The 144,179-nt window shown below is 39.8% G+C and overlaps 3 protein-coding genes across 4 annotated transcripts in view; 2 read left to right on the top strand and 1 right to left on the bottom strand.

Moving 5' to 3' along the window:
• Positions 1–35,726: 35,726 nt before the first annotated feature.
• OXCT1 (3-oxoacid CoA-transferase 1) lies at positions 35,727–128,369 on the bottom strand. 2 transcript variants are annotated; one of them, XM_090130680.1, is made up of 17 exons: positions 128,058–128,365; positions 124,803–124,911; positions 123,326–123,416; positions 108,403–108,538; positions 104,772–104,921; positions 101,656–101,762; positions 95,056–95,116; positions 77,547–77,654; positions 74,321–74,432; positions 73,743–73,837; positions 72,970–73,018; positions 68,554–68,626; positions 67,740–67,815; positions 55,153–55,242; positions 50,118–50,198; positions 47,363–47,464; positions 35,727–39,885 (listed from the first exon to the last, which is right to left on the bottom strand). In XM_090130680.1, the coding sequence occupies exons 1-17, from the start codon at positions 128,133–128,135 to the stop codon at positions 39,850–39,852; spliced, it is 1,554 nt and encodes a 517-aa protein (XP_089986806.1). In that variant the 5' UTR covers positions 128,136–128,365; the 3' UTR covers positions 35,727–39,849. The 2 variants fall into 2 exon arrangements, with proteins under 2 accessions (XP_089986806.1, XP_089986807.1); XM_090130681.1 differs by lacking the exons at positions 35,727–39,885; positions 47,363–47,464; positions 50,118–50,198 and adding an exon at positions 54,359–54,477 and having other exon boundaries at positions 128,058–128,369.
• A 10,203-nt stretch (positions 128,370–138,572) lies between these two features.
• RIMOC1 (RAB7A interacting MON1-CCZ1 complex subunit 1) lies at positions 138,573–141,592 on the top strand. Its single transcript, XM_031609595.2, has 6 exons — positions 138,573–138,776; positions 139,094–139,200; positions 139,562–139,708; positions 140,098–140,229; positions 140,434–140,548; positions 141,152–141,592. The coding sequence occupies exons 1-6, from the start codon at positions 138,683–138,685 to the stop codon at positions 141,439–141,441; spliced, it is 885 nt and encodes a 294-aa protein (XP_031465455.2). The 5' UTR covers positions 138,573–138,682; the 3' UTR covers positions 141,442–141,592.
• A 221-nt stretch (positions 141,593–141,813) lies between these two features.
• Positions 141,814–144,179, top strand: part of FBXO4 (F-box protein 4) — a 9,722-nt gene continuing 7,356 nt past the window's right edge. The window contains exons 1-2 of the mRNA XM_031609591.2: positions 141,814–141,996; positions 142,236–142,471. Coding sequence (XP_031465451.2) covers positions 141,814–141,996; positions 142,236–142,471 — 419 coding nt within the window. The remainder of the gene's footprint in view (positions 141,997–142,235; positions 142,472–144,179) is intronic.

Here is a 144,179-nt window from a genome sequence, read left to right as displayed (position 1 = left end):
TGGCAAAGTCTCTTTCTTTAAAGGAAGCATTTTCTCTGAAGGGTATTTTCCAGCAAATTACGCAAATATATGGAGTTCCACTATTTCTCATCCCTATTATAGCCTGGGCTATTCACTGGCAAACTATAAAGACAAAATATCACCATAGCCTCACATGGTATGATTTTGACTCTGCTAGCCTCTCTGTTTTCTTAGGCATAAATAACAAAGATGTGCTCTGAAGTTTCTGTGTGGGAACCCCCACTGGCACCTTATGTTTCTCAAGCTGTAGGAAAATTACAACCTTCTCATCCTGAGCCATGCCAGTGAAGAAATTTCAGCTGAGACTTTTAACACTTTTAAAATCTCCTTTACCCTACAAAGCCAAGCATATAGCAGTGCTGAGCAAGGTCAAATGACCCTTCCAAAAAAACAATCAATTTAAATGCCAAAATAAAGTCCCTTCAGGTTCTTGGTGATATTCAGGACTTTCAACAAGACTGGATAAAAGCTACTATTCTATCACATACCTAGTATTTGTAATCATGTGCAGTCCAGATTGGAGTCTGCTAGTCAAAGATGAGAAATAGAAACATTTTTTTAACCCAGCTGGAGGCATCAAATGGTTACCAGGCTCTCAGCAAGTCAGCAGCCAAGAAACCTGCCCATGAAGGAATAAAACTCAGCTGAGTGGGACGAAATCTGACAGGCATCCTTGTATAATGAAGTAAGCATCAACCAAGAGAAGGTCTTCAAGCACATCAAAGATAACCAAAACCTAGCATTGATCAAGACAACCATTGTCAATACCAAGATTATAGCCATCTCTCATTGGATGTTCCAGGTCACTTTACTAATTACCAGGCCTTTACTAATGGGCAGAAGAACAAGAGGACGGTGCATATTGTCTCCCTGCAGGAGAAAAGTACAAGTCTTGGCTTTTTATATCAATTGCAGAAATTAGATAGAATAATGAAGACATCCAGAGAACCACTTCTATTCTATGCCCTGAGACCAGTGTGATATGAAATTTCCATTTTTTGTCTCCTTTAGTGAGATAGGAACAGGAAGAAAACAAATGAGACACAGCATTAATAGTTTTACTATTAAGCAGGTTTTCTTTTGAAAGAGTGGGAGACTAGTACCTCCTGCATTGCAGCAATAATTATTGAAAAGAAAGAGGCAAGCAGATCAGTAATGAACTTACTACTTCAGAAAATATATAGGAGTATGCAAAGGAAAAAAAATTAACACAGATAGTAACCCAGCAAATCATGAATAAATTGACCTACAATGACAGAAATTGTGAAAAAGATAATATTGCAATTGCTGGAACTTGCAGCAAGAAGAAATAGGGATTGGAAATTTCTCATTTACAAGAAGACATTTAATATAATTGGCATTACAGAAACCCAGTGGGAGTATGTGCATGCCTGAAATGTTAAAAAAAAAAAATCCTTATAACCTGGTTAATCAAGCAGGTAAAAGGTAGGTGGAAAAATTATACCATGTGTCATAATTTCGGTTACTCATCTCAGGAATCTGAAACCACTGTTCGGAGCACAGACAAAACAGAGAAGAGTGGACTGCGACTTGAAAGGTGAGTTACATTTGACAAGTTTATAGGTAAGTTTTTCTTTCTTTCTCTCTTTTTTCCCATGTTTGACAAATATGGATAGTTTGAAGACATTGTATTGTTTAAAAGAGTAAATACATAGACAATAAGACTGTTGTCTTAGCCAGTTTGCTATACGGACATTTTCATCTTTGATTTGGTTGCTATCTGGCATGCTATTGGATCTCATCTTTGTCTGCTTACTCCTTCAGTGTGCTAAATGGTGTTTCGATTTTTATTTCTAACTTTCTGTAAGTTTTCATAAATTTCACTTTAGCACTGAAGAGAGTTGTTTTTCTTCTTCCCATAGTTTCATTATTTATATTCCTGCCTGTAAGTCTTTCAAAGTCCTAAAGTTTTACCTGTTCCAATTTGTTTTGAATCCTTTAAGGTTAGAATCATGTATCGTACTGATGAAAAGGAAACAGTTCTTTTATTGAGTATGAAGAAAGTTTTAGGAAAATTCATCAGACAAAAGAGAAGGAAGTATAACCATTGTAGTCTTTATAAAAAGTTTTGAATGATCAACTGATAGTCAAGACAACTTTTTTTTAGCAAAAGTTCATGTTGGATAAATGAAACCAAGAAATTAGATTTATAATAAAGAAACAAGGAGGAATGGGCAAAATGAATATAATATCTAGATTGTAGTAGGGGAGAACATAATAATATAAGTTTAAAATGTTAGATAAAAATCCACTGCAGAGCAAAGAATAAAGAACTTCCATTCAAGCCCTTCTATAATTGTTTATTGCTCTGTATTTGGAAAAGGGCATGTCATGCAGTTATCTCTAGATCTGAGTCCATGACAGGGGCACAAGCCCAGAAGGAGACAAAACAGAGAGGGAAAAAAAACTACTGGCTCTGGTCCATGAGCAATGAGGCAGGGCACATTGCAGGCTGTGCATTCCTGGAAAGGGGGAGAGGGGAAAGGTAAGGAGATAGCAGATGAGTCTAGCAAAAAAAAACCAGTGGCAACGATCTGAGGAGGAACGGTAATTTACTAAACCCAACAAAATGAAACAAACTGAGAGAGAAAAGTGTGTCCAAAATACGAGGTCTTGTGCTAGTACACTGCAGGGGAAGCGCATGCTTTTCTCCCCAGCAAACTGAGAGAGCTCAAGTCAGTGAGAGGAGAGCAGCAGCCGCACTGCCAGCAGCTCTGCCTTTCTTCCTCTGCGTGCCAAGAACTCCAAGAATGCCACTCCTCCCATCCGAGAACCCAAAATGCTCCCCAAAAAGGCAGTCACTGAACCAGAACATTAACTCTCTAACTCCCACTGTTTTACATGATGTTCTAATGTGGAATACAGACAACAAAAATCACACAACCACAACATTACACTCCTTATTCCACATCATCACATCATGCTTAACGTATATCTACATACAAACAAACAATAATTAACATGCATTACATATAGGCATATCAATATACATATATACACATGGAATCACTGACTGCATTCCCCCAGCATCAAATTCCCTTGTGGTACACACTGGACGTCCCCATTTTCCTCCATCACCCACCAAATGCACCCAAGTCCCTGTGCAAAAACAGTTCCATGGAGAGGTTTGCCCTTTCCAGAAGGTGGAAGGGCCCAAACTGCTTTTCCCAACATGCTCTTTACATGTACAACAGGGTCCTTGTATCCCTCTGCAGTATGTAGGGAGCTGGACTGGGGAGGCTCATTTCGATTGACCAATCCTCTAGTACTGACCAATCCAATAGTATTGACCAAGGTGGCTTCTGCCAAATGCTTCTCCCAATACCTCGATGTTCTGCCACCCATTGCTTTCAACATGGTTTTTAACAACCAGTTCTAGCATTCGATCTTACCAGAGGCTGGTGCATGGTATGGGATGTGGTAAATTCACTCGATGACACGATCTTTTGCCCAAATATCCACAAGTGAATTTTTGAAATGAGTTCCATTATCTGATTCAATTATTTCTGGAGTGCCATGTCACCACAAGTTTTTTTTTTCCAGACCCAATATGTTGTTTTTGGCTGTAGCATGGGGTACTGTATATGTTTCAAGCCACCAAGTGGTTGCCTCCACCATGGTAAGCACATAACGCTTACTAGTGCGAGATCATGGCAAGGTGATATAATCAACCTGCCATGCCTCCCCATATTTGTAATTTTGCCATCTCCCTTCCCCCCAGAGTGGTTTCATCCTCTTGGCTTGTTTAATTATGGCATATGTGTTACAATCATGGATAACCTGTGCAATAGCATCCATAATTAAGTCCACCCCTTGGTATCTAGCCCACTTATATGTCACATCTCTCCCCTGGTACCCTGAGGCCTCATGGGCCCACCGAGCTAGAAATAACTGTTGGTCTGCTAGTCCAAGTATATCTGAACCACCTCAACTTTGGCAGCTCAATCTACCTGATAGTTTGCTGTTCTTCAGTAGTCCACTCTTGGGCACATCAGCACCTACATGGCACACCTTTATAACCATATTTTTTGTTCGGGCAGCAATGTCTTTCCACAGTTCAGCAGCCCAAATAAGTTTACCCCTCCGTTGCCAGTTGTTTTGTTCCCACTGCTGTAACCACCTCCATAAGGCATTTGCCACCATCCATGGGTCAGTATAAAGATAAAGCACTGGCCACCTCTCCCATTCAGCAACATCTAAGGCCAGTTGGACAGCCTTTACCTCTGCGAACTGACTTGATTCTCCTTTTCCTACAGTGGCCTCTGTAACTTGTCATGTGGGGCTCCACACAGCAGCTTTCCATCTGCGATGCTTCCCCACAATACGACACGATCCGTCTGTGAACAGGGCAAATTTCTTTTCATTTTCTGGTAGTTCTTGTATGGTGGGGCCTCTTTTGCTGGTGGTATTCCAAAATGTTGCCTTCAGGCCAGTCCATGATCACTTCTAGGATTCTTGGATGACTGAGGTTCCCCACTGTTTCATGACAGTGATAAAATGTTTCACAGGTCAGCAAAAACCGAGGAGGCACACCAAGCTACATGTAAGGGATGAACATTTGGAACAATGGGGCCAGATAACTTCTTCACAAGTCATGAATTAGGTTTATTGGGAAAGATTCTAGACAGTTGATTTTCTCTATAAAATAAAATTGAGGAGTGGCCGGAAAAAATACCTGGTGGCTGGAAAAGCTACAACAACGTCCACCCTTCAGCAGGAGCAAACAAGATCACAGACGGTGGGTTAATTTGATAGCAAACTCAGGCAAAACAGTGGGAAATCAAATAATCAACTGTGGGAGATTCAGCCCACAGAAAATGAGCCATCTTACATCTGCCATAGCAACACATTTGCCATTGTTGCTCCTTATTCTGCCCAAAACAGCGGAAGTATTTGCTCTACAGACAAGATCCAACTAGTCTCAAAGGCTAATATCTGCTTGGCCTTACCCCTAGGTTTCTGCCTTTTCTGTGCTTCTTGCCTTCATCCTTTTTCTTTCCAGAGTTAACACACTTCAATTGTAGATGGAGAAACAACTTACTAATTGAATCTCCACTGGATGCCGCTAGGTGGAGTCTATCTAATCTATTGTAGTAGTTCAAACAATAAAGGATTAGAAGACAATAATTAACCTGAGTAAATGTGATTTTCTGGAAAACAAGTCTTCCCAGCCAACTGATTTAACTTATTGAGTGGCTAAATAACTGGCTTGAAGTCTTGAACATTCAGAACATATTCTTGACTGAAAAATGAGTGGCCTAAAATATCTTCGAAGCACATGAACTGTCTAATGAGTTGGAATGCTTCTTACAAGATAATATACAATAAATGTTCCCTGAATTTTGAAAAGAAAAAAAAAAAAACATCGTTAGTTATAGTTTCTGGAGCACAGCAGCTTGCTCATAACCTAAGCAGTGAGTAAAAACATGAAATCTACTCAGTGATACATAATGGCAGCAGCGGAACACTGTAAAAAAGGTGCATGAATTTGAGGAAATAAAAACGACAAATTGGAAAAAAAAAAAATCTTTTGAGGAAAGGACTGGAAGAAACAGTACAGTTCATCAAACTCAGCACGTGATAACTGAGACAAATAGGTGTAGCCCAGAGATGTTTCTAGACTTTCTTCTAAAGCACTTAAGTAATCTAGCCCAAGGTGTGACAGGAGGTCCCTGGAGCAGCCTTCTACCCAAAGCAGCTAGGAGATCAGAATGCATGGCTCATGGCTTTCTCCAGCCTAGTCCTGAAAAGAATCATATCCTAGAATCATGGAATGACCTGGTTTGGAAGAGACCTTAAGGATCTCCAGTTCCAACCCTCTGCCATCAACAGCATTGCCATTCACTAGATCAGGCTGTCCAGGGCCCCATCCAACCTGTCCTTGAATATCTCCAGGGATGGGGCATCCACAGCTTCTTTGGGCAGCCTGTGCCAGTGCCTCACCATTCTGAGGTGACTTTATGGCCTTAACTTCTCAAGGCTGAAGCAGCTTATCCCTCATGTTCCACTAGCACAGCAGGTGCTCCAGCTTCTGAGCATTCTGTTGGACCTGCAATGGACTCGTTCCATCTAATCAACCATTTCTTCATGTTTCATGTTTAGCTGTACAACAAAGACTATAAAGTACTTTCATTGCTTTCCCAGCAGAGCTTTATTATTAAAATAGATAGTGTGGATCTAGCATGTAAATTTTGATTTTTTTTTTTCATCAATATGTTGCAACTCCACTGGCCAAGCAGTATCAATAAGATGTTCCATGTTCCCATTTCAGACTGCAGACAGTGGTATGTATCTTTGGGGAAAAAAAAAAAAAAAAAAAAAAACATATAAAAGATTGGTAATTATTGATCAAGGATTAAAAGAATTTTGACTGGATTTGATCCCCACTGCACCTTGTTGACCAGGATCTAAACTCATCAAGATTTCACATAGAGCTGGAAAAATTCTGCTTTCTAAACTGAAAAGTCAGTCAGATAGACAGTCCATGTACTGCCAGGAAACAAAACTGACTACAGCAATAAAATTGTCAATCTGCAAAAATTCATTTAAGTTGTCACATGACTTTCCCCTAGTTACAAGGTCTCTTTGGAGTTGTTTATGTGAATATCCTCTTCAGAGAATTCACCGTGACCTGACATGGAAAGCATCAATACTGTTTTGAATTCTAAAATCTTTGGCTTGACATTTCTTACTTAGATGCCATGCAATATATAGATTGAATTAGAACAGCTCAAGATTATTCTTTTTGAAGACTTGTTATTCTACAAAGCAGTTATTTCCAAAATATGTCAAGCAGTAAATCAGGTAGTAAATCAAATTTCATTTGATTTCTGGTGAACAGAAAATGAAAATATTTGTTGCCCAAGTTACGTAGGACAAATCACACAATTGAATTTCTCCTTGAAATCTGGTTTCCACTCTTTCAGCTCTACTTTTTGCACCTAATCCAAAACACTGTTCTCCACATGACTAACCTTTTAAAAATGTGCTTCTGTTGAAAATAGCCAATTCTCATCATCATCCTTAAAATTCACAGTGTTGAAAACAACAGTGATATTAGAGATGTTATGTTTGCAGAGTACATCCTCTAAAGCTGCGCACAGTGTGCTTAGAGAAAGTGGTTCTCTTGCTGTTGAAAGGGGCGTTATTAACTAATTACACAGTAACAATCAGAGCATGCTGATCCTGGGGATTAATGACCAGAAGGGTTTGATTGTTTCTGTGTACACCTTGGCCCATTAGCTCCCAGCAAGCCCCCAGTTATTCATCTTCAGGAAATTGCATTACTCTTATTGGCATATTAAACTGCATATGAGAGCAAAGCCTTCAGTTTTATGGATAGCTTAATTTTATTGGCTAATGCAGAAATAGTGTGCACAGCAAAAGGAATGAATGTCATGTACATCAAATTAATTGGGAATAAACCATGAACCTTCTATTTGCTGGATAATCATAACAGATTTCCCTTTAGTAATGTGACTGATTTCATTTAATCCTGCTGTACTTTCTAACTGCAACACTATTTTTGCATTGTCACATTGTTTTATAATTTTTAGGGTATATCCATAATCAAAATAGTAATTGCCATTATTCACAAAATCACAAAACATTTGAAGAAGGGAGGAAAAGGAGCAAATTGAATTTTGTTGCTTTCAAGTCTGTCTTTCATACCCAGAACAATGCCCAGTAAGAGCCATAGGAGCTCAAAAGAGAGGGAACAGGCAGTTGTGGCAGAAGCAGTCCTCTTTCCTGAGGGGGAGAGCCATTAGGAGAGGGCAAGTCCTCTTTCCTACTGAATACATTCTTCCTTCAACATCATTTTCCACAACATAAAATATAATAGAACTGCTGTATTAAATCCCAGCTAGACTAAGTAATTTCTTATGATATGATTTTCTAAGACAAAATAAAAGAAGCCGAACTTCTCCCCAGACTTGAAACTCACTGCTAAGACTGTCAGACATAAAACTAAACCTAAGGGCTTCGTTGTGCCCCACTCCTTGCACTGTGCAGCCTGACACATTTCCCTGCCTCTGTGCCTGCACACAGTCCTGTGGCCAGGCAGGCTTGGGCTGTTTGCCCCAGATGATGCTCTGCACCAAGCAGCAACCGAAGCCTTCCAGGACACACATCCTTCTGTCTCAATGGCATGAGCATAACAGTGGGGTGATAAGCAGCATGAGGGGGCAGTTCTTCAGCTAAGCACCTTCTTCACCAGTGGCATCAAGCTAATGTTTGGGGTTTAAGCACGATGTCAATTGAGACTGGCAGCAGGGGCCTGGTCATGCTTGTAGGCAAAATGTGGCACTACTGTGGTAATTTCTCAGCAAAAAACAAATGGGAGTCATGCCATTTCATAGAAAAAAAGTAGCCTCATCATTTAAGCAATAAACAGTATCAAGGACATCAAACTTTCCTTTAAAAGAAATTGAATTTGAGAATTTGAGTGAAAAAAATGTTATACTTGTACACTTCAGTCTTGTGTGGAAATATGGTGCCTTTTACCTAATCTGTTCCAAGGGCTTTAATTAAACCTATCTTAATTTATTTATCTGCTCATCTTTTGAAATCTAAAATAAAACAACACCCTACATACTTAGGCATTAAGTTTAAATGTATCTATGTAGGACCACACAGTAAAAAACAAATATTATTTTTTCTTTTCATTATATGATCCCAGTCTTTTACAATCATTCATTAACATAATCTCATTTTATATAAATAAAAAAGGGTCAAACTTCCAATCATGACTGGATAGTCTTAGGATAACATATCAGTTATATAATTAATTAAAACATTTTTAAAATTCCCATAGGGGTCTTTATGTGGGGGATGAAATACTGTGGGCATAGCAGAAATGTTAAGCTTTGAAGGTGAATAAAGATTCATTTTGCACCTTCTGACATGCAATGGTCAGTAAAGACAAGTCACCTCTGTTGCAGACTAGGAATAACAAGAATAGATGAAATGCATTTCCACCTCAGACATACAAGGACACAGAGTCTGACAGGTGAAGGTGCTGACAGCTGGAACAAAGCATCGAGAGGCAGAGATGTTTGGCTGTCACTTGGTTTCTCTGAATCGAGACTGGCTATCTTTCTGGAAAGTAAATCTTAGATCAATGGGCCAGGGTGAAGCTTTATTGCACATGACATATGGGTCAGACTAAATAACTAGCATTATCTTCCAGCCTTAATATCCATTAGTCAGCCAGTCAGAACAGTGAAAGGAAGAGTGTGTGTTCCACACTCAGGGACTGATTGTCTCCCTTCAGGAAACACTCTGGGTTCAGCTCATCAGGACTACTCCTAAATAGCAGGGTCTTTTCCCCAATAAAGTTTGCTTCTCTGCATTCAGATTTGTGTTGTTGTTTTATAAGACAAAGCACAGAAACAGTACATGACTTTCTTTTGTAGCTCATGATTTCATATCCTATATCTGAAAATGAAATGTAGCATGAAATTTACTTTTTGTTCTAATGTGAAATTGGATAAAGTAAAAGCAATTTCTGTACTCCTAGTAAGGAAAGCTCCCTAAAAATTGGTGAATAGGGTTCCATTCAGTTAAAAAAAAAAAAAAGACATATTTGTACTTTGGTTCACAGTGATTTGATTACCATCTGATGTAAGACAGATGATATGGAATTACAGAAGAAACACCATACAAAAAAAGAAACAAAAAACACCAAAATTATTAGGGTTTTTTGTTTGTTTGTTTTTTGGTTTTGGGGTTTTTTGTTTGTTTGTTTGTTTGTTTTCAGTGATGTATTTTCTGAACCTTAGCTCCAAGTCTGCATGCAGCTGCAGTTAAAAAAACTTCTGTATGACTGTTTGCAGAAGTTGATGACAAGTTTTCCTTTAATAACAGAGCTCCTTACAGTCAACAGGAAACAGCATCAGCACACATCATTTATCAGAATAAGGAGAGATGTACCCATGTACCTTTAATGCCGGCTGTTCTGTGCATGGGGAACACAACTCCTCTTGGAGAGCAGCTCCATTTGCATTTCACATCAACTTGCAAAGTGCCTAGAAATTCTGTTAAACCACCGTGGCTTGAGTGGTGAACAAGCAGTCCAGTTTGTGATTAGTATAAAGCAGAATGACAACATATATTGAAAAGTAAGACCTCCCCCAGGCCATAATGAATTGTTTCTGACATGGTATTGAAGAGTGATTTGGCTGCGTGCAAGAATAATGCAGGATGAATGGCAAACTTTGAGAGCTCTTATATGCCAATAAATTAAAATTATCTATGTGGAATACAGACACACAAACTCATATGCACACAGTTTTGGCTGAGAAAATTAGTCCCGAGCTATGCCTCTGGAGAAGTGATGGTCAAGTGATCAAAGTTGCAAACACTGCTTAACTAATCCTGCTTGGGCAGCCCTAACGGAGGAGAGGATTAGCCAGAAGCAGCAGCTTGAGCAGATGCAGACTGAGCTCCCAGGCAGCAAAGCTGGTATTATTTTGAGGAATACTGTTGCTGTGGTTTCTGCAAAAATATTCCAGGTAGCACTGAAACATTTGCTCATTCTTTTTTGGCAATGTTCCCTCCTTCTGAGAGCACTGGCACAACAGAAGTCCTCATTGTGGTGGCTGTGGCTTTAGCTAGGGTTTCCATCACGGGGTGGTGAGCATGGGTCAAATTCTTTGTACTCTGTAGGCAGTGAAGGGTCCTGGCTGCATCTGGACCAACACCTACCAGCTGTAGGAAGGGCTGAAGGTACAGCACCAACTCTGAAACCCTGAAAGCACTCTGTCTCTCTCCTCTCCTGTCATGTTTGTTCACCAGCACTTCCATTTTCTTGCTGTGCCTGGGAAAGACTCTGTGAATACCAAGAATTGCCCAGAGTCCCATGACAAGGCCTTCCTTGAGGAAACCTCACCACTTGAATCAGCTGTACCAGCCTCAGTGCCTCAGACCACCGTGGACTCTCCTGCAGTGAAACTCCAAGCACCACCTTGCAAGGGACCATGATATACTCCTCAGGTGGTCAGAGTGACTGTGGTGAGGCCTCTCACTCACCAGGCCCTGGGCTTACCTCATCCAGTGACTAATCTTAAGTGGTATTATTATAAAATATAAAAAATGAATAGCTACCATAATCTGATTTTTAAATGTAATGGATACACTAAAAGCCATTTGTCTTCAGTGTGGGAGAACTCAGACTAGTGCAGGTGAGAGCAGCAGGCTGGGCTCTGCAGCAGCATGAAGTGTCCCAAAGCAAACCATGGGCAAGGCACAGTGGGATTTGTCTCTTGGAATACAGCAGCTGCACATAAAGACACCATGGCAAAGAACAGTTACAGCGAAGACTTGTGTTTGTATCACAGCAAAAGGCACAAGCTGTCATTAACAGCATCAGACAGGAAAGAGAGGGAGTCTTCAAACCACCAGAGCCTCAGCCTGGGCGATGGCAGCGCTATGTGTCATAATGGGCCTGGCAGACTTGTGAGTGAGAAAGAACAATGTGGCAGGGGGAATAGACTTCATGGCATAGGCAGGCTTGGCACTTCTTTGCTTATCCGTGGAAAAAATATTCAGCCTGAAATTATAATTTTTCCTCACTAATTTTCTGATGCTGATGCCAAGTCACACTGAACTGTGAACTGTGCTTTCATCCTTTCTGTGTCTGTCAGTGATTCATTCCCATCCTTACACTGGGCTTAGTTTTGCTTTCACAGTTCATTACTTTTGCCACCAGAAATATAGCCAGGTAGTATTAATAATAATAAAAAAGAAGTTTATCTAAATTAATATTCCTATAGTAAACATTTCTATAGTAAAATGTTCTGCAGCTACACTATTTTCCCGTAAGAGGACATCACAGAATAGGAAGAATGGCCAGTGCCTGAATGGAGTATCTTGGAAACCTCTTAGATACTCCAGGGTTCTATGAAAAAACAACAACAACAACAACAACAACAAAACAAACCTGTAAAATCTATACAAACCTGATTAGATATGTGTACACAGAAGCAACAGACAGAGTTAACACCACACATCAGATCTTCTGCAGGAGCAAACTACAAATTGTTTTATATGGCATCTTGTGAATTTTGTTCCATACTCCTTGTAAATCTGAATATAATACAGGAAATAACAGTCTCCAATTCAGACTTTCAAGGGAAACATTGTTTAATGTCATTAATGTACGTAGGTTGCTCCAAAAGTAGTGCGTCCTATGTATTTTCATGCAAAATAGAGCAGATACTAACAGTACAATAAAGCCTTTTGATTGAGCAAATTCTCAGCTATAAAACATTGTTTTTCAGTATAGTCACCACCATTAGCTATGCATTTTTGTCAGCAATGAAGAAAAGTCTGCATGTCATGCTTGCAAACACCTGCACCAGTGGAGATGACTCACTGTCGCCACTGCTGAGATGCATTACCCACCACCTCTCTTTACTCACATCCACTGTTTGGTCTCCATCAAAGTGTCTATGAATATCAGTGGGTGCCATTTTTTCTTCACGGAGGAATTCAATGACACATCTTTACTTCATCTGCACTTCCATGTCAAATGCCATTTTGTCAGACTGTCCTTTGCTGTCATCTGTCACATGGCAACAAAATGTAGTGGGATATTGGTGGGAAGGTTCAAATTCTGCTGCCATACCACCAACATCGGCCTCTGATGCTGCGGGCCAACATCATAAAATAGGAGGCATTAAACTCAGAGCAAGCCTTGTCTCATGTAGGAATGAACTACATGCCCAGTGTTACTGTTACAGACCTATCAAGCTTTGTAGACTCCAGTATGTGTTTTTTAAAGCTCCTTTCATCACATGTAGTATTTTTGTAGTCACATCTTTTGGAGAACCAATAAAATTATCTTGGCACCATTTTCACAGCCTGCTTCAGCCTGACATTGGGAATTATGTGTTTTTTGCTAAGTAGACTTCCACAAAGCATTGGAGTGCTCAATACCTTGCTAAAACCCAGGTATTGGTGTGATTGAGAAATTGTCATTCAGCCAGTGTTTCTGTGTTTTATAAACACAAACTGCAGAGTGCATATGCACAACCTGTGTGAGAGAGCAGATGGCCATGAACCACAGGTGATTTTGGAGAACAAACAAATAAAACTGGGCTGCCTACTCCACCTGGATGGCCATGGCAAGTTTCTATTTTCTGTTTGTAACCCCAAGGTCTTTTGGCAGAGATACTGGTGTTTTCATCACAGCGCAGGTCTGCTGCATGTCCTCTCATGAGCAGAAAGAGGAAACTCATAGAATCAGAGTCACGGACAGCTTGGATTGGAAGAAATCTTAAAGATCGCCCAGTTCCAGCCTCTTTGCCATAAGCATGGCTGTCACCCATTATATCAGACTGTCCAGGACCCCATCCAACCTGGCCTTAAATGTCTCCAGAGATGGGGAATTCACAATCTCTCCGGGCTAACTGATGTGGTGCATCAGTGTTGGACACGCAGAATGACAGGTGTGCCAGGATCCAGTAGCTGATGTTTGAATGCACTGAATTTATTTATTAAGGTATCCATGATTTCTTTATTAACTAAATCATAAGACAGTGCTTACAAAATAATAGTGTAAAGTAAGGCTAATTATTCTAAGTTGTACTTTCCAAACAAAAAATGTTCATCCCTACTGAAAGACACAACATTTGTAGGAAATATTATTCTGAAAAAGGGGCACTATTCACAGGGGCGTGGGTTCTCATGTATGCGTATTCACAAACACTTCCATATAGCCCCTGGCTTTGGATCAGTGGAACTGCCCAGAAGCCACCTTGGTCTTCTTGCTGGACAAGTCGCTCTTACTTGTGATATGACTCTTTGGACATTTCCTGAGGCAGCTTCCATGACTGACAAGCTAGTTTGCTCTTTCTCCCCCTAGTAAACAAAACTGATCACAAGAGTCTAATTCTGCATGCTATGTCCTGCTCCAACATTCACTACAATGCAAGGAAGTGCTAGACAGCAAGCAGCTGGAGGTTCCTATTTCCTACACTAAGTTGATAACTTCATGCTGACTTCATTCACAGTCAAGTTTTTTTTTCAGTTTTCTACCACTTCTGCAACAGCCACTTGAGGAGTAAAAAAGTGGACATACTGTCTGATCTGTGTTTCTTCATAGTCTTGGAAGTTGTAGGTGTGTACCTGGGGCAGATGTAGCTCAGTCTCTGTGGTGGTTTATTCATGATGTTTTCAGAGAAAATTTAAACAGGTGACGTAAAAGGATACAAAAAGAACCAACCTGCCCTTTTAGAGCAGACCACCCTCTCAGTTAATTTCACATTCTGTTCTCACAAAATACCATAGTCCTCTGACAACTCACTCTTGTTCCAAAGTGCACAGCACACTATATAAAAACTGCCACAATTTTTTCTTTTATTTTGCTGTTTTTAAAATGACAGACTTCCACATCCAGTAGCAGTTGCCTTCACTTTAATTGCAGAATCACAGAACTGTAGGGGTTGAATTGTAGGGACTTCCAAAGATCCTTGAGTCCAAATCCCCCTGTAGGGGCAGAGCAGCCACTACAGAGGCTGCACAGATAGGCATTCAGGCAGGTCTTGAATATCCCCAGAGAAGGAAAATCCACAACCCCCTTGGGCAGCCTGTTCCAGTGCTCTGTTATTCCCACTGTAAAGAAGGGTCCTATAGCATATTGGTGCAGAACTTTCTACACTGAAGTTTATGGCCACTTTCCCTTGTCCTGCCCCACAGACCACTGAAAAGAGGTTGACCATGTCCCTTTGACTCTTATACTTAAGATATTTATAAACATTTATGAGATCACCTCTGAGTCTTCTTTTCTCAAGGCTGAATAAAACCCAGGTCACTCAGCCTTTCCTCACAGGGGAGATGCTCCAGGCCCTTTATCATCTTTGTGGCCCTTTGTGGACTGTCTCCAGGAGATCCCTGTCTTTTTTGTACTTGAGAGTCCAAAACTGGATACAGTATTCCAGGTGAGGTCTGACCAGGGCAGAGCAGAGGAGGAGGATCACTTAAGATTATTGAAGAATGGGATAATTCAATTCCCATCCTCCCAGTTCCACATTTACTCTTCAACAGCTAGTAACACCAGCTTGCACCCAGCAGGTATTACAGCTCACTATGGGAGGTTTAACTCCATAACATCACTAGCAAAGACAACACAAATGATAAGAGGCACCACACAATTAAAGTAGCTTTTCTTTTTTGAAGGTTTTTCTTTCTTTTTTTTTTTTTTTTTTCTGCCATTCCAATTGCTATATTTCAAGCTACTACACACTCAAGCAATGTGAACAATAGTTTATGTTTAAATAAGTATTTTCTTTGAAAAACTGGCTGGCTGACAGATTTCAGAGGGTTGTGATCAGCAGTGCAGATTCTAGTTAGAGGCCTGTGGCTAACCATGTTCCCCAGAGGTTGGTACTGGACCCGGTCTTATTTAATATTTTCAGACTATGCCCTCAGCAGGTTTGCTGATGATACCAAATTGGGTGGAGTGACTAACATACCAGAGGACTGTGCTGAATGGGAGAACTCGACAGGCTGGAGAGATGGGCAGAGGAGACCATGAAGTCTCCTTCAGCAAGGACAAGTGAAGGTTCTTACATGTGGGGTGGAATAACTTTCATGTACCAGCACATGCTATGGGCTGACTTACTGAAAGGAAGTTGTACAGAGAAAGGCCTGGGTGTTTTGGTGGACAACAGGTTGACCATGAACCAGCACTGTGCCCTTGTGGACAAGAAGGCCAATGGCATCCTGGGGTGCATTAAAATATGTGGCTAACAGGTTGAAGGAGAATCTCATCCCCTTCTTCTCTGCCTTGCTATGACCATATCAGGAGTACTGTGTTCAATCCTCAGTTCAAAAAAGACAGAGAACTTCTAGAGCATGGGTGTTCAACATCCATCCACTGGAAGACAGTGAGAGAGATCAGGGACATTACTCGTATTTCTGGGTTTCTGATGACTGCAACCAAAATAAAACTGCCACTGGATGCATCTACAATGGAGCTCATAGTTGTGGTACCAGAGAATGCACATAAAGTCCTCAGTGTCCCTCTCATTTAACTTTTGACACCATCAGAGCAAACATCCAGCAGCAGGGTGCATGCTGGCACAACCCTGGCTCTGCCAGATACTGGTGCCAGCTGGAGGCCATGTAAACATGTCCTTCCCAGCATGCTGAAGCTGAAACCCAAGGTTATTGCAGTACAAATACAGCACAAATAAGCAGAAGAACCTGGTCATTTTTCAGATGCTCTTTGGTTTCCACTTGATACAAATGAGGTCTCATGGCACCAACATCATCCCTTTCCTTCAGTGACTCCTCATGTATCCTATTCTGCCCCATGCTCAGCATCACAGAGCTACCTCTTGCATACCGCCCCCCCCCTTTCCCTGACCAAAGAAAGTTGTCAGAACTTTCCAGATGTCCAGACCATCTCCTAATTTACAGCAGCAATGTATTCATGATCAGTACGTGGCCATTTGATCCTGTGCCAATAACATCCTCCAATTCACAGAGCTCTCTTCAGCATTTACCACCATACACATTTATTAAGAGATATTACATCCCTTCTAACCTTTGTTGATCTGGCTGATTACACTAAAGGCATCATAATTATTTTAAAATAAAATTACCATTTCTGCCACAGAGAGAGAATAGAGAGACTGCAAAGTCCAGGGGACTTCAGTAGTAACAATTACAGCACAAATATACCTGCTTTAGAGTTTTTAGCTGGAAATGATAATTAATTTCCTGAATATGAATTTACCCATGCAATACAGTTACTTGGCAATGATCAGGACTCCTGTTAAAGCTAAGGAAAATTCCCCTTATGCTCCACAGCAACAAACTTGTGTAGCATCCTGCCTGTATCAAAAACACAAAAACAAAGAAATGAGGCCCCCAGACTACCCCATCACCTTCCTCAGAGAGCTGCACTGGAAGGTGGAGGAAAACATGAAATTCTTCCCATCTGTTTTTGTAGACAACTCTCTGCCCATTGTCACACCCCACCCATTTCCTCCCCTTCCCCAGGACACCTCAGAAGGTGCCTCCACAGGGCAGAGAAGTGTGATTTGCTGAGAGGTGATCCTACAACAGGCACTGAATGGTTGCCCATTGATGTGCTGTGAGACACGTTTGGTTTTGCTTCCAATCAAGACATTTTCATGAAAAAAAAAAAAAAACCACCAAACATATATATATATAAATCATACTTTCCCTTCTCTTCTTTAACAAAGCTGTGATTTGAAGATGTTTATGTTTCTGTTTTTTTTTCTCTGACATACTGAAGGCTGAAGGCAGGTAAACGAAACAGAAAATTTGGCTCCACGTTGTGGAAGTGCCCTGTCATTAAACAAGGGGCACTCAAAGCAACAACACTCACTGGCTGGAAAGGAGAAAACTCTCTGATTTTAATGGCTGTTTTCTCTGAGGAGTCACTGTGCTACATCCTAATGACTTCTTCAGCATCTCTAAGTGCCTGGGAATTGCATTATATGCATACATCCTCACGTACATACATCGGTATGAAGGATGCTTCCATTAATGCTATAGGAAAATACTTCTACTTGCATAGAAGAAGAAGGATGCTCTGGCCCTGTGGTCTAATAAACCTGTAAAAGCTATAGGAAGTGATGGGTAGCTATACAGATATTTAACAGCAGAACAAGGTCAAGTCAGTAAATTACAAAGTTAATCCACTCTGAGTGCCCTAGCTATTCTAGTTAGTAGCAAGGATGGAGTGAATTTATATAAAATTCACTTTCTCCTCCCTTTACTTCCCACAGAAGGGTTATTACTTTTATTTCTCTTTGTTCTTAAGCATCAGTGGCATCACAGAGTTACCAGAGGCCACAATGTGCACTCCAGAAATAAGAGTAAGGTTTTGTCTAGGTCATCTTTAGTGAGTTACCACATCCACACAGAGAGCATCAGCTGGGGCAGACAGCTTTGCCCCGTGTGGAAAGGAATATCCCGTAGGTGGACTGAGTTTGTACTGCTTTTCAAGTAGGAGAGAGTTGCAGGCATATATTGTCTCTGGATGTGAAGACGGTGAGATGAAGAAAAAAAAAACCAAAAGCAGCATTTGATGGAACAGTTTTACACGTGTTTCTTCTATATGAATATGACTTTGGAGCTAGTACAGTAGGAGTAGCAAGCACACATGGTCAGGGCTTGTGTTTGGGCAGGTCTTGCATCAACACAGCAAGGCATGAAACCCCCAGTTGAGCATGAAGCATTAGGCAGTGCAAGGTCCTCTGGGGTGGTTTGGTGGTTAACTTGCATGAAGAAATAATTCAAAAGAGAAAAATCTTAACAGAGCACTCTTTTCATGAGTGGAAATTGCTGTATGTTTCAGAGTGCAGCCTGACATTGACACATTTTTAAAACAGAGTTTAGCATTGTAGATTCACAGCACAGCAGAGACAAGGAACTGCCTCCCTGTGTATCCCAGAGCACTAGCACTGGGAAAAAATTACTCTGGAGTGGCATCTCCACACCATTGCCTTGGATGGATGCTTTCAGTGTTGCTTTGCCCTGAGTTGAGACCGTGGACTCTGCAGCCAGAAGATATGGAAGGACCTAAAAATGTTGATTCCAGTGTTCAGGCACTGGATCAGGCTCCCCATGGCAGTAGTCATGGCCCCAAGCTTCCAGAGTTCAAGGGGTGTTTGGATAATGCTCTCAGACTTATGTTCTGAATTTTGGGTGATCCTGTGTGGAGCCAGGAGTTGGACTCACTGGTCCTTGTGGGTTCATTTCAATTTAGGATATTCTGTAGTTCTGTGAATACTTCTACTGTATATGGGCTCTTTTTTTGCTCCTTGCTAGTGTTCAGTTGCTAAAAAGAAAAAGGAAGAGGAGGAGGGGAGGGGAGGGGAGGGGAGGGGAGGGGAGGGGAGGGGAGGGGAGGGGAGGGGAGGGGAGGGGAGGGGAGGGGAGGGGAGGGGAGGGGAGGGGAGGGGAGGGGAGGGGAGGGGAGGGGAGGGGAGGGGAGGGGAGGGGAGGGGAAGTGTTCAACCCTGTTGCACAGCAGGGAGGTTACAAGAGAAGACATGATTGGCAGCATCCAGCAAAAGCTACAAGTGGACAAATGGCACCTGGCACATCCGGACATCACATGGACAAAAGAGATGCTGAAATATATCTGAATCACACAAGGTGCTGAAGTGGCTCAGATAGCTGCCCCATTTGTTGCCTGTCTCACTGTCCACCAGGCTGCACACCAGGAAAGGGACTTGGGGGTAGAAAAAGTCCCATACACCCATGGGAATTACCTGCATGCACTCCTGCATGGCAGACATTCCTCCCATTATTAGACTGACTTAAGCTTGGTCTTTGTTCTGGTCAAGCAGTAGTGAGCACTGCTGTGTGGCACAACTTTGAGCAGTACTTGAGGCAGGCTGTAGGAACGGGGCACCCAACCTCCTTTGTCTCAGCCTCAAAAGACTCAGATGAAAACAAACTCACATTGTTACATGTCTGAAGCAGGTAGGTACAGCCTTAATTAGAGTAGATAATGCCAGAAGTATAAAATCCTGACATAAGATAATGTCTCTTGGTGGTACATAAATGTCAAGACATTCATGGAAGACAAGTGTTGCAGCAAAACAAATATCTATATTTTCATTACACTGAGTGATGTATGAAGATGCAAATGTCACCATATGGCTGAGGGTTCCATGCAAATGAATGGAGGTGCTTGCTTCCAGCATTCTGCCTCAGCTGCCTTGCAGGTGCTGGAAGGGAGCTGGGCTCTGCTTCAGTGCTTGGCAGCAGCCTGCCTGTACAACACAAGTATCTGAGGAGGAAGGCAGCTGGATCCTTCCTTGGCTCCTTGTGCTGAAACTGCCCATTAGGGCATATCAGGACTGGGATTTAGCATGTGTGCTGAGGAGTGCGTCCATCCCCTGCTTTCCTTGCTGAATTAATCCTTGTTCCACTGATGAGATGTTTTCCATAACCACAGAGCATGCCTGTGCAATAGAAAAATAGAGGAAGAAAGGGGAAGCAGGGTGCCAAGATCCCCTTCCTTGAAGTTCCTAATGTGCTGAATATTTGAGCTCCAAGATACATTGAGGATAGAAACAATAAATAATAACAGGATGCAACTTGGACACAGGGCTTCATGGTGAAGCTGATGTGACTTCAGATAAAAATCAGGTTTTTTTATTCACAGCCATTTTCCAAAGTCTCTAACACTAAAAAACAGACAACAGAGATAATACAGCAAATCACAGATGAATGATGAACTAAGAAATGAAGAACAAAGAATGTTTTTACAGTCAGCAACTCCTTTCTTCCTTTAGCCTCATTTTATTTACTGTTGGCATTGAACAATACTCTGCATTTCAGAGCTTCTTATGCAGGCCCTGATTCCATCAGCGCACACAGCTCTGACTGCTGAACTTGGTGGTCATGGCCCTGCACAGCCTTTTGGCTCTCTGCAGCAATGGCAGCAGTCCAGAGGCTTGCTCTTCAAGATATTTTGGAAGGTCTTGCAGTTTTATACAGCTACTGAATCCCTGCGGGGAACACTCTGGGGTGGGAAGAGAAAGAAAGATTTCTGCCTTTTCTTCAGGTATGAATGGATCCATTGAGTAGAGCCACAATGGAACAAAATCCTCCTGATGATGCTAAAAAAACCCATAAAATTTAACTTTAAATAAAACAGACCACAAACATATATCATTCAGAGCCAGCTGCTGTGAAAAGCAGAGTTTTCTTGAGCAGCCTGCTTAAGTAATAAGTGAATGACTGAAAACATCAGTTGATGGTTTTCTTTTAAGAAATGACAGATTGGACTGGAAAACACTGTGTTAAAACAGACTCTTGAACAAACCAGTCAAAGTTTCTCTTTTTTACTACACATTAATGACTTTCATTCATTTAACAAAATGTTTATCATGGTTTTGGATGTGGCAGAGTTAATTTTCTTTGTAGATGTACAGTGAAATGCTTTGGATTTTGGATGAGAATACAGTTGGTCCCACTGTGATGTGTTGTTGCTGAGTGGTACTTACACTCAAGGACATTTCATATTCTCACACTGCCTGGCCAGTGAGGGGCTGGGGGTGCTCAAGGAGAGAGAACAGGACTGGAAGAGAACGGAACTGATCCAAACTGCCCAATACTGCTGTGCTGAACAGCAAAGCTGGGGTAAAGAAGGAGGAAGGAGGGATGTTTGGGATGATGACATTTGTCTTCCTGAGAAAATGCTACGCATGCTGAGCCCTGTTGTCCTGGCAGTGGCTGAACACCTGCTTTTTGATGGGAAGCAGCCAACAAATTCCTTGCAGTGTTTTGTTTGCTCTCAGGGCTTCTGCTTTACCTTGTGAACTGTCTTTATCTCAGCACAGGGGTTTTTGCACAGTTACCTCCCTGATTCCGTCCTTCATCCCACCTGGGGGACAATGAGCAAGCAGCTGTGTAGTGCTGAGCTGCCCACCAGGATTACAGCGCATTTTTCCAGCACTGCTCCATGCTGTGAGTAATCCACAACACAACGTGCTTATTTTTAAGGTAAGTGATTTAACAGAAACATTAAAATAAGACAGAGCCAAACAGTTAAATTCCTTTCCTGTAAAGGACCAGAGGTCAATCTTCCTTACTGTCATCATTGCAGTCTCTAATGCATTTATTTCCTTAAGATTTTTTTTTAATCAAATAATCCTTTAGATAGTATACTCCTATTTTTGCAGCTATGACTGTTCCAAAAGAGAATTACTTTCTATAACCCTTCCTCAGTCTCTGCAGGTCTTGTGCAGAGGCCACAGCGCTGTCCGCTTTGCCTGCATGTGAGTTTGCCTATCAGCTGCAACTGCAATAAAATACAACAAGATGCTTGGTGAACAGTTTCAGTGCTGTTTGGTGCAAATGCACACGTGGCTGGAGAAGGAAGCAGGAACACAACTCCAGTTTTCCCCACATCCAACAACCTGAGCTTATCTGCTGGCAGACCTGACCCATCCCCAGCCAAATCAGGTCTGTTGGGCTGACCATGCTTCACCCAAGACAAAGGAGGGCCACATGTCAGCCACATGGTCACTACTTGCTCAGAAATGCAAGAAGTTGTGTGAAACCACTAAAGGCTGAGCAATTCCTGGGAGAATGGACCGGCTTGCAGGATGCAGGAGAGAAATAGGGATATATATTTTTTAATTCTACTCTCTGTTCTGACTGAGTGTTTTTCTTCAGTTTCAGAATTTGTTGCTCTAGCTCTGGACTTTGGTATCCTCATGAGGACACCATGAGGAGGGAGAGGTGCCTTGGCTGCCCTTGGAGTTGAGACTGGATAAAGATATCTGGGAACGTTTCCCCAGAGGCAATAAGAAAGGCACATAGAAATAAAAAGAAACACCAGAAGTTTTAAAACTTACCATTTATGATATCCTGGAGTGATTGAGGTTGGAAGGCAGCTCTACAGATCATCCTGCCCAAACTCTGCTCATGCAGGTCAGGTCCAGCCTGGTTTTGGGCCTTCCTAGAATGGAGGCTGCATATCCTCTGAGCTGCCTGCTTATGCATCATAAACATTTTAGTTTCAGCTTTCTCTAGTGTGTGACCATGTAAAAGTAATCACTACACCATGCTTGGGAACTTCCCGTATTTCACCACAGAAGTCAGATTTCATCAACATTTCAATGCATCCAATCAAATACATTTTTCACTAAATGAAGTCAAGAGACATAGAGGAATACATGCACAGAGCTGTAGAAGCCCTGCTGTTGTATATAAACCACAGCTCCTCTAGCATGAGGATATTTTTGTCCCAGAGCCATTTCCCTTCTGCCTGTTGCTGGGCGAGCAGCCTGCTCTGCTCACACTGTCCTTCGCATGACAGTTTCTGCAATGCCCAGTCACGCTGACAGGTGGACTGTACACATGGGTTGATAGTGCTAGGACAAAGGGGAATAGTTTTAAACTGAGACAGGGGAGGTTTAGGTGAGATATTAGGAGGAAGTTTTTCACACAGAGGGTGGTGATGCACTGGAACAGGTTGCCCAAGGAGGCTGTGGAGGCAAGGCCAGGCTGGATGTGGCTCTGGGCAGCCTAGTCTGCTGGTTGGCAACCTTACACATAGCAGGGGGTTGAAACTAGATGATCTGTGTTGTCCTTTTCAACCCAAGCCATTCTATGATTCTATGGTTCTATGAGCTGTTGAGATCCTACACTTGTCTTTTTAACACAAGAAGACCATGAACACACACAGAATCTTGCCTTTTGCTCAGACTTGCCCTTCAGAGATTAAGTCCTCTGTTCTCAGTGAGGTAGCTTAGAAGGAGACTCAAACTCTGACCACACCTCCAGACAATGTTGTCATTACCTGTACATAAGTCCAAAGAAGGGCAACAAGGCTTGTGAAAGGCTTGGAGAATATGTGCTATGAGGAGAGACTGAAGGAAGTGGGGGTGTTCAGTCTGGAGAAGAGGAGGCTGAGGGGAGACCTTACTGCTCCCTTCCAATATCTGAAAGGAGCTTACAGTGAGAGTGGGGTTGGTCTCTTCTCACTGGTGACAGGTGACAGGATGAGGGGACATGGCCTCAAGTTGTGCCAGGGTAAGTTTAGGTTGGATATCTGAAAACACTTCTTTACAGAAAGGGTTGTTAAGCATTGGAATAGGCTCCCCAGGGAGGCAGTTGAGTCACCATCACTGGATATGTTTAAAAACCATTTGGATGTGGTGCTCAGGGACGAGATTTAGCGGAGGGTTGTTAGTTAGGGTAGTATGGTTATGTCATGGCTGGAATTGATGATCTTTAAGGTCTTTTCCAACCTGAGCAGTTCTATGATTCTGTAACATAATGCAGCTAGTCATACCCTGGATTGCTAACAATTCCTTTTTTCACACACGTAACCTACTAATAACCCTATCTAAATGTATCTCTACACAAACATCAGAGTGCAACCTTCAGTGCCCATCAGCACACCCTTGCCACATTTGATGAATATGCAGGAGAAAGTGACTACTGAGTCACTGAATTCAAGTTACTGGGATTTATTTCAGGGACTTTTTCATTCAGCATTTCTACAAGGACAGAAAAGCAAATAAAATGCAAAAAAGAATCATACTGTGCCTTCTGGTTTGAACAAGGCTTACCCGAGCCTGGAGTTATTCTGCGCCTGCCTCCTGCTTCCCTGAGGTGCTCAGTGGCAACACTTTGAAGAAGAAGTCTGTTTGGACCCATTAAAAAGCCATGAGCATCTGCCCAGTTCCTCTGCTCTAACACATGCAGTCATTGCAGGCTGACATCAACAGCTGTGTTTGAGCTCCCCCAGGATCCAAAAAGTAAAATTTCAGTTACCATGCTTACAAGCTCCATGGCACAATGTTCACACACAGTGCAGTACATCACATTATGGATAAGGTAGCTCTGTGAAGAAAATGGGATTTTTCTTTCTGCATGCAGATGTGCTGAAGGCTTGACTTCATTCCTCCCAAAACATCTCCAGGAATGTGAAGCCCTCAGTCTTTTGAGTCAAAACCCAAACACCAGGAATAACCAGTTATCCCAATAGAGAAGGGCAAGGGCACGATTTAATGATGAGGAGCTGTAGTTGCATCACCTAGAATCACAGCACCATAGAAAACCTTGAGTTGGAAGAGAACCACAAGGAAGGATGACTCAGTACAACTCCTGGCCCCACATGGGTCCACCTAAAATGTAGACCTTATGTCTAAGAGCATTGTCCAAACACTCTTTGAACCAAAGCACAGAGCCACAGCAGCTCCCACTGTCCTGGAGGCCACGCTGTGCTCAGCTTGGGTGCTCCCTTGTGCAGCTGTTCAGGCCCCATCACAACCACCTCCTTCGCCCATCCAAAATATGAGCACTGTTTGAAAATATATGGACTTAGGCTGCATAAACCAGAGTAAGCAAATCCACCCCTGTTAAAATTGCGCGTCATTTTTAACCTGAATTAACATTCAATAAAAATATCTCTTCTGTCTTAAAACTGTTCCGTGCATTCCTTACTGTCTCATTCACATTTTTAACCCTGCCAATAAAATACCTCAAAGCCACACTGATAACTGAATCTCACTGAATTTTTAACCCATTTCCATGACACCAGTCTTTTCTCTCTGTTGGAGCCACAGTAGCACTGACTAGAGGAAATTCATGTTCCACAGAGCGTGCTGTAAATTTATCTACAGATGTGCATGGTTTCTGGAAAGATTCTTAACAGAATTTAAAAACAACAAAAGAAAACCCACAAATGAGAACAGAAAAAAACATCCAGCCAACAAAAAAGTTGGCACATTTTACTAATTGTGAGCAAAAAAATTTTTATGATGCTTCTCCCTGGCATTTCCTATTTTCTCTTAAGAAATTTAACTTCGGATCATTATGCCATAAAAATTTCATGGTAATTGCTAATCTCACCAGCTTTATGTACAGAGAAAATGCTCCTTAAAATCCAGCGATGAGTTGCTCTGCCAGTTGTTCAGAATAACATTATTCAGAAGATCTGTTCAATTAAACAAATGACCCTTGGAAAGTAAGGAAGGGCCCACGTAGAGGCTGCAGAAGAAGCAGGATAAATTCAGTGTAGAAAAGTGGAAGAGAGTGAAACCAACGTGAGAAAATTAGCCCAGTATATCAAGGAGTGGTAAGTTGTGGGAGGAAAGGTGAATCACGTTGTGGTAGGAAGGCAGCAATTAAAAAAGCTATGAATATTACAAAGCAATTTAATTTGCTTCCATCAGTCACTGCTACAACAGATACCACATGACACCCTACTGGGAGCTATTAGTTCAGACTGCAATTTTGCTGTGGTGCACATCCCCGCAGGATGATTCCCACCACCAGGCACTGACAAGCTCGGCTGGCCTTCTACCTTTGCACAGGATGCTTGGCCACCAGCACAGACTGAGTCTGTCAGACTTCTAGCCACCAGGTCTCCTTCCCCATCACTGTGGTGCCTAACTTCAGCCACATCCCTCCTGCCAGACCACCACCCTATGAGGGAGGGCATGAGAATCTGGCTTTTTCTTATGGGAAAAGAGAAAAACAGCCAAACCTCTCAGACTATGAGGGCTGCTCTGAAAATAATGCCTCCTGTTTTATTATATTGGCCCAGAATGTTAGAGTTGGATGTTGGTGGTGTGGCACTAGAGCCTGAACCTTCCCACCAGTATCCTGTTACATTTTGTAGCCATGTGACAGATGGCAGCAGAGGAGCAGTCTGACAAAATGGCATTTGAAATAGAAGTGCAGATGAAGCAAAGGTCAATTAATTCCTCTATGCAGAAAAAATCCTGGACTCATTTGAGTTGGAAGGGACTCTTGAAGGTCATCTAGTCCAATTCCTCTGCAACAAACAAGGAAACCTACAGCAAGAACAGGCTGTGCAGAGCCTGGTTCAGCCTGACATTGAATGCCTCCAGGGTCTGGGCATCCGCCACATCTCTGGGCCTCACCACCCTCACTGAAAAAGATTTCTTCCTTGTATCCAATCTCATTCTCTTCTCTTTTAGTTTGATACATTTTCCCCTTGTTCTGTCATCACAAACCCTGTGAAAGAGTCTGTCTTCTTCCTTCTTATATCACCCCATTGATACTGCAGGCCATTCCCAGGTCAGCCTGGAGCCTTTTCTTCGGCAAGCTAAACAGACCCAGATCTCTCAGCCTGTCCTTGCTGTGAAGCCATTCAACCCACTGACCATTTTTTGGCCCTCCTCAGGATGCACTCTAGCAGCTTCACATCCCCCCTGTACTGAGGACTTCGCATCAGGACTCCAGGTGAGGTCTCACCAGCACAGAGTAGAGGGACAGAATCACCTCACTTGACCTGCTGACCACACTTCATTTGATGCAGCCCCAGGATATGGTTGGCTTTCTGGACTGCAAGGGCACATTGCTGGCTCATGTCCAGCCTGCCATATACCAGTAGTGCCAAGTCCTTTCAGCAGGGCTGTGCTCCATCCTGGTGTCCCCCAGCTTGTACTGAAGCAGGGGTTGCCATGACCCTGGTGCAAAACCTTGCCCTTGGAAAAATGGCACCCACTGACATTCATCAACACTTGTTGAACGTTTCTTGGACACCAAACAGTCGATGTGAGCACAGTGAAATTGTGGTAGTATGTTTAAGCAATGGTGACAGCAGTTTACCTCCAGTGGTGCAGATTTTTACAAGCACAGCATGCAGGCTTTTTTCATGACTGGTGGAAATGCATAGATAATAATGTTGACTGTTGAAAAAATAGTATATTGTAGCTGAGAATTTGCTCTAACAGTGTTCTTCTGTTCTTTGTATCTGTTGAAGTTTCCATGGAAACAAATAGGAGGCATTATTTTTGGAGCAACCTACATACTTGGTGGCACACCAGATTTGATTAAATAAAACGCACAATCTGCACTGGGGCTTGCTGTAACCCACATTGATTGCCCATTCTATCTGCTCTATCCTCTGACCATGGAACAGCCCCAGACATTGAGGACGCGCTCAGTGCTGGCATCCACGTGGCCACACACAATCGTGTTGGCCATTTCCACCAGTGCAAATAGTTTGTGGTAGAGAACTGATGTTCAGTGTATTTTCACAAGAAAGCTTGACAGTGTAGTGAGTGCGTAACAAGAAGAAATCTCGTTAAACATTGCTTCTGTGTGAGCTGTGATGTGTTGGGGCAGAAACTGAGCAGGGCTGAGGCAGTCTCTGGGCAGGTTGTTGCCTGGTTATAGCCCTAGGAACATTGAACATGTGAGATCCCTTTGTGTTTCCAAAATCTGTGTATGGTGTTTAAACCACATTTTGGAGTGCTGAGTCAAGATCCTGCACCTCTGCACACATCAGTTATGAAAATGATGCAATGAACAGACTACATGTCAGCAAAGGCTGAGCAAAGCATTGGCATCTCAGGGCGGGCGGTGAGGAATGTTCACAATCTCTCCAGTGCATCTGAAGAACAGACAGCTCATGAGCTCAGCTCTACTGGCAGAGCAGGGCACAGGCAAGGACAGCTTCTGCACATTCTGCTTGAGCATCTGCAAGTGCTTTTGCTGCCTGTCTTTGCCCACCAATTTCCCCATGGAAGAAGCCCCCAGAAAAGCACCAGGAGTTTGTCTGGGGAGAAGAAAGGTCAAACAGCTGTAGAAGCAGAACTTTCCAGAGAATATCTGGAAGCTGCTTGTTTTAGTTTACAAATACATTGAAAACAAATGCTTCAGCTGCACTGAGGAGGAGCATTTTGATATTTCATATTCTCAAGTGGCTTTCACTTCTGAAGTGTTTTATTTTGCATTACACTTTATTAAAAATAGAAAATCTATTTCACTGAAACAAAATGTTTAAATTTAAATCAATTTGAAATTAATTGCTTTTTATCTCATTTTATAAAGGAAATTTTGATGCTTTGGGCTCTCTTTTCACTTTGCTGTGAAAACAGAGACATTTTGGGGCTTTCCCTGGAAAAGGGATATTGAATTTCAACAAGCTCTTGTTAAAAAATTTCAGCTGTTGCATTCACAAGCATATGAATTGAGGAGTTTCATCTGTATCTACAAACATTGATCTTTCATTCCATTTCTCCTGGAATTAACAAAGATTTGTGAAGAAGGGTAAGAGCCTGGGAAGAGTCTAATTTGTTGTTTCTTAATGGTACAGATGTAAAACATTATCTACATCCCTATTTACAGCTAATAGCAAGATAACATACCCAGGAGACAAATCATAGCCTCTTCAAAGTGCTTGTTAGCTCAGAAACACAACATCCCACAGCACTCAGCACATAACAAAAGCTTGCAAAGGCATTGTTAAGTTTGTTTTCAGAGAGTAAAGATGATGTGAATGGACACAGGACTATAAATAATACAATTGCATGAAATGCTGCTGAAAATTGAATATAGCCCCTTTGTGGATGACAAAGTGGAAGTGAACACTAGAGGCAGTCCTGCCCCAGCTGCTCCAGAAGCCAGTGGGAGGATGCTCAGGCACGCTGGTGATACTCTCTAAAGGCACTCACAGCCTGAAATCTCACCCAAATCAGTGCTGCAGTGTGAGGAATTCCAAGAAATAGTCCCCTCTTTGTAAAGATGGCTTGAGAACTTCCATTATGAGGACAGGCTGAAAGAGCTGGGCTTGTTCAGCCTGGAGAAAAGAAGGCTGCAGGGTGACCTCATTGCAGCCTTTCAGTACCTAAAGGGAGCCTACAAAGAGGAGGGGAATCAACTCTTTGAAAGGGTGAGTGACAGCAGGACAAGGGGAAATGGTTTTAAGCTGAGGGAAGGGAGATTTAGGTTGGACGTCAGGGGGAAATTCTTTACAGAGAGAGTGGTGAGGTGCTGGAACAGGCTGCCCAGAGAGGTTGTGGATGCCCCTGGAGGTGTTCAAGGCCAGATTGGATGGGGCCCTGGGCAGTCTGGTCTAGCATTAGGTGGGATGGTTGGTGGCCCTGCATGTGGCAGGGGGGTTGGAGATTCATGATCCTTGAGGTCCCTTCCAACCCTGGCAATTCTGTGATTCTGTGATTCTGTGATTATGAGAGTCTTGGAAATGGTCTGGATCTTCAGTATAAAGAAGGAGTGGTCAGACCCTGGAATGAGCTGTGCAGAGAGGTGGTGGAGTCACCGCCCCTGAAGGTGTTCAAGAAATGTTTGGATGTTGTGCTGAGGGATGTAGTTTAGTGAGGAAACACTGGTGGTTGGCGAACGTTTGGCCTAGATGATCTTAAAAGTCTCTTCCAATCTTGGTGATTCTATGATGCTATGAACAGCAACAAGGCCAGAGCAATGAACCTTTTGTCCTGCCTCGCTGCTTGTCTCCTGGAGCAGGTTCGTTCCCCCAAAGAATGATCTGCAGTGGAAAAAAAGGATATCAGCCCAATTTGCCACCCCTTGGAGATTAACTGGATAATTTGTTATGTAAAGGACATATCACAAGGGAATATATACATAGCCAAAACTACCTCACACTCAATAGGAGCTGAAGTAAAGGTTAAGTGAAAGGAGGAAGTTTTAATGATCCTGTCAGATGGGAGGAAGCATAATAAATCTTCTGGCACCAGGAAAGCCAGCAACAGTTTGCCAGCAGCTTCCTTTAAAACAAGTTTCATGTGGCTTCTTCCAGACATGGGCAAACACCAAAGCATTCTCTTGGCCTTGAAAACCACTTCCTCTCTGAAACTCTATTTGAATTGTAAAATGAAGTGGTTCGCCTGAATATTCTCACATTTTCATAGAATCATGGAATGCTTTGGGATGGAAAGGACCTTTACGATCATCTAGTTCCAATCCCCTGCTATAGGCAGGGACACCTCCCACTAGACCAGGATGCTCACAGCCCCATCCAGCCTGGCCTTGAGTGTTTCCAGGAAGGGAGCATTCACAACCTTGCTGGGCAACCTGTTCCAGTGTCTCACCACCTTCACAGTAAAGAATTTCTTCCTAATATTTAGTCTAAACCCTCCCTCTTCCAGTTTAAAACCATTTTCCCTCCTCCTGTCACTACATGCCCTTATAAAAAGTCCCTCCTTTTCCTTTGTTTTGTACTGTATACCAGGACCTCTTAGTAGTTCTGGGTACCTGGTTCTCAGAAGAGAACATACTACTGTTCCGATTCCATTTTCTATTCAGAGAGAAAGATAAACCTGTTCTAATATCATGAGACATTTCCTCTTTCCCCTTCTGCTGATCTCGGCAGCATGTGAACTCCCTAGATTGTCTTGCCTCAGCATTTGAGTAAGGCCTTCAGCTTTTGGACACTTTCTCTCATTTTATTTGTTTTACTAGCTTCAATTCTTATTATATTGTATTATAGTGTGTTATCTTGCATTACGATATCCTATTTAGTAAGTTAGTTTTGTTTCTCCTCAGATAGTTTTGGTTTTATCTCCTTGTCCTTTTCCACTTTTCCCCTTTTTCCTTTCCGGGGGCATGGATCTGTGGGCTCCCCTCCCCATTAGTCATGGAACTGGGCCAAACTAGCCCGTAAACCATTGACACCCATCCCTGGAGGCATTCAAGTCCAGGCTGGCTCAGGCTCTTAGCAACTGTAGGTTTCCCTGTTCATGGCAGGGGAGTTGGACTAGATGACCTTTAGGAGTCCCTTCTAGCTCAAACAATTCTAGGATTCTGTTATTCTTTTTTGTTCCAAGTGAGAATTCGAAATCAATGTATATATATATTTGCACACAGTGCAAAGTGAGAAAGAAGAAGTTGGTGTGTCTGCACATGGCTTTGGCTGAGCCCATCACTCATATGCAAGGTTGCATATGGAATGGATCCCATCAGGATAACAAACAGCAATAACAAGTAGACCCCTCAGTGAAGAAGATGAACAGCAAAGTTGATGCTGACGATGTATTCAGCAAACTAAGTTATCTTTTTTTTTCATTTTCCAACTTAAAGGTTCAATAACACTAACCAGGATAGAGCTGCATTCATTTTTACCATTGGTTGCTTCAGCTGCAAAGGAGCATGGTGGAACTGGACCTTCTTTCCTGGTGTGTGTTACCCCTGTGTTATTACACAGGTGAACAACTGCTGCCAGGTATGATTTTCCCAAGTCCTACTGAGTTGTGAAACACTGTGAGTACAGATGAGGCTTGGAGTGCTGGGCAGAAGGGAATTCCCACGCAAGTCCCTCTTCTGCTCTCATTCTTTACTAGCTTTTTACAGAACATCTCAAATTACATTTAGTTGTTAAGGTCAGGGTTAGGGAAAGAGACCTGGGGGTTCTGGTTGTCGGTTCAACCTGCTGTCCCTAGAAATGGACAGGAGTCTCCTTCCCACCACCAACACAACAATGCTGTTGGTCAGGGAGAGCTCAGCTGCCTTATCTCCATCACAAGTAAAACCCTCTTAGAAACAGTTTTGGGATGGGTACATTCTCAAAGGGCTTGTTCTTCAAGGGTCAAACAGCTGGGCAAGCAGAGGCTGACAGGGGCAGTGATACAGGCAATTACCCATTGCCACCTCTCTGCCTTCCGCAGCAAGGCTATCAGTAATCCTCACCGTTCTCTGGTTTCCCTGTGACAATAGAGATTGCTGCTAGATTTTTGTCCTCTTTGACAGAGATTATTTTCAGATTGCAGCACTTTTGCAGCTCTACGCCCAAAGCAGTCTGTGCAAATTATAAATGGGGCTTTGCGAGGCAGTGGTTTATTTTCTATTGATCTGCAGTCTCTTTTCCTCACTGCGGCAGTTAACATATCCTAAAAATGTTGGCTTGCTCTTAATGAGAACATGGATATGCTTTGCAGACTAATTTCACCATATTTCAGTTTTACAGCTAGCAGATTTATGCAGGTTTTTTTTTTTTTATATATTATTTTTTTTTCCAAGCTGTTGGTTGCCTTAGGGAGAAAAGAACTGAAAATGTCCATATGAATCAATACAGCAGCAGAGTCAGCAGGCGGCAGCCTGTAAGCTGGAAGAGCAAGGAGATAACAGCATAACCTCCTCACTGAATCGACAGCAGGATGGAGAAGTGGTTTTGTGTCACTACACCCCCGGGCCTCAGCCTTTTACTCTGAAGAAGTTCTGGGCTATGCACAGCCAAGGTAGACAGATGTGGTACAGGCCTGTCCTGTCGCTGTGCAACACACTGGAAGTGTGTGGCACATTTGCAGTTGATGGAGAACTGGTACATGTTGCCACAGGTGTGTACTCTCCTTGGAGATCTGCCTGGACAAAGCACTGGGCACCCTGCTCTGGGTGTCCTTGCTGAAGCAGGGCTGGAGCAGATGAAACAGAGTTTGTGCCAGCCTCAGCAATTCTGGGGTTCTAGACAGCAGACCAGCTCTGCTCTTCTGGTTGTGGACATATGGACACACACTTCCACCTTTCTGCCTGCTCTGCAGGAGGAGGCCAAGCCATCAGGCAGGCTGCTGGAGTGGAGCAGCCCCAGCAGCATCCCGGCAATAGGAACTGCCCCTCCAGGAGGATACCACATGGAGCTGATGGTGGGAAGAGAGGAATGATTTATTGCAACAAACATAAGATGGGTAGACAGAAATAACTGGCAAGACAGTGTTTCTGATTATAGCTTTAAATTTTGTATTTTTAGAGAAACGTATTGGACAACTTTTTCAGCTCTGGCCCCGCATAGCTTGCTTTATTCACAGGCAGATATGAGAAAGTGTTAATTGCTCATACTAGCAGATTTCCCCATTACCACAGTGGTGGGAGAAGGACTGCTTTGCCACATATAGGCATCAGAAATAATTTCTAGCCCTCACTCACTCACCACCTAAACAAATGAGATAGAAGTTGTCCTAGAAATAATGTATACTTCGTGTAGGTGGTACCGAAGTGCTCCTTCTGCAGCTTGCCTTTATTTTTTTCAGGTAACCTTTAAGTCTGCTTTTCACATTGCTTTTGCTATATTTATGCAAATATTATAATTCTTCTTTTGGTTGCAGATCTGCACCGCTTTTTGTAACAAGTTTCCCTGCATTTATGAAAGTTTTCACTTCCATTTTCTACCCACACGTACTTTCCGGCTGATAGATCCAAAGGGAACATTTAGGACATTACAAAAGAAAAAAAAAGAAAAAAAAGAAGAGAAAGGCAAAGAAGAAGAAGAAGAAGACTAAGAAGGGGGGGGGAGGGGAAGGAGAAAAGGTGAAGAAAAAAAGTTCTCAATGTAGACACTCAGTAGGATTTGCTTAACATAAGCAATTCATTGGAAAAGGGAAAGCCTCACACTAAACTGTGTTGAGATGCCAAGGCACTGCATCACTTGGTGGACCGCTAGGTCTGTTAGTATCATCGGGATCCCTTCTGTGCTTGCTATTCTGAGACAAGCTTCATGTGCTTTGAATCTTCCTGAGAAGAGTTAGGAACCAAAGCATGACATTCTTCTCACTGGTTTCACATGGAAAAAGAAGCACGATATCCATTTTTGAGGCCGTGGCTGTGCCACTTCATGTTGAAATTCACACAAACCTACCTGCCTGGTGAAAACCTCCCACAGTCAGGCTGATGGACATCCAGTTTGAGAACTTTGTACAGCCATAAGGTTGGGACAAATACGATGCTTTGCTTTGCAGCAGCTGCAGCCTAAGTGCCTACCACAGCTGTACAGGAATTTAAGTTTCTCTGTGGAGTGCTTGCTCAGGGGACTCCTTTCAGAGCACAGAAATTCTAGTCCTAGATTTCTACTGGTGATGGTTCTACTTGCTTCTGCCAGACATTACAAAAATAAAATCACAGAATTATAGACTGGCTTGGCTTGGAAAATACTTTAAAACCCACCCATTTCCAACCCCTGCTGTGAGCAGGGCTGCCACCCACCAGCTCAGGCTGCCCAGAGCCCCATGCATGCCAGCCTTAAACACCTCCAGGGATGGGGCACCACAGCTCTCCGGGCAGCAGTGCCAGCACCACAGCACTGAGTAAAGAATTTCTTCCTAACACGCAACCTAAATTTCCCATTAGTTTAAAAACATTCCCCATTGTCCCAGTACAATCAGATTGTATAAAAAGTCAGTCTCCCTCTGTTGGTTTCAAATAAAATAAAAATGTGAGTACCATGGGAGTCACACTGGAATTGCATTGCGACTGAAGGCAAAAGCTTCTTTTGAGTCCTCACTTTTCAGTGTATATCTAAATATGTTCTGGAATGCAAACAGAACAGCTACTCTTTATTGGTGCTGTTTTTTGATTTTACTCTCAAAATCTGATGTTATGTAAGTATGTTTAGGTGAAACTTCCTTCCACCCACAGCTGTCTCCTGATGTTGCACCGTATGACTGCATCATGTGCTGTGGTGCAGGAATCTTCAAAGCTAAGACCCCTACTCTACAGCAGTATATTGGCATAGGTAGAGGACTGCCCTGCATCAGAAACAAAGGGATACTGCAAAACAGGCAACAAGAGAAGACATGCAAGATGCCATGAAACTGCTCAGATATATCTGTAATTCAGTGGTTTTGTTTTCCTCCTTCTAGACCTATACTCTGAAGGGCACAGAAGGTAAACCTCACCTTCTGCATTCACAAGAGTATATTTCAGAACCACAAGTACTCTCTTGGTGGTGCTATCATTTACCTTAGACAGTGTTCCTGGGGATGAGAGAATGCTGAGTTTTGACCACACACATAAATTACTGAAGAATCTCATTCCAGAGCAAGTCATCAAGGTTTTTTTCTGAGACCAAACATTTTTCTTCACTTATCAGCTTGCTTTCCTATGATATGGGAGATAAAATACTATGACACACATACACATATCTTCTGTTTGAAACGGTGACCTCATTCGCCACAGACAAGCATTTTCATCACTTTGCAATCATCCAATTTATCATTCACTAGGTGGATAATGGAATTTGCTTTCCATTTGTCACCCAGTACTATTTTCAGAGCGCAGCCACACACTTACGTCGATAATAAACATCTCAAATGCCATCATTTCTGTGGTAGTTTCAATCAAAAGGTAAAAAGCACTTCTCTAAGGACTATATATGCAGTCCATTATATGACTTGATTGAAAAACAAGTCATTACACAAATGAATGTGATAATTATGTTTGAGACTGACCCAACACAGAAACTGATGAGACGAGCGAACGTGAAGCATGCAGCCATTGGCTGAGCTTCAAACTTCATTATTTCTATTTAGATCCTTTCACCTCCAGCCAAGATGCTGAGGGTTTTTTATGTATGCTCAGGTATGACGTGCTGGTGTGAACACAAGCTAATCTTTTAATGCTCATAATGGCAGAACAGAACACCATGAAAACCAGTAATGACAGATGTAACCTGGGATTTTTAATCTTCATTTTATTGATTGTTTTGCAAATACATAGAAGGACTTTGATGTATAGCTTGCAGAACTTACAGTAAAACATTTTACATCATTCATTTTTTGCTTTTTCAGGGATAAAGTCAATTGAAACAAAGTAAGTCTAACATAGGTAACAATAGAATCACCATTTTCTTCACAACAAAAAGCATCATCTGTCCTTGTCTTGAGAACGCTGTGAAGCACAGATAACCTCAGTGATGCCTCAATAAACATTCTTGCATATCAGCTCTCTTACAGCCATGGAAGAGAAATGAGGGTCCGCCATCTGTCTAATACTGATCATCACAACTACTGCTCTAGAGTATATCTATGAGCCACACTTGGGTCCACAGAGAATTAAATCACTTAAGAACGTTTTAATTTCTAATCCTGCTTTACAGATCTCAGCTAAAAAAAACTGGAGTCACAGCTTGTTGTAATTAGCTTGTGCAAATGCAAGCATTTTCATAATACCAGTATTCTACACCATACAATGTCCTCCTCAAGATAAAAAGTTCAAGTGTGACATGCAGATATGTGCACCACTGGTGTATTCCGAGAGCGCCTGTTCTCCTCGCTTCCTCAGCCTTCAGCACCGTATCGATCTTTGCTCTTTTGCATTACACCGATACAAATAAGAAACAGAAATCAAATATTCATCAAGTAAAAAAGCTGCTCATCAAGGGTGACCTCCAAGCTGAAAACATAATGTCTTTCACGGATCTTAGCTAATTATTCTTCCTGTTAGGGAGGAAGAAAAACATCCCCTTTTCCAGGAAACAAGAGCACAGATGACAATTCTCAAGGCAATATGTGGAGAACTGGAAAAGCTGAAGTGCAGTTGTTGGCTCCTAATTCTTTGAGCCAGAAACCAACGTCCTGAAGTCCCAGACAATATCAATCATTAGTCTTTTTTATAAGCCACATATTAAAGACAATAATGGCTTCTGTGCGTATGCCAGCAAAGCATAGTTCTATGGAAGAAGCAGCATAAACTTGATGCCGCCCTCGGACATTTCTCCCATACATTATATATTCCAATAATTACATGCTGTAATTACCTAATCAGTTCTACGACTAGCGTAACAGAGATAATTGCAACAGAACAACATTTATTTTCTGGATTTCTTTAAGACTCCTCCCACTACGTAAATACAATTTTTCTGGGTAAACTTCTACTAACTCCCCTCTCCTATACACAGTTTTTATGTACCCTTCAAAAACAGCATCCATTCAGGGTGTTCCCCACAAAAGCATTAAATGACAATGAAAAAGAAATCTTCAGAGATCACATCCACCCAACTCTTTGGCCTGAAGGCAATGTTAGGCATCTTTTGCTGTGTAAAGCACCACAAGGGTCAGAATTGTCACTGACCCGATTTTCTGGAGTGCAGCAGAGGTCTCTATGCTGCTCTACTGAAACCAACACTGTTTCATAGAGCTGAAAATCACTCTTTGTTACACAGAGACTTAATCTGCAAAACCTCTGTGAACAGAAATTCAGTCTGCATCTTAGATTGTTCCACAGAAGTAGAAATGGCCAAATTTTAAGAAAATTACTAGACTGAAATGAGGGAATAACACAGAGAGTAAATAGAGAAAATATGAAAACTAAAGCTAGGTAAAAATGCATGCTAATCCTGGATTAAGGTATTCTGGAACACTTTGATCAATGCAGTTTCATGTCTTGCATACAGATTAGCTATTAAAGAAATCACTTGTAAACTGTGGAACATTAGAATGTATCTAGTCTATGTGCAAGACATTTGTTTTCATGAGCTCAGCATTATGGCCTTGCCTACACATTCAACCTATTCAACGGCCTATCACCCACTAGTACATGTTAGATCAAGTCATATAACTTAGTTATTATGGGATTATTTTTGTCTTTTCATGAAGGTGCTAACAAAGGTATTTTGTTTATTCCTTTGTGTGAAGAACAAGAACATATTCTGGTATTAACAGGAGATTATCAAAGAACTGCTTAGCATAAATACAACTAAAGAAATCAAAACAGTTTAACTGCTATAAAACCCATGTATGGGTCAAGTCTAATTTTATAACTATCCCATGGAAAAGTAGTATTTCTCATTTTAGAATGGAGAAGTGCAGGTCATTTTTCCAGTGCAAAGTTACTAGTACAGCCCAAAGACTAGTACTAGAGCTAGATATTGCAGGAATTTCATATCTGGTTCCCTAAAAATTATAATATGCCTTCCACACATGCACTGAAAGCCTTGTCCACACAGTATTAGAATACCCTTCTACATCATGATCAGATGATCAGAGGGCTGGAGTATCTCCCCTACAAGTACAGGATGAGAGCTGGGGCTTTTCAGCCTGGAGAAGAGAAGGCTTCAGGGGGACCTTATAGCAGCCTTCCAGTACCTGAAGGGGGTCCACCGGCAAGCTGGGGAGGGACTTTTTATAAGGGCATGTAGAGACAGGATATGGGGAAATGGTTTTAAACAGGAAGAGGGTAGATTTAGACTAGATATTAAGAAATTCTTTACTGTGAGATTGGTGAGACACTGGAACAGGTTGCCCAGCAAGGTTGTGAATGCTCCCTCCCTGGAAGCATTCAAGGCTGGATGGGGCTTTGAGCAACCTGCTCTAGAGGTGGGTGTCCCTGCCTACAGCAGGGGTTGCAACTAGATGATCTTAAAGGTCCCTTCCAATCCAAACCTTTCCATGATTTTATGATCATATCCCAACACTGCTTATTGCATGTATGAAAGGCATATTTCTTTGTGCATATACTGTTTACATATTTTTAGTCACTTAATCTGTTCCTGTTCTGACATACAACATACGTCAGGAATTATTTTCACTGAAGGGCTTTAAGTGTTCCTATTTAAATGAATAAATCATCCTACCTGGAAATAACACTATTTTAGTAAGCATATATTTCCAGTCAATTTATGCTCTGTATAAGAATGCAGTCATAACTACGTTACTGATTTGCAGAAATTGTTGTCCATAATTAAGAACAGAGAAAATAAGATCTGAATCAAATAGCAGAACCTGACTAATACTTTGATTGTCTCATGGTATGCCTTCTAGTTATCATGAGTTCGGGTTCCAAACTCTGCAGCTGATTCTCTGATCAGCAAGCGGTGCAAAGTTATTGCTTTTGCTTTTAATCAACTGTATTCCTTTCTGAGGAAATTTTCCAGATGCCCACAACATTCTTGTCCCCTATATCTCTGTGTAACACTGGAAGAACAAACCTCACTCCAGAAACAGTCTTCATTTGCCTTTGAATGGAGGTTGGAAGAAGGATTCTAACTGCATTAAGAGTGGGTTCATATGGAACAGCTGTACAGCTAATCAATTGTCTGCAGGGGGACAGAGACATTTTATCTTCCTCCTGCAAACTATCCCCATTCTAGCTTGTACAGTTTAAACAGAAGGGTCAGAGTTGGACTCTGGGAGGTGTCTTAATGACAACAGACACAGAGGAAACAGCAGATACATTCAGGGCTAAGGACCCAAATGTTTCCATTGATACAAAAAGTTTTGTCAAAGACTTATTCAAAGGTTCAGGAAAAGAGAAGTCCATATTACTGATGTCTTTCTTTAGCTGCATGCATTTGCTATACGCCACTCCACAAGAAAACCCACACCTTTAGAAGAGAAAGAACATAGTTAAGTGCTGTAGTTACAGAACAACGGAGTGATCTGTAATTTCAATGACATCAGCAAAAGCAGAGGCAATTTTAAGATTGCATGGTCATTTTGTGAATCTCTGTAGAAAATGTACTATTTGGCAGTGAGACTACAAGGCATTTTTTTCTGACACTGTTCACTAACGTTTTAGTATAACATTACTTGAAATCTTGGGAATATATGCACAATTCCATTAAAATTGATAAAGCTATTGGAAGAAAAATTCCACTTAAGCTGATAATCACAGCCTGAGCTTAACTATCTGGAAACTACCTACAAAGCCCTTAAATAACAATTAAAAAAAAAAATTAAAATAAAAAGAAAGAAAGAAAGAAAAAAATTAAAACTGCAAAACAGTCATCGATTCCTCTTCACTGAGCTTCCATTTTGAAACAAGCCTTCTGGCAAGTCAAGCCCAGACTCTGCTGCAGGTTTAAATCTGCTTCATTGGTATCAGTTTTGGTGAAACCTAGCAAGGAGAGAAAAAAAACAGAACAGTTGGCATACAGATACAGCAGCACAACCATAGTTCACTTCCACCTCTAACTATATGCTACTGAAGAATAGAGACTTAAAGCCATATACTTGAGGTATTTCAGAGATCAACACTCTCACCACTAAACTTTCTGATGTATAAATATGGGACGTTCATGGTGCTAGTATCCAGCCTTTAAACTTTATTTTGAGTTGGCTTCTTGATTTAAGAATGCAAGTAAATTAAATCTGGACAAATGAACCTGTACTTGACCCTGCTAACTGTGTGGCCTTCTTGTAGGGCTTCCAAGAAGGTATAGCTCAAGTCAGGTGAAGCAGTTACTAAATTACACAGTGTACAAGATGGTGTATGAACATATAAAAAAATAGCTAATATATTGGCCCATAAGTGGTTATAGTCTGTGTACACTGCTTACCTTGAACAGCAATTAGACAGGTAGCTTGAGAGGCACAATTGTTTCAACTACAATCTCCTAATCCACTTGCAATAATGTACCAATACACTGAACAACGCAGGGGCAAACAGGTGATATCCAGTACATGACTGAATTATCACAGAAGTGTAAAGCACACCAAAGAATCCTATAATAATAATTACACTTTTCTACTCAGTAGCCAAGTTCATTGTGGATTTCATCCTGACACACCTAGAGAGAGGATGCTGTCTATCAATGATAGGTCTGCTCAGAAGGAGTTAAACAAGTTGTGAAATGTGCATATTATCAAGCAATATACAATCAAATGTATATGTTCATTAATTTTAATTTTTTTGCTTTAAAGTTGCCTTCTTCCATTAACTGGTTCAGAAAGTGGGAACTGGGAGAGTGATGCCCATCCCACTGTAAGCGAAGATCAGGTTCATGACCACCTGAGAAACCTGAATGTCCATAAGTCTATGGGTCCTTATGAGATACGAGATACACCTCAGAGTCCTGAGAGAATTGGCTGATGTGGTCACCAAGCCACTCTCAATGACACCTGAAAAGTTACAGTGGTCAGGTGAAGTCCCTGGTGAGTGGAAAAAAAGGCCACTCGATATGCCTTTTTAAAAGAGTAGAAAGGATGACTCAGAACTACAGACCTTTCATCCTCACCTCGGTACATGGAGGATCATGGGGCAGATCCTCATAAAGCTATGCTAAGGTACTTGAAAAAGAGAAAGGTGATACAGGATAACCACCATGTCTTCACCAAGGGCAGGTCCTGACTGATCAACCTTGCCACTTTTAATATGGGCATAACTGCATCAGTGGACAAGGGAAGAGCCACTGATGTTATCTATCTGGACTTTAATAAGGCCTCTGACACAGTCCCCATAACATCCTTCTCTCCAAACTGGAAAGATGTGGATTTGATGGATAGACTGTATGACGGACGAGGAACTGGTTACGAGATCATACCCAGAGAGTGGTGATTGATGTCTTAATATCCCAATAGAGATCAGTGACAAGGTGAGGTCCCTCAGCAGTCACTACTGGCACCAGCACTCTTTAAGATCTTCATCAGTGACACTGACAGTGGGGTGAAGTGCATCCTCACCAAGTTTGCAGATGACACCAAGCTATACAGTGCAGCAAACACACCCAAGGGATGGAATGCCATACAGACAGATTTAGATATGCTGAGCAGTGGGCCCAAGTGAACCTTGTGAAGTTCAGCAAATTCAAATGCAGGATCTTGTATCCAGTTCTGGGCTCCTCAGTTAAAAAAAAAGACAGGGATTTCCTAGGAATCCAGTGGAGGGCCACAAGGATGAGTAAAGGCCTGGAGCATCTCCTGTGTGAGAAAAGGCTGAGTAACCTGGGTATGTTCAGCCTGGTGAAGAGAAAACTCAGGGGAGATCTGCTGTCACCACTGCTTAAACATACTACCACAGTTTCACTGTGCTCACATCCACTGTTTGGTCTCCAAGAAACGTTCAACAAGTATTGATGAATGTCAGTGGGTGCCATTTTTCCAAGGGCAAGGTTTTGCACCAGGGTCATGGCAACCCCTGCTATCAATACAGGATGGAGCACAGCCCTGCTGAAAGGACTTGGCAGTACTGGTATATGGCAGGCTGGACATGAGCCAGCAATGTGCCCTTGCAGTCCAGAAAGCCAACCATATCCTGGGGCTGCATCAAATGAAGTGTGGTCAGCAGGTCAAGTGAGGTGATTCTGTCCCTCTACCCTGTGCTGGTGAGACCTCACCTGGAGTACTGCATCCTGATGCGGAGTCCTCAGCACAGGAGAGATATGAAGCTGTTGGAGTGCATCCATAGAAAGGTCACAAAAATGGTCTAAGGAAAGTAACACCTTCACTGTGAGAACAGGCTGAAAGAGCTGGGGCTATTCAGCCTGGAGAAGAGAGGGCTCCAGGGAGACCTGCTAGCAGCCTTTCAGTATCTAAAGGGACAGTGTAAGAAGGAGACAGACTCTTTCACAGAGTCTGTGATGACAGAACAAGGGGAAATGGTTTCAAACTGAAAGAGGGGAGATTTAGATTGGATACAAGTTAAAAATTTTCTACAGAGAGGGTGGTGAGGCACTGGAACAGGTTGCCCAGTAACGTGGTTGATGCCCTGTTCCTGGAGATATCCAAGGCCAGGCTGGCCCAGGCTCTAAGCAGTCTTATCTGGCTACAAATCTCCCTACTCATTGGAGGGAAGTTGGACTACATGTCCTTTAAGGGACCCTTCCAACTCAAACAATTCTTTGATTGTACAATTCTATGGTTGTAATTCAATGCAGCTGCAAAATCAATCTGTTGTATTGTAAGATCTACAGCCAATGAAAAATAAATAAAACATAGTAAACTTAAATAGGAAAGAAGATTAAGAAAGGTGTAAATGGAAGTAATACAGAGCAGACTTTGGACTTCATTGTTTAACATGACTGCAGGGCTGCACTACTCCTTGAGGAAAACCTCTCTACAGATGATCCAAACCTCATTAAATACCAGCCTTATTTATGTAGGTGCCCAGGATGACATCAAAATCAATTCATGTTCAGGATGACAGACAGTTCCACAGATAGTGGGCTTCTAGTTGGTTAGTTTGTCCCTCTGAAACACAATATACTGTACTCCTGCCTCCTTATCCCATCTTTTTCACTTACCTGTACTGAACAATTCAACTTACTAGAGAATGATATATAGAGGCCTTTTCCAAGCATAGGAAGGTTGTATTTCCAGTATGAATTCAATTTCTAAGTTATCCTTCCTCTGGCCACAAAATGTCATCACTTATATTCTTATGAGAATAGTCATCAAGAAAAGCTTAGTTCATGAAGAATGTGTTTACTATATCAAATGCTAATGAAATATATTCAGTGGATGGAAACTGTTTATTGATTTTACAAAGTTCTCTGTGAACTCGGATAATAAACAGATGTAGCAGCTACAAGTGTAGAGGAGCTGGAAAAATTCCCTGAGTGCATAAACATTCCCAGACAGTTCCAGAAATGTTTCAACATTTCCAACTCAGAGCGGGTATGTGCCTCACTTAATTTGGGCCTCACCTAAGAATAGTGCCATTGAGGAAAACACCATTGCTGGAGGATGAAGACAGCACCATTAAAACTTTTATACTACCACAGTAAAAGACAATTATTGGAGTAGGTTATTGCTTTTCTTCCATCATAGGGTCGGTACCATCAAAACCTCCAGTGTTTTACATTTCAATGAGCATATTACATTTATAGTACTGTCTGCACATTTGATGCTAACAGCTGTCATTTTTGCGCACCACTATTCACCTCTGAAAAGGTCTGATCCCCAGGAGAACAAAGTGCCACAGTGTTTGCTGAGCATAACAGAGGTAATGAGAGACAATACACCACTGGGAACTGAATGAAAATAGAATTGTTTGCTTTAAATAAATCTGGTTAAATAAGTGAAAACAAAACAAAACAAACAAACAAAAAAAAAACAACCAACCAAAAAAAACCACCAAAACATAAGAAAGGAATGGTTTGAGTTTGGAAAACAAGGAATAATCAAGTCTCAAATGCAGAAAGCCCTCTGAGCATGCTGTTTTAAATCCCAGCAGAATCAGCCAATCTGGCAGCACTCTCTGCTATCAGAATTTGATAAAGGTTGAATGTGCTTAACCAATAGCTATTTTACAGCGCAGAGATGTGTGTTTATTACTTTCTTACAGTACATTCTAAGCAGCACACTCTTAGTATTATTTCACTTCACAGGAATTACAGCTCATCTTGGATGTTTCAACATGCTTTGCTGATGTTGAATAGGCAGGTGAATGGGCAGCAGTTTGCCTTTGTGGTCTGGTTTGCCTCAGACTGGTAAGATGAAACTATAGCCGAGGACTCATGGCCTCAGGTATTCCCAATACTCCCAACAACTCAAGCTTGTTGACTTCCAGAATTCCAACACACAAACATGTCCATGGTTATTTCATTGTGTTTATCTACATCAAGCAAGTCTTCATTCAAGGCCTGATTCTGAATGGTGCTGATAACTTCCAGTGTTCTTATCAGGAGTAAAAAAGCAAGTTACTACCTTTTAAGAACTTTCTCTAAAGCTGAGCACTCATTATTACAAAAAGTAAAAATAAAATCTGCAAATTATGCTTTCTCAGTCTCTGCTATTATGGTCTCTCCAAAGGTATAAACAAGTACAAGCCAAATACATTTATCTGTTAAGGCAGTCTATTTCCTAGGGAGCAACAAATCTCATTTAAATATACAAGATAAGCTTGTTGCCTTCATAGTACAGTAGAATTGAGGGTGAATTTTTTATTTTATAACAATCTACAATCAAGACTCTTGACTCTAAATTCTTTCTTTTTTTAAAGGGAAACATACAGCAAAATGTGTCTCAAAAAGCCGTAAGGACTACAATGCTCTCCGAAAAGAAGTAGCTGCATAGGGAGATATAGTTATATATGAAGGTACAGTCATCTCTTAGTCAATCCCATAGTTATATCTACGTAATGAACATAGATAAATGCTTATTTTAGTTTAGATGACTCTGCATCCACACAGAATAGCTGTCAGTAAAGGGTCAGCTCCTTATTTTTTACCCATTAGTTCTGTTTCAAACTGACAAAACATATGAAGCAAAAAATCTCTGCATTTACTGCAGTAATACGGTATCAGTGAAGTTTCTGTCCCCAGTATAAATGAGAACAAGATGTCTTATTCAGGGAACATAAATAATCACAAGCACAACTGTTACTCTTGCAAGGGGGAGCCTGAGGCAAAGTCTTGAAATGTGGAAAAAAGTCTAAGGATACTATTTTCTGAACAACTGTCTACCACAGTGCTCAAATTGCTATTTTCTCAACTTCAAAATTAAGCAAGGGATCTGCACCTGTTCACTGTATGAAAATCAAGTCCTCAATCTAACATCAAGCAATGGTGACCTAGTCTTGCCACCACCAATGCCAATACAATAGCAGTTTTGGTGAGGATTTCAATGACAGAAGGACAGGGTCACTGTGACCGGAAACATCCGTTAGGAGGGAAAGGAAGAAAAAAAAAAGTGGGAAGAGCTAGTGCTCTTCCATGCCACTGCGTTAGTTAACGAATCATTCTGGTTCACTCTTTTTGTTTGCAGAGCTACAGAAAATTCAGGCATTTTTAGGGAACATTTTTAAGGACCCAGTAGGTAATGCTGACCCAAGCACATATTCTGGCAGAGGTCAGCACAGTACATGCTTTGCAAGCATTTATGGAAGCTGCTTGCTTTCAGATAAACATAGAAAAGTGTACAAATCAAGGAGCATCTACATTTTTCATGCCCATAACTCTCCTTTAGTGCAGCTCATGATTTCATCATGACCAAGGCAGCTGCACAAAGCAGACTGCACTGGAGTTTGTCTTCATGTTGAAACAGGTGGCTGTGAAGTGACACCCCTACAGCCTGGTGAGACAGATTCCAGAACAAAGACAGCACTACACTGCTCATCAATTGCTAACTTCAGGCCATCCTTAAAATTCAAAATTTATACCATTTCTTTGTAACATTTAGAGGGAAGTTCTAATGGTACAGTGAGGTGGTGCTAATTCTTTCTTAATAGTCCTAATAGCCTTGACGTATCATATCCACCGTGCTACTGCAAAGCTTTTGTCTGCTAGCCCATCATTTTGAGCTATTCATTTCTTTCTCTGAATACTCTGGTTCCTTCTGCTCCAATTGCCTCCAGCACAGGCTGGAAATTACTTCGAGTAATACCAACTCCCATATACATACATACATACATATATATATAATGATATATATATATATATATATATATATATAATAGATCCTCTAAATCAAAAAGAAACCAACTCCTTCCAAAAAACAGGTTCAAGACACGTAAGAACTGGTGTCTCCTTACAACAAAGTCATTCTCTACAGTTTCATTCTGTGTATATGGTTACTAAACACAGAACTCTTCAAATTCAACCTAAAGTTAATCCTCTAACTAAATACACCAGAATAACAACAAAAACAAAAAGTGGCCGATTACCACAGATCCAAAACCATAAGGTCATTTTTACGTTTTAGTTTTTGAGTACTAGCTGTCTGAGAATCTCATCCAACAAAGAAAAAGAAGCTCTTAGATTACTGAAGTTTTAAAGAATTTATTTTTGTCTCCTCATCACAGGAAAAAGCTGAATAAATAACCTCTTTTGCATATGGAATTGCCAAGTATGGAGGCTTGTTTCTACTGTAAATTAAGAAATAATAAAGATTACCATAAAAAGTTACATAAAAAATGAATAATGGAGTAAAGTGGTTTTGTAGCAATTTCCTGCAATCTAGAGTTGCACGTCACTCCTATTTATCAAATCTTTTTTTTTTCCCAGATAAATGAATATTTTCTCAGAAATAAAAAGCTCTTTCTTTCAATTATTTAAAATTCCACAAGAAAAACATATACTATCGTATTTGGGTGTTAAAAATGCTCTGTTATGGAAACGAGGGAATGAATTAAATTCTACGTGTTCCTTGCTTAGAAAATTCTTCTTGCTGCTAAGAATATGTTCAAAGCCTCAATAACCGACTCTTTCACACAATAACTGTTCTGCAATCTTATAATCATGTGCTCTAGGTCTGGAAACTCTGCAAAGAGGAAGAGTGCTACCCTTCATTACCAACTATCTCCCAGTTACCTTCACAGGACACAGTGTATACTGTCAAATTCACTGTCCTTACCGGAAAAAAAAAAAAAAAAAAAAAAAAAAAAAAAAAAAAAAAAAAAAAAAGGCTGACATCTTCCCCAGCTTTACAATACAGAAGAAAAAACTTTATTATATGAATGCACCATGAAGAAACCACATTTGTTATTGGCCACACATATGGAATCAGTTATGTCCCAGTGTACTTTCCACTAAGTCAGTTTTGTGTTAACATTAAATGATATTTTAGAAAGAATATAAAGGTAAAAAATCAGTGGCTTTATGGATTAATGATAAGGCATTGTAAGAGGAACTGTATTTGTTTGTAAAATGACTTACTGTGAAGTCACAGCCAGTGCTTTTCTTGATATCATCCACTGACAGTCCTTCCCAGATTTCCACAAGAGTGAGTCCCTTTTTCTTGTCCACATCAAACACAGCCTGTGAGGTTCAAATAGCACCAAATTAATTTTTATTATTAAAAAAAATGAAGATCCAAGCAGTGATATTGTACAAATCAGTTTGCTGAAGTGAATTTCTTCAGTAACAAATGATACCATTATCAACTGGTTTCACGTTTCAGATTGACCAGTAGAGATTTATTTATTCATATCTGAAAGAATCTGAAGTGTAAAATGTGTTGATTTTGTGGGAAAAAATGGGCAACTGCTCTTCACTGCATGAAATAAGGACAGTGTCTCCTGCTCTGATGTGGTGAGAACTGCAAGATGCGAGGGAAAGGACTGAGACATTCTTTGCTACAAGACAATGTCCACCAAGAGGTAATGAAAGAAAACAGGGAAAGCCATCCTCTTTCTCACTCTTTGTTTTACATTTAGGGCTATATAAAGGGTGGCTGATCAATTATCAGATGATCAGCTTCTCCAACAGCTATTAAACATTACAAGTTTTAGTACTTTTGACACTAGCTAAGGAAGAGAAATTTTCTTGTTCTATTTTTAAAATAAAGCCTCAGGTGATGCAGCTGAAGGAGCATTTTCGTGATGCCTTCCTAAGAGAAGCTTTTCACTTTGAAGTCTCTCAAGCATGTAAGAACACCTGTAGAACAACACGCACTATAATGGTGCCTGGAGAATACGCAGGTTGCAAGCTAGCTGCCACAAAAATCACCAAGTCTACATTCATTTTCCTAAAATAAAATAAAATTTTAAAAAGCCAGTAGCAAAAGTCCAGTGAAGATCGAACTTGGAAGGAAAGTGGAACTAGTGTGTGGTGTTCCTCAGTGGTCATTACTAGGAATGGAGTTATTTAATACCATTACTAATGGAATGGACAGTGGGATTAAGTGCATCCTTAGCAAGTTTTCAAATGACACCAAGATAAGTAGTGCAGTTGACATGCTGGAGGAAAGGAATGCTGCCCAGAGGAACTCAACAAGTATGCAGGGTGGGCCCATATGAACCTAATGAGATTCAACAAGGCCAAGTACAAGGTCCTGCACCTGGGTTGGGGCAAACTCAAGCATGAATACTGGCAGGGTGATGAGTGGATAGACAGCTGCCCTACAGAGATGGACTTCATGGCTTCTGGTAGATGAAAAACAGCATGAGCCTGAAGTATACACTTGCTGCCTAGAAAACCAGTTGTATCTTGGGTTTATCAAAAGAGGTGTGACCAGCAAGGCATGGGAGATGATTGTCACCCTCTACTCTGGCTAATGAGGCCTCACCCACAGTACTGAATTTAGGTCTGGGCCCCCCCAGCACAAGAAAAACATGGAGTGATTGGAGCGAGTCCATTGGAGGTCCGTGAGGGTGATCAGCAGGTGGGAGCACCAAACCTAAGAACCTTATACAGCCTTCCATTACATAAAAGGGCTATCGGAGAGTGGAGTGATAGCACAAGGTTTAGTGTCATTCAGCTAACAAAAAGGTAGATTTAGATTGGATATTAGGACAAAATTCTCAGCTATGAGTGCTGTTGAAGCACTGGAACAAACTGCCTACAGAAGCTGTAGATGTGCCTTCCCTGGAAGTGTACAAGGAAAAATTGGATGGGGCTTTCTGCAGCAAATTCCAATGGAAGGCGTCCCTGTCCATGGCAAGAAGGTTGGAACTAGGTGGTCTTTAAGGTTCCTTCTAATCCAAAGGATTCCATGAATTCTATGGGACTGAAATTGTACTTCTCAGTCTTAGAAGAGAGGTTGAGTTTAAGGAAAATAGACACTAGGAAGCTAGCGTTGAAACAGTCTATAATACAATCTAAATAGTGTTGTACATTTGCGTCATCTTTTATTAAAACACTGAGACCTAATGAGCACTGAGTCTCAGAAATTTTCTGCACAATTTTTATTTGTCAGTCCTTGTTCAGTGCCAGTTGTTCTACAGAAAAACATCCACATTTTCATCTCTTTTCCCTTTGTTTGTAGAGGAAAATTTCAAATGACAGTAGCAATATACCACTGAGAGAAAACAAATTCTGCATCAGCACTTTTGCAACATTCTACTTAGTGTGACAGATGGCTCACAGAGGGACTACTCAAAGCCTTTAAAAATGTACACATCGATAATAAAAGGAGCATGATTACAGCAAAAATCCTAAGTCACTTACGCTGCTGAAAAGATACGCTCATGCACTTTGAACACTGGCAATATCACACGGACTTGCACTGGACAGTGAATTGCTTCACAAATGCAATCAAGTGAAAGCAAAAGATAGCAACAGGATGGGTTATGTGTCTAAGTTTGTAATATACACCAAGAAAGACACCAATTGCATGACACGAACATTTGAGGAAAATGTGCATTTCATGACTTACATCTCATGAGTCAAATTTTCAGGTATACTTTGGAAAAAATAACCAAACATGTTCGTTGCATATTTCTCATAGATAGCATCTCTGTTCTGATGGTCACTGTGATAATCATCCAGTATGCATGATGTCAACAGTGAAAGATTTAAAAGGGAAATATGAGCCAACAGATCTCTGGAATTGAACTCAAAAGGAGTCTTTATCCTTTACAAACAGCAGATACTGAATATATTCTTTATTTTTATGACACTTTTTACTGCTTTCACTTAGTGTCATTGAGAAGAGAAAAGAATTGAAAAGAATTCAAGAAAAGAACTTTACCTTCTCTGTAATGATGCGATTTACACATTGCTTCCCAGTAAGTGGTAAACTGCATTTTTCCAAGATTTTATGGACGTTGCCCTGTGTTTAACAGCACAACATAATTAACAACAGTTAATTTTAAAAAACAGTGCAACTTTCTCTGAATTAGAGTATGTACATTAACAAGGAAAATCACAGCTGCAAGCATTCAGTGTTATTAAAACATTCACTGCACTCAGAACATTATCTGAATTCACTTTCATGGCAGATTACAATTCTGACAATTTGGAACAGTTCTAACTAAAGCCCCAGCTATAACGACATGTCTAGTAAGTGTATCACTGAGCTGGCTCCTGAGTTTAGAATTTCAATAATTTCCTTTTCTACTGCAGTGTGAGGATAAGACACACATGGGAACTTACTGATGACATGTAAAGGTTAGAGAATGACACTGTGAGCATAGCATTACTCTGTCTTATTTATTATAAGCAATATGTGCAGGAACAGACATACACATAGGTAGTTTGAACCCCTATGGCTCACGTGCATACTCATGCTTTGAAAATGGCAAAGCCAGTTTCTTTACCTACATTCCATTTCCTTTTCCTCTGTCAAAGTACAAAAGCAGACTAGGAGGTGAATGACATATGCTCATCTTCAAGTATTACAAGAGAAGCTACACTGCCTTTACTTTTGCCAGTACAAATCAGCCTACAAATACAGTACAAAATAATGTATATAAAGAAATCAGGATTTGATTTAAGATACTTCCCTTCCTAAGATATCAAATGGCAGCTACTTTAGATACTGGATAAAATACTGCCTACTGAAAAGGCATAGCTTCTGACAGAAAGCTGGATGTATAAGGCTTAGGTGTTTAGGTCTGAGGGTTTTTTTTGTTTGTTTTTCCTCTATCAATTTTCAGTTATGCCTTTCAAAACTCTCAGAGTACTGCATGTCTCATTTAACCATGTGAATGCAATACTTTTTAAATACACAATTGTCAATTTGCCTTAAGGCTTAATATATTTACATATATTAGTTTTATTCCTCAGTAAAAACAAAATGGACTTGCAGAGCTGACAGCTTGATGGCTTCTGTGGCCCTTAAACGTGATAAATTCCAGCTTCTTAACATTTTAGATGAACATCACCATAGCATGAAAAATGGCTTTTGGAACTCTTCAATCAGGGCATTATCAGAATGAGAATCCAAGTGGAATTGCAAGAATGTTTACTATCTGAATTTATACAGTATTTGTTCAGATAAAGGAAGAAAAGTGTGTTCTGTAGATATCCAAAACCTTAGGCTGTTTCATTCTGCTTTAAATACAAAATAGGTTGCTCGGAAAGTAATGTCTCCTATTTATTTCCATGGTAACTACAACAGATACAAAGAATAGCTACAGAACACACTTCTTCATCATAGTCACCATCATTAGCTATGCTTTTTCACTGGATAATGAACAAGAACTTGCATGCCACACTTCTAAAAATCAGTATGGCCATACAGAACGTGGCTTGTCTTTCACATCACTGCTGAAACATATCACCCACTGCCTCACTGTGCTCACATCCACTTTTGGCCTCCAGAAACATTCTGCAAGTGTTGATGAATGTTGGTGCCATTTTTTCTGCATGGAGGAATTCAGTGACACACCTTTGCTTCACTCACACTTCTATTTCAGATGCCATTCTGTCAGACTGCCCCTCTGCTGCCATCTATCATACAGCAACAAAATGGAATAGGATATTGGTGGGAAGGTTCAATCTCTACTGCCATCATCCAGCTCTGATGTTGAGAGCCAACATAATAAAATAGGAGGTGTTAATTTTGGAGCAGTCCTCAAAAATTCTGCTACATTTTTAATGGACACTTTTATGGACAAAAAAGGCCATAGGTTTGCACAACGTATTAAAACAAAAACTAATCACAATGATGGAAATTCAGTGCCCCATTTTTCAGTCATGACCAAAGCACACGCTTAAAAATAGTTTCCATTATATTGTTTTAGTTGTGTAGTCAAGTCATTATGCTATCTGAAAGTGACCAGCTATCATTTTATGCTATTTTGCAAAATACATTGATAACAGTGTGGATGTAAGGACTTCTATATCTTCTAGGCAGCATTTACCAGACTGGGAACAGGTGCAGAGTGACTGTTCAAAGATTAAATAACAACACTATATTCTGGTCTTTACAGCTAACCAAAAATCAATTTCACTAAAAATACACGAAGAGCTATCATAGTGGATTAAACTGAATCCATCATCCAAGTGTCTTGCAGTGGCCTAAACATATGGACGAAAAATTGAGCCACCCTTCATCAGGTATTCCCTCCTGGTTCATGACATGCTGTGATGGTTAGGCTTTCTAGGCTAGAGACTGCTTCTGGGCAACACTATTTAATTGTCACTGACAAACTCATAAAATAGTTTAATCCCTTTCATATGGGCGTAATGCTTTGAGCTCCTATAACATTCTGCTAAAGATCCACAATTTCATTAGCTGACTGTGAAAAATACTTCTTGCTTCAAACCTGCTGGTTGCTAGTTTCTGTAGTTTCAATTGGCTACCCCTTTTTTTTTTTTCTTTTCCCAATAATGCAATGACTAGCCATTCTGCATCTGTAGCTTCATTATCCCTCATATTTCTATGCTACTCTGTCTCACTGATATTTCTTACTCTGAATTTTTCTACATAAGTCATTTAAGTCCTGTCATTTTTCTTCTGTATCTTTCAGCTTTCATAAAATGTAAGTATTTAAGTTATCAAAAAATAAAATACTTGGGAGCAAAGGATGTTCATTATTATTTTTAATATATTGCATATCAGAATAAATTCTTTGGATGATTCCTTCAGTGTGAAGACAGGTACCGGTTTCACCCTCATAATTTAGTTTAAATTGTATTTTGTCTGCACTGGATTCAGTCTATTGCTAAGTTTGAAAATTGCAACATGCATACTCAGGATATACTCTGAGCAAATCTGTTAAAATGCTTAATATAAAAAAAAAAAACAAAAAACAAAAAACCAACGAAATAGAAAAAGAGAAAAAACAACACTTGAAAAGGATTAAAAGATCCATTACAAGATGACAGATCAAACAAAACTAACTACAACTATTTATTGTTGCATATATCCTGTAGCTTTCCACTGTATTTCAGTCCATCAGACCTTGACTCACATTTATTTACTGGAGGGGGTAGTGTCCAATGATAGATTTCTTATTATTTATTTGGAGAGTAAGATGACAACAATGTCCCGGTTCTAAGAAGCCTGCAGATATAACAGATTCCAACAGTACAGGCATACATTTCTTTTGCTCAGTAGCCCACCTGACTCTTGGGAAGAGGAAAGAGGGCTCCTCTAATGCTTAGGTATGGCTGAAATTGCAATTTGTGAGAAAATCTTCATGCTAAAGAAAAAAAATAATAAATCAGCTCTGTAAGAAGAAGTGACCCCAAATAAAGGCTTCTGACTTTCAGAACTGACACTATAGGTCATATAATTGCTTGGGCATCTTCCACATTTTCTCACTAATACCTTCTTAAAACAAACGAACAAACAAACAAACAAAAAACCATCTAAAACATGAAACAGAAGCTATAGATGGTTTTGCTTTTATTTTTCACATTCAGCTTCTATACTTTATTCTTCACTTTTGGGCAAAGAAGCAGCAGCCCCAAAAGGGTGTAGTTGTGTAGTTAGGATGAAAGAACCCTCCATTATAAAATAAGAATAAATAAAAAAATCCATATACTTGGATTTACTTTACAGTATATTCTTACAAAAGTAGAATAAGTAAGTTATGGAAGCCTGTAAAGCCTGAAACAGGCTTTCTAGAAGTCTGCATCAGGAACCTCATATATATAAGAATCCAAGTTATACAGATGCATGTCAACAAACAAACAAACAAAAAAAAAACCAGCTATGCCTAGTCTACTTATCTGAAATATGTGCCTAAGGGAAGGGATACTCAGACACCTAGTTGCTGTGGGCTGTGATAGGGATGCAAGTCAGACAAATTTGCTTTGCACTTTTTATTATTTATTTACACATATCCATACAAGAACTACTGGGCCAGTCTCAGTTCTGTTACTTACAATGCACTACTAGAAATCACAGCTTCTATAAAAAACAAACAAAAAAAACCCAACAACAAAACCCCAATCCGTTGAAAAATATAAAAAGTGAAAATTCATTCTTTAAATCACATTTAAAAGAACTCCAGAACTGTTAATATATTTATCTTTCATATTTACTGCCAGGCAAATTCCTTATGCTTACCCCTACGTATACTGGCAGAGATATTAATCTTGAACATACAGAACTAATAACTTCTTCACTTGCACTGATTTACAGGAGGCTTTGGTGCCTACACCAACAAATTATGAATAACAGAAACAAACAAACAAAAAGAAATAAAAAGTCATTTGTAAGCATTTGTTATAGATCCTTGAGACTAAAGATGCTGTCCTTCAAGCAGCTTTTCTCATAGCTAAGACTGTACAATTTTTTTAAGTTTCAAATGACAAGCTTTCTATGATCTTCTATGGAACACTTCTATATCTACAAACCTATCTCTGCAGCAAGGTCTCTAGCTTAACCTCTATCATGCAATAGTACAAGTAAGGCAGCCTGCATAGTATCATGCCAAAAAGATCTGTTTTATCAAGCTGTCAGTACCAATTTGACTGATAGCTTCAAAGGTAAATATTTTCCCAACACAACAAATATTTAGCCATTGGGAACCTCATTTCTCAAATTATTCTGACGTGAAGAGTAAAATCTTCAGGTAGCACCTACTGTAGCCCTGCCAATTGTAACTCTCATTAAGTTTGCACAAAGCAAAGAAAAATGTATGCAGCTTTTAAATATCAAATTAATATTTAACTTTTTCCACAGTAAACAATTAACTTACATGAGGCCAGGAAGTACAATTGTAACTAGTAATAGATCTGTAAAATCCTCGTGAAGTGGCAGAATTAATGTAAAAAGTTTTGTTTTGTTTTTCTAGCACGAGTGAGTCACACAGAAGACACTGCCTTACCTTGGCTGAGTGCTCCATGGTGACAACAACTTTTGTCTGGGCACTAGATACCAGGTCCATGGCACCTCCCATTCCCTTCACCATTTTACCCTGAAATGGAAATTTTAATAGAACTGTAACATTTGTACTAAAGAGGAGGAAAAAAAAGAAAAAAAAAAAAAAGGACACAGCAAAAACAATATGCGATATGTAGGTTGCAATGGCAGGACAAGATATTCAGCTTTCTTCTGTGCAAAAACCCCACATTATCTCACCACACTGTATTAAAAAGCTAGTGTTTTTCTCATTTTGGGGTCTACATGTGATGCAAACAGAAGAATAGTAAGTGGAACAAGGACTCACTGTCACCTGCAGCATCCCAGTGTAACTTAGATATCTCAGTAGTGCCAGTGACTTCAAGGGAGCCCTGACACTCAGAAACAGTGAATCTTGTTAAAATGAAGCATTCAATCTCACAATTATAGAAATGTCATTATTGCTTCAAAAGGAAATCTTTGCATTTAAACATAGCAACAAGGACATCTTAGCACTCTTTACCTTGAAGTCTAGAAGGACATTGTTTGTAACACTATATCATCACAAACCACTCCTTTTATTCCAATGCAGATGTATTTGAATGTCATTTCAGATCATGGACAAATAAATGAGTTTGGGTCATTATTCACTTCTGTTAGTCCCTCAAACCAAGCAATGCATTTTGCCTCTGAGACTCATTCTTCTTTTAAGGAGTGTCAAAACTGCAGCTGTTATAACAGCATCTGTATTATGGTGTGCAGATATGTCTAATTCTGCTTTTTATAATGCATTCAGTCCCTGTCTGCTTCCACCATTCTTAAACTGAACACATATGATCTTGGAAGGTAAGCAGTTCAGGCTTGGCAAACTTCTGATGTGCAACATCCGTAAGCACAACATTCTGTTAGTATGAGGAGAGCGGTTATTTTTAGACAACAAATGCCAGACACCCCAAGAAAACAGAATGCAATGACCTCACACCACTCCTGAGTCGCTTGGGAGAGGACCTGTATGACAGTGAATGTTAGAAGAAGCACGAGGAAAGGAATTTTGGAGATCACAGTAAACTATTTTTCTCCCAAATGCTTTGTATTTTCTCTGTTTTCACACTTGCTCTCTTTCATTAAACTAAATCATGGAAAGAAATATGGTAGATGCTATTTTATATATGAAATCTAAAAGTATATGATTAAACAATATGGAACCTCCTACTGTAAAGTTTTTCTCTTGTGCTTTCACTTATAAGGCATGTGGTTCATTACCTTACTAGCTATGGCTCATGATACAGAGCATATGGAAGAGATTTGTCTCATTAAGCTGTCAAGACAGCAATTTAATGAAAGCCTCTTTATCAAACCAAAGGCAATATATATAAAAAAAATTGTTTTCCACAGTGAAGAATAAATCATGTCTTCCAGTATCTATAAACAACCTCTTCAAAATTTCTTGTATCAGAGTAATATTAATCACATTAATTAACATTACTACTAAATACTCTTTTGCAAATACATAACAGCAATGCAAGGATTTCTCTGTACTTAACTTCCTGGCACTGCTCCTATCATTCTCCAACCTGCTCTGAAATACAGAGCTCTCACAGAAACTGCAGTGACCTCTTGTCAGCCTGCCAAAGACTCACTGACAAGTAACTGAAGATGACACATTATCTCCCTAGTAACTCAAGAATATGTTTGCACCCAGGATTATGCTATCAGTACACTCACCCTGGCAATGTCATTAGCTGGTTTCACCAGCTTTTAGTTCTAATACCTAAAGGGCTACAGCAGCTAGGAAACATCTGAAGAAATAAACACAGATTAAAGTACATTTTTTCTCACATGACATCTTCACATCTGAACACCATTTGGGTGGTCAAAATGCAACATTAAAGAGTCTGAGCAAGCCATTTTGTTCAATAGTGATTCCTAAACAGCAGCCTTTCTGTAGGTTTTGTGGGAGCACCAATGACAACCTACAGCATTCGAACAGAAGTTTGTGAGTACTCTTAGTACTCTAAGTAAGTACTTAGAGGCTAAGATAGTCAAGATACAACATATTTTTAAGAGATAAAGTTTTTCCCAAAATGATATAGCAAGTCATAAAGATACCATACAGCAAGACGGTTACTATGCATATGGAACTTTCAAACAGAGTAAAGAGAGGTGCCTGAGAGAAAAGAGGAAGCCTTCAAACACTATCAGAGTCTTGAATCCATCCTCTTGTTCTGCATGCTTCCTATTTCTCCTGAAGGTCAGAACTTCTCTTCCACAGCTGATATTTATAGCTACTCTCAACACCATAAGACAAAATGCATCTCAACTGGTCTGGCTAAGTTAAAAGAAGATAATCTTTTGAAACAAACAGCACATACACTGACCAGCAAAGCAGACACTAATGATGCATTCAAGAAACAGTGATATACACAGCACAACAAAAGAGATAATCAGAATCACATGCAATTAACCAGCAGAAGTATCATACGTGACATTTTTCATACTACCACTGATCTTTATACAAATAAAGATGTCAATCAGAAGGCAACATCAAAAAATATACTTATGCATAAATCCACTTTAAATGAATAGAAATGTAGATCACAATTCTTTGTCCACTGCTGATAGCTGTGTGCTGTGTTTAAAAGAAAAGTAGGCTTGTAGCTGATCCAAAATGAAAGCTACATCTGCTATTTCACTTTCCATTTCTTCTGCAAAATAGATTGGATGAAGACAATCAAGAAAGATGAATAAAGTTGAAGAATGTTGAAATTTTTTGAAATATACTTGGTTTGTCTTTTTTCCTCCCCTGCTTTTTACGACTTTGTTTTGCACAATTACAGAAATAGTGTAACTTTATTATCAGCTATGACTGCTAGATTAGATTCTACTGAGTACAACTGAATAAACATTAGTAAGAAACACCAGGAAACTATTAAGAGTTTTGAATCACCAGAGTGAGCAATGGAACACAAACATTCAACACTGACTGAATGTAACTATTTGAGTCCAGCACTGTTATGCACACATACATAACATGGTGTTCTTTGGTGTTTTTTTTTTTTTTTAAAGGATGTTTAAAATAATGTCTTAGTTCCATGGCTTAATCATGTTTCAAGAATGTTGACCATTTCCTGTCTTATATAATAGAAATTAAAATTAAAAATTCAGTAAAATCTTGGAGAAGATGGAATACAAGTTCTCAAGTGACCAATAACTCTTGGCAAAATTTATTAATACATTTTCATTAAAATGTAGTATGCGCAAATAAGTGCACTAACTATGGCTTGGATTGAAAGGGACCTCAAGGATCATCAAGTTCCAATCCCTTGTCACAGGTAGGGCTGCCAACCACTAAGTGAAGCACTAGATCAGACTGCCCAAGGCTCTATCCACTCTGGCCTTAAACACCACCAGCACCTCACCACTCTCTCAGCAAAAATCTTCTCTCTTCACATCTAATCTAAATAACCCCTCCTTTCATTTAAAACCATTCTCTCTTGCCCTATCACTATCTACCCACATAAAAAGCTCATTTTCCTCATGTTTATATACTCCCTTTAAATTCTGGAAGACTGCAATAAGTTCTTCCTCCAGCCTTCTCTTTTCCAGGCTGAACAAGCCCAGTTCCTTCAGCTCCAGCACTTGGATTGCCTTCAAGGCCCTCTTCTGGACCCACACCAAAAGCTCCGCATCTTTCATCATACTGGGGGATCTAGACCTAGATACAGTACTTTGCCTGGGACCTCATGAGGTTAGAATAGAGTGAGACAATCACATTCCTCATTCTCTTGGCCAGCCCTCTTCTGATGCAGCCGAGGATACCATTGGCCTTCCAGGCTGCAAGCGCACACTGCTGGCTCATGTAAAGTTTTTCATCAGCCAGATCCCCTAAGTCCTTCTCAGCTGGTCTGCTCTCAAGGAGTTCTTTTCCTAGTTTGTATATATATCTGGGATTATCTCTACCCAAGTGCAAAACCTTGCACTATGTTGAACCTCATTAGATTCACAAGGGCCCACTTTCGAGTTTATCAAGGTCTCTCTGGATGGCACCTCTTCCTTCTGCTGTATCAACCACACCTCAGCTTGGTGAGAGTACATTCTATCCCATTATCAATGTGACTGATAAAGATACTAAAGAGTGCCAGTCCCAAGATGAACTCCTGGGGGACACCACTCATTACTCGCCTACGTATTTATAGTGTTAATTCTATGAAAAGAAAATGAAGACAGCATAATGTAAATGCAAAGAACATTAGTCAAATTTTATCTACTTCCTATAAAACTAACCTGAAGTAAACGCTGGCAACAGTTTCAAATGACTGAGAGAAATTCTAATGAATGCACTGAGAAACTGTATCTCAAGAGCATCTCAAAACAGATTGTGACATGCTTCATTGACATTGATGGACTTCATAATAATGAATATTATTTCAGTGTAATGCACAAGTAATGCCTTCCATTTTCCTTTGTATAACATTCCCCAAATACACAGCACATTGTGCAGTAATTGAATATTGGCTGCATATAGTAGTCACCATTACCACTAATCCACAGATCAGGAGTCTTTTGGCATTTGCTAATATTTTGAGGCCAAACAGAATTTCATCAGCTGCTCTCATTACACAGATGCCAAATGCATACCTGCCACTTTCCACAACAAAAATGTAAGAGAGAACATGAATAAAATATGAAGAGTGAGTTCCTACATTCCCTCCATTATGCAGTCTGCCAAAGAGGAATGAATACAAATTGCACAGAAAAAGCCTTCAAAAAGTTAGGAGAGCTACAGCCAACTTTATCCTTTAAGGCTCCACGACTCTTCCAACAGTAGTAATTTCATGCTACAAGGGCTTTACAGGGCTTCTAGGCAAAGGGCTTCCAGCACTTTGCAGAGCTTCTATCTACTGGGATAGGAACAGTTACTCGATACATTACTGCAGTCTTTGATCCAAAACAGTTGTCCCTGAAAAACTAACATCTAAAATGTTAGGAAATTGCTTTTCCAAAGGAGTGGCCAAGCGCAGGAATGGGCTGCCCAGGGAGGTGGCAGAATCACCAAGCCTGGATGTGTTCAAGGAATGTTTAGACATTGTGTGGAGGGACCTAGTTTAGTGAAAACTATTGGTAACTGGTGGATGGTTGGACTAGATTACCTTGTAGGTTGATCTTTTCCAAACTTGGTGATTCTATGAAAATAAATTTTGTATTAAAATAATATCCCACTGAAACTTAGGTACCTAGGTAACTGCAAGTTTCATTCTTTCTCTTTGTTAAACTGCTGTTGTATATGCTCTACTCACATCATGTCATAAATAATCATTAAATGAAGTCAGATTATTAGAAGGAGATGGAGATGGTCACAGTTATTAAAAGTAATTAATCTGTATGCTTATATACAATTTATCTAATTTGCAGCATTTATTCAGTTTACAAACAAAAATTGAAAGAAACACTACTAAAAAAATTTCTTACACCAACATTCTGTATAACTTGGAACAGAATGCTGACAGCTTGATGCACTCTGTGCAACAGTTAGAAGGCAGTGTGTCTGCGTTAAAAAGGAAGACAATGTCTGTTTAGCAGTTCTGCTACTCAGGCAAACAGGCACACAGTCTCAAACTGGGCTTGTTAGAGAAGAACATTCAATACTTTCAGGTATTGAAGGATGCATGTCCTTTCTCTCAACATTAACAATAAAACATTTCAAGTCAGAAACATGCTTCTTGTGGAGCCTTCTGCTTTTAGATTAGGTCCTACAAATAATGATTAATAAAAAAATTCTCACTCCTGCAATCAGGCTCAGATAACTTCCACCAGTTTACTTTCCTTTTCTCTACCAATGAAACTGCAGTTCCCCTTAAGCACAAAGTCAAAAACTTGCTAAATATGAACCTTGAGGTCCTGTAAAATAAATGCAAAAGGGCAACTAATAATTTATAAAACTACACTCTTACTGTCTGAGGTTATACTGACCTCTACAGATAGCAATTTAGAAGATTTATTACTAAATTTTAATTGCTTCCTCATCTTTTCAGATAGATAATCTTCTCTGATAAAGCTTAAAATCTTTGCGAAATTTGTCTTCCCTTTTGACTTATTTCATTATCAACTCCTAAATCCTTTAAGTTTGGCTACTGCAAGGCTGAGCATTAAAATTACGGCTGAGCATTAAAATTAAGGCTGCTGCTTCTAAATTAAAGGATGATTTTTTTTTTTTTTCCAAAAACAATCCATGTTTATGCAGCCAAATTCAGCCACCCTGTACAAATTGTATCACACCCTTGCTCAGCCCCTATCTGCATTATCTCAGCAATCAAAACATGAATTTTATAATCCTGCATAATACTGTGGAAAGTTAGAATTAACTTTCTTAATCAACATTTGATTTGGCTTATACTGCTTGTAAGGAATAGAGATGCTAATAGTACCAGTCCCAACATCATCTCCAAAGCTGCCACTGCTAACAGAATTGTAAAATCACAAAATTGTAGGGGTTGGAAGGAACCTCTGTAGATCCTTGAGTTCAACCTCCTACCAAAGCAGATTCCAATGGCATGTTGCATAGGAAAGCATTCAGGCAGGTCTTAAATATCTCCAGAGAATCCACAACCACCTCCCTGGGCAGCCTGTTCCAGTGCTGCATTACCCTCATATAAAAGAAGTTTCTTTGTATATTGGTGTGGAACATCCTATGCTCAAGTTTATGGCCAGATTCCCTTGTCCTGTCCCCAGAGACTGCTAAAAAGAGGTTGGCCACGTCCCTTTGACTCCCACACTTAAGATACTTATAAATATTTAAAAGATTACCTCCGAGTCTTCTTTTCCCAAGATTGAACAGACCCAGGTCGCTCAGCCTTTCCTCACAGTGGAGATGCTCCAGGCCCTTTATCATCTTTGTGTCCCTCCTCTGGACTCTTTCTAGGAGATCCCTGTCTTTCTTGTACTGGGGAGCCCAGAACTGGACACAGTACTCCATGTAAGGGCAGAATAGATGGGGAGGATCACCCCCCTTGACCTGCTGGCCACCCTCCTTTTAATGCACCCCAGGACACCCCTGGCATTCTTGGACACCAGGGCACACTGCTGGCTCATGGCCAACCTGTTGTCCACCAGGACACCCAGGTTCTTCTCCACAGAGCTCCCCTCTAGCAGGTCATGTCCCAACCTGTACTGATAACTGCAGTTATTCCTTCTCAGATGCAAAACTCTACACTTGGTTTTTTTAAACCTCATCTGGTTTCTACCCGCCCAGCTCTCCAGTCTGTCCAGGTCTTGCAGCACAGCCTTCAGGTATGTCAGCTACTCCTCCCAGCTCTGTATCACAGACATACTTGCTGAGGATAGACACTATCCCCTCATCAAGGTCACTGATGAAAATATTGAACAAGACTGCACCCAGCACCTATCCCTGTGGAACACCACTAGTCCCAGGTCTCTGGAGCACCTCCCCTATGAGGACAGACTGAAAGAGCTGGGCTTGTTCAGCCTGGAGAAAAGAAGGCTGCGGGGTGACCTCACTGCAGCCTTTCAGTACCTAAAGGGAGCCTACAAAGAGGAGGGGAATCAACTCTTTGAAAGAGTGAGTGACAGCAGGACAAGGGGAAATGGTTTTAAGCTGAGGGAAGGGAGATTTAGGTTGGACGTCAGGGGGAAATTCTTTACGGAGAGAGTGGTGAGGTGCTGGAACAGCTGCCCAGAGAGGTTGTGGATGCCCTGTCCCTGGAGGTGTTCAAGGCCAGATTGGATGGGGCCCTGGGCAGTCTGGTCTAGAATTAGGTGGAATGGTTGGTGGCCCTGCGTGTGGCAGGGGGGTTGGAGATTCATGATCCTTGAGGTCCCTTCCAACCTTGGCAATTCTGTAATTCTGTGATTCTGTCTCCAACAAGACTCTCTGCCATCAATCACAACCCTCTGAGCTCAGCCAGTTCTCAATCCACCTCACCATCCACTTACCTATCCCACACTTTCTCAGCTTTGTTATCAGGATGTCATGGGAGACAGCATCAAAAACCTTTCAACCTGTTGGCCACATTTTTATGCACCTCAAGACACCACTAGCCTTCCTGACCATAAGGGCACACTGCTGGATCACAGCCAACATGTTGTCTACCAGGACACCAGGCCCTTCTCTGCAGAGTTCTCCAGCAGGTCAGCCCCTAATCTGTACTGATTATTCGGGTTATTCCACTTTAGGTGTAGGACTCTGCATCTGCCCTTGCTAAACCTCAACAGGTTTCTCACTGCCCAACTCTCCAGCCTGTTCAGGTCTTGTTGAATGGCAGCACAGCCTTATGGTGTGTCAGCTGCTGCTCCCAGTTTTATATAATCAGCAAACTTGCTGAGGGTGCACTCTATCCCTTCATCCAGTTCACTGGATGAGGATTGTTAAACAAGAATGTAATGACTGCACAAGAATGCTTTCTAGTTACAGGCTTCCAACAGGACTCTTTGGCACTGATCACAACCCTCTGAGCTCTACCAGTTGCCCATTTCTCTCATCACTTTCACTCATCTATCCCATACCTTCTAAGCTTACCTATGAGGATGTCACGGGAGGAGCATCAAAAGCTTTGCTGAAGTCAAAACAGACAACATCCTCCACTCTCTCCTTATCTACCCTTACCTACCATGACATCATAGAAGCCTACCAGATGGATCAAGCATGATTTTCCCTTCTTGAATCTATGCTGACTACTCCTGAAATGCCTGCTCACTCAGCCTGTGATCTCAGCCTCATGGTTCAGAAAAAAGACAGCTTCCCTGGCAACACCAGACATATTCCATTCAGCGCTGTGGACTTGTAGTTGTTTATGTTATTTGGCCAGTCATCTTCTACAGTGAGTAGCATCGTCACTTCCCTTAATTCTACCACTAGCCACAGAAACCATGCTACTGAAGTCTAAGGCAAAGATGTTGAATATCTCATCCTTTTCTATGTCCTTCATTCTATAATATGTTATCCGCTCATTATGACGTGCTTCATAATAATACTTCTCCCTTTTATCTGTATTAAGTTTCCACCTCATGAAACGTGATGTCACAGAAATTATATTCATTTTACTCTTTTCATATTCATCAGTCTCCTTGCAGGTCTTCTCCACTATGAGCTCAATGGTTTTCTGCTGGTAAACCTTGTCAGCAGTATCAGTAACTATATTATTAATGCTGTGATGGGGACATTCAGAAATACATATTAATATTCAGAATTAATAACTAACAGTAATAAGAGTCTCTAGTGTCATAGTGGGACATTTCATAAGTTCTAGTGACCTATGCCTAGCCTCTAATACACGTCACAGTGGCTGCTGGAGTCATACGCCTTCCTGATGGCTTTCCATAAAATCCTTCTATTAGTGTCCCATAATAACCCTTCTATTAGTGTCCCATAATAACCCTTCTATTAGTGTCCCATAAAGTCTCAAGGAGAACTCCAAGACTTTAATCTTTAGTGAGACTAACTGCCACAGCAGCCAGGGCTGCCTCAAGTCCATACTGCTGCTCTGTAAGGATGCAGTAATTTCTGCTGGTAGCAATTTTTAACAGTAGTTTAAGAGAAACATACGTGCCATATATAGGTTTCTGTCCTTCACTTGTGAAGTAAAACACAGCTCCATTCAACAGCTTCCAGTAATCATGGCTCCTATTCACTCCCACCAGTCTGCCCTACTCCACAGCCACATCCTCAGCATTCCTATCCATCCCTCTTGGCCACTCCCTCACAGCTGCACTCCGTTACCAGAAGCTCCTCATAAATTTGCCACCTCCCCAGAAGCCACCTCTCATCAGCTTGACAAGTTACAAAGGGGGAAGACAAGAACCCGTAAGTTGTTTTTAATGCAGTGAATGCCAGCATTGAGGAATTAACTTCAGCACACACAAGCTAACAGCACAGTTTACTAAACATGCTTAAAATATTAAAATATTAAAATATTCTTAGTCTTCTTTAGCCACATACAAGTATGCTGTAAAAAGGTGCACCTTAAAGGTAATAAAAAGAACAAATGAAAGTTACTCAAAGTTTGGGATTTGTTTGTTTTTTATACTTTCCAACTCTGACAGCATATATGTCATTCCTAAATGTAGGGGAAGCCTAACTGAACAGAATGAAGATACGTAAACAACAAAAGATATAAAAAATAATGCTCTCATCATGGATTCAAAACTAAAATTAGCATGATCTAGAGAATATAAAGCATAAAAGGAAGGAATATGCAAGTCTACAATCTTTTGAGAAAAACTGAAAGTACAATCTAAGATTAAAATGCTTAGAGAAACATGCCTGTAAAACAATCTCTTCTACTGCAGAATGTTGGCTTCATCTTTTGATAGCTCAGATCTTGAAAAATAAGTTCCAAAATGCTATCAGTGAAGAAATTTCAACATCACAACAAAAAAAAATATATGGCAAAGAAGCAAAAAGCACACAGAGTTACTGGAACAATTAATACTATTTAGTTGCAGAAAGCATTGCATTTTACTACTACTACTAGATGTGTTATTTGTAAATGCTGTATCTCTGAACACTGTACATTTTCTCAGTTTCAAAAGTTTAGGAAAAAAAACTAAATTTAGCTTTCAGAAGTTTAGACTCTTCAACACTTTGCTTCAACATAGGTACTAGCACCAAGCCAGAAATAACACTGAAACAATTCTAATAACTTCCATTTCTGACTTATCTTTAGCAACCAATGCTAAAGGAATCAGACAAGCTCTGGACACTAAGCTAAGTACAATAGTAAAATATTTGTGGGGGAAAAAAAAAAAAAAAGAGCTTTATTTTTATAGGCCTTTCTGCCCTAGGCAAAAAGTTAATGTTTAATTCAGTATCTAAGTAATATCAAAACCTATTTTGTTGTACTATAAATAGATGTAGATTATCACATTTACTAGAAGCAAGAGTGACTAATTTTGCAGAACAGAAAAAAACAGCAAAAATTAGCATGAAGAAAAAAAACCAAACCTGAACTATACATTGATTTGAGTTGCAAGTTTTTTTTTTAACAAAAAAGTCCTACAAGTGCATAGAAACACTGCAATAAGTAACAACCCAGAATACTACTTACTAAACAGTTTTGGAAGATGGCAGGAAAAGCTTACCAATAATTAATGAGGGTGGACATAAAAATAAAATTAAAGAGATAGCACAGTTGGGTCTTCTCTGAAAAAGTAGAGCAAAAAAATGTAAAATGAAACCAATCAACAAAGCAAGGAATGAATTGCCCCTGTTCATGACATTGCTTTTTAAGAACAAACACTAGTTAATAGCTTTTAGATTCAGCACAGATGCAACTGCATGAAATTTAATATCCTCTTGAATTTAGAAGCACTTTTTATTTGTCATCAAAATCTATCAGGAGGGCTTTTTTTAAAACATTTCAACTTGTGAACTATCATATCTACATTCATCCTGGTTTAGGAACAGTGCAGAGTGAGGATCTTTATTACTTGTTCACTTGAGTATTTTGAACAATGCTTCAATCTAGGAAAGAAAAAAACCCACAAAACAAAAAACAAACAAACAAACAAAATCCAGCCAATCCTACTACTGAGAATTTAATCCTCTACCTTCCACTTTCTTATAAACCTTTCAGAAACAACTTTTCTAAACAGAAGGCTTTACTAGATAATGGTACATTTACCACAGCTTTTGCAGAGCCAAAGGACTGAAAAAAAGAAAATCTAAAGACTTAAGTAATCTTGAATATAAAAGTATAGGGACATGTTATACTGTGACTTATAGTTTGCAAAAACATAAAGGGAATGTCAGACTGTGACAAACCAGCTAAACAAGAGAAAAAAATTATCTGTCAATTTAAACAGATACACAGATAAATTAAAATCATATTGAACTCTGCCTACAAGAATACTTCAAAATACCTTAGGGCAGGCTAATAATGCTTGTTTTCCATGTAATTCTGATACAAGCAATATTCGAAGTCATTGAAAATATCTAACTTGTAAATGATTTGAAAAATTACTGTCTAATTTTAAACCATAAAATGTGTCCAGTGAATGGCTTTAGGTCACCTGCTTCTTTAACAATACTGAGTTTGGCTTATATTTTTAAGCTTGAAACCTGCAGGACTATTCAGGTACATAAAATAAAGCAAAGTTATTTCCCTCTAAGTGTACTCAAAATACCAGTGCTGTGATCAACACAGAAAAATAATGCAGGCAGGTTTTTTTTGCTCATTTGTTTTCCATTTGATGATGAGCTCAATAATATTTCACATCTTTTTTCAAGGCTTTGCTGCAGAGAGCTATTGCTCCCTAGAGATAAAGAATCAGTCCTCACCTCAAAAGCTTGACATTTGAATCCAAGATAAAGAAGAAAAGTTTACATAAATCATGTTTAGTTTTTCCACAACACTTCACATAAGAGTGATTTCAGATGGCTAGATTCTGATATCTTGATGCCAGCAGAGCCTAGAAAAACTGTTACGCATTCTCTGTGTTAACTTGATTAGCTTTTCAAGATCCCTTTTGCTTCAGGTCCTTTATCTTTTTTTCCTCATAATCATCTACAAATATTATTCTAAATACAGTATACTCTCAGTAATAAAAAGGCCAACTTACAGGAATCATCCAGTTGGCCAGGTCACCATACTTAGACACCTGCATAGCTCCAAGCATTGTCAGATCAACATGGCCTCTGGCAAGAAAAACACAGTGTATAATCAGCAGATTATGTTTGAGTAACAGCCCACAAATCTTTATGAGTTTTTATTCGCATTCTCATTACAACAACTTAAAAACTGCATACCACAGAGGTAACAACCATTTTGTCACTCACAGGTTTTTCTCTTCCTCTAAATGCATTGCTGATGATTTTTCTGTCTGCCTAGTGAGCCTCAAAAATGCTATTATTTTTGTCTGGGTTTGGTTAATTGCATGCACAGACAATCAGCTCTGAACTCATACTTTTAAGTGCACTCCTTTACATATTTACATACACTCATTATCTTTTCAGAGCCATTACGATTTAGTGTTTGTTTGCATCCAAACTCCTTCCCGAAAAACAAACAAAAAACAGGTGCAGACGGTGAATTTCCATTAGGGAGGTGGAATGAGGATCACAGTTCCAAGTTGAAGAAAGATAATACACTGCGTGCAAGTACAGATTAGATACTTGGAAATGACCAAAAAGTAATTGTTAAAACCTAGTTATAAATATGTTTGTACATGGCCAGGTGGTGGGAGACACAAGCATCACTATGGTATCTGCTGGTTACAATGTTTTTCAATTTCCAATTGCTAGACCTAATATTCTGTAAATCATCACTCATTAAGTCCATGATCATTTTGCAAGCTGTTAAACATTAGCCACATTTTGAAGAATTACTAATGACTTCAACCACTGAGTTTATTCTTCTTATGTTTTGTTACATACCCTCTTATCATTGCAAATGATTCATCACTAGAGAAATACGAAGAACCAGGAAGAACAGTGACTGTCTCCTTACCTGTAAAAGAAATAAGTTACTGTTTCTATGTATTTTGTCTTTGGTAAAATAAACCAAAACTATTAATGAAGAAGAAAGGTTTTTTTATTTATCAATTTTTTTTTTTAATTCTGTATTAATATGGATTCAATTACAATTATGAAATCACACATAAGCCAAATCAACCATAATGAACTAGGAAGCAGTTTGTGTCTTCTTCCTGTTTGACCACCAGCAGTACCATGCAAGATAGCACTGACACCAGAGGTTAAAAAATTTCTCTTGATTTCAGCTTTCTGCACTAAGGTAATTCTCTTTCGAAAGAGAGAAAGAACATCTTCAGGAGACAGCAAGATTGCAAGGAAGACTGAGCAGATCAAATTCAACACAATCTACAGTGATAATGATTTAGAAAACAGAAAAATAAATGGCAGATTCTAATTTTGCTTTCTTAAAGTACAGACAATAAAGCTCTTCTCTGTGATGTAAAGTTCTTAGGTCAAGCAAGGGAGCTAATACGGAAATGTTTTACTTTGATTCTGTCCAGAACTCTCTTCTACTGCCAGCACTTTGAATCAGACTGAGAAATAAACCATGTATATAGAGTGCCTGTGGAAAGTCATGAGAAACACAGCCGTGGGTAGAATTATCAACCAAGCATGAGAAAATTTAGAGAATAAAACAGACTTTAGCACAAGATGACACTGATAAAGTAACAACAGCAGGGAACAGACATGAGACATCATTAAACATTTTCCAGAAAATGGGGAAAAAGACAACAATAAGGAAACAAAGAGGCTGAGAAAAGTAAAAGAGAAAAAAAAAAAAGAAAAGGAAAGGAAAATTAAAACTGAGTTTTAATTAATAATAACTAAGTTATCTGTTGTAATTTACAAAATTGACTTTATGTTTATTTTACCGCCAAGATTTTATGAGGAAATTAAATTTGATAGACAAAATAGTATAGAACTGAGGACCTGCACTCAAATCACAAAAATTCAGCAAGCAAAGAATTCACCCAGACCAGTTCTGAGAATGCCTGAACTGTCCAACTATCAGGCTCCCAGCGAGTGGAAGCAACGATGCAGTCTGTAAGCTGTAACATGGAAAAAAAAACCCACAAGAAAGAGGCAACCTACGGCAGTGCTGAGAAGAATGGGAAACAGTCTGAGGGCCAAATAATAGTTTAACAAGAATGCCATATTAACAGCTCTTGAAAATGCTCTCAAAGTCTGTACCTGTAAGTAATTCTACTGTAAGGCAAATGCCTACCTTGAAATTACAGTGAACATAACCTATCTTGAATTGAGACATTCAAGCAATAGAACAAACAACAAAACAGGTACTTCAGAAAAATGCAGTTCTATTTGCAGATAAAAATTTGCAAGAGCCTAAACTCAAGTTTATTTTGAAAATGTGCACTTTGAGGGCTGATACTGTACCATTACAGGCTAGGTTATGAATGTGAACAGAAGTCCTATTCCTTTGCCATTTAGCTTCTATTTTTTTCACAGAATCACAGAATTGTAGGGGTTGGAAGGGACCTCCAGAGGTCATCAAGTCCAACTCCCCTGCCAAAGCAGGTTCCCTACACCAGTTTTTATATACTTTTATAAATTTGGTTGAAAAGCATCCAGAGCAGCCTTAATCCAACAAAGTGTCAGTGAGACTTAACAGGTTCTGCATATTTCAGCAATGATATCACTGATATTTTGATGACTGAGCAGACTCATCTAATCTTGTGTCCTGTCTATTGCACCTTCAGAGACAGATGCTAAGGTGCTTAACATTGAATTACCAGTACTAGAATAATCTGACTTCCACGTTACATTCTAGTATCTTACATTAGCTACAACATTCTCACCTCAAAAATATTTATGAACCAAACAATAAGTCAAGATCATCTTGACATCCACACAATAAGCCAGACCATCCTGACATCCATATAAAAACAGTATTTTTTTCAGTCTTTATCAAGTTCTTAGCTATTTTTTCCTTTGTCACTCTGTTACTATGTTCATTACAAATATATCAATACTAGAACTTACCATTAAGCTCTAATGAGGGTACATATTGTTTTACCTTCTGTGATAAATGTTTCTTGCTTTTAACATTTTTTTCCTTCCAATGACACCTTCATTTAAACTCTCAAACTCAGTTAAATCATTAACTCAGCTCCCATGCATCTGATATTTTCTTTTATACAAAGTATCTCGACAGTTACCTACCTGCTGTTGAAACACTGGACTCAATTCCTTAATAATTTCTAATTTCAGATCAGAAGAATGCCTTAAATAACTTCTTATTTAAAACATAACAATGAATGGGGAAATAACATAGCAGTATGATAACAGTATGTATTAGTTAAGCCAGGTAGCAAATGTTTCAAGTCAGTGCTCTATGATACTAAATGCAGTGCTAAATGCAGTGGACTGCAATACACTAAAGTCAGCTGGACTGCACTATGATACTAAATTAAAAGCTTGTTTGATGTCAATGATGTATCTCACTGGGCTATTAAAGAGTTTAACTGTACTAGCTAATAGAGATAGAAAGGTACTTTTTACATACATACACAGGGGTGGGAGGGTAGGGAGTTATAAATGAAATAAGCCTAAGCTTGTCAGGCATAGGTTTACATTTTATACCATTAGCAATGACAAGAACTTATAAAGCATCACATATAAGAATAGGTAAGGCCTACTTCATAGAATCACCAAGGCTGGAAAAGACCTCCAAGATCATGTACAACAACTGTCCACTTTCTAATACTTCCCCACTGAACCATGTCCCTCAGGTACAACATCTAAACGTTTCTTGAACACTTCCAGGGATAGTAACTCCACCACCTCCCCAGGCAGCCCATTCCAGTATTAGAGAATAAAACAGACTTTCACACAAGATGACACTGATAAAGTAACAACAGCAGGGAACAGACATGAGACATCATTAAACATTTTCCTGAAAATGGGGAAAAAGAAGACAATAAGGAAACAAAGAGGCGGAGAAAAGTAAAAGAGAGAAAAAAAAAAGAAGCAGTATTTCCTAATGTCCAACCCGAATCTCCCCTGATGCAGCTCAAGGCCATTCCCTCCAGTCCTACTGCTAGCTATATGGGATAAGAGGCTGATCTCCACATCACCACAATCTCCTTTCAGGTGATTCTACAAACCAATAAAGTCTCCCCTCAGCTTCCTCTTCTTCAGACTAAACAATCCCAGCTCCCTCAGCTGCTTCTTCATAAGATTTGTGTTCCAGACTGCTCACCAGCTTTGTTCCAGAGCCTCGATGTCTTTCTTGTAGTAAGGGGCCCAAATCTGAGTGCAGCACTTCAGATGCAGCCTCATCAGGACTGAGTGCAGAGGGACAGTCACATCTCTCCTCCAGCTGGCAATGCTATTTCTGATATAAATCAGGATGCCCCTGGGCTTCTTGGCCAGTTGGGCACACTGCTGGCTCATATTTAGCTGAGTTTTGACCAATAAAAGTAGGACCATTTCATCCACAAAGACTTCCTTGGCTGCTTCTTTAGCTTATCACAGTGCAATACAGAGGTCCAATTTTATGTGGAAACAGAACAGATACAAGTACAACTTTCCATTAAGAAAACAAAAATCAGACCACATTCAGATGCAATAAGCCATAACAAGATTAATGGCTGCCTCTGTAATGCCCCAAAGCAGCAGGAAGAAGAGAGAAATTCAGCTGGAGAAATGCAGGGGAGCAGTAGGAAGCAGTGTGGCAGGAAGGGAAAATTCTTCCAGGCAGAGCTGCTCCTTTGTGGACCTCCCGATCCCTGCTTTCACTATTGCACCTGGGACCTATGTCCTCTCCTCAGAATGGGGAAAGCAGCCATCCAGCCAGCCTCATCACATGGCACCTGGCAAGCAGACTACAGCTGCCTCTCCAAACACACAACTGGGTATCATCTACATAACTCACTAGGCAGGAGGAAGCCCAGGCTACTATGTAAAAAACCTTTAAAAGCACATCCCACAAATAAATCGAGAACCATTTTCTTGAAGACATGACATGAAAGGTAGCAGGAAAAGGAAAATGTACATTCATGTAACAGCTCCACCAAACAAGCCCATTTCTGAAAAGGAAAATTATAATCTTTATCACCTGGCCTGGAAAAGAGCTCCCTTCAATAGCTCTACAATGAACAAAAGCATAAGCTCTCTAGCTAGAATATGTAATCCCTCTATTAATCAAAGCCAATCTTCACTTAAAAGACTACAAGGAGTGAAATACATTAATTTATACATAAATAAACCAGGAGCTTAAATACCACATCAAAATAAAGTTTTTATATCAACAAAGAAAAAACCTATCAAAAATTAAATTCATTTTAAAAATTTTACCTGCATTAATCAGGTCTGGATCAACTTCACTTTCAAGTGGATAAGGACCCTGACAATAACACAGACATATTATTTAACAATTTCTTTATATTATGACTCAATTGATGTACAATTTCTTACTGCTTTATTATTTCTCACGCTTATTAGTGAAAACAAATCAGCACAAACATGCATTCACACATTTTTTTTCTCTTTTGCACAACACAATTCTTGATAATTGTGATAATTGATAATTAACAAAATTTACATCAACTAATATATCAAGACTGATAATATTGCCCAGAGGCTGCTAGAATTACTAAATAACCAGAGAGTGGAGGTACTTGTTTTTGCATTTTTTTCCTAACTAAAGTGTCATACATTTTTCAGGGAAAAAAAAAGAAAATAAAATAAGGGTTTGCAAGTGTAATAAAGCTTTACTACAGCAAAAATATTATTCAATTTAATTTTTTTCCCCAAAAATTATGCTTCATAAGCTATTCTAAAATGTGTGGTCTTGTAAACCAAGCACAACACTTGGTCTCCACGTTCTGACTCATTCCCATAAAACAAGTATTTAGGAATATACTTTAAGTAGCACTATAATGCTGAAATGAGCATTTCCACAAAGACTTTCTTGCATACACAGAATTTTATGATCATGCACTACTGCATAAGCTTGAATATGATTTCTACCATAACTATAATCAGCTTGGGGGCAACAGGGAGGAATAAAACCTAGCAGTACAACATGGTAAGCACATTGCTGTTAAGTGACCATAATATATTCTTACCAAACCTAGGACTCCATTTTCACTCTGTAGGTGAACAGTTATGTCTGGACTGATGAAGTTACTGGCCAACAGGGGGATTCCAATACCCAGATTAGCTGAAGTAAATTGGTTAAGGCACAGATAGGAACACACAGTGCAAACAAATTTAAAAAGTTATCACTGTACTGTCATAAGTACTGTCGTCCACAAACACTCCCATTTTTAGCTGGATGTCTCACACTTGTGCTTGAATTACTTTCCTATTTGGACTGGCTAATTGCATTCTGTCAAATACATATTTTGCTAAAAAAAAAAAAAACAGTTCAAGTAAGCTACACTTCTGTTGCACTTAACTTTTTAAAGAAATTCTTGTGAAACATTCAACCACTAATAAACTCTATATATGACTGAACAGGAGCTACAGACATGCGTGCTTTAATATCCCATCTGTTTCAATCCGGTGTTATTGAGAAGAAACAGTCACAGGCTCTGTGAAAGACAAACAATGAGCGTGATAATTAACTTCCATTAAACATAAGTAGCTGCAGCTACTAGTCTAGCAAGACATCAGTTTAACCTATAGTACATCTAGAGGATACCATACATGCCGTCCTCAAATTCTAAAGCAGCTCGTCTGATGATCCTCTCCCTCACATTGTCTCCTGCCTTTTGTTTGGCTTTTGAGTCTTCAGGCTTTCGGATTGATAAGCGCTGCAAAACAGAAGGCAATCATAATCAGAAATTAGCATCCAGACTCTTGCATCTCGAGATGCAGAATCCCAATTTGTGATTGCACTGAGATACTTCATCTAAGAATGTTATTTATCCTTCTCTTAGAAAGAATGACCTTTTATTCTAGCAGTTCAATCTCACCTAAGCCAGTGGAATAATCAAGATTGTTCTATGGCTATCACTAAATTTGATTTGCGTATATTGTCAAGTCTGAGAAAGTATCTGATAGACTTATAGACATAACTGCTTAAGAAGAAAAAGAGGGAAAGAAAGCACAAGCATTAGTGCAAATACCAGCAAGTTTGAGTATCATTACTCCAGAGATATCCAAATAGATTTTTTAAATGTCAGCCTAAAATTCAAATACTGCTCTCTCTCTGCAATCATTCAATTCTAGACTTACATGCACAAGATCAACAAATGTCAGTTATACAAAAAAAAAGAGGAGCTAGACAGCTGCATTTTCACAATAAGTCTACATAATCTCACATAAATCTGTTTGGTATGTCTTCCAGAGACTTACTGGCCTTAAACTGATGCTCTCTAAATCACAGTCATATAAAAATACCACAGTATTCAAGAAGTTTGTAAGACCTTTTTTGTCAATTTTCTTTCACATAAATGGTTTTCTCCATGCATTTCTCCCAAGTGTATAATGCTGCTCTAAACAACACCCTCCGTTGTACTCACTCACATTTTCTCTTCACATATCTTTTAAGACATAAAAAACAGATCTGGCAAAATTATCCTCTATTCCTTTTAAGCAACACAAAAGAAATTTTGCACTTTCTTTTTCCCCTATGTTAGAAGTCTGTTTCCTTTTCAGCAGTCAGGATCAGTCATTATAGCTCTCCTACACTTCCTAGTAACTGTCTTTTTATGTCTGACATATTTTTTCTTAGAATTGCTTCACTTGTGCATTTTGGAAAAATTAAGAACAATCACAGAGGATTTCTGTGTAGCAAATAGAAAGCTGGATAGAAAGTATGACAAAAATATGACGAGAGGGACCATGTCTGAGCCCAATTAGGCATGAACTGCTATTTAAAGTCAATATGAATTATGACAGACTAGATTCTCTTCATTCCTTTTCTCCCCATTACCATTCATCCTAATCCATGCTTTCATATGGGCAGACATTTCCAACCCATGTAGGTCGCTCCAAAAGTAATGCTTCCCTATTTATATCCATGGAAATTGTAACAACCACCAAGAGTTCAGTAACACTACATGATAGAGCAAATTCTCAGCTACAAAACAGTGCTTTTCAACATAGTCACCACCATAAGCTATACATTTTCATCAGCCATTAACAAGAGCCTGCATACTGCACTCATACAAACTGCACTAGTGGAGGTGACCCAACACCTCACTGTGCCTACATCCACTGTTTGGTCTCCAGAAACATTCATCAAGCATTGATGCATGTCAATGGGTGCCTTTTTTATCTGCATGGAGGAATTCAGTGACACACCTTTGCTTCATACACACTTTCATTTTCAGACACCATTCTGTCAGGCTGCCCCTCTGCTGCTGTCTGTCACACAGAAACAAAACGGAAAGGGATACTGGTGGGAAGGTTCAGCCTCTACTGCCATACCTCCAACATCTGTCTCCATGAGCAAATATAACAAAATAGGAGACAATGCTTTTGGAACAGCCTTCATTTATAATCATCTATGATAGAAAAGTATGAATAAAAGCATTAACAAAATTAATTTCTGTTACAACTTTGTTGAATAGTTTACAGCAGCATTTTTCCTTCTCACTTCATTTTTTTGTAAGAATATAGGGGAGGGGTCAGGTAACTATGTACGTACCAGTCTCCTTATCCACACTAGACAAAGAAAATCAAGAAGCTTATGTAATTTTTCTATCTGTTTTCTTTATACAAAGAATTACCACTTTACCCACTGCCAAAGTCCAATAAAAACAGAAGTTTATTAAACACAAAATGGATTTCTTCAATGAAAGTCAAAAGCTTTTAAACTAAGATATTTCAAAAGGAAGAAGCAGGGCATTCTAACAAAATATGTCCAAAGAAAAAATTTAAAAAAAGGTTTAATATCTGTTTCTAGTCAGATCCTCAATCATGCATTTTTACAGAATGAGCACTTACAATAACAGTTACAATAACAAGATACAATAATAACGACATCCCGTTATAGATTAACATAAATCAGCTTACTTAGATCAAAGTAAGTCTTTGTAGGACTACTTAATATAAATTTAAGAATAAAATAATTTTAAAATAAGATAATTACATTCCCTTTGTTCAACTTTTTCTTTCTTTCAAGGTGTTTCTTCTTTCTATTGTGTGTCTCCTCTTCCACCAGCTCATATAAAAACAGTTTGAATAATTCCCACCTCAAGATTATGGACACATCAGAGAAATACGGAATTTTTAATTACACTTTAAGAGCTTTGTCACATCAACAAAATATAAAATAGGGACAAAGCTTGAGTGAGATAGAACCGTGGAAACAAAAAAGAACAGTAAGGATGAATTCCTTGGCAGTTTTCAGTGTTTTTTTATTACCTCAACTTTTATTAAGTATTGGCATATTTTATTCAGACCACAAATGTCACTGTGTAAAAAATTTCCCATTTAATGAAAAGGAAAGAACGGTTCCAGAATCTTCACAATGTAATGTAATCCATTACAAGGCACAGAAGAGGCTGCAACTAGTTCTACCGGCCCATGTAAAAGGCTTCCCAGTAGAAAAAAAAGAAACATTACTGTTAAAGTCAGCTCTTAGTACAGGTATTTCCCTTGTGTCTACAGGAGGTGATCTGGGAGAAGAAAGAAGAATGAAGAAGGATTTTTTATCATCAGATTTTCAACTGCAATGAAGTGATTGAGGACCGCAGAAAACTAGCTCATTTAGGGATTGAATAAGAGAGTCTGAGGCATAAAACACAAAGTTCAATTCTCAATACTCCATCAAGTACTTAAGTAAATACCTAAGCCCCAGTACCTAGCAAAACCTGGCAAGTTTTCACTGCTAACACTTAATGGCTAGAGTAAGAATCCTGTAAAAATTCTAAAACACAACTGACACTGAAATGTGACCAATAAGATGGGCTACTTACTTCAATTCTCTTTTCAAACTTCTCTCCCTGTATCAGGCGATCAACATAGATTTTGGGAACATGAATATCTTCTGGCGCAAATGCTCCAATATCAACAATTTCTTCCACCTACAAAAGTAAAAAAGAAAACTAATATTTACAAACAATATGAAAAGAGTGAGTAGTTAACGAGTATTAGCAGTTAGGTGGACTTAACTACAGTGGACACTGATGAAAACCAACAGACAGGACGAAACAGATAATCCCTTTAAAATAGGCTACTTTTCATGGTTATCTTTCCTCTTCTTTCATATACAGCAAACTGCCCTTTAAATATCCTTTCCTTAAAAGGATATTTTACATTCATACTGAAAGTAGTTGATATTTTAACAGCTCAATTTGTTCAATCACCATACAGAAATATACCAAGTAACATCACAGTTGATTGCACTTACAATTTACACCCAAACAGGAGGAAATCATAAGCTAGTAAAAGAAGTCATAGTACAAAGCAGAAGTATGAATTTAAAGGTTACAAACTGAAAAGCTGCCTTGAAGTTTCTTTGCAAGACATTCAAAACAAAATTAAGATTTCTGAACTGTAGCAACTAGTTGCAAAGATCTAGAAGTTTCTACAGTTAGTGAAGCAAATTCAACACAAATGGCATCTACACACAGTACATTTAAAATGTGACCTAACTGGAGCACATTGACACTGCATTTTCCTTCTGGCTACGTCTGAGTTCAGAATGCTGTAGGTGGGGATCCTGATACAGCTCCATGTCTGCAGCAGAGCATCTCAGCCTTACCTGGTGCTCAAAACCTCAAGAACAGAGAAACATCTCACCCTAACAAAATAGACCTCATAAAACTCACACAGAATATGCCTGCATCCAATCACAGAGAAAATGTGTTATTACTACAATGCTAAAGCCATAGATTGAAGAATGTCTGAAACAATCTACTCGTAAGGAAATTAAACAGCTTCCAAACTGCTTATCATCAAAAACTAATTAAACTTCCAGGAATCTCTGAAAGAAGTCTAAAAATCCCCAAACAAGACCCTGAGCATGACATATCAGTAGGGATACATCACTTGGCAGCCATCACCAATAAGGGAACATTAAAGAATTTAAAATTTGATTTGACATCCAATTGTTACTGCACAATGTGATCAACATTAGAATCTATATAGTACTTCTGAAAGATAATTGCCTCCCTACTGTTTTGTTCTGACAATAAACAAAGAAATCCACCATAAAAGCAGCAGAGGGAGAAGAAAAAATTAAAAAAGTAGAGTACAATAAAAAGAGTGCAGCCAGCCAGTCAAAGGAGGTGATCCTTCCCCTGCACTCTGCCCTTTTGAGGCCACATCTGAAGCATTCTGTCCAGTTCTGGTCTCCCCAGTTCAAAAAAGATAAGGGAGTGCTGGAAGGTCATAAAGACGATGGGTGCCTGGAGCATCTCCCTTCTGAGGAAAGGCTGAGGGACCTGGGTCTGTTCAGCCTGGAGAAGAGAAGACTTAGAGGGGATCTTAAAAAGATCTAGGAGGCATAAATTGTAACTAAAATTAAGTATGTCAAAATATTCATATAGCAATATAATGCAATATAATGTGTATAATGCCTGCAAGATCATTCTGTTCTCCAAGTGAAATTGATCAGGATGTCTATGTGAAAAAGTAAGAACTCTGAAACGGAGAGCAGAAATATGATTTAATTGTTCTAACTCTCTCTCCCAACTCTACTCACATACGAACTAAATGATCTAAATGAAACACTGAAGATTGCTGGCAACCTATCTCTTTTAGTGTTGCCTACACTGCCACTAGAGATGAAGCTAGGCCTACAAAAGTGAAATGGAAAATCTGATGGCCATGGGAACCAGCATCTTCACTTTCTAATAAGCACTACTGTGTCCCAGTAAGTCACAGCAAGACAAAAACCAAACATCTTTATAGAAAACAACAATAATCTAAAAATAAATACCTCTGTATCTGGGTATATTCAGTTCTCTTTAATATTGCATACTCCCTTGTAAGTCTTTTTTGTATCTATAGTCCAATCCTCAGTCACCGACAGATACAAAGGAGAATATTTGTACTAACAATCAGAAGGTTGTGTGTGAATTTTTTTAAAAAATATTTTTATTATTATGTTTTACTCTCCATTTTATTTATCCTTTTTCTATTTCTCCCACATACTAAATTTACCTTACCTTTATTTTGCCACATACAGACAAATTCCTGTACACACCTAAAATCATCATACAACATCCTACCAAAGAGATACAAAATGTGGCAAAGCATTTAAAGACAACTAATCAGAGCAGATTACCTCATGTACTTTTTTTAATTGTTAAATCAAATTATTTTGGTACTACTTTGACTATCTTGATCCCTTGCTCACTTTCAATCTTAATCTCAAAGTGATAGAAGGTAGAAAGTTTGTACAGCTTTCCTATATCAGCAAAATGAAAGAGTAATTTCAGGACCATATGAGATGAGTTCTCTCTTCTAGTAGGCTCTGATTCATGACTCAAACATTCTTTCATTGATTCAAGAGTTTCACATTATCAGTTTCCTTCCTGTGTATATGTCCTTGCAAATCTTGTCTGCTTGTTGCCAGTGAAAGTCATTGAAGTCACATGGAAGTAGAATGAATAAGTTCAAACATTTCTGAATAGTAGTTTATCTGGAAGTACAACACAAAAGCTATTCTCTTCTATGATTCACAAGAGCGTTCTGTCACTCATTTTGGTATCAGCACTCATAGAATGAATGGTCACTTGTTTAAAAATATCACTTCCTTCTGTAATTTACATCCACTTTTCCCTTTTTAAAGTAGTTTGGTTTGCTTTTACTTTTACTTAAAGAAATTCAGCTAGTATTCTGAAGTTTTAACTCAGGGTTTCTAGGGGCTTCTAGAGAAAGAATGGGAATCTTGAAGGTTATAAACTTCCATAATTAAGATAACAAACAGCATTCTCGATCAAAAACTGGAAAAGAAGTTGTAATTATACAACTATTCATGTCAAAATGCTTGAACCTAGAAAGACTTTTGAGTACTCACTTTTTAACCAGTTTCTACTGCCTAATTACATGCTTTATGATATGTGAAAAATTCTCAGCTGTTTTAGTTTTTAATACGTTTTAATAAAATTGAGCTATAGCCAGACAAGAATACATAATTCTTTATTACAGGGGAAAATAATATAGTCAAAAACAGAACAGGTGGAAAGAAGGAGAATGGCTGAGCATGAGGAGTGGGATGGGAAAATTAGCAAACCTATGCATTTCTAAATTGCTTATTTTTAAAGTAGCTTTATTAAATCCCTAAAAAATTATCTCCATTATCACAGTACTCATCAGTTCATCAAACTGAAATAATAAAAATACTCAGTAGAATGGAACTAGAATAAAACGTCAACAAACAATAGAAGAAATTTACCCCCTTAGATGCTAGATAGAAGCTTATTTTAATACTTCTTCAGTTTACTGCTGGAAGAGTCAATATGTCTCTGCAATATTCATTCCAACATTTATAAAATCATTAGAAGTTAAAAAAAAAAAACAAAACAGCTAAGAGGAAAAGTCATGTCTGTCTGCTCTACTGAAGAGAAGTCTGAATGAAGCCAGAAAATGTCATCAAACATTCTCCATGGCTAATGACAAACAAGAAAAATGTCAGTCTTAATTATTTTAATTATTTAGACCGAACTTTCATAAAAAGCTTTAGTTCTGTACAACAATGGAATATACTCTTAAAACTGCCAGAGCGATAGAGGAAAGAGCAAAGTAGGTTAATATTCACTCATTTCTGTCTGAATGCAGAGGGGTAGAAGAAATGTTCTGAATTCTGTTCTGTGCTTTCCTAGATCTAAGATCAGCCACACCATGAAATTTCAATTCCTGCCAAGCTTTCATTGTAATGAAACAGCCATCAGTCAATAAAAATTCCTGAGGCATAATTTTAAATACTGAAAAGCAAGCAAATGCTAAGTCATCCAATAAAAGCAGGTCTTAGAATGAATGAAGTTGCCAGATCTGCCAAACTTAGAATAAACTTTTAAATAAGCATACAAAGGAGGTGCAGGAGAACAGCAGAAATCTGTAAAGTTCATTTTCACATTGAGGCTAGTGAGACTGATATGATTCACACTGAAAGACCTTTTAGTCCAGTAGCCCTCTTTCTTGGCAAAGAATGGAAGCTTAAAGGACTACTTTTGTTTATTCTATCCTGGTTTCTTGTCAACATGCAGTTTAGGAATCTCTATGGTTTACGGCTTGGCATAGACCGCCTTGCATCATAGCTTCTGATGAACTCTGAACTTGTCAAAGTTTCCTTGGCACTCAAAACATTTTATAACACTGCATTTCTTGTGCAAAAATATTTTTAATCGTGCCTTGTCATTTCACTGGGTGCTTCCTTTTCTTGCAAAACAGGAATAGCAGGTTCTTTGTCTATTATATATCAATGAACAATCTATGTACCTTAATGTCTTTCTGCTTCCTAGTAAACTGTTATTGTCTCTGAACATTGCAGAGAAAAACAGTGAGACATGTTGCCAATATTTCAATTCCGATCATTACAGAAGCAAAACTGACATGAACCTTCTAAGGATTGTCAACTCGTAGCTATATATTCTCATAATTTAGAATCCCCAGCTACATTATCTTTCTTTCATCTTACTTTTCGCTAAGTCTTTAGAATTAATTCCATTTTTAGTTGCCTCTGTCTTACTAAGTCAGTTCCTTCACATTTCCTGCACCTGCTACCTCTGTTTCCTGAAATGGCCACTTCTCATTTCATGCATTTAATGTTTTCCTCCACACTGTAGTTTGACAGCAAAGAAAACACAGGCTGCATTATATACACTACCTGCTCTTGGTACTCACACATAGCAGTGCTGGGATAGTAACTAAAAGAAAAATAGAAAGTATACTTCATTAATTATAAAATACACTATCTGTAAAGCTTTGTGCATGTATGCATGAATGAAATAATCCGAAGAAAATTAGCTGCCAATCTCTATCACACAGACAGTTATACTTTTCCAAACATTTCGATGTTTGATGTTGTATATCATGACCAAAATTAGTAAATACAGAAATTTCTTGAAGGAAGACTTTTTTTTTTTCTTATAAATGGACAGCTTTATTCAGTAGCTACATTTGTGAAAGAGTTGCAATAAATGTCTGGTATTAGACCCAAAAATAAACATGTACTGTAAAAATGACCCTGTATGTATAAACTGAACCTTGCAGATTTTTCCTGAAGATGTTTGTGAAGTAGATAAAGAAAAAAAAAAGCACTGCCTGCCAACTTTTATTTATTGCTGATGTTACTCTAACAAACTGGAAAAGGTTACTTTGGAAAGTCATTTTTTAGACTGCATTACGCAGTTTTCAAATTACTAAAATAATGGGAAATAAAGAACTTGTAAAAAATCCCACCATCAGTGAACAAGTTAAGGGCTACCTAATGACCAAAGAACCTGCTTAATCTGTAATGGCTATGACTGCTGAATAAAATTCTAATCATACTCCAAATCTTTCCATCCTGAACAGTACACTGTTAACAATATAAACTCTAAACAAATTATTCCTGTATTTCACTGCTTATTTTCAAAATACATTAGATTGAAAATCTTTGAGTTACAAGTTAAAAATAACTGACTTTTTTTTTTTTTAATTAAAGTTGTTCATTTATCATAGAGAAGAATTGAAACCCAAAAAATGTCAGCTTTAATCTCTACAAAAGATTGTATTTTCTTACTCATATCAAAGAAATGACAAATGAGACTGAAAGAGATCTCAAATCTCCTACACACCTGAAGAACTGTAACTTAAATGTCAGGAGATAAATTGAGCTTGACTATTAAAAACAAATTAAGAGTAATTAAAGTGCAGAAGGAGGAAGTGAAAAATTTAAAACAAAAACAGAAGATCCATCTGCAGCATCTAAGAAGGAATTGTTTGTATTTCAGTTTATGTGAGTCCTCTTAAACCACTCCAAAGACCAATGAAAACATCTTAAATAAGAATCAGAGCAGAGCATCCTAAGCTTGAGATATATAGGAAGGTAGTCAGGGTAAAATCATGCAGTAGTAGCTATTTTCTAACAGATCATGTTGGTGGTTCTCTCTGGCAAGAAAATAAAAACAAAAGGAAAAATAACAACTGCCATTTCAGTGAAGAAGACAAAAAACACTTCATCTTGAAACGGCACTTTATTTCCACACGCATATTAGTTATCCTCCTTATGTCAGAAACTCCTCATAAACAGCTGTAATTTACAAGATTTCTCAGAATTCCAGCACATGCTACTACTTTCTTTTTCTCAAAGGTGGATCACAGAGGTACATTTCATCTTCAAAATCACAGCAGCTACCCAAAAACAAACACACACCCACCAAAACCCAAAATATTCAAGACCAATGACATTTTTCTGCAATGTTGAGGAAGGAAATCAAGAGTATTTTTCAAGGAAAGGGCAAGAAGAAAGCAAACAACTGGGTTCAGAGAATTTCCACAGTTTCATCAGAAACCAAAGAAATTTAGGCATTGAGATTTTAGGCAACGACTTTTAAGAAAAATACATCTTCTCTTGCACTTAAACACTATCCTTCCTGAATGCTGTCCAGGAAGGAGATCACTAGACATGCATGGGAGTAAAGAATAATAATAATGAGGTGCTTCACAGAATCAAAAATATTATCTGAAGCTGAAACTGACATAAACATATAAATTCAATGTTTCATATAATAAGAATACATAAAGTAGTTTTGTTTCTCATATCCAACAAAAAGATTATCTCATTCCTGCTAGCAACAGTGCAGAATTGTCTTTAGCACATCTGAAAATAAGTCATAGCAAGTACAACCTCTAATCTCCTGGTCATACTAAGTTTCTGTTCTCTCTCTGTATTTATTAATCACAGGGAATAACTACTGAAGCAGATCAAGGTAATACTGACTGGCTTTAGATTCCCAACTCTTACGTAACTTCAATTATTTTTCCCCTTGTTTTAAGTAACCCTTCCCTCTTCAGTGACCTCAAAATAGAAATACATTAATCGCAGGTATCTTTCCTGGATCTGTATCTGAAAATTTCAGCACTCCCAGAAACCTATGCATTCATTTAGCCATTTTTCTTGTGACTGAAAGTTCAGTTGTTGCTTTTGATGCAGGTGGTGGAGTGGCTAACTCCTCTGGTTCCCCTTTCCCATAAAACTTCCCAGAAAACATCTAACTTGGACACAATTGGTTAACATATATTCAACCACAAACAGCACATTTCTACTTGCATGATGGCAGAATTCACTCCCTTAAATCTAGTGCTTCTTTAGATCCCAGATTAGATATAATTTTGAATAAATTCAACACCTTACATCTACCATCATACATCTATATAACACAAGGGAAAAACACATGTAAAAATTGCTTTTCTCAATACATGTATGCCAGGAGAAACTGAATGTCTCACACTCAGCTCAGGAAATCAAGAGGGGGTTCATTTCTGGTGGCTGGTGGCACAGACACAAAGCACAAAACCTCTCCAAAATGCCTTACAAAATTTGACCTAGTACCACAGCATCAAGAATGTGCTGCTGTGCAAGCTAGGAAGCCTGCTTCTTACCTGGCATTATCGCAAGATGCTACAAAAGCTGTAAGACATCTCAGACACAAATACATAGAAAACAAGAACAAAAAACACACAAACAACAAAACATATCAAAGCAACAGAGCAAATGAATAGAAAAATGAATAGATAGCATAAGAGCTTATCTAATTCACTTGAAAAATACAAGGAACCATAAGATATCAGTATTCTTACTGTTGGCCTGGAATTCAAACAGGTAAAAAAAATCACCATAAAAAATGCAAGTTTCTAACTTGAAGGTCATGTAGGAAAAAATCAGTACCCAAAAATATTTCTACTCCGAAATTGTTTATTTAAAAAAAAGCTAATATATGTGTTAGTCAATTCATTTGCAGCTCTTGACCCTCAGTGTTTGAAAAAATCAGCTCTTCTTGTCTTAAATGTAGAACTCCACAGTTGAAATTGCAATCTGGAATCAAACATTTTTTCCAAAATCCGTACATACACTTAGGTCAGAAGCTAGCGCAGCACCAACTGTATGCTTACACAAAATACTCTCTACACACCTCCCCTGTTATGATCAGGAATATATCCCAGCTCTCCTCACTGCTTGTCAGTGATTTATTCAATGAGAAGAAGAAATAAAAAGATACGCCTCCAATTTAGTCCCTACTATAGGCAGGGACATCTCCCTCTAGACCAAGTTGCTCAAAGCCCCATCCAGCCTGGCCTGGAATGCTTCCAGGGAGGGAGCATTGACAGCCTCACTGGACAACCTGTTCCAGTGTCTCACAACCCTCACAGTAAAGAATTTCTTCCTAATATTTAGCCTAAATCTACCCTCTTACAGTTAAAAGCTATTTCCCCTTGCCCTGTTGCTACACACCCTTACAAAAAGTCCCTCTCCAGCTTTCCTGTAGGGCCATTTCAAGTACTAGAAAGCCATCATCACCTTCGCTGAGTAGTTTGGTTTTAAAGCACTTGTAGGGAAGAGTGCAGTAAGAAAAGATTAAAATCTGTTCTATTGATTCAAATGACTGCTCCAAAATTCTCATTGCATTAATAGTTACTAGGCTGCAGCTTTTTAAAACTCAGTATTTTGGCCACCTGATAAAATGCATGTTTCATGCTAGTACGCATTACTCACACTGTGAATTACTTTTTTTCTAATGTTTTCAATTTGAATGTCAATTTTTTCTCTCTTTTTTTTTCCTAGGAATCTCTATCAGAAATGACAAAAAAGTTATTAAAAGCAGAATTTAAAAAAATTCAAGCTTTAAGATACACGCAAATAAGTTCCTTGAATCAAACCTAAAACTCTCCTGCAGCATTTTTTAGCAAAATAATCATGTGAAATGTGATTTCAAACAAAGACAGAAATTGTTCACTGACAAACACATTCTAAACATGATAGGACATAAGAATTACCACAGATTCAATGTACATGTTATTACAGTGAGAAGTTCAATCTACAGTATATTTAAAACCTATTCATTTTCAAATCCCCATGACACAGAATGTGAGCACTGATAATGAAATGTACTTCAAATGTGTAATTGTAATGCATAGCATATTTGGTTTTCCACAAATTATTATGGAAAACAAGAAAAAGAAACCAACCTACAAAGCTATCCTTCTTACAAGCTTCTGATTTTCAAGAGAATAAACTTTTAATTATGTGGGTTCAGATTTGGCACTTCACTGCTGGAGTACTGAATGCTAAGTGGTTAAAAGTCATAGCAGATCAGGTTGTTACTGACTGCTACTCAGATAGTTTTACCTACCCACATAACATTGTGCTGAAAACTTTGCATTCGTTTTTCTTTATCTAGTTCTTTCTTTTTTTTCCTTTTTAAATTGATACCTTCTTGAGTTAATATCATGATCTTACTTAGTCAGCTTCAGAAAATCATTGCTGATGTGATGAATATAATATTCAATGAAAAACATCCTTTTATACTTGTCACTTATGTTAAGAACAAATGCAACATTCAAAAAGAATATGCTAAAGCAAGTCTGTTATCATCAGCAGATGATAACATTTGCCCAGAAGTCAGTGCGCTGATGAAACTGATAGAAAGCCTATGCCAGATCCTAAAGCTAAATGAAGGGGGGGCTTTGTAGGTTGGTGTCTTTTTTCTTTTCCCACAACAATTGGTAGATAACCAAATATGCTATGCACTACAATTACACATCTGAAGTACATCTCATCTTGTCCAGTTTATTTCAATGCTTCTCAAAACATCTCAAGATGATCTGCACAATAGCTGTAAAAATGTTTTGCTGTCTCATTCTCCCTTGCACAGGCTTGAAAAGTGCACCCACATGAACTAATGAGGTTTAACAAGGCCAAGTGCAGGATATTGCACCTAGGTAGGGCAATCTTAATTGTACATACAGACTGCGAGAAGAACTCACTGAGAGCAGCCATGAGTTTTGAGTTTTGGTGGATGAAAAACTGAGTATGAGACAGCATTTATGCTTGCATCCCAGAAGGCCAGCAGTATCCTGGGCTGCACCAACAAATGGGTGGCAGCTGGGTGAGGGAGGGGATCATCTCCTTCTGCTCTCTGCACTCATGAGACCCATCTGAAGTACTGTATGCAGACCTGGGGCCTCAACCCAGGAATGATGCAGAGCCATTGGAGTGGGTCCAGAAGAGGGCCACAAGGATGCCCCGCTTCTACAAAGACAGGCTGAGGGAGATGGGCTTGTCCAGCCTGGAGAAGAGAAGGCTCTGGGAAGACCTCATTGTAGCCTTCCAGTACTTAAAGCAAGTTCATAAGCAGGAGGGAAGACAGTGACAGGGCAAGGGGGAAAGGTTTTAAACTAAAAGAGGGGAGATTTAGATTAGATGTTAGGGGAAATTTTTCACTGAGAAGATGGTGAGTCACTGGCACAGGCTGCCTAAAGAGGTTGCCCCATTCTTGGAGGTGTTCACGGACAGGTTGGATGGAAGGGTCCCTAGGCAACTGAATCTAATGCCTAATGTTATGGTTGGCAACCTTTCCCATGGCAGGGATTGGGACTAGATGATCTTTGAGGTCCCTTCCAACCCTAGCTGTTCCATGATTCTATGATTAGTACATACACAGATAAAAGGAAGGAATCATATACCATGAAGGGCAATAAAATCAGCAAAAAAGCACTGAAGTGTGACATTGGGCTTCCTTTTACCAAACTAAAATTACTATTGCAATGGTGTGCAAATGTTCACATGAGTTGCTTCTCCAAGACATAATCCCTGCAATTCAACTCCATCCCTACTCAAACTTGTTCTTTAACTTTCTGTACACAGCAGCCAAAATGCTTTTTAATATTACTGAAAACGGAGGTAGAAAGAGCTTTAAATTGATCAACTTTCTTTGTATGCTGTATTGTTAATTTTACTCTCTTGACTGAACATTTCAGATATCAATCTCTCTGATCAGCCCACTATGTAAGTATTCCTAATTTCCTACTAGCTTCACATTTTCTTTAGTTTGCACAGTTTGAAATGGGTTGAATTTTTTTGAGTTTGCTTCAGTGCATATATGTTTTTTTGTTCACTTACACTTTTTTTTTCCCCTCATAACATTTTGCCTCAGATATCTGACCGTGTTCTTACTTCCTGTCATTTTTCTTTTCTGCATTTGAGATAGTGTCAATTGTGTTCAAAGTGAAACCCTACTACTCTCCCCATCCTCCTCTATCCTGGAGGAACTGTGTTCATGCTTATTTAAATCTGCATCCATAAACATCTCTGATTCTGAATGTAGCCACAACCTAGTTATATCAATATATCAAGCCTCTCATCCTGTCTATGTATGTCCTGACATACCCCTAGATGCTTTAGATCCAAAGATTTCTATATATATATATATATACACACACATACACACACACACACACACACACACATAACTTTTTTTTTTTTACACTAGCATTTATATATTAAGAAAACTACAATTCTATTGTCATTTGTGCTAAGAGTTGATGTGACAGTGGTAGGGAATGAGCAGGTCAAGAGTCCATCCTGTGCCAAATAAAACATTTGTCCACTGTAATCCCCTGGGGATGCTTTCACCAATGAACCCCTAAACACAGTCAGTCATCCCTGAGTACCTAGACAACTACTGAAAAAGGCTATATCAACACAGATCAGTAAATGCCGAAGAGGAGGGTGTATACCTTGGTTCCACATGCTCCTGGATCTCAAATCCTGATCTGAGGTCTCCCATAAAATCCTAGAGCAAAGCCAGAGCCTATCTCAAACTGAGAGTTTGCTTCCTGTAATAGGGTTTGGCTTGAGTTCCATCGCCGGAGTGCCAGGGCAAGGAAAGAGATTATTTTCCACCTTAAAATAGTACGTAAAGGCATTTCACTATAAATTGTCACTGTGTAATAGCTTTGCAGAACTCTTCAGAACAAGGCTATACAGAACAAGGAGAGTTTTACTGGTGTTAAAACATTTGGGGGAGCAGACAACAAAAAAGAAGTTAATTTTTCAGTTTCCTCAATAAAATGCAATGCTGTTACTTAGTACAGATAACAGGATACAAATGGATTATTTCAGCCTGCTTCTGTCCCTCAGTGCAGCACAGTCCATTGTACCTGAGATAATGACGCTCACTGACGTGGCAGTGTTGTTACCAGGCAACCAGAGATAAAATACAGGGTTTAATGATTTTTATTTAATGTATTTTCATGAGAAAGTACATTCTCTTTTTTTCTCTTGTGATGTTATTTGAGGTGGAAATGCTGTTTACACAAGCAGATATATTTAACCATCCTCTTGCAATTTGATAAAGAAAATAATTCGAACTGGATATTCGAACAGTGAATAAGTATGTCTAAACATATTGAATATTGCCACTCACAGACACATCATGGTCATAGCTGCGATCTCAAACTGCTATGCCAGAGTTGAGCATTCAGGAAGACTCACAACAGAGAACAACAGCAGGGAACAGACGCAGCTTAGGAATGTGTGGGGCTGTTACAGATGTCTGTACACTTGTCCAGGACAGAGTGAAAACACGCCTAAAATCATCCCTCACCTCTTCAGCACTGTCATTATGCCATAGAATCATAGAATGGCCTAGGCTGAAAATATCTAGTTTCAACCCACCTGCCACGGGCAGCGTTTCCAACCACTCACGAGAGCTGAGTAGAGGGGAACAATCACTTCCCTCTTCCTGCTGGCCACCCCTTTTTTAATGCAGCCCAGAAACACATTTGGCCTTCCGGGCTGCAGGCGCACACTGCTGGCTCATGTCCACCTTCTTGTCCACCAGGACCACCAAGTCCTTCTCCACAGGGCTGCTCTCAAGGGGCTCTTCACCCAGTCTGCATAAATACCCAGGATTGCCCTAGCCCAAGTGCAACACCTTGCACTTGGCCTTGTTGAACCTCATTAGGTTCACATGGGCTCACTCCTCCAGCCTGTCTTCTGGACAGGCTTCCCTTCCCTCCAGTGTATCGACTGCACAGGTCAGCTTGGTGTCATCTACAAACTTGCTGAGGGTGCACTTGATTGCATTGTCTATGTCATTGATAAATATGTTGAAGAGCACCGGTCCCAAAACTGACCCTTGGGGGACACTGCTTGTGACCAGCCTCTACCCTGATACAGAACCATTGATCACAACCCTTTGGCTGCAACCAGCCAACTGATTCTTAATCCACCAAACAGTCAGATGTGGTGCTCAGGGACATGATTTAGCCAAGGATTGTTAGTTAGGGTAGTATGGTTAGGTTGTGTGTTGGACTTGATGATCTTTAAGGCTTTTCCAACCTGAGCAATTCTATGATTCTATGAAATAACAGGAATCAACCAATTCTGCTTGAACTCCTTTCTGAACCTTAATACTGGTCATTTTTAAAGTAGAAATTTCACCAGAGCTACTTCAGTTGGATCTGTTACAGATGATTCCTCATGTTTCAGTAATCATCCTTGCTATCAGGCATTTTATCAGGTTCTACTTCCTCTAACCTCGAAAAACAAAAGAAATGCATTTAACAGTCCAAAATACTCAGTTAAGTAAACACACTTTGCATTTCATTAGAAGTTTATGATCAATGTATTTATGACTCTGGGAAGGCTACTGCATTTGGTTCAGAACAGCTACTTCTGAGTATTTGACTGGTCAGAACAAACAAAGCTGAAGCTCAGATATCTCAATCAGAAATTTGTTCAAGGCAAATTTTAAAATCCATAACCCTGCTGTGAGCAACAGACGTTAACTGGTAACAGCACAGCCTTACTTCTTCCTCCTCTTTCACTGCCCTCTCTAAACACAGACAGCTTTGTTTAAGGCAAACAGTATTTTTAAGTAAGCAACAGCTACCAGTCTGTGAGCCACAAACATGTGGCTCTGCTCTTACCCTCCACATCAGGAAGCGCTGCCAAGTTATCTTCCAAATTGTCACAAAAAATAATGTTTCCCATCCTTGAACAGAGTAAAATGTCATATTGACCTGAACTCAAGCATATTTAATACATTAAAGAAAAACACATTTTCTACTGCGCATGCATGTCAAAAGATCTCAGAGCTCAACAAGATATCTTACAACAGGTTAACCAATGCAATTGATTCCTCCTGCACTTTGAGACTGGATCTCCAGTACTTATATCCCCTTGGAAATACAGATCTCAGCAAGCCTAGTGTCATTCCACTGAAACAGATCTGGGGAAAGACAGGTGGAATAATAAATCCTAAGACAGAAACAGCAGTATTGTAGAACACAAGATAATTCTAAAGCAAAGTACAACATCTGTTAACAAGAAATACCTGTCATACTTAAAGAATTCATGCTGGAAATCATTAATTATACCTTTCTTAAAGTATGTCAGAAAATTATTAACAAGATGTAAGCAGCTAGCTGTCTAGGCAACCCACATGAAATGATCAGCAAAGAGTCTGGGGTGCACAAGCAGGAATGCAGCAGAACTGGGCAGAAAAATAACTCCACCTTAGTAGCTGACAGTACTATTATCAGTACTGAAGACACTCCTGTTGGTCACATTTGTGAAGTTTCAGAAAACAACAGAGAGAGAAGGATATAAAAGGGGTAGGGCTGAAAATATTTTACAGTTAGAATCATTAAGACCTCAATCTGTTTATCATATCAGCAGAACTGAGAAGTTATCCCACAGTAAGCAAATGCCAGCTTCAGATAGGCTTTTAATCTAGCAGAAGAGAGCAAAAGCACTGGATGGAATCTAAACTAATTACAGTAAAAAGACATGTATACCAGTGAGAGTGATTAACCACTGGAACAAGCCCAAATAGAATGATAGGTTTTCCATCTTTTACTTTGTTCATATCATGGCAGGATACATTTTTTGATCAAAAATACCTTCCAAAATTCAAGTTACACTGTTTCACTGTACTTAAAAGAACTGAACAGAGACATACTCATAGAATCATAGAATTGCTCAGGTTGGAAAAGACCATTAAAGATCATCAAGTCCAAATGCAGCCAAACCATACTACCCTACCTCTAACAACACTCCACTAAATCATGTCCCTGAGCAGCACATCCAAACAGTTTTTCAACACATTCAGGGATGGTGAATAGCCTAGTATCCATTCTTCCAACTTAATGTTTGATAAAGCTCTACTTCTGAAAAAGAAATTGCTTCCAAAAGACTGAATAAAACTGGAAGTATACAAACAAGCAGAGAAGGGAAATAAGTAACCCAGCAGAGTAGCTACCAGAATTAACAAATCGTTTTTGTTTATTTACAGCATTCACTTTAAAGGGAAAAATTCAGCTCAAAACTAGAAACACAGAAGGATGTGCTTTTTATTTCTGCTACCTAGTTACTTGCCTCAGATTGGTGCTTTGTGCTAGACAAGCAGATGTTGCCATCATGAATCTGGGTGTACATGAATAAAGCTCCAAGTTCAAACTCAGAAAGGGAACACCAGATTGAGAAACTGCAGTCCTGCATATCCCACATTATTACTGCATTACTCTGAAGACAGGTCTGACCTGTAGCTCACAGTGCCAGGAAGGCGCAGGGAAGGCTTCAAATCTCCACTCCTGTCTGTTTATATTAAGTTAAATGGTCTCTGGATGGGAAAAAAAAAAAAAAAAAAAAAAAAAAAAACCACCCACAAACAAACAAAAGAAAAAAAAAAAACAACAAAGCTGGGAACAGATATCAGAAATCCCTGCTGTAAAGGGAGAATCTGAATTACTAGCCTATTGAATCTTTTTTTTTTTCCTATCTCTCTGTGAGACTGAGAATTTCACCCTCCAGCCTTGAACAATGCAACTAAGAAGCCCAATGAACTTTTAAGCAGTCACCTCAGCTACCTTGAGATTAGCCCTAGACAGGCACAAACTGATAACTCTCAGTACTCCAGATACCCTAGATGCAGTACTGAGACATCTCTATTCAACACCATGAATTTGAACTCTCAAATCCTAAACACAGCATTCTGAATTCATTTCAGAAGAAAGATACTTAAAAATCAACCCAAGGTATTGTATTTAGCTAGCAATTTCTCTTAAATCTCTGCTTATGCCTCTTTGCCCATTAATTAGTCGTACAGAGTTGTAAAGTAATATTAATTATCTTGCAAAAGCATGTCAGTTATAGCAGTATATAGCTGCACCAAGACGGACAAAGATCTGAAGGCAGATCTTCCAAAGATTACATGGAACTATGCCAAGAAAAAATGTCACCTAATTGTTGCTCCCTATCAAGAAAATTCTACACTATTACACGTGGATAGAAGAGTAGAGAGGGAGAATGAAATGGCATTCAGGTGGAAGACTTTGATCTACTTAGATTCTCTAAGCACCAGACTTAAGTATGAAAAGTGAGCAGCTAGAATGAAGGGAAGAAGAAAGATTTTTTATTTCACTTTCAAAAGGAAAAATAATTTTTAGCCTTTCTAAAAAAACAACATGAAGTTTTCACAAGTCAGTAGAAGTCATTTAACAAATTCTGTGGTATATTTTGCTATAGCACTACACCACACAAAGAAATAACTCTCTAAATGTGTTATCTGGGGATGTTTATGTACCAAATATCTTATTCCAGAGGTTTACAAAAACAAACAAACAAGCACATGAACTAAGAAGGGACACCTCCAATTTAAGTCTCCTCTAACTTAGAATTTACTGAAAGTGCACTAGAAGAGTTTCTTTTCATTTTACTGTCAATTATATTTGGCTTTTATTAAATATATAAAAAATTTACCAGGGAGTTATACCAGTGGTATGACCCAGGAGGTGGCTAAGCACCACACAGTTGTTTGCTCACTCTTCCTCTCAGTGGAATGAGAAAAAGCTAACAAAGCAGTCTACCAATATTACTAAGTTCTAACAACTTTCATGTCACCTTCAAAGTAGGGTACTCCACATAGTTTTAGACAACAAGGATAAAAGACTGAAAGATTGGAAGAAAATATAGATGACCTAGCCCAACTTCTTTCTCAAGGCATAACCAAATGCCTGCATCTATTTGATTGACATTCATATCATTTATTTTTAGAGACCTCCTCTATGATAAAGCCACAATATGCTCAATATATGTTTTTATGTGCTTATTATCAGGTCTTACATATAATCTTCATTATTTATTTCCTTGAGGCCTCTTGTGAATTCTCTCAAGCACAGGCTAAGTCTACTGTTTTTTCTTTAATCCACATATTTTTTTTATTTAATAAATATAAAACTTTTCAAAGGCTCAATACAGCAAACAAAGTCCAAGCCATAATCAGATGAAAAGTGATAAACTGATCACTAAAACTGAACACAAAGTCAGTAGGAGCTAGTCAAAGAAGACAGATTGGACCACAGTTCCGTATAAGAAATTCACCAATTAATGTGAAAAAAAAAAAAGAACTCTGTCCCCAGAATGGCATGCAAGCCAAAGGGGTTTGTTGATTACAGGGATGTAGATCTTACTGTGTTTCATCTCCTTACCTCCACCACAGTTGTCTTGGCAGCTTTGCACATTGGTTGATTGAAGTTTCTAGCAGTTTTCCTGAAATATAAAAAAATAAATAAAAATAAAAATTATAAGTTCTAAAACTTTAAAAGTAAAGACATTTCAGAACCAAGTTGATACAAGAATCTCTGTAATATGAACATCACGAATATTAGTTTTGAATATCTAAAATTCTAATAAAAATAAGAAGGAGAAAAAATATGTCAAAATGTCTAAGATACATAAAAAATAAAATTACATTTTTCTACATTAGAGAATATTTACAGCTCTTTTGACTTTTAATCAACACATTGTCTAATTGAAATTGGGAATGCTACTGATATAATTTATCAGATTCAAGAGCAGCAGCAAGCTGGGCTGTGTACAATATCATCATATTACTTTTCTGCACAAAGAATAAAATTCATTTCCATGAGGAAGCAAGCACACCATCCCAAATCCTATATATGCCTTCATAATTTAGACTAAGTAGCTACATGGACTTAGACTTGCATTTTGCACAGTAGAAAACTTAATTAAATTCTCTTGATTGAAACAGCTGTTCTAGTTTTGGCACCCAATGCAAGATTCTGGTATTCATCCTAAGGACTTAGGACTTCTGTAACAAGGAAAAGAACCTCTAGGGAGTAAAAGCAAGACATGATATGCATAACCATGCTGAGATATGCACCAACATCTTAGACAGAGGACTAAACAAGTGATCCATTTCAGTCCTTCTGTACTGTCTAGAAAGGAAATAAAATTATGGGACAAAACATTTAAGAAAAAATTGTATGTATTTTGATGAAGTTCCACTCTCTTGAAAGGTGGAATTCTGTTTTTGTTGCTTTTATTTTTCTTCAAAATGCATGAAAACAAGACACCAAATAAGTCAATATCTCCTTTTTCTCCCCCTTTCCATAAGGACAGTTTTTTTCCAGACCATTCTTGTTTCCCAATACCTTTTCCTCATTTTTGCACCCCTTAGTCTAATGACCATGCCTAGTACTATATCCATGCTGAACTTTGAGATGCTGCTGCCACCTCGTGGCTTCATGAGGGGTAGGGAACAGAAACGACCAAATCCCAACGTGCCAAGCATTTTTACACTAATTCCTACTGCAGCTACCTACAGAATGGAAACTAGGCCCCAAAACACATATCTTGAGACATTCTCTTTTACTGGCAATACACATAATCTATGAAGTCTTTAACAGACGCTTCAGAAGGGACAGTCCGTGGCTGTGTTAAAACAAATGTAAGAATACAAAAGTATGAAAGAAAAGACTTTGAGTTTATATCATTTACTTAGTTCTCAAATACAAGCCTTAGCAATAGTGATTGCAGGAAATAAATCCTTCAACCAGGCAGAATAGAAAATAAAAAGGAAATAAAGTTTCAAAACTGAATTAAAATAGCAAGGGAATTAATTTAGATGGGAGAAGGTAGAAAAAAATAAAAAATTCAGTGTGTCATCCCAAGTGACTACTTTTCTGAGCAAAAGATGCTTTCAAGATTGTACTGGATAATCTGCCAGTAAAAGAAACTAACATAAAATTATTGTTAAATAGAGGCAAAAGGTTACTAGAAGAAACAATTCGGCATGGAAATGAGAAGAGGTAATACGGTAGATTGCAACTCTGTTCAAAATGATTATTTACAGCCACCAACCATCTCAAGAAAGGCTGAGGGATCTGGGGTTGAATATCTGAATACTTAAAGGAGCTCCTGATAAGGAGGAAGACCAATATTTTACACAGTCCAAATGAGAGGAACTTGTTTTAGAGTTAAGAAAATTATTTCAGAAGTAGTTGTCTTCTGTAAAAGAAAAGGTTTTACTCCTGGAGACCTCTCTTCATCATATTTGAAAAGTCATGGCTGTGACTGGAAAAAGGGAAACATCACTTCCATTTTTAAGGAGGGCAGAAAGGAAAATCTGGGAAACTACAGGCTGGCAACCCTCACATAAGTACTCGGGAAGATGATGGAACAGATCCTACTGGAAGACAAGTTAAGACACATGTGAGACAAAGAGGTTATTTGAGACAGCCTGTGCAGTTTCACCCGGGGATAGATCATGCCTGACTAACCTGGTGGCCTTCTACAACAGAGAGACAGTATCAGCAGACAAAGGGTGTGCAACTGATGTCATCTACCTGAATTTGTGCAAGGCCTTTGACATGGTCCCAAACCACATCTCTATTTCTAAGCTGGAGAAATATGTATTTGAAAGCTGGACTATTAAGTGAATAAGGAATGTACAGTGTGTAGAATTGCAAGTGTAGAGTTTTGCACCTAGGCAGGAATAACCGCATGCACCAATACAGGATGGGGCTGATCTAGCTGGAGAAGAGATCTGCAGAGACGGACCTCGGGGTCCTCGTGGACAAACAGGTTCACAATGAGCCTGCAGTGGACTAGAAGGCCAATGGTATCCTGGGATGCATTACAAAGGGGGCAGCCAGCAGGTCAAGGGAAGTGATCCTCCCCCTCTACTCTGCCCCGCTCAGGTCTCACCTGGAGTACTGTGTCAAGTTCTGGGCTCACCAGTACAAAAAAAAAGGCAGGGATCTCCTGGGCTCCATCAAAAGAGGGGTGGCCAGCAGGGACAGGGAGGTGATTGTTCCCCTCTACTCTGCTCTTGTGAGGCCCCATCTGGAGTACTGCATCCAGGTCTGGAGCCCCCAGTACAAGAAAGACAGGGAGCTGTTGGAGAGGGTCCAGAGGAGGGCCACAGAGATGATCAGGGGACTGGAGCACCTCCCCTATGAGGACAGGCTGAGGGAGCTGGGCTTGTTCAGCCTGGAGAAAAGAAGGCTGCGGGGTGACCTCACTGCAGCCTTTCAGTACCTAAAGGGAGCCTACAAAGAGGAGGGGAATCAACTCTTTGAAAGGGTGAGTGACAGCAGGACAAGGGGAAATGGTTTTAAGCTGAGGAAAGGGAGATTTAGATTGGACGTCAGGGGGAAATTCTTTACGGAGAGAATGGTGAAGTACTGGAACAGGCTGCCCAGGGAGGCTGTGGATGCCCCGTCCCTGGAGGTGTTCAAGGCCAGATTGGATGGGGCCCTGGGCAGTCTGGTCTAGCATTAGGTGGAATGGTTGGTGGCCCTGCGTGTGGCAGGGGGGTTGGAGATTCATGATCCTTGAGGTCCCTTCCAACCCTGGCAATTCTGTGATTCTGTGATTCTGTGAAAAGAGTCCAGCAGAGGGCCACAGAGATGATAAAGCGCCTGGAGAATGGCTACAAGACCTGGGTCTGTTCAACCTTGAGAAAAGAGTCATAAAATGGCCTGGGTTGGAAAGGACCTCAAAGATCATCTAGTTTCAACCCCCCTGCTATACACCAACCACCAGCTCAGGCACCTCAGAGCCACATCCAGCCTGGCCTTCAATGCCTCCGGGGATGGGGCATCCACAACTTCCTTGGGCAAACTGCTCCAGAGTGTCATCACCCTCTGTGTGGAAAAACTTACTCCTAATATCTAACCTAAACCTCCCCTTTCTCAGTTTAAAACTATTTTCCCTTCCCCTATCATTATCAACCCATTTGAACAGTCATTCTCCTTACTCTTTATACACTCCCTTGAAGTACTGGAAGGCCACAAAGAGGTCTCCCTGGAGCCTTCTCCAAGCTATACAAAGTCCAGTTCCCTCAACCTTTCCTTGTAGGAGAGGTAGGAAAGGTGCTCCAGCCCTCTGATCAACCTAGTGGCCCTCCTCTACACCCACTCCAAGAGCTCCATGTCCTTCCTGTACTGGGGACCCTAGGCCTGGAAGCAGTACTACAGATGGGGCCTCACAAGAGCCGAGTAGAGGGGGACAATCACCTCCCTCTCCCTGCTGCCCACTCCTCTGTTAATGCAGCCCAGAACACAGTTGGTCCTTCCGGGCTGCAGGCGCACACTGCTGACACATGTCCAGCTTCTCGCGCACCAGGACCACCAAGTCCTTCTCCACAGGGCTGCTCTCAAGGGGCTCTTCACCCAGTTTGTATAAATACCTGGGACTACCCCAGCCCAAGTGCAACACCTTGAAATTGGCCTTGCTGAACCTCATTAGGTTCACATGGGCCCACTTCTCCAGAGGACAGGCTTCCCTTCCCTCCAGTCTCTTGACTGCATGGCTCAGCTTGGTGTCATCTGCAAACTTGCTGAGGGTGCACTCAATACAACTGTCTACGTTGATAAAGATGTTGAAGAGCACTGGTCCTAAGACTGACTCCTGGGGGACACTGCTTGTGACCAGCCTCTATCCTGACACAGAACCATTGATTACAACCCTTCAAAAGAATACTGAGAGGGGATCTGATCAATGTCTATAAATATGTAAGGTGTGCGAGGCAAAGGGATAAGGCCACATTCTTTTCAGCAATGTGTGGTGATAGGACAAGGGGAAATGGCCGCAAACTGAAGCATAGGAAGTTCCACACAAGTGTGCATGAGAACTTTTTCACAGTGAGGGTGACGGAGCACTGGAACAGGCTGCCCAGGTGGGTTTTGGAGTCTCCTTGTCTGGAGATATTCAAGACCCACCTGGACACCTACTTGTGCAACCTGGTCTATGGTGCCTACTTTGGCATGGGGATGATCAAGTCCTGCTTTGGACTCAGTGATCTCTAGAGGTCCCTTCAAGCTCCTACAATTCTGTGATTCTGTGAATTGTTCAGTTCTCTATGCCCAGAGGGAGGCCAGTGATGAGTAGTGACCCCAGGGATCCATCTTGGGACCAGTACTCTTCAATATTATTATCAGTTACAGAGACAGTAGGAACTTGCACTCACAGCAAGTTTACTGATGGCACTAAGCTGAGCGGTGCAGCTGACACAACAGAAGGAAGGAATGCTACCTAAAGGGACCTAAACAATCTTGAAAGGCGGGCCCACATGATTTAATGAGGCTCAACAAAGGCTAAGTGAAAGGTATTGCACTTGGGTCATGGCAATCCCGGATATATACATACACACTTGGGAGAAAAACTGAACAGCAACCCTGTAGAGAAGGAATAGGAGATCTTGGTGGACAAAAAGGTGGACATGAGTCAGCAGTGTGCACTTGTAGCCTGAAAGACCAACTGTATCCTGGGCTAGATCAAAACAGGGGCAGCCAGCATGGAGAGGGAAGTGACTGTCCCCCTCTGCTCTGCCTTTGTGAGGCACCATCTGGAGTATAGTGCCCAGGCCTGGGGCCCACAGCATAAGAAAGTCAGGGAGCTTTCAGAGAAGGTCCAGAGGAGGACCAAAATGATGACCAGTGGGCTGGAGCACCTCTCCTGTGAGGAAAGAATGAGAGAGCTGGGCTTATTCAGCTTGGAGAGGAGAAGGTTGCAGGGAGACATCATTGCAGCCTTCCAGTATTTAAACAGGAGGGAAATCAACTTTTAACATGTGTAGAGTTATAGGGCAAAGGGGAATGATTTGAAATTATAAAGGAGGAGATATATTAGATGTCAGGGTGAAATTTTACACTGAGAGAGTGGTGAGGTGCTAGAACAGGCTGCCTGGAGAGGCTGCATATGCCCCATCCCTGGAACTGTTCAAGGCCAGGCTGGATGGGGCCCTGAGGAATCTGATCTAATGCTCGATCTAGCAGTCAGCAACCATGTTCACGGCAGTGGGGCTGAACTACATAATCTTTGCGGTCCCTTCTAAGCCATTCTACAATTCTGTGTTAAGAATTAGGTCAATTAAGCTCCCTCCATTTTCCAAGTATTTTAATATTATACTAACTATATAATGTATAGAAATAATGCAGTTATGTAAATACATGCGTATGTATATACTTGAATACATCTATGAAACAGTACTTTAACCCCCATCTTTTATACAGATTTTTTTTCACTTAACTCCTTGTTGTTCTCAATATATATAACAACAAGCTGCATTATTCAGCACCTTCACATAGTAAACTGCAACTAATTGCTATAACACTTACCTAATCATCTGAGAGCCATAAAACAAATGAATAAAAACCAGGCATTAAACATATGCAAATCTCTCCTGCCACAGTTCAGGAAAAAGTAGAGGACAAATGTAACAGCCCAAATAAATTACGTTATCTCTAGTGCAGTGTCTTTGCTCTTCATAAAAAGATGTTTAAATTCATATGATGTCTCCCCCTGCATGACTGAGAACAAACAAACTTCAAATACACTTCTCTGAGGACAGAATCAAGCATTCACAACACTGTCTGGTCAGAAAACTGACTCGGCTTCCTTCTGTCCTGATATACATGATTCTACACCTCTTGTATCAGCCTTCAGCTGCACAATAAAAATGGCCCAAATTAACACAGAAATGGAAAGAAACAACATCACTACCTTTCTCCACAGTCAACATTAATGAATATGGCATAGCAGACCAAAGTCGTAACTACTATGTTTTATTTAATAGCTGCATTTGAATTCTCAGACATCTTTAGAATAAGCATTTTTTTTTTTTTTTAATAGCAGTACAATAGCAGTAAGGAAAGACAACATGAATGACACTGAAATCAGTAAGACTTTATTTTGCCATCACATGGGAGACAAGGCTTCTTCTTATCTTTCATTATTTAAACAATTAAAAAAAGGTTTTCCAACTAATAAACAAATCATACCTGAAAATGATGTTTCCTGCACGATCAGCCTTCCATGCCTTCACGAGAGCAAAATCTCCTGTAATGGACTTTTCCAGAATAAAGTGACGACCATCAAACTCTCGCACCTACAGAGAAAAAGTACAATATTGAGATGTAGGTTTCTTCAAACAGATCTCTCATGTAGTATTTATTTTGCAGGGATAATTTTACAAACTATTTTATTTAGACTTTTTGCACTATATGCAATTCTATCTGAATAAATGTAAGTCAAGTGTATAACCACAGAAAAGCACAAAGAGGTTGTAAACCTCCCGTTCATCCTAGGCTGTCTGTTTAACAAAATACCACAAGAACTATGCACAGAATAGAACAAAATACATATTCCCACTGCTCCATCAACTGGAATTAGACATGCTCTTTGCAGATAATTAAAAAACAAATTGCTAAAGCAGAAGTATTGAAAAGCTTTGTAATTACTGCCCATCAGCTGAAGCCCCAAATCTAAGTAAAGAAAATTTGAGGCTGAGTACACAATTCAGATCATCTGACAGGCTGAATTTCATTTGGTTTTCACTATCTTTATGATCAATACTTGCAACAGTAATGTGCAGAAAGTCAGAACATGTAACAGATGACCAGGTACTATGCTAGCAGCTTTTTAAAATGAAATGCATTTTTCAAGAATAAATACAAAATTTCTTCTTTTCAAGGCAAAAATTCTCCTGGTTGACTAGAGACCAGAGACACACAATCTCTCATAACAATTGGGGTTGGGAAGCAAAATAGGGCATGAATTATATTCCATGTAGAAAATTAAGTCTAAGAAAATAGTATTCTAGCAGACTTATCACTAGATTATTTTTAACATAATTACATTTTCTTCACAGTCACAAGTGAAGCTCAGTACTGAACCACTTTAAAGAAAAGAATCAGAATTGAATTCAAATTGAAATATTCAACAGGGATAAACTCATTTTTGCATTCATTAGTTTACTGATGTCCAACAAGACTTTGCTAAACAATTTAAATAGGACATTGTCATGCATTCATGGAGGGAGTTCAGTCTACCAAAGACAAGTTAATTGAACTGTCTCTCCCCTCACAAGTTCTCTGTTAAGGAGCCTGAAATTACTGAAGATCCTCCAGCCACACTGTGGCTTCTTCAGGAACGTTGGTCTTCTTCATCTGGCTTTGAATGAGAGCTACCTAAATCTACTGGATTCACATCCAAGACCTCAGTTCCAAACAACACAGATATACCAGGAAAATCAACACCTAATCTCTTCATTAGGCATTTCCATTATTAGGTATAGCATTGGATCATAGCAGAAATGAAACAATAACAACAACAAGAAAGAAAACAACAATTTACTGGCCTAGAAAAAATGTGGTGAATATTTGGTGATAGCTGCCATCAACTAGACAGGACACAAATCATACACAGAAACACTGAATAGTATTTATTCAAACAATGCAGTATGTTAGAGTATACACAGTACTGCTGTAGCATAATTTAAAACTTATCAGAGGGGAGAAAATATGGTAAAAGCATATCAAAAGTTAGTTTTATGGGCCTGTGGAGATAGATTTGAGATTTATAAAATGCCATTTGCATTTTAAACTGATTCAATCAAGTTACATGAGGGATGCTACTGGCTTTGCAAAAGACTGAGAAAAACAAGAGATATTCTTCACAAATATTCACAAATATTCTTCACAAAAGATAAAAAAAAATGCTTATCAAAATCATAAAGTATTTCAACAAACAAGATTCCTTCATATAGTAAAATATCATAATGCCATAATAAGAAATCCAGGGAAAAACAACTATTCTAATGATTCAATAATGAAAATATCAGTGCCAGTGTAGAAAAAAAATCAATGCCATCCAGAGGGACCTGGACAGGCTGGCAAAGTGGCCAACTGTGTTCTGGGCTGCATTAACAGAGGAGTGGGCAGCAGGGAGAGGGAGGTGATTGTCCCCCTCCACTCGGCTCTTGTGAGGCCCCATCTGTAGTACTGCTTCCAGGCCTGGGGTCCCCAGTACAGGAAGGACATGGAGCTCTTGGAGTGGGTCTAGAGGAGGGCCACTAAGATGATCAGAGGGCTGGAGCACCTTTCCTACCTCTCTTATGGGTAAAATGGGCATGTTTAGCTTGGAGAAGAAAAGGCTCCAGGGAGACCTCATTGTGGCCTTCCAGTACTTGAAGGGAACGTATAAATAGGAGGGGAAATGACTGTTCAAATGGGTTGATAGCGAGAGGACATGGGGGAATGGTTTTAAACTGAGAAAGGGGAGGTTTAGGTTAGATATTAGGAGTAAGTTTTTCCACACAGAGGGTGATGACACTCTGGAGCAGTTTGCCCAAGGAAGCTGTGGATGCCCCATCCCCGGAGGCATTCAAGGCCAGGCTGGATGTGGCTCTGGGCAGCCTGGTCTGGTGATTGGTGACCCTGCACGTAGCAGAGGGGTTTAAATGAGATGATCTTTGTGGTCCTTTTCAATCCAGGCCATTTGATGATTCTATGATAAAAACGAAAGTTACCTTTACCCATGAGATGTTCTTGAGGTAAGCGATTACACTTGTTGCAGCATAATGAGAAGAGTGCTAACCTCATCCATTTCTTCAAAAAAGTCATAGTACTTGAAACCTATTCCCTTCTTCAGAATTTCCACCTAATTTCAAGTTCATGTTTCTCTGTTGGAGATCACAGAGATTTCTTTGTAATTTTAAACACTCACTCTAAATAGTATTTCAACTTTTGTCAAATTTTTGTCAAAGTTTCCTGGATGCATTAACTGAGCTTTTTGTGGTTTAACAAGAAAAAGCCCAGTCTCTTCTAACACCAACGCTGTAGGTACAGCTGCAGATATGGCCATAGAATTGAGTAAAGAATCAAGAAAGTTTTTCACCTGAGTCAGTTTCTTGATGTTAAGATACTCAAAGCTCCAAGAACTGTAACACACTGCAGGGGACAGGAATGAGCAGAAGGAGGACAATTAATGTAACTAGTACCAAGCCACACCATTAATCTAACATACCAGAAAAAAACTTAAACAGCCATTTGTCTTGGAATTCTGTAAGAAATTCATTTTCAAAAGCAGACTTCCTAAAAACAAATTGACATCTTACCTCTCTTGGCTGGCTAGCAATAGCAATGGTGCCATCCGAATTGTATTTGATAGGTGCCCCCCCTTCCTGTACCAGTGTCCCATAACCTGTACTGGTGTAAAATGCTGGGATTCCTGCTCCTCCTGCTCTAATACGTTCAGCAAGCGTACCCTGTGGAAAAAAAAAAACACATTGAAGACCTAGTCACTTAGAAATAACAGATCGAACTCAGATGAATGATTTGATTGGACTTACTTTTATATTATGTTATTTGTAATTTTGACCTTTGAACTCAGCAGACTGTCATATGTACTGCTTCTTCCCACTTTAGCTCTCCTTTGTGGAACTGGCACTGCATATAGTAATAAGTGCTTCACTTCCAGCCACCAAATGTTCAAGAGCCCACTGTAACTCAACTCAATGTCAACTACCAGGATTATGCTGTGCTTTTTGCAACTCTTCTCCTTTAGCTTGTTTCTCAGTCCATTACTCTCCCTTAGAAGAGTGCAGAGCTCTTTTTCCTACATGGATACGTATGATGATAATTTTTAACTTTTGTCATCAGTACAGTATGTTAACTTCTTCTTAAGATGTTGGATAATTAAACAAATTCCTTTTTTCAAATTGAAAGAGTCACACTCAACAGACTGAAAAAGGAAGAGTGGTCTGGATACTCTCTGCAAAGAATGCCCCAAACTTGATAGAACTATTTCATTTGAATGTATTTGAGTGCCCATCTGTACTGTATTCTACGTTCATCGACTACATAGTTAATAACAACTCAAATTCTTTGTTAGCACTCATTGCAGACTGATGGTCAAAGTTGTATCTGCCTGCTTTTCACTGATGTCCTTTCCCAAATATTTTTTTCTGGACTTGGAGCAAGAAAAGGCCATCACAGTCAATTATCAAGTATGACCGCTTCCAAAACATGGGTTGTGTTTTCCTCAGTAATTTCTGGAAGAAACACAGTGAATTCTCGTAGGTTGCAAAGTGGTGACAAAAAAAAAGACAGTTATAAACCATGCAATGATACTAAGCTCTGAGTTTCAAGCAGCCCTGGCATTTCTAGATCTCACCGTGACCTCTCCCTCACTGCAAAACAAGGACATAGTGCTCTCCAGTTTAGTCTGAAGCCATAAAAAAATCTGAACAGCATTTTCCAAAAGGCTATTTTATCTTAACAAGAACATATCAAATCCCTGCATCTCTTAACACATTACTGACATTCACTGTTCACCAGTGTGCACTGCAGACCCACAACTGTCATTCAGGATCTACTCAGCTTGTGAGCACAGTCCACAAAGCAAATCACAAGCCTAAGGAGTACAAGATCTTTTGGGTGGAATTACCAAACATGAAGTAGGAGGATGCAAAAGATGAATTCTGAGTTAACACAGTGGTGAAAAGTGTGACTTTTGAAAGATGAGAAGTACCTGCTTATTTCCATGCCAGCTGACAAGAGTATAGAGATTTCCTGTCTACCTCTGTGCTTCTCAGAGACATACCAAAGAAACACAACCCAAGGGCTTCTTCATAAAACTTTATTACTGTTGCTTTTCCCAGTGGTTTAAATAAATAGCTGTTTAAAGATCAAAGGCTTTGCCTCACTAACATGCTGTAGAATTAGATCTAAACAGAATATGACGGATACTCATAATTTTAGATTGCATTGTATTCTAGCTATGCAAGTACCTTAGCAGTGCTAAAATACTGAAAGCAGGCATGTTCAACCTGTGGCCCACATGCAGCCCACCCCAGCTGGCACTGCGGCCTGGCCCCTGTTCTGTGCCATCATCTGCCCCCACCGAGCAGCTCGAACACATGCACCACTCTGCAACAGACAAACATCAGTGCATAGTGAGTCTGAGCTGCACCAGGATGCAGGGAGGGTGCTCAACTCACACCAAAGCACAGTGCGTGTTTTGATTCACTGGCTGAACAGTGCTGTGAACAGCAGAAAATACATAGCCATGCTTTCCGTTTTGATAAAGGAACTTGAGAGCAGGTTTCAAGATTTTTTATTTGCAACTCCATTTTCAGTTGGCATTACCTAGGAATTTTCACATTACCTAGGAATTTTCAAATGGAATGCAGAGTTGTAATCAGACAGACTCAACTCCAAAATTCGAATGTGTCTTTACTTTTATAAACTCCATCTTACCAGAGAAAAATCTCTCCCTTCACAGTCACACCTCATTCTCTTTTTGACAGTATGCACACTTGTGAACAACTGATTTCAAGGATGAAGTAGAGGAGGAGTAAAATTTCATCAGAAGTCTCTGACAACACCTTGAGAATTGCAGCCACTGCCATTGAACAAGCCTGTTGCACTGGTGTCACAAAAAAAAGGTAAAATATCCCACTTGTTCTCTGCTTTTGCTGCTCTCTTGTTTCCGTTTTAATAAAAAATATTAACTATTAAAATGAGTTTTGTTTCTTATATACACAAATTATATTACATATTTTATGAGAGCTGCTCCAAAAGTAATACTTGCTATTTTATTACATTGGCCCACAGTGTCAGAGGCAGATGTTGATAGTATGGCAGTAGAGGCTGAACCTTCCCATCAATATTCCATAACCTGTTGCTGTGTGACAGATGGCAGCAAAGAGGCAGTCTGACAAATTGGTTTCTGACATGGGAGCTTGCATGAGGCAAAGATGTATCACTGAGTTCCTCCATGCAAGAAAGAAAAAATGGCACCCATTGACATTCATCAACACTTGCTGAACATTTACAAAGATGAAGCAGTGAATTCTAGTACAATGAGGCAGTGGGTGGTATATTTCAGCAGTGATGACAGCAACAGTGGGTCACTTGTTGCAGACCGCTGCAAGCACAGCATGCAGGCTCTTGTTTACTGCTGCTGAAAATGCACAGCTAATGGTGGTGACTATGTTGGAAAATAGTGTTTTGTATCTGAGATTTTGCTCTATCAAATACTGTACTATGCTCTTTGTATTAGTTATAGTTCCATGGAAACACCGGAGGCATTACTTTGGAGCAGCCCCTATGTATGTGGTACAAAACAATTCCTGTTCACTCAGTTTGGCCCAGCAAAACTGAAATCTTGGACATCCATGACTTAAAGCTATGGTGCTATAAAGTGAAATTGTAAATTGTAAATCTCATACTGAGATTTAACACACAATTTAACTAACAAGAACAAAAAACTTAAGGTGTTCTGAACCTGAAGTCTGTTCTTTCAAATCCTACCCACTAGATGGCAGATACTGCTCAAACACCTTTCCGAAAAGCACAAAAAGCTACTGTCACTTTGGTAATACAGGGATTTTCTACCTTTATTCCCACTGTATGGGCCACAGCAGACATACTTCACCTGTTTATCTACCATCCAGAAGGAACTATGAAAAACAAACATTGTGCTAAAACATAGATAAGTATATATATTTACTTCAGATGAATGTAAGGTATACCATGCATAAGTTACAAAAATTTACAAGTTACAAAATTTAACTGATCAGACCTCACAGTTGCAGTCTATAACTTATGATCCTAAAACAGCAAATGCCATCTGTTTTTACAGAGAAAATATTAAGATTGCACATTAATTTTAAAAAGCAGTTAAGGAACATTCTAATCATTTTTTCAATGAAAACATACCACAGGTCTAGATAGACTCCTTACCTGAGGTGTAAGTTCAACTTCAAGCTCACCAGATAAATACTGGCGTTCAAATTCAGCATTCTCTCCAACATATGATGATACCATGCGTTTTATCTGCTTAGTCTGAAGCAGAAGACCAAGTCCAAAATTGTCAACGCTGCATAGAAAAAACACAAGGCAATACTGGGTAATTATAATAGTTTTGTTGTATATAAAGCATTTGATAAACTTTAATGATTTAAATAGAAAGGGTAGAGCTATCTTCACCCATTTCTGACATGAGGAATTGGACACAAACACACAAAACCAATACACTGATATTTAGGAATTCATTTCTCAGACCTCATCCCTTCTAAGGCATTGAAGAAATTCCACATGTAACACAGCTACGAACACCATCTTTACAAGTGATGATGTGTTACACAACATATCCTTTAAAAAGCCTTGCTCCTTTAAAAAGCCTCACTATCTAATACAGAGTCACACAAGATACAAACTGCATCTTAGTAAACAGAACTAAATTTTTGTTTAGACTCTTCCTATATAAAATTGCCAGTTAAAATGATTGTTTAGCAGCTCAAGAAGAAAGATACATTTATAGTGCTGGACTGTACCAAAAGAAAAAGAATATCTATATTATAACAATAAATGTTTCACCTTCTTATTAAGAAATCACCTACTGTAGCAAGAGACATTAACATTGTAATCAAGAAAATTAGAGAATTACATAATGGTTTGGTTTGGAAAGTACCTCAAAGCCCATTCAGTTCCAATCTCCTGCCATGGACATGGTTGTTATCCATCAAGTTGCAGAGGGCCCCAGCCAACCTGGACTTGAGCACCTCCAGGGATATCAACTTTTTTCACCGATAGAGATTAATAGGGCAAGGGGGAATGGTTTGAAATTAAAAGAGGGGAGATTTATATTATATGTCTAGGTGAAACTTTTCGCAGAGAGGGTGGTGAGGTGCTAGAACAGGCTGCTTGGAGAGGCTGTGGATGTTCCAGTCCTGAAGGGGTACAAGGCCAGATTACATGGGGCCCTGGGCAACCTGATCTAGTTCCTGATTTAGTAGTTGGCAACCCTTCTGGTGACATTGGGATTGGAACTAGATGATCTTTGTGGTCTCCTTTAGTACAAACCATTCGATGATTTTATCACACACTGTCTTTAACAATGCCAGTTTAATCTGAATGCCAAACATAACAAATCTCCTCTAGTTCCAATTCCTCTAAATGTTTCTAAATTCAAATCTTCTCAAGTGTTCTCAAGACAGACAGTCTTGAGCACTGTTAAAACTTTTATCATTCAATTGTGCTTACAGATAGGACAAGAATATGAAGTTTTTGTGATAAAGGGAATTTGCAAAAAAAAAAAAAAAAAAGCTACTTTAATTTGAGAAACCATTATGTTAAAATATAAAAGCAGAAATAAACAGAGGCCATACTACAAACATTTCCTTTTGTGTTTCTAATACAATATGCAGGATATTGGCAGACTGGTACAAGCTCTTAAGCTTTTCTGTTGGTCTCTAACAAATGAGTGGAGAAGTTTGGTCCTCCACTCTCACTATAGAAGAGATGCCATAACCCAGAATCACCTCACAAAAGCAATGTATATTTGCCATCAATTGTCTCTACCCAATAAGAAAATTATTCACAACTGGCTTCAAATTTCAGAACAAGAAATAGTGAAAAATATTAAGAATCCTATAAGGAACCAAATCCAGTGTTTGCATTATAAACACCCTATGGAAAACACTTAAAATAAAAAATTTTATTAATTGCTTTAATAAAGTACATCCTTTCTCAATATTAATTTTGTCCTCTTGGTATTCTTCACCTACAAGATACTGTTCTATTACTCTAGATAGTCAGAAATGAATTCTTACCACTAGTGGCCACAGAAGAAAGTAATGCCTTAGACTACTATTCTTCATGCACTACTCCACCTATTGTTAGGAATATCTCCTAACAATGGTGTTACATACTTCAGCAATGGGGGGAAAAGAAAGAAGGAAAGAATAAGTATAAATAAGGTATGTAAAAGTAATATTAAAAACAACAACAACACAACCCTATGTTCCCCATACAAATAATTAAATAAATATCATCTTAAAAATTCAGTCATGATGCTGAGTAAGCCAGGTAGTATTTGTTTGTACAATACATACGTGCAGATCAAAGGAAAGAACATGCTAGGAAATACCTAAACCTCATTTAAAACACATTAATACTCCATCAATTTAGGAGTGATTTTAAAATTTCAGCTGCAATCTCTTGGCATCCTTTCAAAAGGCCAGATTCAAAAAGTTACCATACACACATTTTTGTCTAGAAAAGCAGTATTTAATTTCTATTCTGAAGTTTAATATTGGTTGATTAACTTAGAAAACTGTTGTATTTCAGTTGTGGTACATAATAAACAGCATTTCACACTTCAGAAAGCTCCACAAACACAAATGGATCAATAAAGAGCATAAGCTTACTTCACACAGACTTTCAGCACCTCAGTACATGAGAAGCTTATTTCCTTAAGTTTCAAGGAGAATCAGGTGACCAGGAGAATGCTTCTGAAAGTCATTAACCCAAAGTCACTAACGAGATCACACTGTCCCTCTTTTCCAGGATGCACCCAGCCCATCTCACACTCTGATACAAAAGCACAGCACTCTTCCTGCCTGCCAGCACTGCAGTACTGGTTCCAGTGTTGCATGAGAAGGAAAAGGGGCTGAGCAGAGAGAACAGTACCAGCACCAGCTATTCCTTTCCTATCACAATACTCGAAACTACTACAGAGAGTAAGATACAAAGTCAGACTTCCCAACTGCATCAAGAACAAGGACTGTTTTAAGATTTGGCAACCTACTTCTATACACATTCAAGCAATTTGGAAACTACATGAGGAAGTAAAGCACCATTTTCTGGTATAATCAAATTTATTTTATGTACTCCAGATGTAAAAACATTTAAAAAAGCTTTCTCCTCTCCCTAACTCTGCCCTATAAAAGAAATCCAGCTCTGATGCAATACCATATAGTGGCAAGTGTCCCACTGCCAAAGCCTTTAGAAATGCGTGTTGCTTAGAAACAACCTATATTTCTAAATCCCTTCAGAAGAACTTTCAGCAACTTTGAAACAAACAAAAAAAAAGTAAAGTAGAATGAGGAGTCTTGGGGGCAAAGAAAGGGAGAAAAATAAAAATAAGCACAACCGTATGAATGTCACTCAACCAAGAGAACACCTAATAAAACTATCAAACTCTAACTTCTTGATGGATAAGAAACTGGTTGAAAGGCCTCAGACAGAGGGTGGTCATCACTGGCTCTATGTCCAGGTGGAGGCCGGTAACGAGCGGCGTCCCCCAGGGGTCTGTCTTGGGACCGGTGCTCTTTAACATCTTTATCAATGACATCGATGACGGAATCGAGTGCACCCTCAGCAAGTTTGCTGACGACACCAAGCTGAGTGATGCAGTTGACACAGTGGAAGGAAGGGATGCCATTCAGAGGGACCTCGAGAGGCTAGAAAGGTGGGCCCGGGTGAACCTGATGAGGTTCAACACGGCAAAGTGCAGAGTTTTGCACTTGGGCCGAAGGAATCCCAGGCATCCCTACAGACTGGAAGGAGCGGTCCTTGAGAGCAGCCCTGTGGAGAAGGACCTGGGGGTCTTGATAGATGAAAAACTTAACATGAGCCAGCAGTGTGCCCTTGCGGCTCGGAAGGCAAATGGTATCCTGGGCTGCATCAAAAGAGGGATGGCCAGCAGGGACAGAGAGGTGATTGTTCCCCTCTACTCTGCTCTTGTGAGGCCCCATCTGGAGTACTGCGTCCAAGTGTGGAGCCCCCAGTACAAAAAAGACAGGGAGCTGTTGGAGAGGGTCCAGAGGAGGGCCACAAAGATGATCAGGGGACTGGAGCACCTCCCCTATGAGGACAGGCTGAGGGAGCGGGGCTTGTTCAGCCTGGAGAAAAGAAGGCTGCGGGGTGACCTCATTGCAGCCTTTCAGTACCTAAAGGGAACCTACAAACAGGAGGGGAATCAACTCTTTGAAAGGGTGAGTGACAGCAGGACAAGGGAAAATGGTTTTAAGCTGAGGAAAGGGAGATTTAGGTTGGACATCAGGGGGAAGTTCTTTACAGAGAGAGTGGTGAGGTACTGGAACAGGCTGCCCAGAGAGGTTGTGGATGCCCCATCCCTGGAGGTGTTCAAGGCCAGATTGAATGGGGCCCTGGGCAGCCTGGTCTAGCATTAGGTGGGATGGTTGGTGGCCCTGCATGTGGCAGGGGGGTTGGAGATTCATGATCCTTGAGGTCCCTTCCAACCCTGGTGATTCTGTGATTCTCTTTATTAAAAAATAATAAGCAAATACAGCAGATCAGCTAATATTTGAGAGCAGTTGAATGGGGTTGTATAAGTAGAATACAGCACAGGAAAAGAAGTTAAATAACAGTCTGCAGAATTTTATAGTTGAGCAATGTTTTAAACTGTCCATAAACTATAGCCTCCTATGCACCATTCACAAAGTTTACACTGCTCTAAGTATTTCAAAACTTGCAAGCTATTTAACCGAAACAGGCAGACATGAGACTTCTGCAGGCAGAGCATATTCTGATTGCACATACCCATGAGAAAGGGATGGCAACAGACAGTTGTAATTATTGAAGAAATTTCTGCCTCCTTTTACCTAGATTTGTACTGTTTGCTTCCACAGTCAAAGCAGCAGCTATTGTAGCATATCATCTTTAGCAGGATTTTACAGATCTTCATGCCTGATCCCACGGAGATACGCTTGATCCTCTCATCTGCTGCAGGAAAGTACCCTCTCAATGAAAACTCTGCAGCTATAAAGATGTCTATAGGAAATTAAATAGAGTTGGATAAAAGTTCTCACACTCATCCAAAGCTGTTTCTCATTTCTTAATTAAATCTTTTTTCCATACATCAAAGAAGGTACATTTATTAAAAAATAAAATTGCATTGAGGATCAGTCACTAAGCACACAGGCCACGCAGCCTTATTTTCCAAATACAAAATTAATTCGATTACCAGGGGAATTTCATCTTCAAAGCAGCAGTGCAAAACTCAATTGCTTTTACTTATACATTTATTTTGTGTGTCAGTTTCTGAAAATAAATATTATGATATCCATCTTTTCTAGGGACTCAATTTGCATTCAGGTGCCCATCTGAAATAACTCCGCCATTTTTCATTCACATTAGTTTTTCTTTCATTTCCCTCCAAAACTTCATTTTCAACATTTCATTCTAATTTATTTTTTTCTTCCTTTCTGAATATCTGAAGAAAATAACATTTCACACAACCGCCTGAAAACTGTTGTCATTTCTATTCTCCCCACATTTTGCCCTTAACCAGACATCTCTATCCTGGAATAAAATTAAAAAACAACTACTGATTTAAAGAAGTTTCTTTCAATGTAAGGTTGTTTTCCTTTTTTTTCCTTCTTCTTCTTTTTTTAATAGTGATTGTTAGCTCTCTTTTTCCATATTGTGTTGCTTTCCTGGTCTTTTTGTTTGGAGCACGAAAGTTTCTTTGAACTTTACAGCTTCGTGCTGAAAAAGTTATAACTAAGTATATGTCTTGCAGGTAATGTCCCTCCTATCAAATAATAGGAAAATATCCTCCACTAAGTAAATGGAAAGAGTACATCCAGTATATATGAATCTGAGTTCAGTCACTTAAAAAATGAAACAAAGGTGAGCATATTAAAAAATGTGTTGCCCTGAAGAGGAAGGAAGTTGTCCAAGCTTTTATGCATGCCATCAGAAGTGCTATACAGAATGGTTTATCCTCAAAACAGCCAAGATTTCTAGAAGATTCCTATTCTGCATTAGGATGAAATCTGAATCTACAGAATACACGAAACAAAAACAGAATAAGAGATCTAAAATGGCACTCATCAAGAACGTAAGTAACCCAAGTTCATGGTCTCTATTCTACCAACACTGACCAGAAAATGGAGTAGCAATCAAGTGCATCTTGTTTAGCAACACATTAATTTCTATTTTTTTTTTTTAATCACTCCCAGATCAATGAAATCTTCCTGTCAAAAACTACTGACAGCCCTTTTAATTAAAAAATTAACCAAAGAAGACCCCCAGCTGGATATAGTCCACAGATTTCAAGTATACCTACAAGCAGTCAAAACTACATGCCAATATTGCACTCCAAATAACTTACAGGTATCTGGCAGTTCTCAGACCTTTATGACTTTGGACTCTGAAGCAAAATACATTATGCAGCATCACAGGGAAGATGATTATATCAAGTTTGCAAGCTCCACACACCAAGAAGCCCCACACAGACTAATGAAGTAGAAATAGAACATTGATTATGAAAAAAGTAAAACAAAACTGACACTTGGGATATCAAACTACTCTGGCAAATGACATACTCTCTTTGAGTAAATAAAGGTAATTGTACTCTCCTCCCTGCAGTTGTATGTACGTCGATAGTGTCCAAGAAAAGTAGATGTCTACAAATAAACAGCCAGTTTCCTTACTGGGAACATTTCAAAATACTAGTGAGCAGCATCAATTAGCACTATTACTTTTTTCCACGTCTCTTAAAAACAAGTCTTTCTATATACTTGCTGTCCAAGGGTTCTCCAGGATCTGAGGTGGATATTTCTAGGAGATCACACCAAGGCTAGAAGTCACTGGTCACAAAAGATTAACGTATATATTCGGGTTTTGTTGTATCAAAAGACACTAGCCTAAGAAGAGCTAATATGTTGACACACCCGACTTTCCTCCTTCAACAGTCTGAGGATTGGAAGGATGAGAAGGTAATTACATCACCCCAGAGTCCATAGATTGAGAAAGAAAAGCATATATTAAGAATAGTTGGGCAAGGCCCAGCTCACGCAAAAGCTAAGTTTTCCTGAAACTTGCTGGAAAAAAAAGAAAGAAAAAAAAAAAAAAGAAAAAGAAAAAAAAAAAGAAAAAAAAAGAAAAAAAAAGAAAAAAAAAAGAAAAAAAAAAAGAAAAAAAAAGGCAAATTTAAGTTAATCTACTTCTAAAGAATGTTTTACATGAAACCACCAGTTTCGTGTCAGTTGCTGGAGATATGTGAACAGTTTCTCTCTAGGCATTCAGCAGGTCAGAGTGCTGCACAGCTACGCATGAAACTTGATAATACACAGACCTGCTCCAGTACTAGGAAGCTTCGGGGCCAGATGATAGGAGCGAGAGAGAAACAATTTCTTCCATTTCTGTCCACTTAAAAGAGGCTTCATCTTGAATCTTTTACTTTGTAACCTTCAGCTTTTCAGTTTTCAAAATAACCTGCTGGAAGTTACATGTGTCTCATGCTATGTTCACACTTCTGAGCGTCCAAACAGACAACCCAGCTAAAAGATATGGACCACTAACTAGGTGTTTGACACCTCTTAGAAATGCACCCTTATTGTTTCAGGCTTAAAGGGCCACCCTAACATTGGCATAAAACTTGACCAATCTGAAAAAGTATATTACTGAAGATATCAGACAGACATCTGATTCCCACACACACACGCACAAAAAAAATCATGACATGTAATCAGGACATTATCAGAATGTGATCCTTTGCAGGATCTGTTTCTGCTTTTTTTCTACCTTGAACTCCCAAAAAATTACATGGGGAATGAGGGGAAGATGAGCAATGAGAGTAAAACTACAATCAGCCTTTTCCCCAGGATATTTATCCACCTGTCCTAATGAAAAGTGGTTAACAAAGGCAGAAAAGAGAGGCAGAAGCTCTGCCACAGAGGGCAACTTAGCAGGAGGAAGAGAGAAGCACTGGAGCTTGTGTGTGTTGAGGCAGTAAGAGGTAGGACAAAAAGCATGGTAAGAGATCACAGCCCCCAGAAACCCTGGCAAATGACAAAAGAAACAATGCACTGAATCACTTTCAGCTGGAACAACCCCTCCCTTAGGGGGGAAGAAAAAGGAGTTTGTGGCTAGTGGGAGGCTTGAAGAACTGCCTGCAAGTTGTCACCATGACTGAGCATTAAATCCCATCTGCTCCTTGTCCACAGTATTTGCACTGCACAGTTCTCCCTCCACTACTAAAGCCTTCTTAGGGAAACTGTCTTCCCTATTCCAGTGACTTCAATAATAGCATTCTTCAATTGTCATCCTCCTCAAAAGCTCTCCCCCTGCCCACAAAAGAAACCCAAACAAACAAAACAAAACAGCATATCACTGATGTAAGAATGACTACTGCAGACATCAATGCCAAGTCCATCAAGAAATTGTGAAGACAGATAATTTCTGAGGAAGACAAGTACTGTACATTCTAAACTTAGATTAGCTGCAAGGTCTCCTCATCTTCTTGTGTTATGAAGTTAGATACTGCGTCATAACAAAAAAAAAAAAAAAAAAAAAAAAAAAAAAAATTCAGAATTTTAAAATTTAAAATTTGCCTAATTTTTCCTTCATCATTAAGTTAAATAGAATAGACTTCATCTGTTGAATATTTGGATTTCACCATGCATGCATCATACTTCAAAAGCCTCCTGCCTGAAACTTCAGTCAACTTTGTTTTGTCTTTCCTAAAAACCCAGCTGACACAGTTTTTCAACTGCGCTGAGTCCTTTACCTATTTTTTCTTGTTTGTAATTAGAACCAACAAGTCATCTACTGAACTGATTTCTCAATATTTCCATTGCAAAGTTTAATACTTTAAGGCACTCTGTCCTGCTAAAACCCTAAATAACTTTCAAACTAAAATTAGCAAGATGACCTGCTTAGATTTAGAGAGATTTAAAGTTCATACCAGGTCAACAATCTAATAGCTGTAATAAAGCATCCGATTAGAATATTTGTGAAGAATGTAAGTTTATGGGGGGGGGGGGGGGGAGGGATAGGGAGGAGATAGGGGGGGAAGGGAAGAAAATTGCCCCAAATACTCAACCTAACACTAGAAATGTCTTACAGACCTTTCCCATAACTTTGGCAACACGTCATAAGCAGAGAGATTCATTGGTTACCACACAGTTCACTTTTGAAAGTATGTTTAATTTTGTATGTTTAAAGAATTTTTTTCAGTGTACATAAAGAAATGACACATGCAGCATAAGATATTCTAAGTATCATGTTGACTATATCTCTGTGTACACACCAGCTTTTTTTCACGCTCTCCAATAGACTTTTTCAGTTATATTTTTAGGTCCAAAACAAGTGATCATCACTTTCATGCCTTGACACCCTACTGATATACTATATGGAAACACATCTCAATGTTCTGTGAATTTGGAGCAAAACTTGTACTGGAGGCTTTGTTTGTTTGTTTGTTGTTTTGTTTTAATTTAAAAGGAAAGAACAGATGTACTAACTTACACAGAACAAACTAGGGCAGGAATTACATACACAAGAACAGTTAGGAAGGCTGTGGCAAAGTTAGCTGATATTTTAACAGAAACATTCAATTCAGAGCAATTATTGACAACTGAGATGAGTCTTAACATTCTGTGTTATTAGTCCTGTCTTAAATACAGAAAAAAAAATTGCTAAAAACAAAAAAATACCATTCATGCTTTACAATATGGGGTATCAAGTGATGCAGTAAATTTACTATCTAAACTATGCATCAAAAAAACTGACACTGAGTAGCTCCTTTTCTGGGGAATCCACAACTATCCATTACGAAAATCAGGCCTTACATTCAATGGATCTGTGTAACTTAGTGAACTTAGGCACAGGACTAAGTGTTTAACACAAAGCTATTTAATCAAATTTAAACAGCAACAAAGCAAAGATGAAATAAAATGGATTCTAGAAATCTACTGAGACAGAATCCTCTAAATTAAAGGACATAATCAAATATCATAAAGGAAAATTTAAAATATGAATAACAATGTTGAAGTAAGTTATAAGAAAGGGGTGAGAGTTCATATTATTAAAGCACACCTACCCACCATAATATCTTTCACTATCTCTCCAGTTCACAAGTTCCAGCTTCCCTTGCAGCAAGCTGTGTAAATACCAGAGATACTGGATATTTGTACTACTTCCCTTTCAAACACTTTGCCTTGTTTGGCTTGGCGAAAGAGTAACTATTCTTAAATGCACCATTTCACTGGCTAGTGCAGAGTTTACACACTATGGCAGTGCACAGCAGCAGACAGTATGTTAAGCAGTATCAAGTTTCTAACTGAGGTGCACAGAAGTGCTTCATACATCACTATACATCTCATCCTTGGCAAGTCTTTCTCAGGTCAAAAAAAAAAAAAAAAGACTTTACCTGCCAGCAACAAAGATGAACTTAGGAAGGTCTTGGAGATATCCTCTCCTTCCTTTCATTTCAGTATGGCATAGTAATGTAAGATCTTGTGTACATACCACTCCCTTTTTAGCTGTTTCCATACACTGCCAAGTACTTCTAAACTTGGCTGAACCTTCCTCCTCCTCTCCACTGCAAGAAGATTCTAAGATGATTAAATGATATTATTCACTGTGATGAGAATTCCAATTTTATTAATGACATCTGTGATTTAATCTGGATGCCAAACCCTACCAATTTACAGCAGACTAAATTCCATATAATAGGAAGACAATAAATAAAAACAACAGAACAGGCAGTTCTATTCAGTTAAATTTAAGTTAATTTCAAAATAAGTGGTGTTATTCAATACAAGATTAAAAACTAGACTTCATGAAAACCCCAAACATTCTCAAGCATTTTCACATCCCCATATATGCTATTTCCTCTAGTAAAGCCTAGCACTACTGCTGCTCCAGCAGTCCCTGAAGGCAACAGGCACTAGCATCTGTACAAAACAGAAGAAGGATGCAGGTGTAAAGCACTTTTTAAACCTGATGGTGTGGAGGCTTGCACTGGAGACACACTTGAATGTCAACTATGCCTAAAAGGAGGCACAGATCATCATACTCTTCTCTAAGGAGCTGACCAGATTTCAGTGAACATTCATGGAAAACTAGTTACAAGTGAAAAGAATTAAGCAATACTTTCACAGCAACAACCAAGCTTTTTGTAGTCAAGTCTCCAGCCACAGAGATACAAGATTTCGCAGGGAAACTCTTTCAAGCCAAATTAATTCCAGACTACAAAATCATCAATTACATATATACTGAGAGAGAATACAACACAAAATGTCAGCTGCTCCGTTGTATCCGACACTGCTTCTCTTCACTTTTAAACCTCTGTTTGCCCCCCAAAAGTATTCACTCACTCATACAATTTACATATATGTATATCATTATGAATTCAGAGTGTTAACAAGAGTGACTGATCTCATCTATGTCTTTCTTATAATACTAACAATTTCCAGCTCTCACATTTTTAACATCCAAGAGACTGAGGGGCTTGAGTTAGTCTAAGTGCTAATAAAAATTATATTTATTATATAAATAATAATAAATAAGCAATGCCAAGTAGGAAGCATTAAAAAAAATATTAAGGTTAACGCATAGCGAACTTCAGCCTCAGATGTCTGTTTTTCATGCATATAGAAACAACATACATATATACGGGAGCAAAGTCTAAAATAATAAGAAAAAAAACACAGCTATCTTTCTATAAGAATAAATAGAAAAATAAAATTGGTAGTTTATTTCTAAGGTGGCCAAAGTATTCAAACAGGAGAGAATAACAGGGAGAACCCTAACAGAACTAAGCATAAGGATCTCATGTACTTTTATCTAGGAGTCAAACTGTAGCTAAGTGACCTCCTATTAAACATTTGACATTTCGTAATCACAGAATCACAGAATTGCTCAGGATGGAAAAGACCTTCAAGATTATCAAGTCCAACCACATCCCAATCATCCTACCCTAACTCTTAACAGCCCTCTGCTAAATCATGGCCCTGAGCACCACATCCAAAGGGTTTGTAAACACATCCAGGGATGGTGACTCAATAACCTCCCTGGGCAGCCCATTGCAGTGCTTAACAACCTCTTCTGTAAAGAAGTATTACAGCAGGAACACACAAGATAACTATAGCACTGGTGGCTGTGCTCTTTACTGCGTCTTGGTGCAGGACAAGAAAGATTCCTCACACATGTGAAAATTCTCTCTTTTGGAGTATCTGCTGGAGGACCTTAGCATGAAACCCAACAGATGTGAGTTGGGAGGATGTATTCAATGCAGCACCATCCGCTGCAGTGCCCAAACAAATCAGAGTCTCCAAAACACTTCTCTTCACAACTAACACTGCTTCACTGTTTGGTGTCACAGAACCCTGCCTGACTGAGGCGCCCACCCATGCTGCCAGTCTGTGGCAGCCCAGGGACCTGGACATGTGTCACCAACAGGGCAGACACTGCTCAGAAGGCAAAACTGAGCATTCCCATGCAGACACTGGCCTAGGAAAAAAATACCCACCACACACACAAAGAAAAGAAAAAAAAAGATGAAAAGAAAACCAACACAGAACTGCTGCACAAAGAAACCACCTTTGGAAACCTCAAAGCCAGAGTTTCAGACTTCTATATCTGAGAGAATGGGACAAATGGAAATGGAGAAGTAATCCAAAGTTTCCATTCAGTGGTCTCTGCAGCTTGCTGCAAAGCTGATGGACATTTCTATCTCCTCATGATACTCCTGTATTTAACTCCACAATCATATGAACGGCTTTAATCAGCAAAGACCCAAAAGAATGGCCACATTATTTGGCAAGTTCCCCAAGGTGTCAAGACTGACAAAGGGCCTAGAGAGCCCAGAAAAGGCACAGTGTCTCGGGCTGAAGAAAAGGCAGAGTTTCTTTAAGTCTCACACATCAATCCCTACATAACCCTACTGAATCACTGTGGTTTAAACCAGCAAGCTCAGCACAACACATCCATTTCTTCTCTCCCCCCTCTCACTGGGATGGGGAAGAAAAGATGTGGGATCCCTTTGGCCAGTTTAGGTCAGCTGTCCTGCTTCTGTTCCCTCCCAGCTCCTTGTGCACCCCTAGCCCCTTATTGACAGAACAGTATGAGAAGCTGAAATGTGCTCTGCAGAGAGGGACCTGGGTGTCTTGGTGGATGACAGGGTGGCCATGAGCCAGCAGTGTGCCCCTTTGGCCAAAAAGACCAATGGCATTCTGGGATTCATTAAAAAGAGCATGGCCAGCAGGTCGAGGGAGGTGATCCTCCCCCTCTACTCTGCCCTGCTAAGGCCTCATCTGGAGTACTGTGTCCAGTTCTGGGCTCCCCAGTACAGTAATGCAGCTTCAAGGTGACATACTTAGGCAATTTGATTTGATGTACAAACTCAAATACTCCAGAATTGTCAAGATTGCTCTAAAGAATATTCCAAAATTAATAAGATTGTATCTCTGAGGAAAAAATATTGCCTTTGATCAAATACATTTTTTATGATATGGAAACTTACAGAATAACGTTTTTCAACACTTTTCCCTATACTGCTGCTACTAATTTCAATCTAGGTGTTGGTATTAACTTATTATCCAGGCAACAGTATCAATAACATTAGCTAACAGAAGTCAGAAGTTGATCTTGCTGATTATTAAATGTTCACTTGGAAGGGTAGCACATATGACCATAGCCAGATTTTTGGAGTTCCCTTGTTATGATGGTTTACATGAGAAAGGACAGTGACTTTTAAAGCAGCTTCTTTTGTTGTTGTTCTCCATCATTAACTGCTGTAGCTGCATTTTTTTGTAAGATACTCCAGTTTTAAGTCATGTTAACATCAGTCTAATTAAAAGCAAAACAGACTGGGATACAATCCAACCTAATTACTTCTTTATCAAGGCTGGTGGAATTGAGGAAGCAGGGTTTGACATCTATTTTTATTTCACATGAAGAGTCAAGTTCTTTATACCTTCTTTCTGCCTCACACACTCATACATCTTATTTCATGAAAACACAGAAAAAAAGACTAAAAAACCAGTTCCCTCATCCTTTAAAATCCTCATTATGATTTCATCTCAAATGCATCAATCAAAAGTAAAATGTAATAACACAGAAATTACCATTCACTGAAAATAGGCATTATTAAAAACAAAACAAAAAACAAAATAACAACAACAACAAAAAACCACGAGAGTTCTTCCACGCTGGCTTCCTTATTGTCAGCACTGTGTAACTCCAGTATACCTAGCAGTGAAAATTTTCATATTTCACAAGGCAAGAGTTTAGAATGAGAGCCCTAAAGAAAACTATTGCTAAAGAATGTGCAATGCTACTAGGAGACATCAGTCCACATTATTCAAATCTACAGCAAACCAAATAACATCAGAATTATTCTGTTGCTGTAGGTGACATTTAATAGGGTAAGCCACTGAATCAAACTTGGGGCCTCCTGCAGATGCTAGTGAACAACACGTTGCAAGGAGATGAACACCAGTCTTACTGAGCAGAACAATTTCAAGTATGTCACTATATTCTGTATGTCAGTATTTTTATTTAATTTCATATCTGTAATAATGCACTTCAACAGAAGTGGCTGTAGGTATTTTTCTATGTGACATAGGGATTCACTGGCAATTTCACATGAATTTCTTCGTGGGCAAACATTTAAAATAATAAGTAAATTCAAGGTACTCCAAAGAGGCTCTCCATCATATATATTCTCTACTGTTGCTGCAAAGTTTTTTCTTTTCTTTTTAAAGTAGCATAACTACAATAAAATGTTGTCATAAAGCACTGAAGTGCAGTCAAAGAAAAACTGCTACCTTAAAGACATATAAATTACTGATATTTTCAGTTAAAATCAACCAGTTAAATACACAGAAATACACATAATGCCTGTGTTCTACAGCATTTACAGTTCTTCTCTGGCAGATTTGGATATACATAGAGAACTGTATTCTTGGCTCATTCCAAAAGTAACACCTCCAAAAACAGTTGCATCCATTAACATGAAAATGCTTACAATGAGAAGTAATACTTTTTCCAGTCATATCAGCATTCTCACAGGAACAGAACATTTAGGCTGTACTTATTAAGCCACAGACACATGTATACCTACCCTGCATTGTTACTGACTGCTGTAATACCCTTTACTCCAGTCTTCAGTAAACCCCCAATGAGATTTTCAGGAATCCCACACAGTCCAAAACCTATGCCAAATGAAAGAAAATTGAAAGTGTAGCAAGTGTTTGAAAAAACAGCTTAAACTGAAGTGAGAATGTGCACTGGTTAATTAAAAACTATTTTCTGAACAGAAAAAAATCACCTTAGCTGACTAAAAAAAAAAAAAAAAGTAGTAACACTTCTGGAAAGAGTTGCACCCCAGTACTGAAATCTCCCACTCAACTAGATGCTTCCAGTCTGGATGAAAGCAGGTGTCTGCTCATTTGCAAGTGGCCTCTGAAGTAGAGCTCCAGGATCGTGTCTCTCCTGATGCCTGATGTCTTAACTGCTCACTGTGCCTTTACGCTCACTAGTCCTCTTCTTTCTGCCCAACTAACCTTCAATTTTTCACTGCACAGAACAATTTCAAACAGAAGGAGCAAAGATTTCTCCCATGCAGCATAACCTGTAATTAGGTGATAAAAATCTGAGAATCTTAACTGTCTAAGTTCTGTAAACTGGAAGCAAGATAATCCAGATCTCCACCCAAGCTGAGGTACCTTAAACCCCAGCTCATTATGCAAAAACCTCATATGCATAAAATGAAAGAAAATGTACATTTGATATGTCTAAGCCTTACACCAGGCTCTGATACTATGATTATTAGCATTTTGTTTGTAACTAGATCTCAGATTTTCATTTGTCCCTATAAACAGCAACAACAATAAAAAAAAAAAAAAAAACGCTTCCTATTTGTAATTCTGCATTACTACAATGACATTTCCCACGTTTTAAACATTACATTCATTACTCTTTTCCAGCACTAAAAATCAGTTATATCAAGCTAAATAGAGAGATAGTCTTTGAGTAGCTTGAACAAGAAATTGTGAAAATCACCAGAATATTCAAAAGTTCTAGTCACATCGAAAGCTAATGTGACACAATTTCTTAACTCTGCTGGAAATATGACATATTCAGAATAATATAGATAAGTAGTGCTTTCACTTCCCACAGCCATAAACAGCTTAGGTGATTTGTTCAAGGTCACAGAGAGCCAGTGAAAAGGCAGGTACAGATAGGGAACACTACCATAAACACAGACTAGTCAAAATTCATTTCTTCACTGTTTGAAATAATGATGTTAATCCAAAAGACTGAGTTTACTTTCAGTGTTCAAACTGGCACAATTAAACTAATGCTTTATTACCGTGGAAAAACATTTAAGGTTTTTCTGAAGCTTTTCCCTCACCTAAGAAATGGGGATTTGCTTACTGATAAGGTCTACCCCTTGATTAGCAGAGTTGAAAATTACTTGTTTAAAGTACCCAAACAAGTATAAACATTATCAAATTAGTTAACATTTGAAGAACTAAAACAAATGTATCTCATCTGTTGAATAAGAGTTTGTGCTCATAAAGAATTGAAGTATTTACCACCAACAAGTATAGTTGCCCCATTGGGTATATCTTTTACAGCTTCAACAGGATCAGTATAAAATTTGGTGTTGCGATGACAGCTGGTAGAAAAATAGCATCCAAAAGCCTGGAACAATAGTAAAAGAAGTGAATGAATAAAAAGCGATACATGACAATTCTGTCATTATGACCATGCCCCTGGCTAACTAAGCCTGCATCAAGTGGACAATATCCAAAAAGATTTAAAATACTGGAATTTCATCCACAACTGCTGAAAAAGTTTTACTTACTGTAAACATATTCACAAATTCAATTACAGAATCACAGGGGTTGAAAGAGACCTCAAGAGGTCATTGAGTCCAACCCCCAGCTAAACCAGGCTCCTTACAATAGGTCACACAGGTAGGCATCCAAATGGGTCTTGAATATTTCCATTAAAGGAGACTCCACAGCTCCCCTGGGCAACCTGTTCCAGTGCTCCGTTGCCCTTACCGTAAAGAAATTCTTCAGCATGTTAGTATGGAACTTCCTATGTAGAAGTTTTAGGCCATTACTCCTTGTACCATCTCTATGCTCCTCAACACAAGTTACAGCAACCAAGAGACTGCTCTCATTCATATATTACTACTTGTATATTCAAAGGTACACACTCAATGAGCATACAAGACACATGAGTAGAGAGCCAACATCAATACAAACTCAGAACAGAGAGGCCAAAGAACAACTATAGAGCAGAACAGCACTGTAGGAACCAGATGTCCTTTGATGACATGAACCTTCCCCAGCCTCCTAATGCAGTCTCAAGTTGTCTTAGTGATAGAGAACAACCTAGAATCAGGGAGACTGATGCAAATACATGAAAAAGGGAGGGTAAATGTGAAATCTACACTTTGTGGCACAGCTGCTACACTGAAATCATCACAATTTCTCTATTGTATTCTTAGATTGCAGTGATCCTAAAACCTTTCTTTTTTCTTTTTTTTTTTCTTTTATTATTTTCTACTATTATCATCATGGATAAATACTGGCCAGAGCCAGTGCTCCAGTAGCAATTGATTAAGTCACCACAATCTCAAAAAATTGAGAGTATTTGGAAGTTAGTATACTAGCTATTGGTGTTTCCTCTCCTACTTTTACAGTGTATGTGAGAAATCTTAGAGAAAGAAGATTGAGCAAGTAAATAACAAACAAGCTAATCTACACATAATTTAAAGAGAATGGCATAATTCTTCTCTACAGAGTTGTCTGAAGGTTCATCTACAACCAGGGTAGTAATCTTTGGCTCAGTTTCAAGATTACACAAACTGCTTCCCTCATAAAATTAAGGCTAGAAGGGTTTACACTGCATATCAAGAAAAGCTTTCTGAAAGAACGTTTATTTCCTTTCCACTGGGAACATTAATAGTCACCCACTTTGATGAGCTCAGAAAAATATTTCTAAGTGGGAACTGTAGTATTGAGAAAGAGAACCTTCTCTGCAGTACCGCAGCTATTTCTTTCAGAAATATTTTCTCAGAACTGCAGTCAGACTGCAAAGCACACACTTTCTGGCCCCATTTGGCAAGGGCATGACAAAAGGAGCAGTGCTAGCAGAACCAAGCATTTCAGTACAACCAGGCTGCAGGCAGGCACAGTATGGCAGCTGAACAGAAAAACCGGGTTGAAGGGAGACTGGGTACTGCTGCATAACCATACTCAACTCATATGGATAAGAACCACGTTCTTAAGCAACCACGTGGTAAATCTTCCAAACTGCCCATAACAGCAGAGAGCAAAGGAACAAGCACATGTATCCAGCATGCTAGCAGGCTGTGTGTCTCCAATGAGAGTTCCCATACTACTACACTAAGTATGTTTTTCTCAGCCCCTTCCTCATTCTCTATACCATTTGAGAGCAACAGGCTGTGACTGCACTGAGCTAGAGGAGGAAGCTGAAGCCTCTGGACAGGGCTGCAACTCTGGCAGCCCAGGTTCCCAAGATGCGTAGTAGAGTTTTGGTTTAACTCAGCAGGCAGCTCACTATCCTTTGTAGTGGGATGGTGGAGAGAACTGGGGGAAACAAAATAAAACCAGTGTGTTGAAACAGATAGTTTAAACAAAACTATGATCAAAACTGTGATCAGGAAGTAGGGGAGGGAGGAATAATAAAAAAGAATACCTAAGGTGAGTGATGCACAACTCAACTGTTCACCTGTTGATGACCAACGCTTAGCCAGTCTCTGAGCACCAGAAGCCCCCAGCCAACCCCCCCAGCTCTACTGTTCAGCATAACACCACATAAGATGGGACATCGCTTTGGCCAGTTTGGGTCAGCTGTCCCAGTTCTGTTGCTTCCCAGCCCCTGGCTGGCAGGGCAGCGCGATAAGCTGAAACATCCTTGGCTCTGTATAAGCACCACTCAACAAGTGCTAACACCTAGGGTGAGAATATAGTTGATCACACCCCAAAGTCCAACACACAGCACCACGTCAGCCAGACACTATGGAAAACTCTACCCAAGCCAAAATTAGAACAACTGGGAATAGAGGAGTTGACCAGAACAGTCAACTGACGGGAAAGAAGCTTTGCAGAAGACAGCAAAACAGGGAGAAAGAAAAAGACAAAATTCACAGAAAAGCAGAAGTACAATTTAGCGTAATAAAGACTAAAAACGATGATCATTTGTTCATAGACACGATGTGGGGCAACTATGAGTACTGGAAAGCAAGCAAATTTGTTTTTCCAACTGAAGCACTAAGAAAAGCCATGAGTACAGCCACCTGGGGAAAAAAAATTAATTCTCTCTGGCTCCACACAGGCTGGAAAGCACCAGAGCGGCGAGGTTTGGCGCAGCCTTCCCCCCGGAAAGCGGGGCGAGCCGCCAGGCAGCGCAGGGCCGCGTCCGACACCCGCGCCTGGCAGCGCAGCCCCGCACCTGCAGCGCGTGCGGAGCGCCGCCCGGGCGGGGAGCGCCGGGACGCAAAGCCTCGTCCTGCGGCCGGGCAGCAAGAGAACCGAACCCGCAGCCCGGCCCAAGGTCACCGCCGCGCATCTCGCTACCAGTGCTGCTGCCCGCCCGGCTCCGTAGGGCCGGAAGCGTCCTATTAATGGCAAAAATATATATGATTAAAAACCAGAGAAAAGCATCCCTTCGCTGACGCGCACGGGCGAGGCCGCCGCTGGAGGAGCTGGGCGGCAGGGCAGGGCGGTCCCCGGCCCCTCGCCTCGCCGCGGGGATCCCGCCAAGGTCAAGGCAGCCCCGCCGCGGGACGAGCCCGCTTCGCCGCGCTTTACCTCGGCGCCCCGCGCCCGCGCGGCGGGAAGGAGGATGCGGCGGCCGAGAGGCGGCATCAGGAATTTGTACGCCGCCATCTTCGCGCTGCGCGACTCCCGGAGACGGAGCGGAGGGGCTGCGGGCAGAGGAGAGCAGGAGGCGTCGGGCGGAAGATCCAAGCGCGCTGAGGACGGCGGCTCGGGGTCACGTGTGCCGAAGGAGGGTGAGGGGCTCGGCACCGACGCCCACTGACGTCGGCTGCGCCCGAGGCGGAGCTGGCGGAGGGGCGGCGGCGCGGCGAGGGGCCGCGGCCTGAGGCAGCCGGCGCTGGGCGGCCTGACGCGGCGAGCGGGCCTATTCGCGCCCAGCGCTCCTATCCGCGCCCAGCGCCCGGTGCCAGCTCGGGCGGCCGGGGCAGCCCCCGGAACCTGGGCGTCCCCCGGGGCTCGGCCCTCGGCGGCAGCGAGCAGCGTCGCGGCCCTGCCCGCTGTCCCGGAGCCCGCGCCCCGCGCGCTGAAGAACGAACGCGGCCAGCAGTTTGGTTCTTAAAAACGTTCCGACTGATGGCAAACGTGCATCGACCAACGTGGAGCACTAATTAACGTTACAGATCATCATTGTGGTGAAGTGTGTGTTCTCTGCTTTACTGGTGGTGCCCCACTGTACAGTAAGACGACTTGCTCCAACAAACGTATCCTTGTTAAGTTTTCTTTCAGGATTTCAGAAGTGTGCGAAGATTATTTGCAGATCCATCTTTTCTTGCACGTCCAGAGAAGGAAATCTAACCGCCTAACATTCTGTCCTGTCAACTCCTGATGAATAATTGAAACCACGAGCATTAAACTTAGAGACGTGGGCTTTCAATGGTTAAGTTCCAGATTCAGAGCCCTCAAGGTTAGCCTGTCCCAGGCAGCACGTGGTCTCTCCCAGGCAGTTAAATGGTGTGTTTGGTGGAAAATGTTACTGGAATAGATGTATACTTGTTTAAGCAGTCACATGATGTGAACGTTTTAGCGCCAGCACTCCTGTATCTGCTAGGAGGAAAATTCAAAGCATGCCTTCACCATTATTTACACCTTCTATAAATACCCCTAAGTGAACAGTTCATATCATAAGATGTCAAATGGAACAAAGATTCACAGGAAAATGCAAGAAGCATTATAGATGCAAGAAAAGTGAAACCCCCCCAGAGCAGACATTGCATTAAGTTACATTCCCTGCATTGCTGTTCTCATCTGCAGCACAGCTAACCAGCCTTGCTGTACTCAGCTTTTGTCATATGAACACAATTATGGCAGGGTAATTTACAACAAAGAAGCCAAGCTTCTGAGAGTGCTTCTGGTGTCCTTCAGAAGTGTTTGTGCACATCCATCTCATTTTGTCAGTGCTGATCTGTCTTTGCAGCAACGTCAATGCAGCTACAGTTCAGCTAACACGCAAACCTCACAGATGGCACTGAAGTGTCCCTGTTTGGCTGTATGTCAGTAATGTTGGCAAATAGGCCAATTGCTTTGCTTCATTTGTCTGTACATAAGGAAAAACCAGACCTGAGATGAACAACTTCATTTCTACACAAATTTTGTAACATTTACTTATAGCTGACCTAGATAATAAGAAAATAATTTCAAGATCCTTTGCAATACTATTCCAGAACTTCAAGATCCTCTCATAGCATTTACAGGAGATATATTTACCTAGAGGAAGACAGAAGGGCTACCACTTGCGTGAATGACTGAACATCTCAGCAAAAACCACGTGAACATAAATGTTTGACTTATTCACAAAGTTCAAGTGGAAGGCAGTTATTACAAAAAAAAAAAAAAAAAAAAAAAAAGAAATTTATTTACAAAGAAAAATGGGTATTTTCAAATTTAGTGAAAACTAACATTAAAAATCAGCAGGGAGTTGGCAAATGAAAGTTCATACATAACGTAAATACCAAGGGCAAAATTCACCTGGAAAACAAAAAAGCCACATTCTAGTGATTTACAGAAATTAAAGCAAATGTCAGAATCACAGCATCAAGATTTATGAAGAAAAAATTATTGATCTGTTGAGGAGTCCTTCTACCAACTGACTTTGGTAACAATTTCTCTTGAGGGGTGAAAGCCTAGGATATAAACAGGGACATGAAGGGATCCTGAAGCTACATAATGGAAAAGAATCAACAACTGCTTGGCAAGAGCAGTTATTTATCCCTGAATAACTTCTAGAGCAGCCCATGGAAAGCCAATAAATATTTTTATTACAATGAGAAAGTTAGTAGAACCTCACCTAAATGGGAAAAAAAGAAAAAAGAAAGAAAAACCTCACATGATCTGTTGGCTTTGTTTGTTTCATACTACTCCATTTTCCATTATAACACTCATATTTTAGACAAGATGCCCTACTTTAAGATACAGAACAGTAGAGTGTCTATGTCATGCATCATGTCATAGGATCACAGAATATCTCAAGTTGGAAGGGACTCACAAAGATCGAGTCCAGCTCCCGACCCTCACAGGACCATCCAAAATCTAAACCCTATGACTAGGAGCATTATCCAAATGCTCCTTGAACTACACTGTTCTGGGGAGTTTGTTCCAGTGCCCAAATACACCGTGGTGAAGAATATTTTCTCAATCCCCGACCTGACCTTCCTCTGACACAGCTCCATTAAAAACAGAAAAACTTTGAACTTTCTGACTACTGTAGATGCTAGACTCCATTCAAAACCAGGGTATTTATAAAGTTATAATTATACAATACTTAGATTAGGTAATTTTTATTTAAAAAAAAAAAGATCACAAAAGTATTTTATTCAATATGATCCTTGGCACCTCTATTCATGTTATAATAGCACATATTTAGTAACTGTTATCAATACTGTCTAGATTAGTTAAGTGTAATAACCTTCAGCTGTGACAGACAGCATACTACTAGCTCTGGAAAAGAGATAAGTGATTTATCTTTCCTTTACTGGAGGAATGAGAAGGAAAAAAAAAAAAGTCCATTCAGCAGATATTTGCAGACATCAGCTGTGGAGGTGATGTATGCTAGTATATTGGAAGCTGGCTTAAATTCTAATTCAGTAAATGTTACTAATCTCTCACTCTTTCTTTTTGTCAAGATTTCTTTTGCAAGAATGAGGTTATTTTACAATCTACCCTTGTTGAAGATTAAACATAAAGATAACACAAGGGGCTGCAGAAACAAACTGGAAACAGGAATCCTGAGCATCTGTCACACTGCATGTCAGTTCATGTTGGTTAGCACCACTGTAACAGGCTTTTCCAGATTCTGCAATGTAACATTACACGGGGTATGTTCAAACAAACCTCATCAGCAAACACAACTTACTTTAAACCAGGCTCCAGGCAGCCTTTGAAAACTACTAGTAAAGAAATCTTTGTCATTGTATTTGAAATGTAACTGGCAGAAAGAAATACAAAACATTAACTTGGTAACACAGAGCCACTTCTGCAGAAATTGCATGCAGTAAACAAATCATACATCCCATAATTCACTGCAGTTAGTGCTGCACAATGAGACTATAGGACAGATATTGGAGCTGGAAATGAAGAAAAGCGTGAGCCTTGTCTATCAGTTTCAAGGAAGAAATGAGTTACAGGTGAAACTTGGACTTTGCCATCCATTTCATGGGTGTGGTGCTTAGTTCTTGGTGACAAGAGTCTGGCATGCAGATCCACACATGCAATACAAATACATGTAATTATTTGATCATCCAGTCTGTGGGGAGCCAGCTACCTGTATGCTCTAACAAAATTGGGTGCCAATCAATTCTTATCTGAATTGCTTTGTTCAATTCAGCTGCTGGAGAAAAAACTATCCTGAGTTCAGAACTTCCTTCTACAGAAGGCCAGTCCGTCAATACTGGGTCAGTATTCTCAACTGGAAGCAAGATTTGAACCCTACATGTATATTAGGAAAATGCAACAGTCATTTTGTTTCACATTTCATTTCTCAGTTTCAATCAGATGAGCAGAATTATTATTTATGCAGATAACTAAGCTTTCACATAAGATACAGGACAAAATCTGAATTTTTAATTATATTCTTTACAAGGTGATTTTAAAAGAAATATCTCACTCATTTGTCCAATTTTTGGAAGGACTGGTTAGTCTTAGAATTTCAAGATTTCCATTAGCTCTCTTGATTTTAGTAAAATACATTTTTGATCTGGCTCTACAAATGCACACATAAAAGGTGCTAGATGGCTGTTAAGCCTACATCACAACTGAGTTCCCTGCATTAAAGTACATACATCTTTTCGTTGTGAAGCTCTTGGGCCTCTTGTTTACAATTTCACCAGCTCCAAACAGCTGGTGAAAAGATCCAGATATATATATTTTTTTCCAGTGGCCAGTTTGAAAATGTATTCTGATAGATGTTCACAGTTCACAGACGTCACCACTCTGTTTTGGTAGCTTTGTACAGCTTTAGCAAATACAGTCTTTTAAGATCATCAGTACCATGAAACATGCCCAGTTAAATCCCAGAATAGATTGAGCACTGTAGAGATGCCCAGTTACATCCCACTGAACTCTCAAACACGGCGCCCAGTTTGACATTTATATTCCTCCAGACACCATGGACATCCTCACTTAAAACTAGCAGGCCTCAGTTAGGAACTACATCTGCAGCAAATTTAGTACAGATATATTTAAGTAACCACAGTAACCTCATGGACTGCATTGAAACTAATTACTAATGGCAAAAGTGTCTCAGATTCCCATATTCCCAAATTCCCAGATTCCCTAAGCTGCCAACTAATTTGCTTGACTCACAGCTATTATACTGCCACACAGATTAATACAAAATCCCCTTAGTAAAATTAATTTGCTTTGATCCAAGGAAATTAACTCTATGATGTAAAAAAAACCTTACAAGTTAGGTGAAAGTTCTCTAAGGTAAGTTACACATTTCAGTCTCAAGAACTTACTGTTTCAAACTGGGGGAAAATAGTCTAGGTTGCCATGCAGCTGATAGCCACCCAGATCAGCTAGGTACTCAGTCAGCATAAAAAAAAATGGCAGTATTTGGCCAAATAAACAAGTCAACCTCATACACCAAACCACTTTGCAACTCTGAAATTAATGCAATTAAGTTGTGGGAACGTGCAGTTAAGGTCTTTTTCTGATCAAATGACATTTTTTCTGTCTTAGCTAAAAGTCAACTGTGAAATAATATACTAAATTACAAACACAGTAATCTACAACATTTCGAGACTGCGGTGATGTTTACTATAAGCAAGTTCTCCCAGACCAGCACTTACAGGAACACATAAATTACATGTGCCAGGCAGAAGAGTGACAAACTGTTCACAGTACATAAAGTTCTTTGAATATTAACCATAAAATAGAAAAATCCAGGTTTCCTTCCCTGTTGCCAGTGAACTGCTTCTCTGCATTATAGATTATTGTACACTTTACATTTGCTGTTTAAAAAGCTACTTAAACTCTCCAGCAGCATCACTATGTCAGGCTCTAATACACCCAGGAAGATGACTTCAGAAAAATAATAGAGTCATAGAATCATAGAATCACAAGATTGGAAAGGACATACAAGATCATCTAGTCCAACCACCCTCCCATTACTATTGCTACCACAAACTAAACCATATCTCATAGCTCCTCATCCAGACACCTCTTGAACACTGCCAGGGATGATGACTCCACCACCTCCCTGGGCAGGCCATTCCAGTGCCTGACCACTCTCTGAGAGAAAAAGTGTTTCCTTATGTCCAACCTAAACCTCCTCTGGTACAACTTGTGGCCATTTCCTTGGGTCCTGCTTTTTGCCTGGGAGAAGAGGCCAACCCCCTCTTCGTCACAACCTCCCTTCAGGAAGTTGCAGACTGCAGTGAGGTCTCCTCTGAGCCTCCTCTTCTCCAGGTTAAACAATCCCAGCTCCCTCAGCTACTCCTCATAAGATTTCAGTTTCGTTTTCCTTCCCTGGATACATTTCAGGGCCTCAATGTCTTTCTTGTAGTGATGGGCCCAAAACTGAACACAGTACTCAAGGTGTGACCTCACAGGTCACACAGAGGGATGATTACCTCCCTGCTGCTGCTGGCCACACTATTTCTAATGCAGGCCAGGATGCCACTGGCCCTCTTGGCCACCTGGGCACACTGTCAGCTCATGTTCAGCCGAGCATCAATCAACAACCCCCAGGTTCCTTTCCTCTTCATAGTCATAAAGCAGTTCCAACTTCAAAGTTCAGCACATCCTAATAACCAGTAATCACTGCCAAATCATCTTATATTTTCTGAACCTGTATAAATGCCAATCAGGTACCATGTTGTCCCACATGCAGATGACCCTGTTATAACAATGAAGATGGTTTTTACTTCGTCAAAACACTATCTAAAATATGAACCTACTAGAAGCAAGTAAAACAGAAAACAGCCATGCAAGTTTGGAGAAATAAAAACATAGCCACCTAGAGTTCATATGCAGAATTAATATATTTTGCATCTGTTGAAGAAAGTACCCAATTTCACATTTGGCATCATAAATATCAAATATGCTGACTTAAATGTATTTTAGAATGAACACACAGCCTTATTAAGTTGATCGACTTAATTTAATGCTTCCTTAATAGATGACATGACACTGTGACACTGTGACACCGAACTCAAGAAATCATTTTCACAGAACTTAATTCCACAAGGATGAAGGAAAGCTCTGATAACTATTTTCTTAGCACTGTTCAGATTGAATTCCAGTTTTGCACACCTTCCGCAGTAATTCTAATGAGGAAAAGCATGTCTCTCTGTTATTCAGAGAGGCATTTGAAAAGTGATACCATGATACTGACCATCTTTCTTATAGATATTATTAGATACAGCAAAGTCATGAAGCTCTCATACTATAAATACACATAATAGTTTCTGTGCTTAATGCAAAATATTTTTGCTTATTTTAAAGAGTAGAACTATTTTTTTCAAATACAGGGATGAAAGACATGCAAAGGACAAAATATTCTATGCATACAATGCACTTCCATAAAATCAGTTTCTCTCAATTATTTATGTAAGCAAAATGTATACACCTTCAGCTAACAGAGCTGGAATTCTGACATCTAAGACTGACTGTAACCATACAATCTTTACCAAGGCAGCTTTGTCTATGTGAGCTAAAAAACAGATTGAGAAACTGACATTTGTCAGTTTTACACATTATTTGAGTATTTTTACTCATCCATTTGCATCTTTACTCACTAAAGGTCATCAGGTGTTGCAAAACGATCCAAGACTGAACTAAAGTAACATATTTTGAGCAAACCTTTATTATTTATACCCATATCAGTTATTAGAGGTACAACTTACCAGAATATTGTCCTTTGTAAGTCAGATAAACTATCCTAATACCCACTGCACACACAAATTCTGATTAAATCCTGAACTCACACTAACAAACAGTGAAATTGTATTTGCCTCTAATTTAGTTCATTATGGTTTTGCACATTTTAGAAGTGTGTAATCTTTTAAATTGAAATTAAGTAAATAATTAATTAAAGCCCAAAGGTGAGTCATTTCTCATTGATTTCCTCATGAAACTTTGCTATTCCTACCCAACAAATATACACCAAACTTTAGTAATTCATCAGAAATCAAGTACAGTTTCTAAGTCTATTAGAAGCTCATAGCCTATCCAGTCTTTACTAAATCAACTCATATTTTTCTCAGTTATTATTATTATATTTAATCAGAGACAGCTTACAAATTATTTTACAAATATTACAAAAATCTAACTTATTATTTGTAGTAAAACTGGGTACTTATTTCAATGGATCTGAAATATATTGATTCTGGAGAGGCACATGAATGCTAACTACTCATGGAAATCACAGTAATTTACTGTCACTCCTAGATACTTACAAGCTACTGCACTATAAACTTTCCCAGATACTACAGAACTTAAAGCATGCTGCTCTAAACTGAAATCAGTATATCTGTTTTAATGTATTTGCTGTTCATTTCAAAGCCAAATTTTGACCATGGACTTTTAAACTGTTAGGAATTGCTGGGTAAGGATAATGTCTAATATATTTTGATGAAGAGTCAGTTTTTGACCAAAACAGGCCATTCAATTCATTACTAGCTACTATTAAAATATACAATCAGAGTATACATATTTTCACCAAAAATCAATATGACTTCTTTATCACCCATTTTATGTGTCAGAGCTCAAGAAAATTTGCACAGCCTGTAAATCTTCAAAGTTCTTGAGACTGCTTGTAGTGATAAAAATGTAAAATTCATTGCTGTGCAAATTATTTTACCTGGACATTTCTGTACTTTTAAATGAAAACAAATATTTTCTTACTACAGGGTTTTCCAGTTCCTCTTTTTAAAAATTAGTGGGGGTAATACTAAGTATACAGAGAAACCACATCTCTAATTTCTTTAGCTTCCAGAAATAAAAGAGGTTACCACTTCTAAAGCAACGTAGATTACAGACATTCAAGACAATAGTTGTTTGGATATATTCTTAGATTTCAGACATTCAAAGATCTCAGGCAAACCCACTTTCCCAGTTACATTTATCAGGATAGTTAGCCAATATTGCCAGAAAACCACAGGACAAAAATAATTCTTTACTGGTAACCAGTTACAACCAGTCTGTTTCTTTAGAAACATGCACATTTACAAACAAATTTCAGAAGGACTAAAGAGTATTAGTACTGGTTTTGAAGGAAAAAAAAAAAAAACAAAAAAAAAAAAACAGTAGAATCTACTGTAGCAGATAAATATGAGAAAAAAAATGCATACCCAATGAAAACAGAGCCTAGTGAATATTTTGGAACTACAAATTTCTGAGACAAAAATGATAGCTGTAATTATTACTTCTGTATGTGGCATCAGCCACAAATGTTTACATACTGTGAAGCTTTTCCTGTTGTGCTTCCACCAGTGTAAGAACAGAGCCCGTTTTTAAATACCCAACATCTTATTAGTAACAGCATCTTCCAAATTAGGAAGTACTAGGAAGCAAATTATCACAAATACTGCATAAACACATTTATTTGAAACTTCTTTTACCATACTATAACAATTCCCTAAAACTACTCTATAGAGAAAAGGCTTTTTGCTTCAATAAGATTTATGTTGGGAGCCACCTAGAAATAATATTTTTCTTGACCATAGAGAAAAAAAAAAAAAATGAAAGAATGAAACTTACTTTGTGGAAAACTTGGAGAAACCAAATTTTACTATTTTCCAACCCTGAAAAGAAGGGGAAGAAGTAGAAAACCCCAAATCAAGACATTGTCTTCAAAGATTGCCAGCATTCATCAGGGCTTTTATCTAAACCAAGTTCTAGGCAAAACCAAAACATAAAGCAAATTGAGATAGTTGTTCTTTCAAATAATCAGTCTTTCAAACAAAGTGCTCTGCAAGGTGCATGGGGAATACTAGCACCATAGCTCTATGAGGTTTAACACACAGCTTGGGGGTCTCCTGCCAGAGGGAATGAAGCTTAGAGAAGGCATTTTTTTTCTTCTCTCAGTTTGTAGCAGTTTCTGTTTTGCCAGATTGCTATTAACAGAAACACATCTCTTTCAGTCAAGCCACTGGTAAGAAAGGTCAAAAACAGATTCTTCGGCAAATTTAAAGAAACGGTGGATAACAGTTTCTGGACAAAATCACATACCTTTAGTTTTGGAATAGACATTTGTAAAGTAAGCTGCAGTGCCTGAATACAGGCAGAGAAACAATACTACTTCCTTTGTCATTTAAGTCAACACACAGCCATTTTAGTTTTGTTTGTTTGCTTCTCCAAAAGTAACATCTTGAAAGATTGGATGATATCTCCTTCCCTATTAAAGGCTCATTTGTCAACAAAGAAAGTCAATAAGAGAGCAACGTAAGTCATATTTGGATGATGAATTGAGAATTACAGCAGGACTAAGCAAGAAGCAATCTGAAGAACCTGACGGTGACTTACCAACACACAGCTATTTCTCAGTCCCAAAACTGACAGTGTGGAAACTACTGCATCTCATTTAAAGCACGAAGCCCTATCTCCTCTAATGCAGTTACTTACCTTCGTACTTTCAGTATTAAGGCAGATGTTCTTTAGATGAAAATGCCTATTTGGGTATGAACTGTGCAGGAGTAAATAACAGGATACACAAAAACACTACGAGGTTTCTTCTCAAAATTAATTTATTATTATTATTATTGCCTTTTGGTTTTACTTTTGCATTGAGTTCGGTCTGTTTGACAGCGCTTCGGTACGGCATATAACGCAGGCAACAGCAAAAGCATCCCTGCCTGTAGGCAAACAGCGGTGCTCTACCTGCTACAGACACCGCAGTGAAGCGCAGCCATGCTTCGGAGGTACAGCAGCGGGAGATAAGAACTATCAGCACGAGCACCACGCAGCTTGGAAGGAGATTGCCAGGCGGGAAGAAGGACACCTCCACAGCCCCAGCACAGCGCACCGCCATAACGTACGGAACGGCGGGAAAGGCGCAGCGCCGCCCCGCGGCTCCGTCCCTCACAGCGCCCGAGAGAAGGCGCGGTCCGCCGGAGCTGCTGCGCGTGCGCACGGCGCTGCCGCTGCGTTTATGGCGGCGCCCCGTAGGCTCAGCGTCTCGCGGTGCCGAGCGCGGTGACGTGCACGGGCGGCGGGGGATGGCCGAGGCGGAGAGCGCGATGTCCGCACTGGGGCCGCGGCTGGAGGCGCTGGGCCGGCGGCTGGCGGCGCCGAGGGGAGCGGGCGGCGATGGTGAGGGGCGGCCGTAGGCAGTGGAGAGGGAGGCCATTTCCCGAGCCGCTGAGGGCGCCGCACGTCCTCCCGCCAATAAAGAGTCAGGGCCCGGGGCGAGAGCGCCGGTCCGCGGAACGCTGAGTCTGCTCTGTGGAGCGGGTGGTGAGGCTGAAGCCCGCCGCTGTGCCCGTGCGGTGTGTGGCTGGCCGCGAGGCCCTCCGGTCGGTGAGGGCAGGGCGGGCAGCGCAGCGCCTGTGTGAGGGCTGCGGCGTTATCCGCCGCTGCGCGCATCGCGAGGGCTGACCCTGCTAAGGGAGCACTGTGTTCTTCTTCAGGTGTCTTCTTAGCAAAGGGCTCTGCTGCTCTGGAGAAATTAAAGGACCTCTGTAAAGAAGGGAAAGAGAAAGCACATCATTCCACGATTCTACAGCTTTACACACAGGTAGTGCATACAAAGCACGTTAACCCCTGCTTTCGGTGTGTGGAAGAAGGGTAGAGTACAGCAGGAACTGATCTGTGTCACTGAGTGTGTGTGGTAACACATAACACAAATAAAAGACAGGCCTGCTTTTATTTGGGTGGGAGATGAATTAAGAGTTGACACTGAGTATTCTGTTACTGTAGGACATGAAGAGTTACATCAACTGTAAACAACGGTACTTTCAACTTGTTACTTTTTAAAATTAAACTTTAAAATTGTAATCCTTTATTAACTCTAACAAGCATGCACTTGTTACTGCACGCCACCATCTGATTATTTTGCTGGTGGTATTTTCACATTGTGTATCTTCTTGCTTCCGTAGGCTGTCTTAGACATAACCTATTTTGAGGAAAGCCAGCTTGTGGATGAAGATTTTGCAGGAGAATCTTCGTTGCAAAAAGTTAAAGAACTTATCTGTATTCTTTCGGACCCAGAAGACTTAGTGAGGGAATGCAGCATAAATGAAGAAGTGAGTACTAACATTATTCATCCAGAGAATTAACTATTTATTACTTAAAAATTAAAAAAAAAAAATCTAATTTGGGGTAGTAGCACTTGTATTTTTTTTTTCCCAAACAATCTTAAATATTGCCCAACACAAATACATTTTAGCTGTATTTAAATAATGATTCCTGAAAATAATTTTCAAGTAACTTGTGTGTCCAGAATTTTCCTTATTAACGTTTCCTGATTCCAGACACTTTTGACAACATAAATGCAAAGTACTGGACATATGACTGAGCACCGTTGTTAAGCACAGCCATTAAAGATGGAAGTTTAATATGTATGCATGCTTGTATGTGATAGCTCAAATGGCTTATTTTTTGGCTTATCACAGTTTGCTGGATTTTATTTCAGCCCGTCAACATCCTTAGTACAGATTTGGTAGAATGTCTTTACTGGAGAAAAGGAGCCCTGCTTTACATGTATTGCCATACAGCAAAAGAAAGGAGCGAATGGATGAGAGGAAACGTTGCTTTATTTAAAAAGGTAAAGGAGATTTTGTGAAGTGCTCTGAGGGTATGAGTGTACGTAAGTACAGTTGAAAGCATGACTTTTCTCTTTTAAAACTTGTCTCCCCCCCCCCCCTTCCCCCTTTTAAAGAAGACTGGGGAAATTCATACCTGGAAGTATTTCTGTCATCAAATTAATGAGAATTTTTTTTTTTTTCCTTTTCTTTTAAACTGTATTCAGTGTCTTAATGATGGAGTTCATTACCTGATGAAGATGCTTAGCTTTAGATGCCCTCTTCATTTAGATGGAGATGTCTCGCTTCAAGATAAAGACACAGCTAGACTACTCAGTGAAGGTAAAAAAAAAAAAAAAAAAAAAAGTACAGCACACACCAGTAACTGCTCCACTTTATGAAATCTTTGTGTTTTTTTTTTAATTTCATTTGCATTCAAAGACTGTCACTTTTTAGAACAGAAGCAGCAAACAAACAAACAAACAAAAAAAAAACATATGAGAGAGAAGTAGACAGTAGTGCTGCTGCTGCTGCTTAAAATGTTCAAATGTTAATGCTCAAATAGCATCTTGTTGGACTTGCCAGAAGGCATGTAGGTACTCTGATATGAATATACATCACCATACCAGCATTTAAAGAAATATGGAACTTCTCTAGGATAAACAGGCAAACACAATTAGCAGAATGTTTATATGCCCATCTTAAATATTTAAATATTATGAAAGGGCAAAGTGGGTGAAGTAATGAGGAAGACCTTGATCCACATTCTCTTCTGGGGAGCTTCAGTCATACAATTGTAGAAATGTGTGCTTTAGTCTACCTCTCAACATAGGCTTATGTTGCCTCTGTCAACATTGTTTACTACATTGCTAAGAAAAAAGTGACAAACTGTATATTTGTTCAACAGGGAAGAATAAAATACCTGATCTAAATTGTGTTTCGCAGGTATATTTAGTGACACCCACTTACTGGCCATGATGTACAGTGGAGAAATGTGCTACTGGGGACTGAAATACTGTAGAGAGGGAAAGCAGGAGAACCTCAAGATGATGGACTCAGTGTCTGGCAGTGAGCTGGGCTGCAGATCACAGGGTGCGCTGGTGGATTTCCGAGAGCTGGGTAAAACCATGTTAAGAAAGTACATTGCTGTGTGTGAGGGACCTTTAAAAGACCAAGGATGGAACACAACAAGCGCAAAACAGATGCTGTGTTACCTCAGGAAAACCCACAGCTAGATTTGTTGCTGTTACTCTGTTGGAAGCTGCTCGCTGTGTGATGACCACTCCTAGGATGACTGTCTGCACCAGGCTGAGACCTGGTGTGCCTCGAGCCTGCCTGCTCTTACAAAATGTATGCTCAGTTGCATTAAAGCATGAGTTCAAAGAACGCGCGGAACGGCGGTCCAAAGTGCTGTGCGGTAGTGCTTCTGGAACGCATGACCGTTCAAGAGCTCCACCGAATCGCGGGTGACGTTCCACACGGGCGCTGCTGACGGCGCAAACTCCACGCTGGCCGCGGGGGCGTGTCCTCCTCCGTGCCCCGGGCGGGCCGGGCCGGGCCGGGTGCCGCCTCCGGCCGCGGTGCGGCTGGCAGCAGAGCGCGGCGGTATGGCGGCTGGCGGCACGGCGGAGCGCGGCGGGCTGGAGGCGGCGCTGCGCGGCCGCCTGCGCGGGCTGCGGGAGCGCTGGGCGTGGGGCAGCCGGGAGCGGGGCGCGGCGGCCGCCGAGCCGGGCTCCGCAGACGGCGCCGAGGAGGCGGCGGAGGAAGTGAGCGCCCTGCAGGCGCTGCCGGTGAGCGAGACCCTCCTTCTTCTCCGGCACTGCGCGGGACCGCGTAAGGACGCGGTGTGCGGTGAATAACCCAAATTCCTCACTACAGCAAGGGAAGGACTCCGCGGTCCCTAGGCCTTCCACATCGGGCAGCAGGGATAACGCACCGTGATGCGCGGCACCCGTGTCCTACTCTCCCTCTGCGCCCCTCGGTTTGTTGGGCTCCCGGAGCGCTAACCCCCTGCTATGGTTGTTTGCAGATCGACGTGCAACTGTACATCATGTCCTTCCTCTCACCCCAAGACCTGTGCCGCTTAGGGTGCACGAGTTGTTACTGGAGGGTGGCTGTGCAGGACCCCCTGCTGTGGAGGAATTTTCTCCTGCGGGATCTCCCGATTTGGACATCTGTTGATTGGAAATCTCTCCCAGCCGCAGAAATTTTTAATAAAGCCTTTTCACAAGTCAGCGATGAAGCCCTGTATGACTATATGGCAGCGTAAGTATTTCTCTGTTCTCTGATTCAATTTACAATTCCTGCACAGCAGCCCAGAGACAGGTTTTATATTTATGGTAGAAAGATTGTGTGGTAAGATGATGCTGAATAAACGTTGATGGTTCTTAAACCCATTGCCTGTTTTGGAAATCTGATTTTCTGTTGTATGGCAGTTTGGCCAGTTTGGAATTCAGCAGGAATGTAAGATGCTTTGAGAAAGCAGAGGTTTTTGTAAACTGTACCACCTATGCCACAGGAAAACAGGAGAAGCTGCAAATCCTGGTAATGTTGATGAAAATGTTCTTAAGTACAATGAAAATTAATTTCTTGTTTTAATAAAAGTACTAAAAAGTATTTAAAATACAGCAAAATGAATGATTATTCCTTATCTCTGAATTAGAGAGAGATGGATCTCTCCAAGCCAGAGATCTGATTGTGTGGATAATTGTTTGGAAGGTCACAGCCAGGGTGTTGTCGTCATCACTATAACGGCTGATCACAAGTGCTATCCCCCATGGGTCCATCTTGGGACCAGTGCTATTCAACAGCTTTATCAGTGACATAGACAGTGGGACTGAGTGTACTCTTAGAAAGTTTGATGGCGACACCAAGCTGAATGGTGCAGTTGATATGGTCGGAAGGAGGGGATGCTATCCAAAGGGCCTTGAACAAGCTTGAAAAGTGGGACCATGAGAACCTAATGAAAGTCAACTGTACTGTGTTTTGGTTAGGGCAGTCCTAGATATATGTCTCTCCACAAGCTGGGAATGGAACTCATTGAGAGCACCCCTGTGGACAAGGTCTTTGGGTTCTGGTGAATGGAAAGCTGAATACAAGGCAGCACTGTGCACTTGTGGCCCAGTAGGCCAACAGAATCCTGCGCAGCAACAGAAGAGATGTGGTCAGAGGGGAGAGGGAGATGATTGTCCCCCTCTGTTCTCCCCTTGTAAGGCCCCACTTGCAATATTGCATCCAGGCCTGGGGGCCCCAGCAGAAGAAAGATGTCTAACTGTTGGACAGGATCCACAGGAGAGCTGGGAAGATGACTGGAGAGCAGGAGCACCTCTTCTGTGATAAAAGGCTCAGGAAGCTGAGCTTGTTCAGCCTGGAAAAGAGAAGGCTCTGGGAAGATCTCATTGTGGCAGTACTTGAAGAGAGCTTACAAGAGGGGAGGATTACAGTAGAGAGTGGTGAGGCATAGGCACTGTTTGAACAGAGAAACTGCGGATGTCCCATCCCTGGAGGTGTTCAAGGCCAGGTTAGGTAGGGCTCTGAGCAACCTGATCTAGTTGATGGTGATCCTTCCTATGATGGCAGGGTTGGAACTGGTTGGTCCTTGAGGTCTCTTCTAATTCAAGCCATTCTAGATTGTCATGCTTTTTGTATTTTATTTTCAAGACTTAGGAGGGGAAAAAAAAAAAAGTAAATATTGATTGTGTACAGAATGACAAGTAGTATGTTTTAGTTCTGCTGATTACTGGCTAGAAGATGAAATCTGTGATTAGAAGTAGTATAGTTTAAAATCACAGAAACCTCTGTAGTGTGTTTGGATGACTGAACAAAAACTCTGTGACGAGCAGATTATTCAGTTGTGGTTTTTTTAAACTTCAGTGCCCTCTGTTACTTTGCAGTAAAAGTTTTTCACTTGTAGTTGCATTCTCCCAAGATGATTTTATGAAACTTACTTCGTGAAGAAGTGCACTAGGACTCT

Source organism: Phasianus colchicus, chromosome Z (assembly GCF_987193195.1).
Source record: "Phasianus colchicus chromosome Z, bPhaCol1.hap1.1, whole genome shotgun sequence".
Taxonomy (NCBI): Eukaryota; Metazoa; Chordata; class Aves; order Galliformes; family Phasianidae; genus Phasianus; species Phasianus colchicus.
This window is presented reverse-complemented; position numbering and strand designations above follow the sequence as displayed.

What these genes read in the sequence shown, in the direction of transcription:
- OXCT1 (XM_090130680.1), bottom strand. Translation starts at nt 128,135, where the DNA reads ATGGCGGCGTACAAATTCCTGATGCCGCCTCTCGGCCGCCGCATCCTC. An exon ending in TTGCTAGCCAGCCAAGAGAG is followed by an intron (nt 101,763 to 104,771) that starts GTAAGATGTCAA and finishes TTTTCTCTGTAG; the next exon opens with GTGCGAGAGTTTGATGGTCG. An exon ending in CCATGGAGCACTCAGCCAAG is followed by an intron (nt 50,199 to 55,152) that starts GTAAGGCAGTGT and finishes TGTTAAACACAG; the next exon opens with GGCAACGTCCATAAAATCTT.
- RIMOC1 (XM_031609595.2), top strand. Translation starts at nt 138,683, where the DNA reads ATGGCCGAGGCGGAGAGCGCGATGTCCGCACTGGGGCCGCGGCTGGAG. An exon ending in GAGGGGAGCGGGCGGCGATG is followed by an intron (nt 138,777 to 139,093) that starts GTGAGGGGCGGC and finishes GTTCTTCTTCAG; the next exon opens with GTGTCTTCTTAGCAAAGGGC. An exon ending in AGCTAGACTACTCAGTGAAG is followed by an intron (nt 140,549 to 141,151) that starts GTAAAAAAAAAA and finishes TGTGTTTCGCAG; the next exon opens with GTATATTTAGTGACACCCAC.